This window comes from Lissotriton vulgaris, unplaced genomic scaffold (genome assembly GCF_964263255.1).
Source record: "Lissotriton vulgaris unplaced genomic scaffold, aLisVul1.2 SCAFFOLD_484, whole genome shotgun sequence".
NCBI lineage: Eukaryota > Metazoa > Chordata > Amphibia > Caudata > Salamandridae > Lissotriton > Lissotriton vulgaris.
Window position 1 is genome coordinate 717612 of NW_028243020.1, and position 144179 is coordinate 861790.

The 144179-nt window shown below is 47.6% G+C and overlaps 1 protein-coding gene and 2 non-coding genes across 3 annotated transcripts; all 3 read left to right on the forward strand.

Moving 5' to 3' along the window:
• The first annotated feature begins 13681 nt into the window (after positions 1-13681).
• Positions 13682-69695, forward strand: LOC147668748 (uncharacterized). Its single transcript, XM_086948457.1, is given in 4 exon segments — positions 13682-13722; positions 23388-25111; positions 68230-69148; positions 69224-69695. Coding segments are annotated over 4 exon segments (2892 nt in total). The 3' UTR covers positions 69432-69695.
• Positions 69696-118330: 48635 nt separating this feature from the next.
• On the forward strand, positions 118331-118449 carry LOC147668749 (5S ribosomal RNA). Its single transcript, XR_015303834.1, has one exon. It is a non-coding gene; the product is annotated as a 5S ribosomal RNA (ribosomal RNA).
• Positions 118450-120017: 1568 nt separating this feature from the next.
• On the forward strand, positions 120018-120124 carry LOC147668750 (U6 spliceosomal RNA). The gene has a single exon (XR_015303833.1). It is a non-coding gene; the product is annotated as a U6 spliceosomal RNA (small nuclear RNA).
• Positions 120125-144179: the final 24055 nt, after the last annotated feature.

Here is a 144179-nt window from a genome sequence, read left to right on the forward strand (position 1 = left end):
GTTTGACATCCGCACACGGTGACCTTCACTGAGCATGGGGCGTTGCGCAAGTGGTACCCAGACTACAGGCACTCATACGCATCTTTAAATCAAGGGAGGCGAGTGGAAGCCATGCTCTGTAAGTGACGTCCTGGCTCTTGGCATAGTGATAGTCAAATTATCGCCGCCCTAAGCAGCAGTGCCTCCTACTAAGACATCTATACCTTGATCTTCATCCAGGAGTGCGTACCATAAATATCACAACTGGTCAATTGCCACCAAGGTGCCCAGAAACGGGGCCTGGTATGGTGTATAATCAGGGTGAGCAGGCGTCCCGTGTTTGCCGGGGCCGTCCCGTTCAGAGTGCAGATTGAGAGTGCAGATTGAGAGTGCAGAGTGCAGAGTGCTGATTGAGAGTGCAGATTGAGAGTGCAGAGTGCAGATTCAGAGTGCAGATTCAGAGTGCAGATTCAGAGTGCAGAGTGCAGATTCAGAGTGCAGAGTGCAGATTCAGAGTGCAGATTCAGAGTGCAGAGTGCAGATTCAGAGTGCAGATTCAGAGTGCAGATTCAGAGTGCAGATTCAGAGTGCAGAGTGCAGATTCAGAGTGCAGAGTGCAGATTCAGAGTGCAGATTCAGAGTGCAGAGTGCAGATTTAGAGTGCAGAGTGCAGAGTGCAGATTCAGAGTGCAGATTCAGAGTGCAGATTCAGAGTGCAGAGTGCAGAGTGCAGATTCAGAGTGCAGAGTGCAGATTCAGAGTGCAGAGTACAGATTCAGAGTGCAGATTCAGAGTGCAGAGTGCAGATTCAGAGTGCAGATTCAGAGTGCAGAGTGCAGATTCAGAGTGCAGATTCAGAGTGCAGAGTGCAGATTCAGAGTGCAGAGTGCAGATTCAGAGTGCAGATTCAGAGTGCAGAGTGCAGAGTGCAGATTCAGAGTGCAGCTTCAGAGTGCAGAGTGCAGATTCAGAGTGCAGATTCAGAGTGCAGATTCAGAGTGCAGATTCAGAGTGCAGAGTGCAGATTCAGAGTGCAGATTCAGAGTGCAGATTCAGAGTGCAGAGTGCAGATTTAGAGTGCAGATTCAGAGTGCAGATTCAGAGTGCAGAGTGCAGATTCAGAGTGAAGATTCAGAGTGCAGATTCAGAGTGCAGATTGTGTGGGTGACTCTATGTGTGTGTGGGTGGCTTTGCGTGTGTGGCTCTGTGTGGGTGTAAAATGCAAGAGGTCATGCATTTGCGAGCGATTAAGCTATTGGCATTGTAAATGACAATGCCATTTATTTATGTTTTTAAAAAAACACATAAATAAAAATAATGTCAAGAGCAATGCCAATAGCTCTAACTTTAACAAAGGCAAAACCATTGCATTGTAAATGCTTGTTAATTTATGTGACCAGAGCTGAAGCAGATTTATGTTTCGGCCGTGCTGGGAGAATTCCAGTAGGACGGAGAGAATGTATTTCAACATTGACCATTGAAGGTGCTAATAACAGTAGTTTTACGTCTTCACATAATACGTATTGTGTGTGCGGTAATAAAGGATACTATCAATTGCCTGTTGGGTGGTCCGGGGTATGTTAGATATCATTTTTGTTACCACCTGTGTTGTTGGCACCTGCGTCATATCACCTCGATTTAAAGTTGTACAATTACATTTCCAAGAATTGATACAAACGAACAATAAGGACAGATGAAGTTGATCAGACAGATACCACTATGCAACAATATGTCGATTTCAATTTGGGTTTGTTCTTTTTTGTGGGTGCTGCATTGAATAGCAGAAATATCAGGCGATTGACTTGGGTTGTGGAAGCTGTCACCAATCAGACAGCTATGGCACTTGGGAACATTACAAAGGAACTACAAATTGCAAGGATTGTAGCGCTCCAGAATAGGATGGTGCTTGACGTGATTCTAGCTGATCGAAGTGGTGCATGTCGCATCATCGGTAGCCGTTGTTGCGTATTTATACCAGATCACTCCCCTTCAGTAAATTATGCAATCTCTAAACTGCATAAGATTGCTGCAGAAATTCACCTAGAGACTGGTACATGGACATTTTCGAACTGGCTATGGACATTCTTTGTTACTTGGGGCTGGAAGCTACTGACTATTCTATGTATACTACTGGTGATACTATTTACATGCTGTACTTGTATACAATGTGGTCCTATGCTTTGCTCCATGTGCATCACTGCTTGTACACCTGCCAAAAGAAGTATTGCAGAAGTAAATGAACAAGAAATGTTGAATAAAGAAATAGCTAATATTATGAGCATCAATATACAGGATGCATAACTAGATTACCCCAGATAAACGAACTCTTGGAACTTCTGTTGCGATTTGGCAGCAATTAGGTTAGTATTAACTGAAGCCATCTTGCTTTTAGCGACTATCTTGTCCATTTTGCGGAATCCATTTTGTATTCTATCAGCCATTTTGTTTACCATGTGCTCTGTCCTCCCTTCCTGTTAACTGCTCCTGAAATCTGCCTAAAGACGAGATATATTTAGCCTCTCCTGTTTCGCACATGCTCAGTTGAGCTTACAGCTGTCCCCACTTTGTAACTGTCAGGATGTGTCCACCAGGATTAGCAACTGTTTAGCTCCTCCCACTTGTTGACTGTGCATTTTCTGTATGACCTTATATGTACCTAAAGCCAGCATTTGTACTTGTACCACCTTCATTTGAGCCCCTGTGTGGGTATAAAAGGACCAAGCTTCTTCCATTCAGTGTGCTACGTCATACATTGCCTAAGGGTGTTGTGTCAATGTAGTTCCACCTCATGAGGCTTAATAAACTCTGTATTTTCTATTCCAGTTTCTGTGCCAACTTCTTCCTATTGGTCTGAGGACTCTCTGCAGAGAAGGGCAAATCCCTTTCACTGGTAGGCCTTGCTGAGGCTCACCACCACACTTCGACATTCTATTCTGACTAGAAGACGGAAGATATCTCCCTTGTGGTCAAGGAGTGACCACCCTGTTCAAACAGGCACCATCAGCAACTTTGCTGGTCTGCAGTTTCTAGGCTCCCGCTGGAACCCAACGACTCTGCAACTCAAGAACTGGACTTCCAGACTTCTCTGACCCCGACCCACATCCACAGCAAAGCTGAGACCCGTGGCGGACAAGAGAGACGTGGGACCGGACAACTTGGGCATCCTGCATTTTGCTAACTGCACTCCTTCCCTGATGCCTCAGTAAGTTGTCCATTGGGGTACAAGAAGCCTTAGCCCCGAGCATCATTTGTACCAAAGCCCAGGCCCCCACACTCCGCAAGTGTCCCGTGGGCCCGCCTTCACATTTGTGCTCGACACGGCTTCCCTGGGTGAGGTAACTCGAGTACTCCGGTGCTCCTGCGGGTATTGACTCTTAAAGTGTCCTAGATTAAAAGGGTTCCATCCAAGTCCATCCGGAAGTGTCCTTAATCTTTAACTTTGTAACATTTACGAACACAATAGAAAGTCAATGGGAACCCGTGCCTGTGTTTAGACACTGCACGCGGCTCCCGTGGGTCTCCTACAACTGGCCGTTTAGTGTAGCCCCAGTGATTCTACAGGCCCTAGGCCTGCTTTCTAACTCTCTCATGGTTCTTATACCACTTTCTTGGTATATGGTTAGAGCGGCCCCTAGGTCATAACATATACTGTGCAACTTATTGTGTATTAACTGTGTGACTTGTATTGTATTTTTACCTCTGACCTCATAAAGAGTGCAGAGGGGTTGTGTTTAGATTAAATACATATATATTTGATATATACCTTGTGTGGTGTCCTTTCATTTGGTATTCAAGGGATTATATTTGGTAAAACAACTTGCTTTACTGAAGTCTTAGCCTGAAGACTGCTGGTTCATGCTACCACTAGAATAGCTTTCTATAAGGTTGACTTTACAACCATCACCAATAAGGGTCGATTAGACTGGTGCAAGGTGCCCACTAGAACTAGTGGATATCATATGCCAGGCTAACTTCTCACATTGGTGTGCAGCGGTTGGGATAAGAGCTTGCAATTTGTTTTACCAAATAATCTTGTAATAATCTATGTACATATAAATCAAGTCTTAGACATACATAAGTTCTACTAAACGTAGTTGTTGTAGGTGGTAAGGGCCTAGCACACCCTGACTACAACTCCTGGAGAGGTTCTAGTAGGAAAGAATCATGTTTAACATCTTTAGAGATAATGATAATTTTTTTTAATGCTTTCAGGACGATATTTTAATTTTTTCAGAGAATAATCAGGATCATTTGAAACATTTGTCTGAAGTTTGAAAAGGAGTGTGTTGACACTGAAGGCACACAAATGCAAAATGTTTAGAAACAGTGTAGAATATTTAGGACATACTTTGACAGGAGATGGTGTGATACCAAAAAAATCAAACGTGGACGGTATAATGAATGCTCCATCACCTAAAAGCAAAGATCAATTGCTGTCCTTCGCTGGGATGTGTGAATATTATTTAAAATTTGTGACAAATTTTGCAACAAAAATGGAGCCGTTGAAAAGGTTGTTGAGACACAATTCGTCATTTGATTGGTCAGAATTACAAGAAAATGCTTTCAATTAAATCAAAAAAGACATTGTCAACGCACCCACTCTCAGGCCATTTTGCATGAAAAAACAATGTATTATAATGGTGGATGCTAGTTTATATGGCATTGGTGGGGTGTTGTCATAAAAGAGTGGAAATGAGGAATGGAATGTTTGTTTTGCCTCGAGAACGTTGAATGAAACAGAAAGAAGGTATGCGGTTATAGAGAAAGAATTACTTGCATGTGTATGGGCTATAGAACAGGGGGTGGTTGGAATTCCATGGCAAGGATTGCCAGATTAACCTCTAGGTTACAAGAATATTGTTTTAGCACAGAATTTGTTCCTGGAAAAAAAAGTCACGGCTGACTTTATGTCACGTCATCCATGTGAGTCAGACTGTAAAGAAAAGGAGGATGATGTAACCACTATCCAGGATGTTGTGATTGGTGAACTTCTAATATATCAGAGGAAATGTGGAAACTGAGTGAAGAAAGGGATTTGTTGTCTCAACTGGTCAAGAGTTATTTGGTAGATGGTTGGCCAAAAAAGCATAACATACCTGAAGAAATGATGCCTTTATTTAAGGTGTCTGATGAATTAAAGTTAGATAGAGATTTTATTTACAAGGATAGAAAATGTGTGCCACCACTGGGGGTGAGGGAGATTATTCTAAAGTTATCCCATGATTCTCATCCCGGCATGTCAGCAAAGAAACGTTTAATTAGGAACTACTTTTGGTGGCCGGGTATGGACCGCATGGTAGATCGTGTGGTTAGAGACTGTTTGATTTGCAATTCAAGTGATAAAATGTTGAAAGTTAATGTTCCACCCCTCAAGACTGTAGATTGGACACAAGAACCGTGGAAGAAGTTGGCGTTTGATATTTCTGGTCCTCTCTTGAATTTACCTGTAGATTCACGCTATGCTCTGGTGTTAGTGGATTATCACTCAAAGTGTCCAGAAGTTAAAATGGTTCCCATGGCTACCACCAATAAGGTTTTAGAGTGTTTCAAGGAGGTCTTTTCTAGGGAGGGTTCCCCTTCAATAATTGTCACGGATAATGGTGTTCAACTGACGTCCAATGACATGGAGCAGTATCTCAAGGCCCACAGTATAAAACATATTACAACATCATTGTATGCGCCCTATGCGAATGGCCAAGTGCAACGCTTCAATAGGGTTTTGAAAGGTTACATTACTGAAGTCATGAAGGAAGGAGGAGATTGGAAAAATGTATTGAGGGGAAGATTGTGGATGTATAGAATTACACCACATTCTTTAACGGAGGTCAGTCCCTTTCGCTTATTAAGAGGCAGAGATCCTGTTTCTAACATTTGTCCCTGGTGGCTCAAAGGAAAGATTTGTAACAACATTGAGAATGTATGTAGAAACAATGATATTTGTTTAAGAGTGAGAGAAAATCAGAAAAGGTATAAGAACTGGTATGACAAAAAATGGGATACCAAGCAACATACGTTTAGAGTACGAGAATGGGTAAGAATAAAAACCCTGGATTGGTGGGTAAATGTATAAGCAAATTTTACAAACCTATTAAGATCACCAGAGTGTTTAAGAATTCTATTATAACACAAGATGGCAAAGTCTGGAATGTTAGGCATGTGTCTAGGTGTCCTGAGACGTATAAAAATAGTATTGTTGACAACAATGAGAAAGGTATTGATTGTGGTGATGTAATAAATACGCCTAATGTTTCGTATGATCTTCAATCAATAGATTTAAACACTACTGATGTACACTATGATTCTGCAGCCAACAGAGTTAAAGACTCTGCGTGTTCTAGATCGTTACCTGCCAAGATGGTGGGTTACGTTAGATAGTCTACTTATGTACTTCTGCTTTGTGGTTAATGTTTTGTTGTACTTCTGCTTTGTAGTAATTGTTTTGTTGCCTTTATTTTATATAAGGGAGATATGTTACATTTTGCATAATACTTTCATGCAATAGTGTTATCATTTAGTTAATGTTCTGATTCCATCAGAACATCTTGGTGGAATGTTTAACTCCTGAGTATTCAGGGACCAAAGGAAGGCCCTGCGTAACATGTAGAGAAACTGGAGGAGGAATAAGGATACAGCCACTTGCGAACAATACAAGATGGCGTTCCGTAGCTACAAAAAATCTATCCGGACAACTAAAGCCGCATTCTATGAGGTCCGTATAAATAGGGCGAATAATGTTCAAAAGGAAACGTTTAAAATCCTGAAGGAACTAACAAAAAGAGCCCAGGATGCAGAAAGTAGCATAGACTGTGACACCTTCCAGAAATATTTCCTGGATAAGGTTGATATCATCATGCGCGGGATAAAAAGCACGGGGTGCAGCCTAACTGAGCAGCATATCGATCTAAATCCAACTGTCAGCTGCTTATCATCATTTCCCCTCATGGACTCACTAACCCTTGAGTCATTGATGAGAAAGACAAAATCTGGCTCCCCAGCGGATCCATGCCCCCCAAGCATTTTCTGCTTGGCAGGTCCAATTCTAGAGGACCATATCCTAGCTACACTGAATAAATCCCTGAGTACTGGCAGGCTCCCCACTAGCTTCAAAGAAGCTCGTGTAAGACCGCTGCTAAAAAAAGTGGGGGCAGATCCCAATGCCTTAAAAAATTATCGACCCATATCCCAGCTGCCCTTCCTGTCCAAAGTACTCGAGCAACATGTACTAAAATCTATGTCAAGCTATCTGGAGTCTAACCATCTACTCCATGAGAGGCAGGCAGGCTTCCGTGCGCACCACAGCACCGAGTTGGTCATGCTCTCGGTGCTGGATAAGCTCAGAAGGATGGCTGACAGTAAAAGACCGAGCGCCCTGATTTTGTTAGACCTATCAGCGGCGTTCGATACTGTCAGCCATTCCATTCTGCTGAATAGGCTGGCTGGGTTTGGGATTCAGGGTTTAGCCCTTCGGTGGCTGGAATCATTTCTATCTGGGAGAACCCAGAGAATCCAGATGGGAGATAGTGTATCAGGTGTGGGAAGTCTGATTTGTGGCGTCCCCCAGGGCTCAGCACTATCCCCACTCCTGTTTAACATATATCTACAGCCCCTGATTAACACACTAGCGGGGATGGGCTGTCGGGTGTTTAACTATGCTGATGACACACAGCTGCTGCTGGGCATAGACGACACAGCACAAGCCCAGTCACACGCGCAGGATATACTTAGATATACGGTCCACTGGATGTCCACCAACCAGCTTAAAATTAACCCGGAAAAGACAGAGGTGCTGATAGTACCATCTAAGTGCTCCTCCTGGAGCGACATGTACTGGCCCCAGGAGCTGGGCCCAACACCACAGCCAGCAGCCACGGTTAAAAGCCTGGGTATTAAATTGGACAGTGCCCTCTCAATGACCAACCAGGTTTCCACTGTGGTTGGCACCTGTACAGGTCTTCTAAGACAGTTGCGCAAACTAGTCCCTCTTCTCTCCCAGTCGATGCTACGCACAGTGGTCTCGGCCACCATAGTGTCAAGACTCGACTATGGCAATGCACTCTACTTAGGCCTGCCAAAAATGCTAACAAACAGACTTCAGGTAGTCCTAAACGACGCCGCTAGACTTATTTTCAATCTTCCGCGGAGAACGCATGCCTCTCCACTACTAAAAAGTCTACACTGGCTACCAATTGGACAGAGGTCCGTTTTTAAAAGCCTCTGCATAGCCCATAAAGCCATCTATGGGAAGGCCCCGACCTACATCAAGGAACGGATTGAGATATATAGACCGGAAAGAAATCTCAGGTCCTCTGATGCCAAACTCCTTGTATGTCCTCGTTTTAAGCTGGCCACAATGGGAGGGAGATCCTTCTCGGTTTTATTACCGAACCTTTGGAACGTCCTGCCTGAAACACTCCGAAAGGAGGGGAATCTACTCCGCTTTAGGAAAGCCTTAAAGACCAACCTGTTCAGAGCAGCACTTAGCTTAGCTTAAGCACTCCACCCTTCTATATCCCGGATGTTATGTTCTGTGGTCAAAGCGCCCTGAGACCTGTAGGTGACCCGGCGCTATATAAATCCACAATAACAATAACAATAACAATAACAATTCAGTTACACTGGACTCTGGAGCTGTTCAGTGCTTGTTACTGTGCTGCTTTTAATTATATACAATAAACTTATTTAATTTAAATCTGTAGATTTAATAATGTTGTTCCAAAATTTTTGCTAGAAAGGGGAGCTGTGAGATGGGCCTGTAGATTTTTAAGGCTGTCGTATCTGCCCCTGGTTTTTTCAATAGGGGGGTGACCCTGGTCTAAGGACTCATTGAGTAATCCCAGAGCCTGCCTTTCGCAGAACCATTTGGAAAAGCCTCGGAGGACAAGGGTCCATTCGAGAGCCTGATTTAATTGGTTTTGCTAGTGCAGCCAGAGTGGCAGAATCAAAACTTGAAAAGCTGGCTGCTAGGGCACGGGGGCTACTCTGATCCAGAGAGCTAAAGTCAGTGGGGGTTGTGGTGATTTCTGAAACAATGTCCAAAACTTTTTGGAGAAAGAAATCCTGGAATCTATCGCAGTTCGGAAGAGCGATTGTTGGCATTTTTTTCCCTTTTTGACTCAGTTCCTTCAGAATGGCAAAGATCTTTTTTTGTTTATTTCCTGCCAGGGCAATCCTTTCTTCGTAAAATGCTGCTTTCCTAAGTATAGCTGATTTATACATAGCAAAGAGGGCTTTATAGGTTTTTAATTCTGTTGGCTCATAGTTAAGTCTCCACGACTCTCAGCTTGGCGGAGGAGTTGCTTCTTTCCCTTAGTGTGTCGTCAAACCATGGGGCTTCTTTCCCTTTGTCTCTGACCCTTTCTTTCCGTTCAGGTGCCAGTGAATCAATGGCCTGTTGAAGCCGGGAGAATAGGGCCGGACTTTTGTGGTCCAGGTTGTCCTCACTCCCCACAGGGAAAGGAATTGAGTGAAGCATAGTTACTAAAGAGTATGCCTCAACATTTTTCCACAATCTGACCTTCTTCCACAAAGGTGGAGGCCGCAAGAGTGGGCTGTCACTAGGGACCCAACATCTTAACAGTGAGTGATCCGACGAGGCACAGGGGTGATATCAGTTATCTGTGCCCGTGGTTGTGAAGACCAGATTAGGTCTAAAGTGTAACCTTTAATGTGGGTAGGGCTATTCATCACTTGCTGCAGATCCATAGAGATCATATACATCTCAAAAAGAGCTTCTACGGGCTCTCTTTGCGTCTTGTCCCAATGATAGTTAAAATCCCCCACTACAATGAGGTGTTTATATTTGGAACATAGGTCAGTTATGAGCTCCAGAAAACCATCATTGAAATCAGGGGTAGATCTAGGGGGGCGATACGCTACCATCAGTATGAGGCAGGAGGATTTCAAACAAATTTTTATCCCCAACACGTCACCACTGTCACAATTTTCCGCCAATATTTTAGTGACTGCTACCTTCAACCCATTAACCGTAGGAGCTCGGGTCTGACCCCGAGTCCTCGGGCCCCCTCCTCCTCAGTATTATTGGCCTTCAGTAGGGATTCGGCTCGCAACCTTGCTTGCACACTTTCCTCTAACACATAGTTACCTGCCTTGAGTGGCCATAGTGTCTCTGTCGCGTAGGTCAGCACCCGAGCAGGGGTTCTGGCCCCTGGTCCCGGCCGGGCGCGGCCGGGCGCAGACGGGCTTGCCTTTGGTGCGCCACCGCGCCTGCTGCACACATCCGCTGCGTGTCGGCTCCATCAGCTGTTTTTATGGCAGCCGCAGCAGAAACTAGACCGCTACCCAAGATGGTGGCATGGCCTGTGCCACTGGAAGTAGCAGCGCTACCACAACCGTCACCCTACACTCCCTCCATACAAACAGCACTTAGAGCTGCGGTGAACTGGGGAGAAGTGACCGGAATGCGGCGGAGAACTGAGGTAGGCAAACAAGATGTGGGCAAGAAAAGTTTAAACACCCTGTAGCTGTAGCTGTATTTTAGGCAGATTCTCAGGATCCCCACAGTATGTGCATCAAACTTAGACCGTAGCTAAAAGTATTTAAAAGTATTTAAAAGTACCCCCTGTAAAGAGCTCCGCGTTAGCTGCTCTTCTCTATGCAGTGCGTCGGCTCCATCATCTGTTTTTATGGCAGCCACGGCAGAAACTAGACTTCTACCCAAGATGGCTGTTCCTAGCTTTTTAAATGTAGGTTACAGTTAGGCTTAGACCTAGATGCGATTAAATTTCATGTATGAAGTAGTCCTGAAAGTGTGATCATTCTTGATTTGTATATATTATGTAAATCATTTTTTATGTCCTTTTTAGGTCTCGGCTAGGCAGCGCATGCGCTGACTCGTTGAGATGCTGTATACAGTAGAGTGGGGGAAGCTCTGCCCACTTTCCACCTATCTTCTTGGTTGGCTGAAATCCCAAATGCTACAATCTGATTGGTTTTCTGCAACTTAGTCCCACCTCCTGGCGGCCATATCATAATTTTTCTCCTTCTATAGCTATCAGCCCCTTTACTTTAAAAACTCTTTTGTTCCCCTGCCTCTCCCTGGTCCCTCCCACAGTCTGCAAGTTCTCTGCCCACCCCCACCCCCCCACCCACTCCAGTTTGTGCCTTCTTGAACGTCCACATTTTTGTTTACAATCATTATCACCTTATGGAGAGATTGAGGGAAGAGGCCATTATCAAAAGAATCGTTATACATGGTGGCCAGATGTGGTTCTAAGAGCAATGCGAAAGTCTTATGGAAAAAGGCTGGAAGACCATCCAGACTGGGGGCCTTATCACTAGGTAAGCTGTTTATGGCAGCAAGTATCTCCTCCTTATTGAAGGGCTCGTCTAAGAATTTCCAATGATAATCCTCCAACCAGACCAACGCGAAGGTTTCGAAATATTGTTCAAAGGCCTCACTCGAGGTGGGGAGCTAGCGGTGTAAAGTTGCGAGTAATAGTCCTTGAAACGAGCCTTGATTTCCTCCGGTGGTTCTGGTGGGGCCACCATCTCGGAGAGCCATAACGTACAACGCAGCATGGGGGTGTAGAAGATTGGCTAAGGTCTTTCCAGGCCGATTGCCTTCCCCGAAGCGACGTGCTCTGGCTTCTCTGCCCACCAAGGCGAGTTCTCTGTCAGCCTCATCAGTAAATTCAGTATGCTTTTTCCTTAAGAGCGCGAGGGTCTCGGGCCTGGGGTGGCCGCTTGAGCGGTATCCAGAGCCCTGATTTCAGTTTCCAGCCTATCCAATGTAGTACGGATGGAACGGAGGACCCTGGCCTGTTTGGAGATTCACTCGCCCCGTATTACTGTTTTGAAGCCTTCCCACAGGGTGGAAGCAGAATCCACAGAACCTACATTTAATTCAAAATAGTTGGTGATCGCTGTTTGGATCTCGTCGCAAAAGATGGTATCGCGCAGTGCATTCGGGGGAAGCCGTCATGTGACTGCACGTTGTGGAGAGTGAGGGAGTCTGAGACAAATTTGAACTGGAGCATGATCCGAGAAAGTGCGTGCCATATGAGAAGCAGAGGTGAGCCAAGGAAGGACATCCGGTGAGGTGATCCATAAATCAATGCATGACCAGCAGCCCCGAACACCAGTGACGCAGGTGCCCTTACGCGCATTGGGCCACACATTACGCCAGGCATCATATAAAAAGTTGCCCGTAAGTATGGACTGAAGTATCCAAAATCGGCCAAAGTAAGAGCTGACAGAGTGCAGGCAATTGTGGTGCACGAACCCCCCTGCCCAGCAGAACCACCCGCCTTTGCAAACCAAAAAAACCATTCCCAGGAAACCCGCCACCCACACCCCCACTCCAATCCCCCAATCAGGCTGAAATACCTCCCCGGCCCACCCAAGGGACCCACAACTGGGTATAAGGAGAACAACAATAAGAAAGGAACTTATCCCGTGAGGACATGGCAGGGCTCAGCATACACTCCCGCAATAAAGCAGGGTGGCCAAGCTGTTGGGAAGGCAGACAGAATACAGCAAAGAGTTCACCAATAAGTCAGAACCAATCAGTCATTGTCACTGAGATTTTTGGAAGCAGCGAGCTGGGAGCCGGAGGGTGACTGGGGTAAGGATTTATCAAGTTTTTTGGCAAATGCAAGTGCATCTCTCGGGTCAGTGAACACGAATGTCTTGGTACCCTGCTGGACTCTCAGCTTTGCCGGGTAGGTCAAAGAGTAAGCAACATCCTGTTTTTGGAGGATCCGTTTTCCTGGGAGGAATTCACGTAGAGCGGCCTGAACTGCTAGAGTATAGTCCGGGAAAAATGAGAGTGAATTTCCGTGGTGGTTGATTTTCCCCCTGTCGCATGCTGCACGAAGGATCGCGTCTCGATCTCTAAAATTCAATATTTTTGCAATGATGGGGCGAGGAGGGAGCCCTGGACCAGGGCAGGGACCAAGAGAGTGATGGGCGCATTCCACAATAAAGACTGAAGAAAGAATGACCCCAAATAATTCCCGAACCAGTTGTTCCGCAAAATCCTCCATGCGGGAGATTTTGGTAGATTCTGGCACACCCGTGATACGGAGGTTGCTCCGGCGGGAGCGTGCTTCCAAATCCTCATTCTTACTTCGATTAACGTCCAGTATTTTATCCATCTGGAGCATCTTCTGATGATCCTGCGTGGCAGCATCCTCAATGTCTGAGATCCGGGACTCCGCATGGAGTAGGCGATTGTCATGAGAGTTCACCCGGGCTTTAACCGAGTCCAGACGTGCAGAGAGTTGGTCGAGTTGAGCCACGAAACCAGTGACCGCTGATTTAATGTCCTGCATAATCGCCTTTAGGTCGTCGTCACGTGACGGAGGAGCTTCCATGTTGGCCGCAGAGTCGCCCCCGTCCGGACCTGTGCAGTGCTGGCGAGTCGATTCACGCTGGTCAAAGGCGAGTTTGGGCTGTTTCGAGACAGTCCTTCCCATGCCGAATGGTCGCCGGAAGAAGAGAAGCTCGACTGCGCTCAGGAGGGGCAGCAGCGCAGGGGACAGCGGGTCGAGCACCACCCCTCAGATGGGGCAGTCAGGGTAGCAGAACTGGTAGAGAACACAGCGCCAATCAGCAACAGCAGTCAGTTGCAACCCACAGTGGGCACAGAAGGGCGCCAAAGGGCAGGAGGCACCGACACCTAGGGATCATAGAACAGCTGCAGTGTGGCTCCCCAGGGACGAATTCCCAGCGTGTGGTGAGGATGTCCAGAGAGTACACTGTGGTACAGACCGCTGGCGTCAAGTAGGCTTCAGGACCAGAGTGGCACTGTGTGATGTGGAGGGAAAGGCGTGTAGTGCAACTTATAAGAGCCACAGCAGCCCTGAGCAGGGCGAGTCCAGGATGCACTGGTGGCCCCAAGCTCCTGAAGCGGGGGCGATGCGGTGAATGCAGGGCCCCACCATATGCAGCTGGCGGAAAGTGCAGGTCCAGGGCATCACTCCCGATCACCTCACCCTCAGTAAAGCAGCCAGCGCGGAGACATGCCGGTCAGAGGGATAGGCGCCGTCAGCACAGTCCGCCCAGAACTTGCCGCCGAGTCTCAGGGCTAATACTGCAGAGGAGGTGGGTAGGCGGCTGATCCCAGGCGCAGAGGAGTGGCCTGAGCAGGGCACCACGGGCCGCGAAGGCAGGCGGCCGGAGTGCAGTCCCCCGCTGACCGCACCACAAAGGATCACCTGTAGTCAACCGGCAGCAGGTGCCAAGCAGAAGAAGCCACGGCGAGGAGGCGCAGGTGCTCTGCCGCACAAGGCACCAGGCCCGGGCTCCAGCAGCCGCAGGATAGTGCCCGGCTGGGAATCAAGGCAGAGTTAGTGTTGCTGCAGGCCCGGGCCGGACCGTACAGCACATGGACCCCCAACCCCGCCACGAGCAGCCCCAGCAGCAGCCACACTCACCAGAGCAGGATATGGAGAGGCCCTCGGCGCCCCTCGTGTAGTGCGCAGCTCCCAGGTAGCAATCAGGAAAGCAGGCAGCGTAAGGTAGACCAGGCCCACCGCGAGAAGCGGACCCCGCGAGGCAGGAGGGCAGCTGATCTAGGTCCACATGCTGAGGCGATGAACTAGGGTACGGTGGCAGACAGTGTTGAACGCTGCGGAGAGGTCCAGGAGGATGAGTGCCGCTGTTTCCCCGTTGTCGAGCAGGGCTCGGATGTCGTCGGTGGCTGCGATGAGGGCGGTCTCGGTGCTGTGGTTGGCTCTGAAACCGGACTGCGAGGTGTCGAGGGATCCGTTCGTCTCGAGGAAGGCGGCAAGCTGTCTTTTGGCGATCTTCTCGATGACTTTGGCTGGAAAAGGGAGGAGCAAGATGGGGCGGACGTTTTTGAGGTCGGTGGGGTCCGCTGTTGGTTTTTTCAGTAGGGCGCTGAGCTCGGTATGCTTCCAGCTCTCCGTGAAGGTGGCCGTGTTGAAGGAGGCGTTGATGATGTCCCGGAGTTGGGGTGCGATGGTGGAGTCGGCCTTGTTGAAGACGTGGTGGGGGCAGGGGTCGGTAGATCTGGAGTGGATGGTGTTCATCGTGCGGGCTGTGTCTTCGGTGGTCACTGTGGTCCAGGTGCGGAGGGTGGCGGTGGGGTGTGTTGGTTCGACGATTGGGTACGTGGATGGTGCACCAAAACTTTTGTGGATGTCGGCAATCTTGCGGTGGAAGAACGAGGCGAGGGAGTCGCAGAGATCTTGTGAGGGGGTGATGTTGTTGTTGCCGGTGCTGGGTTTGGAGAACTCTTTGACGATGCTGAAGAGTTCCTTGCTGTCGTGGGCGTTGTTATCCAGTCGCTCCTTCAGTGATTTCTTCTTGGTGGTGCGGATGAGCTGGTGGTGCTTGCGGGTGGCGTGTTTGAGGGCGGTCATGTTGTCAGTGGTCCGGTCAAGGAGCCAGGCTTTCTCGAGGGTGCGGCAGGTCTTCTTGGAGTCCTTGAGTTCGTCAGGGAACCAGGGGGCCTTCTTGCTTCTGGGTCTGCTGGGCGGGTTCTTCAGTGGTGCGAGGTCGTCGGCGCAGGCAGTCAGCCACTGCGTGAAGTTGCGGGCTGCTTCGTTGGGGTCCGATGTGCTGGCAGGTGGGTTCTGGCTGAGGGAGGTGGTGAGCTGGTCGGCGGTGATCTTGCTCCAGCTCCTGTGAGGAACCTGTTGCGGGTGGTGGTGGGTTGTGGTTTTTCTGAAGCTGAAGTGGACGCAGCTGTGGTCGGTCCAGTGGAGTCCGGTGGAGTGGCTGAAGGTGATGTGCTTGCTGGATGAGAAGACGGGATCAAGCGTGTGGCCGGCGTAGTGGGTGGGGGTGGTCACCAGTTGCTTGAGTCCGAGGTTGGCGAGGTTGTCCAGCAGGGTGACGGTGTTGCGGTCCTTGTTGTTCTCCAGGTGGAAGTTGAGGTCCCCTAGGAGGATGTAGTCGGCGGAGGGGAGGGCGTGTGGGCTGATGAAGTCCGTGACGTCTTTGCTGAATTGTGTGCGTGGTCCCGGGGGTCTGTAGATGAGGGTGCCTCTGAGGGTCGTCTTTGGGTCGGTGTGAATCTGGAAGTGGAGGTGTTCGGCGGTGGCGAAGGTGTCGTCGGCGTCGGTCGTGATGCGGATGGTGTTTTTGTGGACGATGGCAATGCCTCCTCCGGTCTGGTTAACGCAGTCCCTCCTGATGATCTTGTAGCCATCCGGGATGGCGATGTCGGGGGCTGAGGAGGCGTTCATCCATGTTTCAGTGAGGAAGGCGATGTCTGGTGAGGTTGTGTCGAGGAGGTTCCAGATTTCCACGGCGTGTCTGTGGACGGAGCGGGTGTTGAGCAGGACACACTTGAGGTCGCTGCTGGAGTTTGGCTTGGCGGGCGCGGTGCAGGTACGGAGGCAGGTGAACTTGCAGGCTTGGCAGGTGAAGGGTCCGTGGGTGCGTTTCGGGGTGGCTCGGCAGCAGGCGGTGGTTCGGCCGGCGTTGAGTGCGTTGAGGGTGGCGGCGTCGTAGGTCCATCGTGTGGGCAGGGCTCTACGGGGGCCAGGGGTTCTGGCGCTGGGCGCGGTTCAGTCACAGATGGGCGCAGACGGGCTTGCCTTTGGCGCGCCTTCGCGCACAATCGGCGCGCCTGCTGCGCGTGACCGCTGCGTGTTCGCGCGGTCGCCATTTATGGTTAAGTGGGAGGGAGGAGCAGCTGGGAGGCGGGAGCGGGGAGGACACAAAACAAAAGGGGGCGTGGCCACGAGAACGGCGGCGGGAAGCGGGGAGCGGGGTGGGCAAGGCACAGGGGGACAACAATCAAATAATTACATCAGGCTATTAAAAAAGCACACAGGCACAGGGGGACAACAGCAGAGATAGAACAAAAGCAATGAGATAAACAACAGAATCACAATATGCTACGATAACACGGCGGAGGGGCAGGGAACAGCGAGGCAGGCGGCTAAGGCGGCAAGGCAAGCACAAGGAGGCTGTGAGCAGCAGCGAGGGGCACACACACAGCTGGTGGCCGTGCGGCACGGGGGTGTCCTGAGAACAGGTCACACTCACCTGCGCCGCGCGGTCGCCATTTATGGACAAGTGGGAGGGAGGAGCAGCTGGGAGGCGGGAGCGGGGAGGACACAAAACAAAAGGGGGCATGGCCGCGAGAACGGCAGCGGGGAGCGGGGTGGGCAAGGCACAGGGGGACAACAATCAAATAAATACAAAAGGCTATTAAAAAAGCACACAGGCACAGGGGGACAACAGCAGAGATAGAACAAAAGCAATGAGATAAACAACAGAATCACAATATGCTACGATAACACGGCGGAGGGGCAGGGAACAGTGAGGTAGGCGGCTAGGGTGGCAAGGCAAGCACAACGAGGCTGCGAGAAGCAGCGAGGGGCGACGGGCACACACACAGCTGGTGGCCGTGCGGCGCGGGGGTGTCCTGAGAACAGGTCACCTCCCTTACCTCTGTTTGAAATGGGGAAAAAAAACTGGGATTATCAACCCCTATGATCAGGTCCTCAGGTAGGGACTCTATCACTCCTACCTTCACCGTACAAGGGGGCCTTCTCATGGGATGGAGGGTTACTTGTGCTAGGGGATAAGGATTCACATCACCAAGAACACATCTGATATGTACTAGCTTGTCTGGGAGAACCTGTTCTGGAAGTACTAGTGCTTTTTGTACTACTGAATGCCGGCACCCTGAGTCGAGCAGAGCCCTTATACTTATGCAACTGATAGTGACTCGTACATAAAATGATGGCCCCATCTCTGCGGTGTACGGGTCTCGGGACGTATCCCACCTCCATGGGGACTTCGGGTGCTTTTCTCCTGGGGCAGAGGCGTGCAATATGGCCCCATTCCCCACAATCAAAACATTGTGGTCCTTTCATTAGAGGAATTTCCATCTTGATGGGTCTGGGTCTAAGGGCTCCAGACCCGTTTTTTTTTTTTTTTCTATCTTTGGTGCCTGTGAAGTTTTTGATGTCTTTTCAGCGTCTCAGGGAAGAGTTCGGGGTTGGGCCCTGGAATAATTGGCGGCGATTTCGATGGTTTGGTCTGGTGTTAATCCGGAATGTTCAACGCAATTTCCTATGCACACAACAATCAATTTAGGTACAAAATGTATTTTGAACAGACATCAATAAGTTTCGTCCTAGAAAATAATATTTTCCGCTTCTTTTGTTTGAGCAATATTCCGCTGTTTTATTGCCCAAAAACCTTTTCGCCAGCCGACACGTGTTTCGTCAGAGTACAGATTGCTCTGACTCTTCAGGGCTTTCTTGCAATGATGGCGTATATTGTAATCCCACTTGACCGGTGATAATTCCAACCCGGTAAGGGTATCATGTACGTTCAATGGTTGTAGCTGATCCTCCCACGTGTCTTCGGTAACTTTAATTGGGACGCAGTCACAATGTCGTCTAAAATCCGTGTTAATGCACTGGAAGCCGTATCTAGAAGCGCGTAGGCAAACACAACATGATCGATATAATCCACTCGTCACTATTCATGAGTGCGTGCTCCAATGCAGGCGAGGGGATCACCTAATAACATGTAAGCGTTACTCAATCGAGTCCGTATGTCCCTGGACCTTAGACCATAACAAGCCGTGAATCCGGCGATCTTCCTTTCCTGTCTCCTCGTTGGGTACGTTATTAGGTGATCCCCTCGCCTGCATTGGAGCACACACTCATGAATAGTGATGAAAATCTAGCTGGGTCCGTTGTTGCAGCTGTACCCGGGGGTCTTATCTAGAAGATATTTTCCTCGTGGGGCCCACTCCCGTCTGCTTTGTCTGGGTTTCTCCACCGTAGGACATGCAGGAGAGAAAGGATAAGGGGCAGTCAGGCAACAGTCCTCTATGTACAATGCCCAAGGGGGGGAACCAAGGAGTGAGGGATCCCCGCTGTTCAAGTGTATATACAATGGGTCTTTACACAATGGACGTCGGTGAATGACAGTGAGGGAAGTGTGATATAGGTAGGAGGGGGAGAATTCAAAGGGAGTGAAGCGCAGTATTTACAATTAGTGGCCCACAGGCGCTGGTTCTTCAAAAAAAACGAACTAGCTGTTAGCGGAGTCTCCCCGCCTCCCCACCCAGCTCGACACACCTGCCATACCTGACTGAGCCACACTCCGGGAGTGTGGCTGGGCGACTCGTGGGGACGGTGGCCTCCTGGCGCCTCAACTCCTCCCGCTCTTCTCACTCTGGTCTCCGTTTCTCGGTCAGCTCCCTCTCCGCTCCTCTCTCGTTCCCCAAACACCACACGAACTTCCTCCTCTGTGTCGTCACACCCCGACTCTCGTCCTTCCTCCTTCTTATCCAACCCGGTTGGGCCTGCGTCATCCAGGGGCGGGGCTTCGAACTCTTAGTATGCCCAGTTAAAGGAGCCGTCTCCTTCCGTGTAGCTTTGGGTGTTTAAAAGATAAAAAAGAAAGCACACATTAGCATGACACAACTGGACAACCTTAGACCAATCTCCCTCCTCCCCTATTGTGCGAAGGTAATAGAGAAATTGGTTAACCGACAGCTGGTGAGCTTTGTGGAGGAAAATAAGCTCCTCCACTCGTCTCAATCGGGATTCAGGGCCAAACATTCGACTGAGACCGCCCTTCTTCTATCCACGGAACTGTTGCGGAGTAGGGCTGATGAGGGTCACACGGCCGCACTGGTCCTATTGGACTTAAGTGCGGCGTTCGACACCGTATCACACTCCGTATTACTGGACCGTCTGAGGGAGAAGGGAATAACCGGTCCTGCTCATGAGTGGTTGATCTCCTTCCTCAAGAACAGGAGATTTCAAGTGCACTGCCCACCATGCAAATCCAGTATAAGATGTCTTAGACAAGGGGTTCCACAGGGCTCGATTCTGAGCCCCACGTTATTCAATCTGTACATGGAACCCCTTGCCAAACTGGTGGAGTCATATGGTGTTGCCATAGTCTCTTATGCAGACGATACACAACTGGTGATCAATCTGTCCCATGATCCAGTTGTGGATGCTGAGAAATTCTCGACCTGCTTGGTGGCACTTGATGGGTGGATGAAGCAGAACTATCTCCGCCTCAATGGTAATAAGACGGAAGTTCTTATCGTTGGTCCCTGTCCTTCCATCTGGACATCCGCTTGGTGGCCCGTAGAACTGGGCACTGTCCCTGCCCCGGTGGACACAGTCAAAAATCTTGGCATACTTCTTGATTCTAACCTAGCCTACACTAATCATGTTGGTAATGTTGCTGGCAGATGCTATGGCATTTTGAAGGTCCTGAGGAAAATCCTTGCCCTACTGTCTCCCAGCATCAGAAAAACAATGGTACATGCCTTGGTCACCTCCCATTTGGATTATGGGAACTCCCTGCTATGTGGACTCAGTAAAAAAGGCCTAATGCAGTTGCAACGCGTCCAGAACGCAGCTGCCAGGCTTGTCCTGAACCTCCCTAGGAGGGCCTCTGGGAGACATGCTTTGCGTTCCCTGCATTGGCTTCCAATTAAGGAACGCATCAAATTTAAAACCATGTGCATTACCCATCGCATAGCTCACAAAAAAGCACCTTCATATCGCCAGGATTTGCTTCCAATCTATCGTCCTTCGCGCCTTCTTAGGTAGATGGGCAGCATGCTATTAGTGGTTCCCCGGATACACAGAGCAAAGATGGGAGGACGGTCCTTTAGTTGCCTGGCCAGTAAAGATTGGAAATGCCTGCCCATCGAATTGAGGATGGAACCGTCTGAAGCAAGGTTCAGACAGAGGTTGAAAACCCATCTCTTCCCCAAGGCATAATTAGTTTAGTTTTCCCCACGGTCCTAGTGATCCTCCTCCCTGAGCTAAGCTGATGCGATGATTAGTGGGATTTTCAGCGCGGGGACGCACTGTTCCTTGTGCAACCATGCGCTTAACAAATGTCATTAATAATAATAATAATAATACAGAGCGGCTCTGTGTCCGTGTTCCACTCGCTCTGGGGTAAGTGAAGAGAGGGGAGATTTGTAGAGTCAGTGACCCACCATTCAGTTGTTGGGGGGGTGGGGGAGGGTTCTATGAGTCTGGTCCCCCTGCTACACATACGCAGCAGCAGTAATTCTAAAGTTAAGTCTGAAAGAACTCAACCACCTTATCCTCGTTTGAAGAAATAAACTATCTCCATGAATTTATGATCAAGGTCAAATGCGGGTCACCAACTGACCCTTGCCCTCAAGCAGTCATAGGATCTCTGATCTCAAGAATCAATCAATCAGCATTTATAAGGTGCACCCCAAAGATATCTGGGCGCTGAGGGTGCTGTTTATCCATCGAAAAGCCAGGTCTTGAGCAGTCCCCTGCAGAGCGTTTTCATCAATTCAGCAGCTCAAGCTATCGCTCCAAGCGCTTTTCAAAATGCTGTAGAGCTCATGTTACTGAAAAACCAGGGAGAAGTCCCGGATATAACCAAGAATTATAGGGCAATAGCTCTGCTCCCTTAACCTGCAAAAACTATTGGTCAGAGAACTGTCTTCAAGAGGTTCCAGGCTTTATAAATACATCAGCTCTCAGATAATTCTTATCAATGGAATGTCAGCCTCACCACTCCAGGTTCAGAATATGATGCAATTTGATGATCACTTGATGAGGTTGAATCCACTAAAACTGAATATTGACAAAACTGAGATTGTAATTCGAAAGAATAAGACCAACGTTTGGAGCCAACGTTACACACCAATAAAAATGAGATTGTTACCGGATCCTTAATCCACAGCTAAAAGTCTCTGAGTGATAATCGATATCAATCTTAGCAAGAACCAGCTGCTGGAGCAGTAGGATGTAAATGCAGATTTATACGAAACTACTTGAGAAACTAACCCCCCTTCTCCCACTTTAGGCAAGAAAAGCAATAGCGGTGGCCGCAGTCCTATCTAGATCGCATTATGCCAACCGAGTATATGTAAGAATACCCAGTATCACTATTCATAGACTAAAAGTAATTCACAGCGACGCAGCTTCTTTTCTACATCATCTTCAGAGGTGGGCACGCGCCACACCTGTATTGAAATAACAAATGCACTCTGAGACCCTCTGCCTCAGCCCTAAAGAGTTGAGAGGTCTAGCCCCTCACTTCATTGCAGACCAGGTGGAAATGCATACACCCGTACAAAATCAGAGATTGCCTCACTTGAATTTACTGTCTATTCCGAAATTACAGAAGATCAGATCAGGTGGAAGCAGCTTTGGTACAAGCTCCTTCCATTCGGATCTCTCTCCCGGTGAAAACCATTTTGTTTTTCCAGAAATCTCATAAAAAAAAAAACCTACTCATCCTACATTCTTCCCTGGTCTGATTCATTGTCTCCACTTTTATTTATTTCTGCTTCAGATCCAAGAAACCTCAGATTGAGCATACGCTCTACATATGCAATAACATAACAAGCATTTTGTAGATCCTGTAGAGAGGTTTGGTGTGTTGGCGCGTGCTTCAGTCACTGAACTGAATATTGCAAAAGAGAGTGTACAGTGCAAGTGAGGATGATAGCGCAGTCTTGTCTGCCAGGGTATTATAAACCTTTCATTGCTGCAAGGCTGTTACAGTATTCTATTTTTTTTCATAAGTGTGCAATTTGAGCAGACTAAGGAACAGACATACGTTGAAAACAAATGTCAAATTAGTGCCTTTCATAATATATGAACTATGTAATGGATATTGTTAAATTTTAATGATTGAATTTTTTTCTGGTTTTAGAAATTCACAATTTCCTCTGATCACACTGGGGTTGGTGAGACAGGAAGGAGTATTTTATAGATGGCCCTGTGTGAACAGCAAACTGTGACTGGAGTCCTCCTCTATCTCAAGCGTCTGGTCACGAGCAAAGTCAGCGAACCACTGAGGACAAATGATGGACGGCTGAATTTATACGTTTAAAATAAAGTATGTTTTGGAATGTGTTTTTTAATGTGGTTTAGAATCTGACCAAATTTATATTTTTTTCGTTTGGTGATTTGTTTTTTTAACCCTTCTCATATATAACAACAGATTTTGATTGTAGACTAGCTTTACATATAGGGATAAAATAAATGAAGGACTACAGTACAAATGAAAACAATGTAAACACACTGATTTAGGCGATAGTTGTATTGTGACATTATTTTATCAATGTTTTAATGCAGAATATTGTTTGTAAAATATTACTGGGCTGCCTCGTTTTACATACCTTACTTAAATAAAATGCCTTTTATTTTTTTTATAATAAAACTGTATATTTTCAGATATTTTGAAAATGAGATGCAAAGGTATGCATGGCAATGGTATGCGTGGTAAAGGAGCTTATAATGTACCCCTATGTAGGAGGGCGCGGCCTGGCCGGCTGCAAGATGGCTGCACTCTAAGTGGGCTCTGCCGGCTAACAATCCGGCATCATCCGCAAGCAGACAGCATTATCTCTGTCACTCACCTGTCTATACCGAAGCTGTGATAACGTGTTGTCTTTTCTCTTTTCCTCTCCTCTGCAGACACTTGAGACTCGAACATCAATTTTCCAGAATAGGGAGAAGACGGGCTCCAGAAAAGAAAGTGACAGCGCAGTGTTCACGTGAATCCGTAAGAGCCACAGTCCCATCTTTACCTCTTCATGACGTCTCAGCTTCAAGATCGCAAAATGATACTCAGAGGGACCAGAAGCTGAAATCGCTTTCAGAGGGCCTGCCGCACATTATCCTTTTATCCATGCTGGAGGAGTTGGAAGCCAAACTGGATAACTTGATGAATACTGTGGAGGGCGTACCTTCTAGAGTCGCTGGGCTGATTAAGAAAATCTGGATAGAAAAGGATCAAGGTTACCTAGATAATGGCGCAGTGTCTTTGGAGGTGGTCTGTCCGGCGAGCATTAGAGAATGTGCTGTTAGCGGGTCTCCTGCGACACCTCAACTGGACAGGCCAGGTGGACCGAGCTTGTGCCTTCAGCAGGTGTTCTCTGATGGGCATACACCAAAGCAGGACTGTACGTTCTCTTCTCCGACCAATGTTCAAGGGCGTCCAGAGGAGCCAAACCTTTGTCTACAGTCAATGTTTCTACATCGATGTGACCCACAGCAGGACCAGTGCGTGCAACCTGAGTTTCCAGATGTAAACGAGTTGCAGCCGGACGAGTGCATGCAGCTTGGTTTTCCAGACGTACACAAGTTGAAGCAAGACCGGTGCATGCAAACTGGTTTTCCTGATGGAAATGGAGTACAGCAGGATTGTACTTTATCCAGGTGCCCTCAGACAGATCCTCCAGGCAGATCACTGGAGGTAAGGTGGTGTCTTGACTCAGAATTTGTTGATGGGCAGACACCACAGCAAGACCACCGCATACAATTGGCGTTCCCAGAAAAGAAAGAACACAATGAGCCCCTGAAGCAAGAACAATCCCCATTGTCTGATAATAGCTGGGATCAGCAACAGAACCTCTGCCCACACCCACTATTTCCTGATGGACACGAACCACAGCAAAACCACTGTATACAACCCGCGCTGCCAGATGGGAACAGACCTGATGATCCCTTGAAGGAAGAATTGATGTGTTTTGATTTCCAAGATCCACAGGAGAACCGCAGCTTACAACCCGTGTCACCTGATGGGAAGGCACCAGACGATCACTTAGAGTCTGGGCTGTTGTCCTTTGATGAGTTGGGGTCACAACAAACCCAGTGCCTACAGCAACACTTATGCTTGAAGCAGGAGCTTCCTTATGTGCAGGATCCAAACGTGAACTACGAGCTGGAATCAATGCGCCCTGAAGCACAGGAACCAGAGCAGAAAGACAAGCTAGAACAGACCTATGCAGATGCACCGGGTTCAGATCAAAAGTACAAGCTAGAACCACTGCACATTGCGGCACTGGATCAAGAGCTGGAATCAAAGCGTCCTGAAGCACAGAAACCAGATCAAAACTACGCGGTGGAACCACTGCACCCTGAGGAGCAGGATTCAAGTCTGAAGTACACGCTAGAACCAGCCTGTACTGATGCACAGGGTTCAGATCAGAGCTACATACTCAAACCACTGCACCCTGAATCACAGCAACAACATCAGAACTGCAAGGCAGAACTGCTCTGTCCTGAAGAGCGGGGTCAGCCTGTGCCCCCATCATGCGTAGAACTGGACACAATTACTGCAGATGAAGACGCCCCCTCAGATTCAATGGAGACAGGACCAACACAGTCACATTTATTGCCGTCCAAAGCCACCCCAGGTATGTGTTTCGCTATACATAGAAACTCAGAGTGCATACTAACACAGGTAACCTCTTCAAAATGCATATGTGCAGATTTTAGAAAGTCTCCGAGGGGATTAATATGGTTTGGGTGGAACCCACTGAGCGATACTGACCTCCAGAGTATGAGTACACAGGGTGCAGATGTGTCCCTGCGTTCTCTGCCTCTGTTTCCACACAGGACTGCATAATTCCTGTGCAGAAACAGGCCTGTTTATGGGACTCTTCATGAGAGAAAAAAGTCAGTAGCTCTCGTCCTTCCTTGTTCGTCCCCATTCAAGGCTGAGGAAGCTCTCGGGTGCTTTATGTCAGCCAAAAGCCCCATGTCCTGACACAATGCAATGCAATACCCTGGCAGAATTCTTCATTTCAAAAATTGATAACATCTATGCTGATTTTGGAGACCCAACCCTTATATATTCACCCTCGGAACAGCCTGCAATGGCCACGGCCAGTGCATCTGAGGAACTGAAGCTATCATTCAGTAGTTCCTCCCAGCAGCTCACAACTTGGGACTCTTTAAATATTAACACACTTTATGACATCATTGGCAACATTAAATCAGGTTCCCCTAAGGATCCCATTCCCCCTCAAATTTTACGAGCCCTGGACACTTCTACCCATACCCTTATACTAGAATTACTTAACACATCCTTAAGGAAAGCCAAGGTCCCTAATGCATGGAATCATGCCATGATTCTACCTTTACTAAAAAAGGCCAATGCTGACTCTGAAAATCCTTCAAATTTCCGTCCCATCTCACTCCTTCCGTTTTTTTCTAAAATTCTTGAAAAACATATTAACACTCAACTCACCAAATACACCGAATCTAGGAATCTTCTTCATCCTTCTCAATCTGAGTTTAGGTCAGGCTTTTCGACCGAATCAACACTTCTAGGTGTCTCTGAGACCATCCGATGCCAGGTTGACAAAGGGGAAACCGTGGAACTCATTTTGCTCGACCTTAGTGCCGCATTCAATACGGTTTCCCACCCCATCCTTCTCAACACCCTACAGTCCTATGGCATCACTGGCTCAGCTCTGAAATGGCTTGCTAGCTTTCTTTTTGATCGAACCTTTCAAGTTTTCTCCACTACATCAACCTCCAGAACACACAACTCGAAATGCGGCATTCCCCAAGGCTCCATTTTGAGTCTCTTATTAATTAATATGTATATCATCCCTTTGGCCACGATTGCAGAACAATCTGGGCTCACCATTTATTCTTACGCTGATGACACCCAGATTATCTACTCACTTTCTGATAATTCTCATTCCACGTCTTCCTCCTTATGTTCAGGACTTAACAACATTGCCAAATGGATGTATGACAACAAGTTAAAACTCAATGGGGGAAAAACAGAACTTCTTCTGTTTGGTAACAATACAGTTCTGTGGGGATCTCATCACTGGCCTTCTCAAATGGGTCCTCTTCCTGCCCCCTCCAAAACGGCCCGTTACCTCGGCATTATCTTCGATGACCAGATGTCTATGAAGCAACAAGCGGTTAAAGTCGCCTCCACTTGTGTTACGATTCTCAAGTGGCTTAAGAAGATCACCTGGATGCTTTCTCAGGACACACAGAAAACCGTAGTTCAGGCCCTAATTACATCTAGACTGGACTACGGTAATGTCCTCTACTTAGGCGCATGTAAAGAAGTAACTCGTAAATTGCAGAGGGTGCAGAACATGGCCGTCGGGCTTCTCTGCAAACTTCCTAATAAATCTTCCACATCTCTGTCCTTAAAGAACCTTCACTGGCTTCACATTGAGTGCCGCTCAAAGTTTAAGGCCTTATGCTTCATGTACAAAATCCATACCGGCAGCGCTCCACTTTATCTTAGGAATCTAGTTCACCAATACTGTCCCTCGCGCATTCTTCGCTCCTTCAACCAGCACAGAATGGGTGGTCGGTCTTTTGCTTACTTGGCACCCTCCCTCTGGAATTCCCTTCCCTTTCTCCTGCGCGCTGAACCAAGTTACCTTAAATTCCGCAAGGATTTAAAGACCTGGTTGTTTAACCAATAGGCTGTTCTTTTATCTTACGAGTCTCAATCCTTGCCGGCTTTTACCCTCATCCGGTTCTTAGCGCCGGGAAACCTACGGGTAGCTGTGCGCTCTATAAGCTCAATTATAATAATAATAATAATAATAATAATAATAACTGGAAATGGAGCTATTCATGGGAAGAGTTACTGGCCGGAATCGCACGTAATAGTCGGATGCAAGTGATGTGGTGTTTATTGAGAATAGCAGACATGCGCAGTCTAGAGAGGGAAGTGTTTCCTGTTGCACAGTTACATTGGGTAAGACGCAGTCATCTCCAGTTCCTGTTATAAAAATTCTAGTCTGTATTCAGCCTCAACAGCCGGGACAACCAGGGATGTTGTTGTCACTTCAGGGTTCTCCACAAGTGCACACCACCTCATGATAGACAGATACACAAAATGATTTGTTATGTGACTTGTGAGTTCACCCACCCGCCTTCTAGCTCAGTCCCAAGTGTGCTATGAATGGTTTTAAGGGAAGATAAAAGTAGCGATGATCCCCTACAGCAGCATCCTGCCTTTAGTAAACTCTTTAAGTATGTAAAATGTCATCGCATCCTCTCATGTAAAATGCTGAGTTAGGGTTTGTACACCCATAGTGCGAGTTATGGATTGTGGTTCTAACTATAGCTTGCATATTGCAGTGGTTTGATCGGTTTTAAGTTTTTACTCTAAATGCACTTCACCCTTGTTTTTTAAGCACCTTTTCTAGTTGTTTTTTTTAACCCCTTCACTGCGGCGGCTATTCTGCCTCAGTGCAAAGGGGGCGAAGGGAGAAGTGTGGCTCAATGGTTAGAGCGGCAGACCCTGATGCAGAGGTCTAGCCCGGGATCAGGGTTCAATTCCCCGCCTCGGCGGGTCTTGAGCTCAAAAATTCCACGGACCTGATAATAGTTATGGAACTCCTCGCTGACATGCAATATCCTTATAATATGTGACGAGGTACTTTATCCCTAATATATTTCACTGAATAAGGTTAAAGTGACATTTTAGTTGGTTTTGTTATACCACCTTAATGGATCTTTAACCCCTCCCCTGCTGGTGACGGAACCACTCCGTCATCAGCCGCGGTCGCGCTGTGCTCATGACGGAGCGGTTCCATCACGGCCCTGCCCGCTCAATGGAACGCTCAGCGCAGGCGCGGAATCCGCGCCGCGCAGGCGTTCCGAGCTTAATAAGTTGAATAAATAAGCATGTTCTCTCTGCTTGTCACAGTAAGCTAGCAAAATAGAGCAGAAGAAAGAAAATCAAAGTTCCATTTGTTGGTTTAAACAGCTGCTTCAATTCTAGACCTGGTGTGAGAAGTTAGCCTGGCATATGATGTCCACTAGTTCTAGTGGGCACCTTGCACCAGTCGAATCGACCCTTATTGATGGTGGGTGTTAAGTCAACCTTATAGAAAGCTATCCTAGTGGTAGCATGGACCAGCAGTTATAGGCTAAGACTTCAGAGAGCATGTGAAGCAAGCTGTTTTACCAATTATAATCCCTTGAGTATCAAATGAAAGGACACCACACAAGGTATATATCAAATATATATGTATGTATTCTAAACACAACCCCTCTGCACTCTTTATGAGGTCAGAGGTAAAAGTACATCACAAGTTACTTAATTAGCATACGATAAATTGCACAAATACAGTTTTGCCCTAGGGGCCTCACAAACCATATACTAAAATAGTGGTATAAGAACCACAACAGAAATAGTAAGTAGACCTAGGGCCTAGGGAATCGCTGGGGCTACACGAAACAACCAAAGGTTAGGAAGTAGGAGACCCACAGGAGATGCGTGCAGTGCCTAAACACAGTCACGAGTTACCATTGACTTATAATGGGAAACGTAAAAGTTACAAAGATACTATTTAAGGGCACTTCCGGATGGACTACGACAAAACCCGTTTAGACTAGGACACTGTTAGAAATGGGATCCCTAGCTGGCCAGGGCTTGCGCCAAAGTCAGTCAGAGACCACCACTCCTAAGTCAGGGCAAGGGAGTTACACGCCAAGATAACCCCTGCTCACCCTCTAGGTAACGTGGCGCGAGCAGCAAGGCTAAACTTGGAGGCTATGTGAGTTAAGTATTTGCGCACGCACCCCAGCAACAACACCCAAGGCCCACCACAAAGGAAACTCCACACAAGGTTATATATAAAAATGATATAGAGACTTATATAGCTCTATTAGCGCCTAACTCACTTATGTAGGAGTTTTGCAGCAGCTCGGAGTACTTGAAGCTCCGTTATAGACCCCCGGTTCTTTTGTTGTTTGGATTACAGTTAGGGGGATACGAACTGGGCAGGTCTATAAATTTCCCTCAGACCCTTCTTCAACTGTTTGTGTTTTACTGTTTAGAGCAGCTGCCAGCTGCGGGTCTTTCTCTTAGACTACACTTTATGGAGGTAGTTCTTTCGCTAGGGACACTGTGTGCTCTAGTCTGCACCACTGAATCTTCTGGGGAGGTATTAGGTTCAGTTTCCTTTGAGTCTAGGGTCACCCACCTTCACTTTGGTCCTTTAGGGCTCTCTACAGATATACCCTTGGCACACTGTTTGCCTATATGTGAGTTTGAACTAACAAGCAACATCATTATTCTGATATGGCAGGCACAGCACAATATTGTTCTGTTTTGACAGCCCTCTACAACTTCAGTTTTTGAAGTGAGGGGCGGATGATTCAGCCCCCCTCCTCCTCCTCCCCCCTTCCCACCATTGGCTACCTTTCTTTAGGATTCATTTGGGGATCATTATCAGAGACCACTTTGATGGATCTTTATAAATAGACATCAGCTCGGTCGACTATTTCGCGCTTGCAAACACTTGTGCTATGGTTAAATAAAGCACCTTTATTTTTGAACTAGTTCAAACTACAAAGATGGCCGTAATGATGTCATCTTGTAGTTCGTGGGTGAACTACAACACAGTGGATTGTGACATCACTCTGTAGTTCAATCGAATCCCGCGAGAGTACGTGATACTCCGCCCCTATCTCCTTTATAAGCTTCCTGTGGGCAGCCATTTTTGCCTCCCGCGAAGCTCAGGTCCTGCAATGAGACAACGCCGGACAGGTTAGTGGCTCATTAGGATTTATTTTTGGCCTTTTTTCTTTTGGGGTGGCATAGACTGGTTCACATATGTTTCTGGGATATGAGACCAGGCTTGGTCTGTCAAACTTTTGCTAGCCCATATCTAAACCTGCTACAGTTTAGCTCCCTCCTATTGAGGACACTCCTATTTAGAGGAAAGCTTTTTACATTAAGTGATGGATCTTGGGAACCTTGGACTTTTATGGGCTCTGTGACTTATTCCACCCTTAGGATTTTTTGTGGCTCTGTGAAGCTTGACTGTTATAGGGGCCATATTATGTATTGGAGGGAGAGATAGAGTAGTACTGTCCACCCTTCCGTTCATTACCCCTTCCTTGCCTTCACAGAGCGGGGCCTCCTTTTTCCTGAGCTGGGTTCCAGGAGAGGTGAGGTACACTCCCTGTACTATTCAGGTGAGTAACATTAATAAAATAAACTGGCTTAATTAGTAGACGCCAGTGCCAGGTCTTTCCTGTTTTGATAGGACTTACTACATTTTATTTCTTGTTTCTTGTTAACAGATGTAAGAGACACCGTTTGGTACAGAGGAACACGATTTTGGACTATTTATGTATATCCTTTACAGATTGTGCAGTAGCTAATGCTTAGAACTCTGGCCCTGAAGAAAGCCATGGGATCTTGTCCCTACCGGCTGAAACATGTTGGCCTTGTAAATGCAGTTATATGTTTAGACTGCTTCCTCTGCATTGTTCTTGTTTGTTTGAGGGAAAGGACAAATTACATTAGAGTTTTTCGCCTATTGATCCTTTTACCCCTTGTTTTTAACTCACACATCTTTTGATTTTTGCACTGCACTCAATCCCATCTTTATCATTTGTTCATGGGTACCTTAGCGATTGATGGTGCGACCCAATTGAGTAAGGGCGATGGATGGGTCTCATTTATCAAGAGACATACCACCCCATTTTTGGATGACCAAATGAGAACACTTGATCTACATACCTATTTGATGGGAATCCAACACATCTCTGTACGGGTCTTACCAACAATCTCAGTAGGTCCTTCGACAGGTTTGTCCTGGCACACATTCTGATATAGAGACTTATATAGCTCTATTAGCGCCTAACTCACTTATGTGGGAGTTTTGCAGCAGCTTGGAGTACTTGAAGCTCCGTTATAGACCCCCGGTTCTTTTGTTGTTAGGATATATATAAAAATAGCCTTTGTATTATACCAAAACACATTAGATAAAAACACACACTTTACAATGTGCCAACAGGCACGGGCAGAATTTACAGGGCATATGTACAAGACAGGGCCACCTGGACCACTGTCAGGAATCAGCACTTTTAGAACTTAGAATACAAATCACTGTAGCATAAAATAGAACATAACGCACACAACCAGTAATCACTGGTAACCAGTAAGTACCACCTATGCAATCCTAACCACCTTAGTAACAGGTCACGCAGGGAACCGGGACCTCACTAGCACCACCTGTACTAGCAAGAAAACAACCACCTAAGTATCACAATACCTGTAGGGGTATAAGCACATAACACATGATGCATAACATACATTCAGCGGTATAAGGAAGGAAAACACATGATGCATCAACAACACATTCAGAGGTGTAAGAACAAGGCACATGACGTATAAAAACACATTCAGAGGTGCAGCAAAAGAACAATTGCGCCAAACTCACATAAGTCCCCACCTGTGACTGTCCCAAATGTCAGGGTCCTAAACGGAGCAGCTGCCCACTAAGTGCTGGGCAGCTGAAGGAACACTGGTGGGGATAACGTTGGAGCCTTCCAGGGCTCAAGAACAACAATGGGGCCAATGTGGGAGCCTCGCTGGGCTCAACAACAATAATGGCACTCGAGAGCCTCTCTGGGCTCTAAAATAAATGGGGGCTGGGAGTCTCTTTGGGCTCTGAATAAAGAGATGCCCCCTGGGCCTCTCTGGGCTCGCACACGAAAGGCCTGCTGCGCCTCGTGGGCTCGGATTAGCAAATGCCCATGGGGGAGCCGCTCCTGGGCTCTGAAGCAATGTGGGGGGTAGGCGGAGTCCCTCCCGGGGGACTCAGTATTACGTGAGGCCTCACGGGCCTCTCAGCATAACGGTACTCGCTCTGGAGGGGAGGGGCGGGCACCGGCAATGTGCCCCGACGCCCCTCCTCTCCTGCAAGGCACTCACCGGGTCGCGTCTCTGGCGTCTCTCACGAGAGCTCCCGCTCCTCGGGGGCTCTTGGACGATGCGGCCTCCTCTCACTCTCTGGGGCTCTCCCTCGCTCCTGGGAGCCCCGGGAGGGGGGGTGGGGACGCTTTACTTTCGGCCATGCAGGCGCGCGGAGTAGGCTCCCGCCGCTACCTGCTTCTTTTTCACTCTCCTGGCGGCACCTCGGAATCTCCTCGGGCCGGCAGCCAATCCCAGCGCGGCCCGGGGAGTGACGTCACAAGGATATCCCGGGCCGGCAGCCAATCGGAGCGCGGCCCGGGAAATGATGTCACGTGGTGTCCAGCAGTCCCGCCCGCGGCCTGCCTGACTTCCTGGTCGCGGCCGGGCGGCAACAGGGACAATTTTGCGCACTTTGCGGGGCAAATGCCGGGTGGGCACCGGCTTCAATTAAACTCTAAAGCGAGGTGGGCACTCGCTCAGGGCGCCATAATCGGGCTGGCACCCGTCAATAAGATAAGAGTGCACACGAAGCACTCAGGCAGACAAAGGGCAGTAGCGCTTCCCTCCGAAGGAAAATGACAGCGCTCTGCCCAGGGCTAGAAATAAAGCGCTCACGGTGCTAGTAGCTAATTACAGCGCTCTCAAGCGCTAGGGGTAGCCACAGCCCTGGGGCAAGGACAAAGGCACAGCAGAAGGTCCTGGGCATCAGAAGGGGCATGCAGGGCCCAGGGGCCAGCGCACAGGGCAGGAGACAGCCCCCATGGCGGTCCCTCCTGGGCCCCACCAGCAGCAGCTCCCTCCTATCAGGATCCTGGAACAGAACATTTTTCAAGAGGTCACAGCCTCTTTTTATACAGACAAATCCTTTGTCTAAAGGTGCAGGGTGGGGGGCAAAACCAGGCGCAGCTGGTTTGTGAGCACTGTGATGGGCTCAGCCCCTCACTCTATTCACTGGCAGGGCTAGGGTCGTTAGACGCACCACAGGGGGCGGAGCTAGCATTGTGTGGGGAAAACCCAGCCTCATTCAGGACACATGTGCAGCCCCTCCCTCACATCAGCATGCTAATCTCTCCATTCACCACCGGGGCAGACCCACACACACTCATGGAGCCTGGCATCCCAGCCAGCCCCAGCCAATCACACGCCAGGCATATTTTACACTAATATGCCAACTCCTAGAAGTGGCACTTCCGTACACGACACAATCATGCCACATACATCATTGCGAAGCATTCAATCACACGAGTTTGCACATACCAAACTCGAGCATGCACACCTCACGCATCAGGAACTACCAGGGACACAGACATTCCCCATGCATTCCTATGGGAAGGCAGGCCTATCTCACACACGCACTCAGGGAGCGCACGCACTTTACACTGAGCCACAGTGTCAAAGTGCGCAAAGACCAGAAATCACTATAATTCAAGGCAAAAAGTTCAGGGGTGAACCTGCCAGAAGGGCCAAGTCCAACAGACACTTCGAGAGTCAAGACCCACTGGAGCACCGAAGTACTCGTGTTACCTCACCCAGGGAAGCCGGGTGCATAGGTGCCTTTTGGTGTCGGGTTTCGTCGATGTTTTCCATGGAGATCTGCAAAGAAGTGCTGCTGGCGACCAGAGGAAAAGTGTCCGGGTGGATCCAAGGGTGGATCGCAGATCTGAAGAACCTGAAAGCAGAGGGGACAGAGTCTGGGTCACTAGCCAGTGACCAGGAAGGTACCAGGAAGGAACCAGGCAATGTCGCAATGATCTCAGGTGAAGAGGTGAAGCTTGTCTCTGCAGCCACTAGGACCAGGAGGTGTCAACGACGACCAGGAGCTGGATTCGAGCTGTCCCATGAAGGATCTAGTTGACTGCGGCGTCAGTATCCGGATTGGACCCAACAAGCCACGGCAAACGCAACCCACGCAGGAAGTGAAGATTGATTTCGGTGCAGACCAGCAAGGTCTGGGGAGCTTCTCCTTTGCAGGGAAGCTGGAGCAAGCCTGGAGCAACCAGGAAAGCAGTTTGGTTTCAAAAGAAAGTCTTCAGGGGGCTCACTAGCCAACGGACTAGGAACCGGGAAGACCTGTCGAGCTGAAATGCAAGAGCAGGCCCCACGCTGCACTCGTGCAGTGTGGAGGGCTGAGCTTCGGTGCAAATGATGCTCAGGTCTGGGGCTTCTCGTACCCCAATGCACAACTTCGAGTTACCTCAGAAGTCGATGCAGTTAGCAAAATCCAGGGTGTCCTGTCCCACGTCTCTCGTGTCCTCCACGGGTCTCAGCTTTTCTGTGGATGTGGGTCGGAGTCAGAGAAGTATGGAAGTCCAGTTTCTGTGTAGCTAAGTCTTTGGGTTCCGGCGGGAGCGTCGACAAAGCAGACCGGCAAGTTACTGGTGGTGCCTGTTTGCACAGGGTGGTCACTCCTTGACCACAAGGGAGATGTCTTCCGTCTTCTAGTCAGAATAGAATGTCGAAGGTCCAAGAGTTCTGTATCAAAGTTTCGTTCCAGGATAATCTAAAGTCCTGGGGACACAGCTTCTATACTTATACTGAGTTAAGGGGCTGGATTACCTGCTAGGTCTCTCCTGTGGGTGGACCTGGGAATGGGATGGGTACACCCCTTTTCCTTTGTCCAGTTTTGTGCCAGAGCGGGGATGGAGTGCCCCAGCAACTAGCTTGAACCGGGCTATGCATGGAGCACCTTGTGTGCCCCAGGCAGTGTCTGGAAAAGCATCTGCTGATGCAGCCCTCCCTGCCCCAATACACAAAACCCTGTCTGGGGAGGTGCTGGCACCTCCCTTGACAGGAAACCTATTGTCCAGGCCTCCCCTGCCGGAGTTTTGTCCAGCAGCAGGAGGTCAGACTCGTGTCTGTGGCAGCAGCATCCATTTTGTGATGCTGAGGCTCTGTTTTACTGTAACCAGGGTTAGCAGTAACTACATGTCTTCTCCCTCTAGAAGAGTGGAATGCTACCCCCACCACCCGAACTGGTAGTATTCCAAAGTGTTTGACACGTTACACAACATGTTTTGATAAAGCCAAACCAAAGTTAGCATTAACCGCGAGGATTATAATGCACTTAAGAGTATATGGTATGGCTATATCATAGAACAGCTATAAGGAGATGGTTCTGAAAGCTGCAGAGGGGCTCAGCTCATGCCAGGGTACCCTCTCACGTAAAACCAAGCACTCTGCCTCAAAAATCGATAAGGCCTGCCATTGGAGTGAGTTATAGGTGCACATGTGTCTATATAGAAGGTAGATATAGATATACTATATCTAAGTAAGGGGTGATTACACCACCTTACCCAAGCCGAGTGATAAGCCTGTGGTGTCAGTTTGTAGGGCCAGCCAGGGGTGGCATGGTGCATGCTGCAGCCCCTGGTAGGCCTTGGATGCACCTATGCCCTGGGTACCTATGGTACACTATACAAGGGCTCACAAGGTTGACCCAGTAACCAATCTGGTATGTACCTAAAGTACATGGAGTCCATTTTTTATGGAGAGCAGATAGCCTGGGGCCCTGAATAGCAGGTTCCCAGACCAACTAAGTCGAAAACCAGCAAAACACTCGGCAAAAAGTTAGGGTAACCATATAGTCAGATATCCACCTTCCTACACAACTCCCCCAAACGAAAGAAGATAAGGCTATCCTTGTCCAGGTAAGTCTATATTACCTAAGTGGCCATATAAGGAAGTACCTGCACTAGCATGGTTACCCCCTGTTTCATGGTCCACTAAGCAATCCCTCACCCTAAGGGTATCAGAGGGTCTCCACCATAGGGAATCTCTACCTGTGGTGTGTTTTGGCAAAGTAAAAGGCTGGTGCTGGGATGGAGTACTGAAGTGAGGCTCCACTAATGTTGGGCTCAGCTTCCTCCAATCACTCTCCACCATGTATGCCTTTCTTTCCTGAGTTGCACTGTGCTCTCAGGGTCAACCTCTGGCTGCCTACAGCTGGAGGCTGGGTCCCTTTGTTGGACCACTGGAGTGACAGGTCAGGTTTGGGGCCACTGGTTCCCAGGTATCTTTTATGTTGGCTGGATTTAGATGCACTGGGCGCCGTGCCACTGCTAATCAGTGCCACAGCACGAATGCTCCCCGTGTAAAGATGACTGTACGAATTAGGATAACCAGAATGCCTAGGTCTGTATAGCATGTTCTAATAGCGAGTTACCTTCCATTTCACTGTTACTATTGTGAAGCTATCTGTTCTCATAGGCCATAATGGGCAGGTTGACGATTACCTTCTATAATCATATCCAACCCCCAGAACCTGATAGTAACTTCAAATTTGATATGTTTATGCTCAGGACAGTGAGATACACTTTTTAGTAAGAACCATTTATATATCCCATGTTCGAAAATGGCTCTTCTGGAAACGCTGTATTTCCTTGCCTGATCTTTCCTGTAGGCTTTGCTAGTATGTCTATTGGCCGTCTGGTTTTGTAGCAGCTGGGCCAGCTGGGTCAGACCTGGCTGGAGAGAGAGATCGGTATTCCAAGCGTGGGGAGGGGTGACTCTTTAATCTGAGCAAGGCCGTGCCTGGCAAGGTGAATGATGGCTCCACCCCCCCACTGGGCTTCTGATAGCAGACCCCTGCATCCTGTCATTCTGAAAGGGCAGGGCGTTACCTCGTAAACCAAGTGCTCCCCAACCCCACCATACTGGTTCTGACTGGATTGAGTGATTTGTGGCTTTAGAGAACAAAGACTTTTTAGGTATAAAACGCTGTGCTGGAACCTTGTCCAGGTATTATCCTTCTGGATGTCAAGACTAAACTCTTTCCGAGTGAACAGAGGAAAGGAGATCCAGATCCACACCAACCCGAACACCACCCTCAGAGGCACCCTGATCTACCGACCCCCTGGACCACGCACGCAATTCAGCGAGGACATCACCGACTTCGTCAGCCCGCATGCCCTCCCCTCCGCTGACTACATCCTCCTGGGAGACCTCAACTTCCATCTGGAGAACAACAACGACCGCAACACCAGCACCCTGCTCGACAACCTCGCCAACCTGGGACTCAAGCAACTGGTGTCCACCCCCACCCACCTCGCCGGACACACACTCGACGCAGTCTTCTCTTCCAGCACAGACATCGACTTCAGCCACGCCACAGAGCTTCAATGGACGGACCACAGCTGCGTCCACTTCACCTTCAAGAGAACGACGACCCACCAACACCAGCAACAGGCCGCCCGCAGAAGCTGGAACAAGATCACAGCAGACCAGCTCGCCACCTCCCTGAGCCAGCACCCTCCTGCCAGCTCAGCGAACCCCAGCCAGGCCGCCGACAACCTCACGAAGTGGATCAGCAACTGCGCGGACGAACTCGCCCCACTGAGGACCCCCCTAGCAGACCCGGCAGCAAGAAAGCCCCATGGTTCACCGACGAACTCAAGAGCTCCAAGAAGAACTGCCGAGCCCTCGAGAAAGTCTGGAGAAGGGAACCGACACCGGACAACAGGACCTCCTTCAAACTTGCCACCCGGAAACACCACCAGCTGATCCGCGCCGCCAAGAAAACAGCATTCAAGGACCGGTTGGACAACAACGCACACAACTGCAAGGAACTCCTCAACATCGTGAAAGAGCTTTCCAACCCCAGCGCAGGAAACAATGACATCACCCCATCGCAAGACCTCTGCAACTCCCTCGCTTCATACTTCCACAACAAGATCGCGGACATACACAACAGCTTCAACAACCAACCAACGCACACCATGACCGAGCAACCACCCCCCACCACCACCCTCCACGCCTGGACCCCGATCAGCACCGAAGACACCATCCGCACGATGAACTCCATCCACTCCGGATCACCGACCGACCCCTGCCCTCACCACGTCTTCAACAAGGCCGACGCTGTCATCGCACCCCACCTGCGAGACATCATCAACACATCCTTCGACACCACCATCTTCCCTGAGAGCTGGAAACACGCCGAACTTAGCGCTCTACTCAAGAAACCAACAGCGGACCCCACCGACCTCAAGAATTACCGCCCCATCTCGCTCCTCCCGTTTCCAGCCAAAGTCATCGAGAAGACCGTCAACAAGCAGATGGCCGCTTTCCTCGAGACGAACGGATCCCTCGACCCCTCACAGTCCGGCTTCCGAGCCAACCACAGCACCGAGACCGCCCTCATCGCCGCCACCGATGACATCCGAGCCCTGATGGACAATGGAGAAACAGCGGCCCTCATCCTCCTAGACCTCTCCGCGGCATTCGACACGGTCTGCCACCGCACCCTAGTACGGCGCCTCAGCAACATCGGAATCCAGGACAAGGCGCTGGAATGGATCATCTCCTTCCTCGACGGAAGAACACAGAGAGTCCGCCTACCACCGTACAAGTCAGAGGCCTCCGAAGTCATCTGCGGCGTCCCCCAAGGATCATCTCTGAGCCCCACCCTCTTCAACGTCTACATGAGCCCCCTCGCGGCCATCGTACGCAAACACAACCTCAGCATAATCTCCTACGCCGACGACACCCAGCTGATCCTCTCCCTGACCAACGACCCCGCCGCCGCCAGAGCCAACCTGCACGAAGGGATGAAAGAGGTAGCCGAGTGGATGAAGACCAGCCGCCTGAAACTGAACTCGGACAAGACGGAGGTCCTCATCCTGGGCTCCTCTCCCTCCGCCTGGGACGACTCCTGGTGGCCTCCCGCCCTGGGCACCGCACCCAAACCGACAGACCATGCACGCAACCTGGGCTTCATCCTTGACCCCTCCCTCTCAATGACCAGGCAAGTCAACAACGTCTCCTCGGCGTGCTTCAACATCCTACGCATGCTACGGAAGATCTTCTGGTGGATCCCCACCGAGACCAGGAAGACCGTCACCCAGGCCCTCGTCACCAGCCGACTGGACTATGGCAACGCCCTCTACGCCGGTACCACCGCCAAGCTCCAGAAGAGACTCCAGCGGATCCAGAACGCCTCAGCCAGACTCATCCTCGACATCCCACGAACCAGCCACATCTCCGGACATCTGAGAGACCTTCACTGGCTCCCCGTCAACAAAAGAATCACCTTCCGCCTCCTCACCCACGCACACAAAGCCCTACACGACCAAGGCCCGAGCTACCTCAACAGCCGAGTCAACTTCTACGCTCCCAAACGCCACCTCCGATCAGCCAACCACGCCCTCGCCGCCGTCCCCCGCATCCGAAGAGCGACTACAGGAGGAAGGTCCTTCTCCTACCTGGCCGCCAAGACCTGGAACTCCCTCCCGACCGACCTGCGCCTGACCCAAGACCACCTCTCCTTCAGGAAGAAGCTGAAGACCTGGCTGTTCGAGCAGTAGCGGCACCCCCCCCCCTCTCCCCCTCCCCCCCCCAGCGCCTTGAGACCCTACGGGTATGTAGCGCGCTTTATAAGTGTCACTGATTGATTGATTGATTGACTTTTGAAACTTTCACCAAGCTTGCTGAAGAAACTACCTGAGGGCCTGAAACAAGAGCGCCTCCTGCTGAAGTCACAGGGACATTAGACTTCACCCCGTCAGCTGTCGAAATTCCTGTTCGAGGAATTCTGCTTGCAGGTGAGGCCTCTGTCGAGCAATGCGGAGCCTCTATTTCTACTGTGAGGAACGCGGACTGGGAACCTTCAATGAATCTGTGTGGGCCACTGCAGCTAAGAGAGAGCTGCTGCCGCTGAGAGCCCGCCTGAATTTGAACCTTCGCTGAATTCGTGTGTGCCGCCGCAGCTAAGAGAGAGCTGCCGTCGCTCAGAGTCCGTCTGAATTTGAACCTTCAGAACAAGTTCAAGTTCCAAAATTTGTATAGCGCACTACTCACCCAGAGGGTCTCAAGGCGCTTGAGGGAGGGATGTGCTTTATTTATCGAATATCCAAGTTTTTAGTTGCTTTCTGAAAGAGAGGTGGTTCTGTGTAAGGCGGAGGTGGGTGGGGAGAGAGTTCCAGGTTTTGGCCGCCAAGTAGGAGAAGGATCTTTCCCCCATGGTGGATCTGTGGGTGCGCGGAATAGCGGCGAGGGCTTGATTGGACGATCATAGTTGGCAGGAGGGGGTGTAGAAGGATAGTCGCGTGTTGAGGCATTCGGGTCCTAGGTCGTAGAGGGCTTTGTGTGCGTGGGTGAGGAGACGGAACGTTATTCTCTTGTTGACAGGGAGCCAATGGAGGTCTTTGAGGTGGCCGGAAATGTGGGCTTGCCGAGGGATGTCCAATATGAGTCTGGCTGAGGCGTTTTGGATGCGTTGGAGTTTTTTCTGTAGTTTGGCTGTGGTTCCGGCGTAAAGGGTGTTTCCGTAATCCAGTCTGCTTGTGACCAGTGCGTGGGTGACCGTCTTTCTTGTTTCGGTGGGGATCCAACAGAAGATTTTTTTGAGCATGTGTAGGATGTTGAAGCATGATGATGAGACGGCGTTGACTTGTCTGGTCATCGAGAGGGAGGAGTCCAGGATGAAGCCCAGGTTACGTGCGTGGTCCGTAGGTATGGGTGCGGTTCCCAGGGCCGGTGGCCACCATGAGTCGTCCCAGGCAGAGGGGGATGACCCTAAGATGAGGACTTCCGTTTTGTCCGAGTTTAATTTTAAATGGCTGTTCTTCGTCCACTCGGCTACTTCTTTCATTCCATCGTGTAAGTTGGTTTTGGCGGAGTTTGGGTCTTTGGTGAGGGAGAGGATTAGCTGGGTGTCGTCTGCGTAGGAGATGATGTTGAGGTTGTGTTAGGGTGCGATGGATGCGAGGGGGCTCATGTATACGTTGAAGAGGGTGGGACTGAGTGATGATCCTTGTGGTACGCCGCAGATGACTTCGGTGGCCTCTGATTTGAAAGGGGGGAGGCGGACTCTCTGGGTTCCTCCGGCGAGGAACGAGGTGATCCATTCCAGTGCTTTTCCTTGTATTCCGACATTGCTGAGACGTTGTATGAGGGTGCTATGACAGACTGTGTTGAAGGCTGCTGAGAGGTCGAGTAGGATGAGGGCAACTGTTTCTCCGTTGTCCAGTAGTGTTCGAATGTCATCTGTTGCTGCGATGAGGGCGGTCTCGGTGCTGTGTTAGGCTCGGAAGCCGGATTGTGAAGGGTTGAGGGATTTGTTGGATTCGAGGAAGGCGGCCAGCTGACTGTTGACGGCTTTCTCAATGACTGGCAGGGAATGGGAGGAGCGAGATGGGGCGGTAGTTCTTAAGTTCGGTGGGGTCTGCTGTGGGTTTCTTCAGAAGGGCGCTGAGTTCGGCATGTTTCCAGTTTTCCGGGAAGGTAGCGGTGTTGAAGGAGCAGTTGATGACATCGCGGAGATGGGGTGCGATGATGGAGTCTGCTTTGTTGAAGATGTGGTGGGGACATGGGTCGCTTGGTGATCCTGAGTGGATGGAGTTCATCAGGCAGATGGTGTCGTCGGTGGTGATTGGGTTCCAGGCGCAGAGGTTGTTAGAGTGCGGTTTAGTTTGGGAGGTGGGTGGAGTGTACTGGTCTTCGGACTGGTTTTCAAAGCTGTTATGTATTTCGGCTATTTTGTTGTGGAAGAATGAGGATAGGGAGTCTCAGAGGTCTTGGGAGGGAGTGATGTCGTTGGTGCCGGCGGTGGGGTTAGTAAATTCTTTGACGATGTTGAAAAGTTCCTTGCTGTTTTGGGCATTGTTGTCAAGTCGATCCTTGAATGCTGATTTCTTGGTAGAACGGATCAATTGGTGGTGTTTGCGGGTGGCATTCTTGAAGGTGGCTAGGTTGTCAGTGGTTGGGTTTTTTCTCCAGGTTTTCTCGAGAGTACGACAGAACTTCTTGGATTTCTTAAGATCGTCGTTGAACCAGGGGGCTTTTTTGCTGCCTTGTTTGATTAGATGGTTTTTCAAGGGTGCTAGTTCATCGGCGCTGTGGGTGATCCATTGTGTGAGGTTAGTGGCTGCTTGGTTTGGGTCCGATGATTTGGCAGGGGGGTTTTGGTGAAGTGATGTGAAGAGCTGGTCGGTGGTGATTCTGTTCCAATTTCTTCGAGGAATAGGTTGTGGGGGGTTGTGGGTCGTAGTCTTTTTGTAGTTGAAGTGAATGCAGCTGTGGTCCGTCCAATGGAGAGCTGTGGTGTGATCGAAGGAGATGTGCTTGCTGGAGGTGAAAATAGGATCGAGCGTGTGTCCGGCAAAGTGGGTGGGGGTGTCAACAAGTTGTTTGAGTCCAAGATTGGCTAGGTTGTCCAGAAGAGTGGTGGTGTTGTTATCGTTTTTCTTTTCCAGGTGGAAGTTGAGGTCTCCCAGTAGAATGTAGTCCTCTGAGGGGAGGGCGTGAGGGGTGATGAAGTCAGTGATGTCTTCGCTGAATTGTGTGCGGGGTCCGGGTGGTCTATAGATGAGGGTGCCTCTGAGTGTGGTTTTGGGGTCGGTGTGAATCTGGAAGTGCAGGTGTTCGGCGGTAGCTAGGTTATCGTCGGAACTGGTCGGGATGCGGATGGTGTTCTTATGGACGATGGCGATGCCTCCTCCTGTTTGGTTAGTGCGATCTTTTCGCATGCTCTTGTAGGCGTCCCGGATGGCTATGGCGATGTCGGGCGCTGATGAGGCGTTCATCCATGTTTCTGTAAGGAAGGCGACGTCCGGTGATGTGGTGTCGAGTAGGTTCCAGAGTTCAATGGAGTGTCTGTGGACTGAGCGGGTGTTGAGTAGGATGCATTTTAGGTGGTTGGTGTCTGAACTTTCCTTGGAGTTTGTGGGTTTGGTGTGGGTCTTGATGCTGTCGAACTTGCAGGAGTGGCAGGTGAAGGGTCCATGGGTGTGTCCTGGGGCGGCTTGGTAGCAGTTTGGGAGTCGTCCGGGGTTAAGGGCAAAGAGGGTTGCAGCGTCGTATGTTATGAGGGTGGGGTAGGAATTGCGGGGGCCAGGGGGTCGGGCGCGGTACAGGCGCAGATGGGCGTAGACGGGCTTACCTTTGGCGCACCTTCGGCGCGCAAAGGGGCGCGACCGTTGCTCGTGGACGCTGCGCGCATAGGCATCTGTCATATGTGGATAGTGGAAGGGGAGAGGCGAGGGAGGAGCAGCTGGGAGGCGGGAGCGGGGTGGAGATCCAGGCAGGGAGGCACAATAACAACAACAAAATGGCAGCAAGCCAAAATCGAAACAGGGTTGCGGCACAATCGGAATTAGCGCGATGCAAATGTCAGTGGCACCGGCACAATCAGGCACAAATGAGTCTACAGGCAGCACAGCACAATTGAAATTATCGTAAAAGCGCACCTTGGCAATCTAGCGCTACGATCTAATTGAGATATGCAATTAATAAACAGTCAGGCAAGCTAGCGCTACGATCTAATAGTAATAATTAATCAGGCAAAAGCAGTTGTGGGAGCAAGGCGAGATAAGCAATCAGCAGTCTGGAGGTATAGCGCTACGATTCCAGGCCGCAGGCAGAGCAGGGAGCAGCGTGGGGAGCGACCGCTTCTGATAGGATCAGGACGGTCACAGCGTTACCACGGGAGAGCGGAGCTAACAGTATCAGTGGGAGGGAGGAGCAGCTGGGAGGCAGGAGCGGGGTGGAGATCCGGGCAGGGAGGCACAACAACAACAATAAAAAATGGCAGCAAGCCAAAATCGAAACAGGATTGGGGCACAATCGGAATTAGCACGATGCAAATGTCAGTGGCACCGGCGCAATCAGGCACAAATGAGTCTACAGGCAGCACAGCACAATTGAAATTATCGTAAAAGCGCACCTTGGCAATCTAGCGCTACGATCTAATTGAGATATGCAATTAATAAACAGTCAGGCAATCTAGCGCTACGATCTAATAGTAATAATGAATCAGGCAAAAGCAGTTGTGGGAGCAAGGCGAGATAAGCAATCAGCAGTCTGGAGGTATAGCGCTACGATACCAGGCGGCAGGGAGAGCAGGGAGCAGCGTGGGGAGCGACCGCTTCTGATAGTGCCCGTCTGAATTTGAACCTTCAGAACATTCTCTGAATCTGTGTGGCCCTCTGCTGCTAAGAGAGAACTGTAGCCACTGAGTGCCCACCATTGTGCCAGCCTGGTCGAGACCATCCTTCATCCTGTGGGCCGCCGTAGCTAAGAGAGAGCTGCTGCCCCTGAGTGCCTGCACCTTCTCCAACTTTACATCATTGTGGTCTGTCCTGTGGGCCGCCGCAGCTAAGAAAGAGCTGCTGCCGTTGAGTGCCCACACCTTTGCCAACTTTGTATCAGCGTGATTCGTCTTGTGGGCTGCTGCAGCTAAGCGAGAGCTGCTGCCGCTGAGTGCCCGCACCTTTGCATCATTGTGATCTGTCCTGTGGGTCGCCGCAGCTAAGAGAGGGCTGCTGCTGCTGAGTGCCCGCACCTTTGCCAACATTGCATTACCGTGATCTGTCCTTTGGGCCACCACAGCTAAGAGAGAGCTGCTGCCGCGGAGCGCCCGCACCTTTGCCAATGCTGCCTCATCGTGATTTGTCCTGTGGGCTGTCGCAGCTAAGAAAGAACTGCTGCCGCTGAGCGCCCACACCTTTGCCAATGTTGCCTCATCGTGATTTGTCCTGTGGGCTGTCGCAGCTAAGGGAGAGCTGCCACCGTTGTGTGCCCGCATCTTGTTCACCATTGTCAAGGATTGTCGCTATTGTCTTGTGGGCCGCCGCAGCTAAGAGAGAGCTGCTGCCGCTGTTTGCCCACCACGGAGCTGCAAGACGAGAGTCATTGCTATCACCAGTCCGGGCCGCCGCTGCCGCGTGCTGCTGCCATTGAGAGCCCGCCTGTGCCCGAATCACTGTGGGTGCACGCTGCGGACCCCTGCAGCCATGACTTGTGGTCGCTGGGAGTCCACCTGTCACCGTCTCCGCTTCTTTGAGAAGCTGCGTGCTGTGTCCCCTTTCAACTGCAGGTATCTGGTGTGCAACGCGTCGCGCAGGCCCCGGCCTTGAACTCAGTCAGTGTCCCGTCTGGTGAATACGTTATTGCCTTTTCGAGTCCTTACTGGTTTACGTGCATTGTAGCTTGTTAAAACGCTTTGAGAATCTTGAGTTAAACCGTGGATACAGATATTATTTTTCTATACCTACTTGAGTTGTGTCCTTTTGTGGTGTCGTTACTGCCTTATTGTGCATGGTCCTAAATGCTTCACATACTGCCTCTGCGATAGGCCTAACTGCTTGTGCTACGTTACCACAGGGTTGAGCAGGGGTTGTCAAAGGGGGTAGGCCCTGACTTAGGAAGAAGAGTCCCTATTTGGACATTGGCGCCAGCCATTGCCAACTAGAGACCCCCATTTCTTACGTGTTTCATGGCCTGACCTGCCATTCACCCTGGCTGCTGGCTCTTGCAGCAGGCATTGACCTCAGAACTCGATGGTAATCTACACTAATATAATAAAGAGAGAGCCCAAACCTTTGAGGCGGGTAATCTCAGGAACCACAGCACCAATCACAACACCCAATACAGCCTTGGAAAGGGAAGTTGCAGCAGAAGGACATAGGCTATGCAGACGCCCACCATATACATCTAAAAGGTAAAAGAACCGTGCCAGCAAAGTAGTCCCTTGTGGGCGTGTTTGCGTTGTGCTGTGGGCGTGTGCTGGGGGCGTGTGGTACGTTCCGCCCTTCATGCCATGTCTCATATCGTGTGCTAATCCCACCCTGCTCCCTTTAAATACCCCTGCACCCCATAATCATACCCCACCCGTCCTCCTTAAAATACCCCAACACCCTTAAACACTAACCCATCTTAATCCTATAAATATACCCAATCAATCAATCAATCAGAAAATTTATATAGCGCACTACTCACCCGGAGGGTCTCAAGGCGCTTGGGGAGGGGGGGTCTGCTACAGCTCGAACAGCCAGGTCTTGAGTTGCTTCCTGAAGTAGAGGTGGTCCTGGGTCTGATGGAGGTGGATGGGGAGGGAGTTCCATGTTTTGGCCGCCAGGTAGGAGAAGGATCTTCCTCCCATGGTGGCTCTTCGGATGCGTGGAACGGCGGCGAGGGCGTGGCTGGTCGAACAAAGCTGGCAGGTGGGAGTGTAGAAGGTCAGGCGGTTGTTGAGGTACCTGGGGCCCAGGTCGTGGAGAGCCTTGTGTGCGTGGGTGAGGAGTCGGAACGTGATTCTCTTGTTGACGGGGAGCCAGTGCAGGTCTCTCAGGTGTCCGGAGATGTGGCTGTGATGGGGGATGTCCAGGATGAGTCGTGCGGAGGCGTTCTGGATGCGTTGGAGTCTCTTCTGAAGTTTGGCTGTGGCTCCCGTGTAGAGGGTGATTCCGTAGTCCAGTCGGCTGGTGACGAGTGCCTGTGTGACCGTCTTCCTGGTTTCGGTGGGGATCCATCGGAAGATCTTTCGGAGCAGGCGTAGGATGTTGAAAGAAGATGATGAGACGGCGTTGACTTGTCTGGTCATCGAGATGGAGGAGTCCAGGATGAAGCCCAGGTTTCGTGCGCGGTCCGATGGCTTGGGTGCGCTCCCAGGGCAGGGGGCCACCAGGAGTCGTCCCAGGCGGAGGAAGATGGTCCCAGGATGAGGACTTCCATCTTGTCTGAGTTGAGTTTCAAGCGGCTGTTCTTCATCCACTCGGCTACATCTTTCATCCCTGTACCCCAAAACACAAACCTATCCCTAAACCCTAAAAATACCGCTGTACCCCTAAACCCAAACCTAGCCCTGAACCCTATAAATACCCCCGTACCTCAAAACCCAAACCTACCCCTGAACCCTAAAAATACCCCTGTACCCCAAAACCCAAACCTAGCCCTGAACCTGGAGAAGTGTGGCTCAATGGTTAGAGTGGCAGACCCTGATGCAGAGGTCTAGCCCGGGACCAGGGTTCAATTCTCCGGCTCGGCGGGTCTTGGGCTCATAAATTCCACGGACCTGATAATTCTCGCCTCGTGCCTATTCTAATCATAGAGTCCCACTCTGCAACTCTGGGCAATAGCTTGCTTAATCTCCACAACGGCCATACAACGCTAAGGATGCCTGGCCTTCACCCTGGGGGTGCCCAGGAGTGGACGCCTCACAGGGAAAGCCAGGACGGGTTCCACAGCGGTATTCATACAAGCGCCTTGAGACCCTTGCGGGTGAGTAGTGCGCTATACAAGGATCAATTTACATTTACAACCATAAAAATACCACTGCACCCCAAAACCCAAACCTAGCCCTGAACCCTTAAAATACCCCTGTACCCCAAAACCCAAACCAAGCCCTGAACCCTAAAAATAAACCTGTACCCCAAAACCCAAACCTACCCCTGAACCCAAAAATACCCCTGTAACCCAAACCTAGCCCTGAACCCTAAAAATACCCCTGTACCCCAAAACCCAAGCCTAGCCCTGAACCCTTAAAATACCCCTGTACCCCAAAACCCAAACCTACCCCTCAACACTAAAAATACCCCAAAACCCAAACCTACCCCTGAACCCTAAAAAAAATCCTGTACCCCAAAACCCATACCTATCCCTAAACCCTAAAACTACCCCTGTACCCCATAGCCCAAAACTATATCTGAACCCTTAAAATACCCAAACACCCCAAAACATATACCTCAGTACCCCAAAACATATACCCCTATACCCATACTTACCTTATCCGAACATTAAAAAACAAACATGCTTTTACCATTTGTGCATTTACAACAAATTTCATTGTAAATGTATGCGTGGTAAAAGCATATCAAATGTAATGCCATGCGTTATAATGGCATTGCGGAGTCTTGGTACTTTTGTAATGAAAGTATGCGGAGTGATGGTATGCGGAAAGAAAGTTGCGGAATAATGGGTGTTTACCCTCCCCCGGTAAGTACATTGGTGGCACGGCGGCCCACATCTCCAGCAACATACTCATATTTTTTCACCACCCATTTGAAAAATCCACAGGTCTCTCTCATTGATGGCCAGCACCGAGATACACTTTTAGACACACCTCCCGCCACAAGTTCTAGAATTGCAAACTTTAGAGCTGGGGAGCTACGTTCGAATCTCAGCATCAGCTCAACATCCTGTGATTCCAGGCAAATCGCTTTGTCTCCCCGTGCCTACCACAAATGAATGTGTTTTTCTGTAATGTAAATTGTGCTCATGCCATGTTGTCGAGTTCAAGCTATATAATATTGCAAGGAAAAATAAAGTAGGGAAACTCGAGTTCACACACTACTGAACGCTTAAGTGCATCAGCAGTGCACTGTGAATCGGAGCGTTTCGCAGGCCTGTCACAGACAAGAAATGCTATAAAAACGAAATCCTACAAAACAATATACTACTGGCCAGCAGCAATTCATACCCGAACAACGTCGGGACGGGCTGCTAGTAACTTATAATAGTCGAGTTCTGATGTCTTTTCTTTTTAATCAGCGACTCGCTGCGTTAAAGTTGCTGATCATAAAGAAATTAGGGCCAGATGTAACTACCATTGGTTTGGCCCTGAACTCCGTAAACTTAAGCAGGGCTGCAAAAGAGAGGAAAGACAATGGAGGAAAGACTATAGTTCGGAAAAAAAAACAAATACAGGGCCTCTATCAACGTCTATAAATCTGCTCTTAAGGCAGCTAAGACTGCTTTCTATGCAGAGAAAATCATCTCCTCCCCTAACGCACCAAAATAGATCTTTAGGATTGTAAAATCCCTTCTGAAGGCCCCAGATCTCCCCTCTGTCCCAGACGCAAAGGGATCCCGTTGTGAAGAATTAGCAACTTTTTTTCCACCAAAATTAAAAAAATACTCATGCTCCTTCCTCCTAGCCCTACTTTTGACTCATCCCCTCAGTCCGAAACATTCCCTCAAAATAACGCTCCCAAACTGACATCTTTCACTCCCCTTACTGAGGAACTTTTCCCGCCTCTCCTTAACTTAATAAAAAGTGGTTCTCCGCTGGACCCTGCCCCTGTCCACATCTTAAAAGCAGCCTTGCCCGCCATCATCTTACCCATAATCAATCTGGTCCATTCTTCGATGGAATCGGGCATAGTTCAACTGGACTGGAAATTGGCCATGGTGAAACCATTAATAAAAAAAAAACATCTTGACCCCGAAGAACTATCTAATTATGGTCCAATATCTCTCCTCCCTGGTATCAGCAAGCTGGCGGAAAGATTCATAAACCGCCAACTGTCCTCTTTCCTGGAAACCTTCAATCTCCTCCACCCCTCCCAGACTGGCTTCCGTCCGGGACAAGGCACGGAGACAGCACTCCTAAAAGTGGTCGAGGAGTCCAGAAGGATCCTGGACGCGGGAGGTACTGTGGCTATCATCCTCCTGGACCTCAGTGCGGCCTTCGATACAGTGAATCAACGTATCCGCCTACCTCGCCTAAACAGTCTAGGAGTCTCAGGAAAGGCCCTTTCCTGGTTGGAATCGTTCTTGCAGGAAAGGTACTTTCAGGTATTTGAAGGGAATTCTCACTCCTCACCCAAACCATTGCAGTGTGGGGTTCCTCAGGGCTCCTCCCTTAGCCCTACGCTTTTTAACGTATACATGTCTCCGCTGGCCGAGATAGTGGCTCCCTTCGGAATTCAATTGGTCAGCTACGCCGACGACACACAGCTCGTGGTCTCCCTAAGTCAAGTAGAACTGTGCCCCACTAACCTAAGTTCCTGTCTGGAAGAAGTCGCCAATTGGATGAGTCAGTCTCAACTCAAACACAATGGTGACAAAACCGAGCTCATGCTATTAGGCAATCAGGCAATTTTCGATGCTTCCACTCTATGGCTACCTTGCATGGGACCAGGACCTACTCCAAAAATGAAACCAAGAGTCTGGGACTCCGGTTGGACCATGAGCTTACGTTCAAAGTTCAAGCCAGAAAAACAGCGGCCACTTGCTTTGGCCTGCTAAGATCTATCCGGAAAATTCTTCCCCAGCTGCCTGAGAATGCTAAAAAGATTCTAGTCCAAGCCCTGATTTTATCCAGGCTCGACTATATCAACGCCATCTACTTGGGAGCCCCCATCTCGGTGATCCAGAAGCTCCAGGTGGTCCAGAACTCTGCGGCCAGACTTCTGACGGGCACGAACAACCGCACCTCAGCCAAACCAGCATTAAGCTTACTTCACTGGTTACCCATAAAAGAACGTATACATTTTAAGTCCCTCTGCATTACCCATAACAACCTGACTGGCCTTATTTGTGCATCCATTCACAAAGGGGAAGGGGTCCCTTGGGGACCCTTTCCTGTTTGCGAGTGGTAAACTTTTTCAATTGCGGTCGCACAACATTCATACATAGGGTTTAGACTCGCTATTAGGAAGGAACGCTCTTGGCACGGCCCTTCCTAATAGGGAGACGCTAACCCCATTTTGCGAGTCGCTAATCGATTAGCGGCTCGCAAAATAGGGTTAGTACATTGAGCAGACCTATTTTGCGGTCGCAAAGGGGCCAAAATCCCCTTTGGGACCGTAAATAACAGTCGTACATCTGGCCCTATGAGACTGCCTTTTATACAGGGATTACAGAATCCCATGTAATATAAATATATGAACATATAATAACTTTGGGACAGTGCAGAGAATCTGCACAAAACTATTTGGGTATAGCATGGCTAGTTTTATGTATGTCTGTCAAGCGGGTGGCCAAATGCCATTTTCCATTTAATTCCCATTGAAAAAGCTACTAATAGATTTACAGAAAAAAGGCTGAACAAAATTACAACAAACATTACTCATGGAAGGGCCTTTGATTCATTTGCTACAAATCCACCAGTTATGTTTGTGAAGTTGAGCATTTGAAAAGTGTGTTTTTTGTGGGCTTCAAATCAAGACACTAGTCAATTAAATTAAAGCTAGCTGGATCTTTAGCCTAGAAATGGTCAGTGAATCTGGACTTGATGACCAAATGTAAAAATATATTGAATCCGATTGGATTAAGGAGCTTTTTCTCCTGTCGTCCATTTCGGATACATAAACCCAAAGTTGGGTCCTCCGACCTGAAGCTCCCTGATTGGCTGGCTGCAAATCGAACCAATACAGGATAAAGGTACTTGTTCACCGCATCGTGAAACAATACTAAAGCCTTAAGGAGCTGGGCTACCATCCTGTCTCTCTCTGGCACAGGAGCTGCCTAATGTTAACATTGGAAAACAATTAGCTGATTTTTAGACCAAAGCTGGGTTCCACATTGTGGCCCATGAGGTCTGCAAACCTTGGACAAATGACTGCGAAACCATTCAATTGGCCTTAGACCCTGGTGGACATTTGTGATTTTCGGAGACCTGGTGCTTGGTCTGAAACCCTATCAGTGTCCAATAAGGATTCACAAGTTTGCAAGTGTGGGAAAGTGCCTCTTTTGACATGGTTGGCCCCCACTTTTTGGCTGATCTCTGATGTAGTTTTGTACTGTAAGTGCACTAGGTTCCTGCTAACCAGGTGCCAGATCTTGTTCCCCAAAACTGTACCACGATTAGCACCACTTCAGTTGCCCCTATAAGTTCCTAATATTATATGGTACCCCTGGTGCCTAGGGCATGGGTACTGAAGAGGGTCTTCTGGGGCTGCAGCACTGACTGTGCCACCCCAGGGACCCCTCACCAAGGCTAAGCACTCTGCCATTGCGATGCGACATGGCACACAGCCCTGCGTGCCATGCCCACATACACAGCATACGGTATAGGTAAGTCGTGTCTACTGCAGGCCTTGAGCCCTGAGGCAGGGTGCACTATATCCTATATGTGGGCATATCAGCTTGAGCAGATATTCCCCTACAATGGTGGAGGCACTCATAAGGCGGTTGTTCTTGGTTTCTATCTCCATGGCACAACTAACAGTCACGGACCGTCTCTTCTGCATAATACTATATACTATACTCTATACATGTACCACTGTTTACTATTTTTTTTTTTTTTTTTTTACAATTGCTGTGTACATTTCATGTTTGTCCTCTCTTCCAACCTATTGTAAAGTGCTGTGATATCCTTCGGGATCTTGTTCGCGCTATATAAAACTTTATAAATAAATAAATAAATGTCCAGCCTACTTGGGGATGTTGTAATTGAACAGGGAAGCCATAAAGAGTAGATGTGGTGGGTGCCTGTCAAAACGAGTATCCTAGCTCCATGATGTCTCCATTGATTTCTAAGAAGGGGAGTTGGCCTAACGGCTAGGGCGGTCCACTTCGAATCTGGGGAACTGGGTTTGAGTCTCGGCAATGACGCTGAACATCCTGTGATTCTGGGCAAATCACTCAATCTCCCCATGCCTAACAAAAATGAATGTGTGACCTCATGTAACGTAACTGGTGCTAGATAAAGCGCTCTGATACCCGATTCGGGTCAAGTTCGCGGTATATAAAATTCTGTAAAAAAAAGATGTTTGGGACCAAACATCTCGTCTTTATAAATCCCCACTGATTCCCGTGGTGGATTTAATAATGGATTTAGACAAGAGACCCTTTTAGAGAATCCCCTGAAAACCTTCCAAGCACTGGTGTGGTTCCTGACTTGTTTTCGCCAGTCTGCCACCCCGTTTCTGATTTCATTGGGTGAAAGCCAGCGCTCCTGATACCAGAAACAAAGCCTGCTTTGGGGGGAGGTGCTTCACACCTCCTCCAGGACAGGATGGCCTTCCTGGGTGGGAAGCTTCAAAGGAAATGCCGCCTTTTAAATCCAACCCAGGAACCTGCAGATAGTGGCTGAGGTAAATCCATCTTTCCTCCACTTTTGGCGGGAGGAATGGTGGGAAAATTAGTTAGGTGAGGAGGAGGGTCCCCACTTAGCCTACACCACCTTTAGGGCAGGGCAGGCGAGGTGAACCCCTCTCCTGAAATTCCACCATCCCCATTGTCTCTTGTAGTCCGTAATTGTGCATCGTAGTGATATATTTATCGAACTTTGAAAATTCATAACTCTGAAAGTATTTTCCCAGAGCTGTCTTTAACCCCTTCCATGCTGATGACGGCCCCCGGCCATCATGCATCACGGTGGGCGTGTGCTGATGACGGATGGGGGCCGTCATGACCACGCCCGCGATCGGAATGTGCCGCACAGGCGCAGAATTCCGGCCGCGGCGAAGGGGTTAAAGAACTTTCTTTATTGTCTTAAAAATTATATGAAAATCAATGTTATTTTTACAAATTGGTCTTGACTTTATTCTTGTGTGTGTCTCATTCATTGCCTCTGTGAGTACAACAAATACTTAGCACTACCCTCTAAAAAGCCTACCTGCGCACCCACACTACAACAAAAAGAGATTTAGTATTTTCTTCGAACTCTACCTACCTTTTGGGGATCTCTCACACTCTACATAGTGTGCTTCATTTTAGTACATTTTACAGAGAGGCGGTTTCCTACAGCGGGGCTGTTTGGAGTGGGGTAGATTGGAGTGGAGTTGGATGGAGTGGTCTCATGTGGAGTAGATTGGAAGGAGGTGGGGTAGATTGAAGTGGGATAGATTGGTTTTGGGTGCAATAAATTGGGGTGGTGTAGATTTGAGAGGGGTATGTTGGCGTGGGGCATATTGGATGGAGTAGATTTGAATAGGGTAGTTTGGGGTGGAGGGGGTAGGGTAGATTATAGTGGGGTGGAATGGGTTTGATTAGACTGGAGTGGAATAGACTTGGGTAGAGGGAAGTGGGGTAGATTGGAGTGGGCTAAATTTGATGGAGTAGATTGGAATAGGATAGTTTGGGTAGAGTGAGGTAGGGTAGATTGGAGTGGAGTGGGGTGGAGTGGGTTAGATTGGACTGGAGTGGGGTAGATTTGGGTAGAGTAAAGTGGGGTAGATTGGAGTGAGGTGGAGTGGATTTGGATACAGTGGAGTGGTGTGGGGAAGATTAGTGCGGAGTGGGGTAGGTAAGGTGGACTGTAGTTGGATGGAGTGGGATATATTGGGTGAAGTGGAGTGGGGTGGATTGGGTGAAGTGGAGTGGGGTAGATTACAGTGGAGTGGGGTAAATTACAGTGGAGTGGGGTAGATCGGAGTGGGATAGGGTCTGATAGATAAGATTGTGGTAGAGTGTGGTTGAAGTGGGGAAGAATTGGATATATTGAGATCTCCCATTTTTTGGGGGGGAAACCATGCCTGGCTCACTCCCTGCTGGAAGAGCACCCTCTGAGATCTCTGGAATTGAAGATGTAGATTGGGAACACAGAGGACTGGAGGGCTACACAGTAGAGCAATTAAGAGGCTACTGCCATAAGTTCAGAGTTGCAAAAGTGGGGAAGAATTGGATATAATGCAGTGGGGTAAATTGGAATGGATTGGACTGAAGTAGAGTGGAACAGATTGGAGAAGATTGGTGTGGAGTGAGGTACATTATTTCAAGTTTAAGTTTATTGCATAGTTAATAAAAACCAGTGCATTACAATCAAGCAACTTTAAAACCATAGATGGGGGGTTAAGATGACAACTGAGTAGAACATGCCAGCTCGTTGTTCCATCTTGGCGACAAGGCCCATCCACCCATGCCTTGATTTGCTGGAGCAGAGAGTCTTCATAACGCAGCACCTGACTTGATTAGCCGACCAAGGCACCCAGACGTTGCTCAAGACAGCAGATCGACTGAGGAGACAGCAGATTGACTGGGGCGTATGAACCCCAGGCTGGGCGTGGCTTCAGTGCTGAAGCGGGTGAGGCTGTGTCGGTCCGTGCTTGCCTGCCGGCCCTTCCAAGAGGGCCCTGCCTACCTACGAGGCGGTATGAGGGTGCTGGCTGACTGGCGTTGCTCTCACTGCCCCTGCGACAGGGACTCTGCTGCTGGGGCCGACCTGAGGTGAGCTGAAATGGGGCTGGCTGAGCCTGTGGTTCCAGACTTCCTCGAAGAGGGGCTGGACACGCTTGAGGGGGCTCTGGCTGCTGCTGAGTCCCTGGGTCGGTCGGCTGGGCTGTGGTGCCCCCTCGCTGACGAAGGATCCTGATTTTGCTATAGTGGATGGAGCGCCCATCCACAACGGACTTCATTCCCGGCCCTATTTGTTGATGCAGCGACAGCTTGTCCTGAAGGCTGCAACCCCTACAGGAACCTGGGTATCTGCTGGCCGTCTGAGGGGCCGTGCTGCTGAGAAGGTTAGCGCAATTGACAACCGGACCTGGGGTCCCATCTCTTCACCTCTAGCCTGACACTCACGCAAATGGCTCTGCTCTCCGTGCTGGGGCTGCAACGCCTTGCACCCGGAGCCTGCAACTGCTGCTGGGCTCTGAGGACCTGCCGGGCTGCCGGGGCCCATGCTGCTAAGGAGCGGAGCACAGTCGAACACCGGGCCCCGGGGCTTGCACCACATGCTAACGGCCCAACATGCTTGTGCCCACATTCACTTCCATCAGAGGGAGCGACCTGCCTCTTGGGAGGCCACACTGCTGTGCTCCATGCTGCCCCCCCTCTCCCCCCTTGTCACCTGGAAGAGGCACCAGACTTGCATCCCTTGCCCTTGTGCACCTTTGGGGTGGACCCTTCCTGACCTGGGGACGCTGGGACCCGTCTATGAGCATGGCATTGCTCGCTTGAGCTGCTGGGGTCTGGAGGCCCCCCCACCACCGATCATCTACGCCGTGCTGTTCCTTTGGACTACTGTATACCTGGGGGCCCTCCCTGTATCTGGACGACAAGAGGACGCCACTTATTGATGGACGTGAGCCCCTCAAGGTGCATAACCAGGGCCTATCAGCTGCCACTGCCTCCAGCGAGGCGCTGTTGGTCGCACAACACTTGCTTACCTGACTGCCGGGGGTGTTGACTTTTCGACGGAGCCGCAGTGCACCCTTTGCACTGCCTCACTCTACACTCCTCTCACATGCTGGCTAGCAAGGGAAAGAAGAACTGCTCAGCGAAGGGCTTGCTCCTCAAGGCCTCCAGCTCTCATGTCGAGGGCTCCATGCCAGCCCCTGATCCGTCTGTGTCTACGGATGCCAGTGACGCTGAGGCCCGCTTACTCGTTCCTTTATAGAAATGCTTTTCGTCCTCCTCCGTGAGGACCTAAAAGCCATGAGGAAGGAGCTCTCTCAGGATCCCAGAGAAGTGAGGCGAGATATAGATGTGCTGGGGACAGGATAGACACACTGGAAGCATGTGACACAAGTAGGGACGAGGAGATCGAACAATTCCAGCAGGAGATAATCTGCTTTTGAGACCTCCACCTGGACCTTCAGGTGCATGCCAAAGCTTTGGAGAATCGCTCCCGAAGTAATAACATTCGCATCAGGGGATCACGAACGGAGCAGAGGGCATGAAGAACACCTTTTGTGAGTGACCCCTTCCGGGCGATTTATAGAGGCCCCTTGCAACTTTGAGATTGAGCTTGACTGCACTCACTGCGTTAGTCGAAAAAGGTCCACCCAGCACCCACTGCTGACATCCTCACCTGTGTCCATGATTTCCAGCTGAAAGAGCGCGTTCTTAAAAAGGTCATGGACAGTAGCCGGGTACAGTTTGAGGGACCCAAACCTACTTTGTACCAAGACCTCACATAGTCCACTCTTGAAACAAGCATTGACATAGCCAATAGGTCTCGCCTTTGGGACCTTATAAGTGTTTACCCATGCAACACTTGATGTTGTTGCAGCAAGGATATTGTGCTGGATAACTAAACACTTATTGATTCCCAAAGGCAAGGCCTATTGGCTATGCCAATGCTTGTTTAATAGTATATCTCACCATGTAGTTTCCAGGAATCTGATTCATGCACCTAAACTCACTGAGCAAGGTAACCACCGTTCCTGTCCTTAGCCCATAGGTTTGCTGCACCACGAAGAACTCATGAGGATGGAAACATTTTATAGACATCATGCATGATGGCCATGCCAGAAATAGGTTACACGGATAATTTGGGGTTGTTGATTCCACCACAGCAAAAAGAAGTGGAAGGCTCCAGCGAGCCCTCCTGTCCATAACCTTACTAGGTCTCTGTGATAAGACATACACATACAGTAAGGAATGACAGTGTGAGTCTATAAGGGAGGGTGCTCATAGTCTTGATGTGAGTTGTCACTCCTACCATTAATGAAGAAAGGGATTCACAAGAACAAACACGTTTTCTTTAAGGGAACCTTTAGCGTACATTTAGAAGCTTGCCATGAGCAACAAGGAAACCTTTCTGGGAAATATGTGTGACATGAACCAACCGAACAACAATGCAGGTCCAGAAATAAAGAACACAACGTCCAAATGAATAAAAATAAAAGATGAGGCTTGAATAAGCAAAATAGCCTAATAATGAACACATTTGTCAAGGCTTTCGTAAAATATGAATTCTTGAAAAATGTTAATGTGACTCATGAAAGTTTCAATGGTAACTAGAGATCGAGATCAGGGTATGCCAACCTTTGAGGGCACACTGTGAGCTTGTATTCAAGGCTTATGGTCGTCAAGTGTTTCCCCTTCGGGCTTGAAAGGTTCATCTGGAAAAAATTCTCTTCAGTAGTTGCAAACAAGAGAATGCATCAGCTGAGGCTGCTTTGTGATATTTGTGAGGGTATTTCTAAAGCGCAACGTTCGCTCCGGAGGGAGCATCTTGGCGCTGAAATCCTGGAGGACCAGTCCTGGTAACGGTAGGGGATTAGATGGCTGCTTTGGAGTAGTCATCGGAGAGGTTGAAGATCCAAGTCTTTAAAAGTTTTCTGAAGGGTTTTTCGAGGGTTTGTTGTCTCAGATTTTTGGGCATGTTGTTCCAAGCTTTAGTAGCCAGGAAGCTTAGGGGTTTTCCGCCCTTCGTCTTCAGGTTGTACTTAGCGGGGAGGATGAGGTTGTCCTGGGATGAGCGGAGGGATCGACTGGGGGTGTAGTGGGTGAAGCGTCTGGAGAGGTATTTTGGACCGGATTTGTTAAAAGCTCGAAAACAAGTGATCAAAATTTTAAAGAGAATTCTTTTATGAAGGGGGAGCCAATGGAGGGATCGTAGGGCTGCGGAGATAGATGCTTTTCGGGGCAGCTTAAGGACCAGTCGTGCGGCCGTGTGAAGAACACTTTGGAGTTTAGATAGAGTATTCTTTTTTGCCCCTGCAAGAAGACCGTTGCAGTAGTCTAAGCGTGAATTTATGAGGGCTACTGTTACCGTTTTTCTGGCGTCAAGTGGGAGGAAGTCGAAGAACTTTCTTAGCGATTTTATTATTCCGAAACATCTACCAGCAACAGTCCTGGCATGTTGATCGAAGGACAGGTCGGAGCCGAATGGGACGCCGAGGTTCCTAGCTGTTGTTACTGTCTGGGGGGGGGGTGCAACTGAGTCATCCGGCCACCAAAGGGCAGGGCAGAAGGAGGTGTTTTTTCCGATCGGGAGGATCTCCGTTTTACTAGAGTTGCATTTGAGATGGTTGTTGTCCATCCAACGGAAGACCTCAGTCAGGCAATTCTTGAGGTTGAGCTCAGCTTCGGTTGAGTTGTCCTCTAGGGGCACGATGAGTTGCGTATCATCGGCATACGATGTAACCGGTATGCCGAATGATTCAATCAGGGATAGGAGTGGGATGAGATAGATATTGAAGAGGAGGGGACTCAAGATTGACCCCCTTTGAAGACTTTTGCACATGATTCATAGACTCATGATAAACTATTTTAACAAGGACTATGGTATCTTTCAATTGGCATGACTCAGTGCGACATCACTGGATGTCATTCAGGCCTTTTAACGTTCTATTCGCCTTTTAAGAGGTCTGTTCAAAAAATTAATTGTGCTGTTTTGGTCATGACGTTTAGACCGAGATTCAGTAGGGACTATGACGGATTTACCTTTATTTTCATCAACTAGCGAAGTAGTGAATCTTTTGACTTTTACCACGTTAAGGCTTCACTTGAGTGCCATTGTTTCCAACAAAGATTTTTAAAGCAGATAGGTTTTGACGTTAATTGCTTACCTGACTGCTGGCTGCCATCAGCTCCATATACAGGGCGAAGAGGAGGGGAAGCAGCAGACAGCCCTGTCTCGTATCTCTATGGATTGGGAAGGGGCAGAGGTATAACCATTCACTCGAACTGTTGCAGAGGGCTGCGTGCACCTGCTCAAGACCCACGGAGTAAACCGATTAGGAAATCCAAAGTGCCGAAGGGTTTCTCTCAGGTAGGGCAAATGAACCCCATTGAAAGCCTTTTCTGCGTCAATAGATAAAAGCATGCGTTCTATATCAAAGCGTTGTGCCTTATCGATAATATGGAGTAGCCTCTTCATATTGTCGCCACATTTGTCATTAAGGACAAACCCCACTTGGTCTGGATCTATCAAGCCAGGCAGAAGAGGGGTCCATCTTGAGACCAAGATCCCCATGAACAGTTTAAGGTCAACTTTCAATAAGGAAATCGGCCTATAAGAGGCCAAGTGAAGTTTGTCCTTGCCATTCTTAGGTATGATGACGATAGAAGCCCCCCGCATGGTCGGAGGGAGCAGGGAGAAAACCCCAGCAGCATTGTAGACTCTGGTGAGTATGGGAGACAGGATGGCACAAAAGGTCTTATAAAAAAGCGTGGAGAACCTGTCTGGCCCTGAGGATTTAAGCAGCTTTTGCTGGAAGATAGCAGACACCACTTCCTCAACTAATATATGAGAGTCGAGAGTCACAGCCTGATCGAGTGCTAGTCTGGTGGTAGCGGCTTCACGGAGGTAACAGGTAAGGGCTCCCGGGGTGAGTGCCTGCGCCTCATAGAGGTCTGCGTAATATTGGTGGAATGTTTCGGCTATATTCAGGTCCTCATTCTGCTCCGTCTCAGTCGAACCGACCACTGAGACTCTGGATGACTGCCCTTGGGCAATACCCTATTGGCTTGCAGCCTCCCATATCTATTACCCAGGACATGAAATGTGTGTCGCATTCAGAGCACCGCGTGTTCTGCTCTGTCTAAGTCAATACTGGACAGCTGAGTGTGCGCAGCCTCGAGCTTTTGCCAGATCCGGGGAGCACCATCCAATGAGGGACATGCTTCAGTTCTTGGACCTTTTGAGAGAGTTGGCCCCGCTTGTCCCTGCTTATCTTATTATCAGCTAAGGTAAGCGCGATAATCCCCCCTCCCCCATCACTATCTTCAGGGTTTCCCAGAGAGTGGTGATCGAGGTCCGGGATTGTCATTAGTGTCAAGGAAGTCCCTGAGCGCGTGGTAATCTGCTGGACTACAGCAGGGCGATGCAAGAGCGTGTCCCGGAGATGCCAAGTCTTGGGTGGAAGGCGGGAGGATGGAAGAGAAAGCATGAGAACAACCGCTGCATGGTCAGACAGTGAACGAGGCAAATGTTTGTCAATTTAGGTATGGGATATGATACCAGAGGGGTCCAGGAAGTAATCTATTCTCGCATACATCTTATGGGAGTGGGAGTAAATGTGTGGTGGGGTGAATGGCCTTCCAGATGTCTATCAGGTCCATCTCTTCCAGCTTTTGTGTCCGTTCCCGTGAGAGAGCCCCAGACTGTCCCTGACGTTGACCAGAGCAGTCCATTGCGTTGTCGATGGCTATGTTAAGGTCGCCTTCCATCAGCAACAGTCGATGTGTCAACCTAGTTAACTCGGCCACCGCCCAGCACAAAAAGCTCTCCTGACGACCATTTGGGGCAAACAGTGAGCCCACTGTAGTGGTGTGTTATCCCAGCAAAAATGAGTAGGCTAATAACCTGCCCCAGATTTCTGCCTGTTTCGGACCAATCTTCCAGGGAACGCAGAGGACATAAGGATGGTCACCCCGCTGACTTGATGGAATAGGAAGAGCAGAGCTGGTGGTGGAACGCCCTGGAGTGGAGCCTATAGGTGTCGCTATCTTGGAAGAAGCATATGTGGGCCTCGGAATGCTCCAGGTATGGGAGGATGGCGTGCCTATTGAGATGGTTGTTGAGACCCTCACACTTAGTGTGATGATCTGAAGATCCGGGGCCATTGAAGGGACTATAATGTGATTCTAGAGGCAATTGTAATCTGGGGTGAGGGGGAGTGTGGTAGCCCGTGAGTCAAGTGGCACCGGGGTGTAGCTGTTTGGGACCTGCCCGGGGGAACCCAGGAGTGGAGGGAGACCAAACATCCCAATACAAACCTAACAAATGTTCAACACAACAAAGTAAACCTTATCAATGTCCTGGTCAAGAAGCACCATGAGCGAGAGGTGAACGATGCACTGACACCCCACCTCGCACCCCCAACCCGCCAGGGCCCACCACCCATTCAGAAAGATAAAGAGAGAAGGCTGGAAGGAGAGCAGACTCATATCAAAAACAGTGATCAGGAAATGTGACAAGAATCAGAGCTATGCTGGGTCAGAGGAATCCTCACCGAGGGATGCCAACACCGCCCGGCGCCCTCAGCCATTGACGGACCCGAGCAGGGGAGCGACCTATGGTCTTCTAGTCTCCCCACCCCCCAGCCAGAGGGGACAGCTCCTCTTTGTATGTTTACAATGAAAGGGACAATGGCAATTGTGCAACATTGATGTTTACTTCAAAAAGGCATGCACATATGGGGCTAGTCGAATGTGAGAAAAAAATCCAAAGTGTAGGCAATTCGACATGAAGACAGCTGTGCGTCAATAAATATTATGCCGCTGGAGATGTATAGCGAATTATCTCTGGTACCACAACTTACGAATTCAAAGACTAAAGTATACTCATGGGCTGCCTCAACACCCTTCAAAAGTCAAACAAAAAAATTGTAGCCACAATGAAACTTAAGAAAACTGTAGTGAATGTGCCTATTCATGTACTTCAAGGAACAGCTTCAAGTGCTTGCTGAGTTTTCATAGTGCTGCTGATATGGGACTGATATCAGTGAACTACACTATAAATGCTCCTCAAGAAATTGTAAGTCAATTTCCTTCATTATTTCATGGTTCGGGAAAAGTCAAACAATGAAAGTAAGGTTACACATAAATGAGAATTTTCATCAAAAACATAGACGAGTTGCGTTTCACTTACAAGAAGCTGTTGAAAAGGAACTTCATTTTTTACTTATACATGGCATCATTGAAGGCTCCATTGGTCCGACACCATGGCTTTCTCCCATTGTAACAGTGCCTAAAAGAGACAGGGAAGGAGCTGTATGCATTAGTGTTTGTTGACATGCGTCAGGCCAACAAGACAACTGAGCGAGAGCAACCTCACATTCTGCACATTGCTGATATAATAACTCAATTGAATGGCACAGAGTTCTTCTCTCGACTCAACCCAAATAAAGGATCTTACCATTTGGAACTTGAAGAAAAATCCAGATACGTTGCAACCTTTTCTACGCATATTGGTTTGTTCTGCTACAAGCGATTGAGTTTTGGTAGATCCTCTGCTGCAGAACTTTTCCAAGTCGTCATTTGACTTATCATATAGCATGTAGTAAATGCATTTAACTATAGTGATATGTTGGTATTGTGGGGCTGCACAGAAAGAGCATTTCAAAACTCTCATGCAAGTATGTCGTTTGCTGAATGATGCAGCCTCAACTCTGAATGCTGACAAATGCGAATTCCACAAGAAAAGCTTGAAATTCTTCAGCCATGTCTTTTGTGATGGGGGTATGAAACCTGATCCATCTAGAGTACAAGCATTGTCTACTGCAAATCCCCCACAAGGCATTTCTATGATACAGTAATATCTTGAAATGGTCAATTACTGTTCTAGATACATACAAGACTTTGCTATGGTCATTGCAACAGAACTAACCAAAATGTATTTGTCTTTTCATTGGTCACGTGAGTGTGAGAAGAGCATCCAAAAAATAAAAAAAGCCATTGAGAGCACCATTGAAATGCCCCTGTCGGGTTAGGCACAATCCTTGCACAGCACAACGGACCGCCAAATGCCTGGAGACATATTATGGTACATGCCAATAAGAGCTAGTCACAAACTGAACATGCATACTCGCACCCTGAGAAAGAAGGCTTGGCACTGGTTTGGGCTTGTGAATAATTTCCATGTGTTTGTGTATGGAAAGCACTTCACATTAGTGGCTGATCACCAAGCATTGTTGATGGTATTTGGCAATCCCACAGCAAAAATGCCTCCTAGAATTGAGCGTTGGGGGTTTGAGGTCACAAGAATTACAACTGAACGATTCTTCATCGTCCAGGGAAAGATCAGAAACTGGCTGATTATGCCCTGGTACCCCATGTAAGACAGTGGAGGATTACATCAAATTTATTGTGAAATCGAGCACACCAACTGCCATGTCTTTAGAGCAAATTGTCACTGCCACGAGCCAAGGTAGTTGCATGTCAAAATTAAAAATTGTGGAACCAGTATTCTAGACCTCTCACTAATGACAGCGAGTATATGAAGTTCTGAAATGTAAGAGATGAACTTTCAGTAACGCAGGAAGGCCTCATTCTGCAAGGTACACAGATTGTTATTCACCAAAGTCTCTGACAACAAGTAGTCGAATTTGCCCAAGAAGGAGATCGAGGAATAGTTGCCTCTAAGAGAGCTGTCCGTGATCGAGTCTGGTTTCCGTAACTTGTCGAAAGGGTCGAGAAAGAATTGAAGACTTGTCACATATGCAACTGTCTTTCATCTCAAGTTAGTCAGCAACCTTTGATTATGTCAGAATTGCCACATCATGCTTGGGAGAGAATTGCTATTTTTTTTGGCCCTCTGGATAATGGACATAATCTTCTAGTTATTGTTGATCAATACTCCCATTTCCCATTGGTAGAAGACCTTCTATCCACTACACATGAGCAGGGTTATTCAAAAACTAGATGGCATCTTTGCGTCATGACTTGTACCTGCAATCCTAAAATCTGACAACGACCCACCTTTTAATGGTCAAGAATTCAAAAACGTTCTAAATCACCTCAAGATAAAGAATGTAAAAAAACACTCCCCTTTGACCCCAGGCCAATGGTCTGGTAGAACGCCTCAGGAGTACTCTAAAGAAAGCTGTTCAGCATTCTGCATTGGGGAAGCTCGACCTCAAAGGTGTTTTGAACACTATTCTATGAGATTACCGTTTGACCCCTGCACTCAACCACGGAGGAAACCCCTGCAACTATCATGTTTGGAAGAGTCATGACAACCAAGCTTTCCCAATGGAAGGGGCTGGGTGTGACGGGGGATACATCTGCATACATCTGCATGCTGATAGTCGTCTTCGGCTGGGAGAGAGGTGATTCACACTTACATTTGAATAGGTTGTGTCCTGCCCTCCCTCAAAGGGCTGATTTACCCCCTACTGATCGTCTGGAGCCAGGAATGGGCTGCAAGGGACTGTTGCACACTTCTGAGGGTTCATTTGAAGTCACCCGTTCATCAAAGACATTTTTGGGTATATGTACTGGAGCTCTGATCCCATGTTTTTAGACGCTGCTTGGGACTTGTAGAGAGACACTGTTGGCTTTACAAACTTCTCATTGCCATGACGACTGCTGTGCTGCCAGGAGCAACCACCATTTCGACTAACTGCCTTGTTGTGTTGACCTGCTGCTGCTGTGCTGCAGGACGGACTACCGATTTGCAACCTAACTGTATGTGCTGTCTGCTGCCTGCCACCTCCTTTTGTTCCCTGAAGTGCTCTCCAAGGGTTTGTTTGCTTGCCCCCTGTTCTCTCGAGATCTCAGGGCCACCAAAGACCTTGTTGCCTCTTTTCTCCAAGACTTCTGCTGGGTGAGCCCATCTTACAAGGGCTAGCATGTCGCCAGTGCTCCCTTCTGCACCAAGTTAAAACTTTGTGCATTACAGGACAGTGCACCATGGGCCTACAGTGCAGCGCTCTGACCAGGGAGTGCCTTTGTGCATTCTAGGGAAGTGCTCCATGTTTTACAAACCAGCATGTGGTGAGTGTTTTTCTCTAGCGAGAACAGCGTTATTTCGTCTGGAGGCATTAGCAGAGAAACAAACACGTCCTTGAGCCAGCATGCTCACTGGAGCTGCATTGGATTGTGAACCTCACCCCCGGAGTCTGGCAAGATATCGCCACCGTCAGATGCCACCAAGAACAAACTAGTGTGGCCCCTCTGGTTGTGAGCCTCGAGGAACAGCCCCCTGAAGACCTGTATTGCAAGACCTGTATTGCTCTGAGGTGGTACAGTGCAGCGTCTAAGGCTGCAGAGCTACTGGAGCTCTACATACCCTTCAAGGCAGGCGTTTCGACGACACGTTGTTCTGTAACATGTTGTGGGCCAGCACTCTGAGGCTCATTCCAGCCAGCCTCACCCTCTGGTTTTAACGCGTATACTGCACAAAGCTCTCAACGTCGGGTCCCACTCCCAAGACATGACAACATTGTTAGCAAGTTACAGATGCCCTGGGGACAGTGACCCTGCACCCACAAAGGTACTGTGAGGTGGGTTGGGTCCAGAAGAGTGGTAAAGCCGCCCTGCTCTCCTTCACGGGTGGCTTGGTTTCCCTTGGGCAAAGAGACGCGATTCAAGCGGCCCCGGCAGGCTCCAAATTCGCAAGAGCGTGAGGGGTATTTCTTGTTCAGCATTGTCTCTGCTCTGGAGATGACCTCAAGAATGGTGCAGGGCTATCCATAAAGGTGAACTGCTGGAAGACTCAAGCTCAATTACTGTTTAGCGTTTAGTAGGTGCTCCTGCGCCCTACGTTTGGTTTCGAAATGCAATCACTTCAACCACGTTCACTACAGTTACCGTATGAAGTGTAATAGGAGCGCAGGTGCGCTGTGACCCATGTTTTCATAGTAATTTGTGTTTTTCTCTGTCAAACCTGCATTATTTGCACTAACGGTGTGATTTTAGTAATTGTGGTCTAGTTTGATTACAATATAGAATTCATTTTTACATAATCCTGCGTGGATTCCCTTTAGTGGTTTACTCACTGTGTTGCTGCGCTAGTGTGTTGCACAAATGCTCTGCACATTGCATCTTTAAACTAGCCTTACTGCTCTGCGCCAAGCTACCAGAGGGTGAGCGCAGATTATCTCAGGTGTGTATCTGGCTTACACTGACAAGAGTGGTGGATTCTGCCTGGCTTAGTTGCCTACCCTAGCCAACCAGAAACCCCAAGTCCAACAGTGGTTCTTGTGAATCACTTGATTTCCCAGCATGCCCCTGCTGCAGGACTAGGTCAACGCACTTTGTGTAGGAGGACTAGCCACCATTTATGTAGCTTTTTCTATTTTTACACAATTTGAAGCTTTGGGGGGGTATCGCATTAATAAATGGAAAACTGAGATCATAATTTGCGGTAATACAAATCCGGATTTGCATCCAGATATTCAGAGATGTATTAACAATAAACCCAAAAGATATCTAGGGGTATATTTTACATCCTCAGTATGTGATCTATATATATGCTGAATTTTTAACCCTTAATTTGGAAAGTGCGTGATATCCCTCTAAGATGGGAAGCACTGCCTTTATCCATTCTAGGCCGCGTGGCATTAATTAAAATGTCAATACTCCCTCTATTCAATTTTTTGTTTTCTACCATCTCCTGTTCCCTTCCAGGCTATTCTTTTTCAAAGGTTGAATCCCTTTTTTCAGCCTTCATTTGGGCCAAAAAGACCCCACAAATAGCTATAGAAACCCTATATGCAGATAAGGAACACGGCGGATTGGGTCTACCAAATTTGAAAGATTATTACTATGCATATTTTGCACAGTATCTCTCGAGATTTAAATATCCAGCATTTAGAGATGCATTATTTATTAATTTCTTTTTTGATTTAATCTGTAAAGAAACAAAGATACCTTCTCCACTCGCAATTTTTAAATCACCCAAATTAGTCGGATATAAGACTTTGCGTTGGTTTCTCAAAAAGCGAGATGTTATGCTGAAAAGCTACTCACTTTCTCTCCTGACCTTAGTAACTCCATTAATAGAGGCTGTCTTTGGAATGGGGACCAGATTAGAACCCGATATTATACGCACTTAGGCGAGATATGGGTTCATTAATTTATCTAAGTTTATTAAAAATGGAATTTGGTTGACTCATGACGAGATGTCTTTGTTAATATGTGGAAATTTTCTCCTTATGGGCTCATACGCAGTACTTTATAGGTTAATGGGTTATATAGACATAACACAGATAAGCCAAATCTCTAATCTAACGAATGATCTTTTTTGGTCCCCAGTATTCAAGAGTGCGGGAGTATGGAAGAAGAATTTGGTGCAAAGTAGGGAGGAGGATTTAAGTGCCAAAGCGATAAAAAAATGGCAAAAACATGAAAGCTTCACTTAAAGGAAATAAACTGGAAAACCCTAAATAAATTAAACTTTACGGTTCTTAGAGGTGCCAATTGGAGACGTATGATTTTTCTTTAGCAAATGGCTGTTGTATTATACGCCTGCAGTCATGTCAAAAATGTATAGTAATACGTCGTCTACATGCTTTAGATGCACCCAACCGGATTTGCCTAATTGGTCACATATCTTTGCCTTTTGCCCTAAAATTAAGGTTTTTGGGGAAAATATGTTTTTTATATTGCCTCAATATTTACATTTTACGATTGTTAGTTATAATAATTTAATTATACTTGGGGTTGATCCAGAGCTTAATTTGGAAGATTCCTTAGTTAAGCTTTTGTATATCATTGTTGCAATTGCCAGATCCTTGATTCTTAAATATTGGAAAACAGAAATAATTCCAACAGTAGATGAGTGTTTTCAAAAAATCAAGAGAGTCAGGAGCAGTGAATATTTGTATGCAAAAAGGATGGGAGCATTGCGTAACTTTACCAAAATCTGGAAAGATTATTTTGATTTAGAAAAATGTTCAGTGCTGTATATATGGAATATCATGTTTATGCTTAAGTATACATTCTTTATGCATTCTGTACTTATTTTGGGCGATTTCAATGTATCCTTGTTCATTATGTTCAGATTTAGCTGTGGGATTGTGAAATCTTCTTTTTTTTTCTCTTCGATATTTTGCAATCATTATGCTATTGAATCTTTGCCAAGAACTCAATAAAAATATATATTTTTAAAAAACATTTGTGTCTCAAAGGGAAGTATGACTCTTTTTCCTAGAACATAATTTTTTTCCCTGAATTGTAACTGTTCACTTTTCCTTATTATATCAATGCAGATTTTTCAAGAAATATTTTCTTCATGTAATTTTCAATGTTTTTTCTATTTTGCAGAACAACAATCACATCTACAAAATATGAATGGGAAAGAAAGCCACAAAGGTTCCGGAGGCAAGATAAATTTTACTCGAAATACCTACTTAAGGAAACGGCGCAGAATGCACATGAAGGAGAGACGCTTTGCTTGTAATGTGTGTGAGGAAGGATTTATCAATGAGACACTTCTTGTGAGGCACAAAAAAAGACATACCAGCCTCAGGCCATATCACTGCGAAACGTGTAAAAAGTGTTTCACTCAAAAGGGAACTTTTTTACAGCATCAAAGAACACACACTGGAGAGAGGCCGTATCACTGCACCATGTGTGAGAAGAGCTTCAGTCAAAAGGCAAATCTTCTTCAGCACCAAAGAAAACACACAGGGGAGAAACCTTATCATTGCACTATGTGTTCCAAAACCTTTTCACAGAAGGCAAACCTTGTACTGCATCAAAGAACTCACACAGGAGAGCGGCCTTATCACTGCACTCTGTGTTCCAAGCGCTTTGCTGATAAGGGATCCCTTGTACGGCATCAAAGAACACACACAGGAGAGAGGCCTTATCACTGCACTTTGTGTTCCAAGCACTTTGCTGATAAGAGATCCCTTCTCCAGCATCAAATTGTACACACAGGAGAGCAGCCTTATCACTGCACTGTGTGTTCCAAAACCTTTTCTCAGAAGACACACCTTGTACTGCATCAAAGAACTCACACAGGAGAGCGGCCTTATCACTGCACTCTGTGTTCCAAGCGCTTTGCTGATAAGGGATCCCTTGTACGGCATCAAAGAACACACACAGGAGAGAGGCCTTATCACTGCACAAAGTGTGCCAAGCGCTTTGCATATCAGGGATCCCTAATACGGCATCAAAGCATACACACATGAGAGAAGCCTTTTCACTGCACTGTGTGCGAGAAGAGCTTAAATCAAAAGTCAAGTCTCGTAACACCAAACACACTGGAGAGAAACCTTATCACTGCAAAGTGTCTTACAAGCTCTTTTCTCAGAAAGAAAGGCCATGTATGGCATCAAAGTGCACACACAGGAGAGCTGCCCTATCACTGCACAGTGTGTGAGAAGAGCTTAACTGGTAAGGCACATCTTCTACGGCTCCGAAGTTTACACTCCAGTGAGAGGCCTCATCGCTGCACTGGGTGTGAGAAGAGCTTTACTCAAAAAGGTACATATGCAACGGCACCAAATAATACACACTAAATAGAACCCTATCACAGTTTATGCCAGGAACTTCACTCAAAACGAACGCTTCTACAACACCAATTAATACAAACAAGATACATCCATTTTCACTGTAACAATCTTATGTCCTGCTTACCCAAAAGTAGGTTTTACTGGAATGTTGTAACTTAGTGAGGGCTTATAGTCTTACATTCCTAATGGCCAGTGTTCTCAGTAGGGAGCGTGCATTTAGTGTAATAACCCTGAGTGCGCAAACTCCGTTGCGAAGCGCATACACTTCACATATCACTGAGGCACCATTTGCAGCTCTTGCTTTTAATTGGTTGTTTATAAATAATTCCTCCTCACGGGGACCCCCCTATACATTTACCATTTAAAAAGCGAGCAGCATAGAAAAAAAGATCTCTTGCGTGAAGGAGCACAGAGAGCAGATCTTGGGCCTAGCAACATACCACCGTGGAAGTGGGGAGAACGAGCAGCATGGCTCTTAAACTGCAGTGTATCGGGTCACCAGTTGTGCAGCATGTTTCTTCTTCGCATGCTGTTTGCTGCACTAGTTTCTGAGAGAGGCTGCAGGGCTTTACAGGCAGCAGTGGCTGTCCGGGCATGATCCGCACCTTGCAGATTAATTTATTTTAAAAGTCCATCCACTAATTAGTATTGTTCGGTATTTAGGGGAACGATGTACGGCATACTGATGTTTAAGTCCCAGCTCAAAGTGTTCAAAAGGCAAGCACTTCGTGCATAATGGAAGTCATTTTTGACCCTGCCACAAGCATGCTAAGGCATATGTGCCCCCAGTGACACAGCATCATTAAGATGAGTCATTTCCCGGCCTAGACCTGGGCTCTGTAATTGCAGCTCTGGTCACCTGTGAAGCGTGATTGCGAGCAGCCGTACAACAATGTAAGGAGACTATGATCGGTAACCAATCACATCCTTGTGTTATTTCTTTATAAATGTTCTTAGTGTTTCTCACTGCTAGTTGATTCTATTGTACCAATAGATTATAGGATTAATTTAAAGGATTCATTTACCACCTCTCTCACGCCTTTACATGAGGGCACAGCCGCAACGCTATCACGCCGTCTTACAAAACACACACTAAACTAATACTTATACGTCACAACAACTTTTAGCTCACAGCTAGGGCTCTCAGCACAGCCCCCTATTCACAGATGCCAAAGTCCCAACAAATCGAAGCCCGATGCTCCTCTGTAGCGCACAGAGGTACTCGCCTCTCGGAACGGACTGGCTTCCATCTTCAGGCCAGGTGCTGGTTGCTCTTTGTGGTGCCTGATTACCGTTGGAGCTGCAGAAAGAAAAGTGGGCTCTTTTCCCTTCCCATCATACCATTTACCACATATGTTTAAGAGTTAGTAGTTCAACTATGGTTATTGCAGATGTATCTAGACATATTTTCCTTAATAAATCCTGCTGTATCTTGCATTACAATGGGTTTGAGTCAGCATTCTGTGCATTTAAGATCCCCTCCTATAGGGCTCACATTTATGTTTTTTGTTGCTCTGTAAGCTCTACAGCGCTCAGGCTTCGGTAGTGAAGAGTGCTGCCGCAACCAACTGAAAAGCAGCTAACCCAATGAGCAGCCCCTTCTCTATGAGTGCCGCTAGGTATAACTTGATTTACCTCTTGTAAGGAGTAAATACTGTGTCCAGACTGATTTTTAAAATTTCTTTTTTCATCCTAGTCCTTTTTTGCTTTCCTCATTCGAAGAATGATAAATACAACAAGACTTAGGGCAGGATGTACTAGCATCAGGAATACCGATTTCCTATTTGCGATTCTCTATGAGTCGCAATATGGAAATAAAAATTCCTAATGTATGAAAGCAACTCTTTTGAGTTTCATTAGCGATTGCTAGCGAGTGACAAATAGACCTACATCATGCATATTAGTGTGGTAGGTTGCAATTTGAGACCCATTAGAAATAACAACCATCACAGAGATGGCAGCCTGCTGAGGTCAGCAGAACACAATGTCTAAGATTGGTTTATAATAAAGCAGTCTGTTTATTTATTTTTAATGCAGCCCGTTTTCCTTAAAGGATAATGGGATGCATTTAAAAAAAAAAAAATAAGCTTTTCCGTTTTAATTTTCTAAGAGTAGACAGTGGGGGCCGTGGGACAGCCGCCTGCTCTTAAAAATATTTGTTTTCCATTCTTCAAAGGACCCCTACCTACTTGCAAATGGGTTACCACCTCCTTCAGGGAGTCAGTAAAATGTGACCTTAATTTGGTCGCAAAACATTCATACAACCCATTCAGATTCAGTAATTGGAAGAGATGCAGTAAACACGCCCCCTTTAAATACCAAATCGCAAACACAAATTGCGAGTAGGTAGCGTGTTACTGAATCACAATTTGTATTTGGTACATTTGTAAAAGCATTTTTGTGGTTGGGCGTTTCCGACTGCAAAAATGCTTCGTACAAGTGTCGCTAATGATTTACTCCCCCAGCAGGAGAACTAGCCAATAGGGCACTAAACTAATGGTGCAGCGCCAGCTTTGCACGTGTGCAACAACAACGGTGGCATGAGAACTGGCACAGGTTTGTTTTTTTAAAACAAATGAATCCCTGCAAGCATTCATTTATTTGTGCTCCTCATGATTGAAGATGTCTCTTTCAGTCTTAGGCTTGGAGATAATATTTTGATTGAAGTCCATGTTGGTGTTTTCCCAGCAGACGGCAGATGCTCCTGCTGTTCTTGGTCCATTCATCACACACTCCTGCTGGTGCTTGCTGACTCTTCATGCTTCTGTGCGCTTTACCATTGGTGCAGCAGGTGCAGTGGCACGGGGCACGGGGCTGTGAGGGGCCAGTTGAACCTTGTAAATTACTGTATATTAGCAGCCCAACAACAATCAAATAGGTGATTTTCTTTGCTTGCACCTGAGCTCATGGCATCCTCGTCTTTCCACAAATATGCATAAACCCGAGCTGGGCATCACTGCTAGCGCTGATGGAGGGCTGTATGCTTTAGAAGGAGAGTCGATCTCTCAGGACCATGCTCAGATAAAATGATCATTATTACGAGTCACTGCAGTGCCGACACCTGAGCAGCAGGAACCCTTCGTCTACCTCTTCTTGGTTCATGCAGGACTTCATTCTGCCTAAAATCATTTAACAACACAGTTTGCTTCCTAAATGCAAAGGCAAAGTTAGATTTTAGAGGGATGAACAGCACATAGGATTATACCTGCAAGCGTTTTGGAAATACAAACAGACACACACACGCATCAACCCTTTTAAGAATATCCACACCTTATGTCCATTATACTCCACTCCACGTGTTGTATAGCATTCCCCATCACAGGGAGGGGACGCCTTCACAAAAGAAGGGTCGAGGACGTGTTGCATCTTAAAAGGCTTCAAGCCTGTGCTCTGCATGCTGCAGATGTCCGCAGTGGATGCGTTAACCATCTGCGCTACCTTACATGCTTACTAAGACACAGGAACAATGCTGTATGTGTGTCAATTGTAACTGAGGATCAACAAACGTTTTGGTTTAGAGGGCCGCCTTAACCTTTTTGTTTAGTAGCTACAAGCACTTTCTTTCTGTAGCACTTGACACTTTGCATTTCATGTTCACTGTGCTGCGGATCATCATTACCAGTCCACCGAAAAGAAAATACACTGGATGCGTGACACGTTATTTCATCCTGCTTTACCTTAGAGGATTTGTGTTTCCAAATGTTGTGTAGTAGTATAGTATGCAACACATGACACGTGTGCAGTGTATACTGTAAACTGTGCTGCATCCAGGTGTTCTATTGAGTAGAAATTGTGGGTGTGTGATTATGATGGGATGTGATTGACCGCTCTGGATTTGCTCAGGAATATTCCTCCGATTCCCAACCTTTACTTTGTAAAAAAGATCTCCCATTTTTGTTACCCCTTGCGTTTGCAGGGCAGTTTTCGTATTTGTTTCCAGTACTAACGAGAGCCATGTGCACTATTCCAGTTTAACATGCGGGAATACAAGAGTGTGCCCCTTGTTTATCTCACAAGCTCCACTGTGCATGTGATGTGGTGTTCAGTAGATCAAAGACTCCAATTTGGCAGGTTGGAGCCTTGAAAGTTTCTGTGGGAGTGTGTGGGGGTGTGCGTCGTCTCTCTCCAAGCACTGATTAGGCAGATCGTGTGGGCCATGAATCCAGAAGTAGGTGAAGGAGCTTTGCACCACTTTATAGTACAATTCTAGGTCTGGCGCATTAAGACCCCCCATGTCATAAGGTAGAATGAGGACCTCCCACCGAACCTTTGGCTGCTTTCTGACCCATGCTAATTTTGTAGGAAAACTGCATAATGTCGCAAAAATCGCTTTAGGCAGAACAGGTATGTTCAGAAACAGAAACCTAGGGAGGACTACCATTTCCATAAGAGCTATGCGCCCAATGAGAGAGAGTGGTAGTCTGACCCAGCGGTTCACATCTTCTAACATTTGTATTGCCTTACCGTAGTTCTCAAGTATGACTATTGCTGGGTCTGTATGAATCTGCATTCCCAAATACCGTACTGCTTCTGTCGTCTATCGTAAGGGGAATTCCAATACTGGTGGTGTCGTGGATGGGGGTAAGTGGAAAAATGATGGACTTATCCCAGTTAACCTTTAGCTATGAAAGACCCCCAAATCGTACCACTTTTCTTAACATAAGCGTAAGATTCTTCCCTGGTTCCCGAACATACAGCAACATGTTGTCAGCGTATGCTGATATGACTAGTCTGTAGCTCGGGGATCGCAGCCCTCTGTGACCATGATATTCTCGGAGCGCGCACGCCAGCAGCTCCACTATCAGAGAGTATAGCAGGGGCAATAGTGGGCAGCCCTAACGGGTGCCTCTTGTAATCGGACTTTGGGACGTGGTTATTGCACCAATATGAATACGTGACACCTGTTTGTTGTGAAGTGTCATAACCAATTGTTGAAATACTTCTCCCACTCCAATCCGTCTCAAGTTTGCACTCATGAATACCCACTCGACTGAGTCAAACGCCTCTTTGGCATCCAAAAAGACTGCTGCCTCTTCTGTTTCGGGATCCAGTATCTGTACTGCTCCCAGCAGCGTCCTAAGATTAGTATGCAGACTCCGAACCAGGACAAATCCCGACTGCTCTGGCCCCACCACCTTTGGTAATATCAACGCCAGTCTTTTGGCAAGTACTTTACCGTATATTTTTGCGTCAACATTTAATAACGATAAAGGCCCACAGGAGGAGCAGGCAATGGGAGGTTTACCAGGTTTAGGTATTGCAACTATAAGGGCCTCGCGCATCAAAGGGGTATTATTCCGGTCTGTACCATTTCTTCATAGAGCCTGACTAAGTGTGGTATCAGGACATCTTGATATGCTTTATAAAAAGCCACAGTTAGGCCACCCATCCCCAGCGCTTTCCCATGTTTCATACCCGCTGGTGCGGCACGGATCTCCTCCGGGTCCAGCGGAGCCTTCAGATGCTCCCTCGTCATTTTGATGTGCTCTATATAGTCATTCATGGCTGCCTCATCTGGGGTTATTTATGACACATTGAACTCAGCATAGTATTTGCCAAATCTCTCGGCTATATGGTTCGGTTCATGTAGGGGTTTGTCATCTTCATCTAACACTTCCAAAAGAGTCTCTACCTCTCTCCTAGGGCGCATCTTTGCCCCTAGCATTGCCCCTGGGTGTTTCCCTTCTCCTTATGCTCTGGCTACCACATACTGTCCCATATGCTGAAACTCCTAGGCTGCTATTTCATTGTACTCTTCTAGTATAACCTGGATGTACCTTAACGTTTGTTTATCTCCCAACCACTGATGTTCAGTTTCTAGCTTCGATATTTTTTTTTCTAGGAGTGTTCACCTCCTTCGGAGGGATTTTAGTACCCCTAAGTGCTTTGATATAACCATACCCCCGATATAAACTTTGAATGTTTCCCAGACTTCAGCAAATGTATCCACAGAGCCTACATTGTCTGAGAAAAACTCACTTATTAGCTGGCTCAATTCCACTTTAAAGGCGGAGTCTAGGAGAGAGTACAGTGGGAATTGCCAAGTAAAGGCAGAGGTCTGGCATTGTCAGAGCTCCATGGTCAATATCACTGGCGAGTGATCCGAATATGTATGGGGGAGAGGTTCATGTTGGGTAACCTTAGGGACTAGGCTCTTAACCCCTTCGCTGCGGCGGCTATTCCGCCGCAGCGCTAAGGGGGAGGCGGGGCCGCGCGGCGGTCCCGAGCTCGTGACGGAACCGCTCCGTCCCGGCCCTAAGGTGAGCTGTGCTTGTGACGGAACGGTTCCGTCACGGACCCGCCCGCCCGCCCATTAGAACGTCAGCGCAGGCGCGGAATTCGCACCGCACAGGCGCAGCGAGCGGGCCGTGACGGAACTGTTCCGTCGCCAGCACAGCCCACCCGAGGCTCGTGACGGAATGGTTCCGTCACGAGCATGGGAGGGGTTAAAGATTGACCAATAATCTATCCTAGTGGGTATGTCATGTACGGTGGAATAGTGCATATGCCCGCCCCCCGTATTTGAGCAATGTCTCCATATATCCACCATTCCCAAACAGTCCATTATATCTGTGATAGTTTTTGCAGTCTCTGCGGGTCGGGGCAATAGATCTATCCTTAGCAGGTTCCAGGAGACAATTAAAGTAGCCCCCCCCCCCCAAATCTGAGGCAGGCCATCGTTCTGGTGCAGGTAGGCGCCGAGGGTGTGGTAAAACTGCGGGTCATCATAGTTAGGACCGTAGAGTCCAATCAACAGGACTGCCACGCCTTCCTTATAACAACGGGCCACCACAAATCTACCACTTGGATTAATGCGTACATTTTCTATCGTCACACCTGCCTTATTTTCAGCCCAGATAAGGACCCCCCTAGGATGTGAGGTAAATCCAGATACAATAAATTGACATGTACTCGTTTCGCCCTCTTTCTCATTGGCTCAAAGTCTGGTTGAACAAGGGTACCACCCTAAATAGAGAGAGCCTAAGGCATTTTATGGCTCTGGACCATGCCCACTACATTCCTTGGTTAAAATACATCCAGGATGGATAAAGGACTCCTGGTAGGGCCGATCTCTATAGTAATCCGAATTCAAAGAAAGAAAAGATCTTCTTGGGCCAAGGAGACTTTTTTTAGACAGCGGCTGGTGAACAGGGAAGAGTGTGAGTTAATGAAGCCCATTGTACGTCAATATATTATTCTTAAGACGTCCCCACAATAGAACCGTATCTCGTAGGCTTCCCAAAACGCATAACCATTTTTTATTAACTGCTTAACCACGGTGGCAATTCCGCCGCGGTGCAGCGGTTTTACGTAGTGGGCGCGGCCGCGGCGGCCAACGGACGTGCGCAGCACTATGAAGGTAGTGCTCTCGACGGCCATTGGCCAACGCCAGCAGCGAAGAGGTTATCAAGATTATGTTTTGATTTATTTCACCTTCTCCTCGCCCACCTGCGGGGGAGTAAAAAAGGCGAGACTCTGTTGCCATGTGGTTGCGATGGCAAATCCCCTCAGGATATTACTCATTTTTAGGTCGAGCAGACCTACATTCAATGCGTAAGCATTGATTGCGTCTGCTTCAGACCTATTGTCACCTGTATTTAGGAATGAAGACACGACTCAGACGCGCGCTTTTGCAGTCTCAGTTTTGAACACGGGAGCGCGCTTCTGAGCCGCGCTTGCGCAGACTAACTCGCTTCCCTCGCATGCATTAACGGCGCACACACACAGACACAGCCATCCCCCACCCCTCTGCACGCACACACACACACACACACAGGCACGCCCACACATACGCACGCTGCCGCCCCCCACCCCCTGCACACACACAGACATGCACGCATACACACGCCGCCGCCGCCCTCTACCCTCCTCCCCCACACACACACACACACACACACCACCCCCCTTACAACTAAGCCTTACTCACCGTATCGCTGCAACTCCGTCCTGACTTCTGCAGCCACCGCGGGGCATCAACTCCGTGGGCGCGGGCTTCGCGGAAAACGGAAGTCCCGCCCCACGACAGGCGTGACGCTCCCGAACTTCCGTTATCAGGATGCGTACGCTCGCAGCTTGTTTTTGTTGCAGTCATGTCTCGTGGTCCTAGGGCTATGTGGGAGTGCTGAGGGGATCGGGACACGCGCATTCACCACGTCCAGTTACGCGCTGTGCCCATCTCCTATCTCCCTTCTCGCTACTGCCAGCATGCACACGGTACGTGACAATGGCGAGGCGGACAGCACCTCACTCTTTCACTATAACACACGCCGCTGTACAAGTGCACGCTGACAATTCCCGGACCCAACAACATACGGTCCTTAACAACAGTGAGGCGGGCAGCGCTTAACGCTTTCACTATCACATTGCCAGCAGCCCCACTCACCGGGCTGCTGTGCATAGACTCCGTTCCTCTACTCCCTTGCGCCCACGCTCTCTATTTACCATGCACTCAAGTATTGCCAGAATCACTGTGTTTGCTTGAAAACTCTCTGCTTCTCACCGTCGTACACAATCGCAAGGTACTGCACACTCACTACCTTACCCTCTAACGCGGACTTGCCCACTCACTTTCTCTGCTCTACTTCTCACAAATTGCTTTCCAAACCAGCATGCCGCTCTCCACACGCTCGTAGTATGCCAAGCTCTGCAGTGAACTCTCACACTGTGCCTTGCACTGTCTTAGCCTCTCACATTCGCCGCCGTGCATATTTATAATACAGTACTTGTTTGTTTTATTTTCATTTCGCGGCCGATTTATTTTTTTGGGCGGCCGCCAATGCTTGTTTGACTCATTTTCCCGAGGGAAGGAGCAATAAATCAGCGACTACGGTGGTTTGGGGCATTTCCGCTCCAATCTTTGCGTTGATTTTTAATTTTGTCACACCGTGTGTGCAGTACATTCAACTAACCTGTGTGGAAACTAAATACCTAGTTGTACATGTTCTTCCTTAAAACGAATTCCTTTTTTACAGACTAAACGAAGGTACATAAAATGCTGTTTAAAGTGTCTAAATATTGAAGTATATCCTGTGCGCAGCACACTGTTCCAGTATGTAAAGATATTTCTGTGTTTAGACTGTTTTAACGGATTTGATTTTCTTTTCTTAACGGTTCTGCCTATTTTAGCGAAGTCGACCTATGCTTCTTTTTAAGAAATTGTTAAGAAGTAGCCACAGCAGAAAGGCAGTTTGTCTTGCAACAAAACAATATAAAACAAAGTCTAGACACATGTCGGCTGGTTGCATTAAAAAATTATGTGGTTATTAAGTCCAAAGCATTGCGAGCAGTTCAATAAATCTATTCAATTTTGCGCATTTCAAAATGTAAATTGCATCTTTCCTTGCTCTCGGTTTTAGTTACTTTTATTTTTCGATTGTTCCCCTTCCAAAGAGTTTGCTTTACATGCTCATGTATAATCCGCACATACCAGGGTAATCAATCGTACGCTAGTGTTTTCCACCTCCCTTATGCCTGTGATGATGATAGTTATATCAAGAATGGCCATAATATTTCATTAATTGGGTACCATTGTGCCACTGCCACCATGCCAGGCATGCTCATTTTATTATAGGAATGCTATGCAATAAGCTTGCTGTGCCCTGTAGCACATTATGCCAGCAGTGGGCCCCATAATTCCACAGATGCAGGACATACATAAGTCAAGAAACACTACCTGTATTCCATGGACTAGATATTGCCAGTGATGGGTTCCATTATTCCAAGTAGGAGCATAGTTCCAGCATGACCACCTTTATCCCTGGGGTGCCCTCATCCAGCAGGACGTGTACAGACTTTTTACAAATTAATACTGTTCTACCAGGGTTTGGCTCATTCTTTCCATAAGCATTCATAGTCTGCCTAGAGGTCTCACATTTAAACCATGGGTGCTCCAAAACAAGTTATAAAAACCTGCAGTCTGCCAAGAATTGTGACCATTATGCCAGGAGCACCCCCATCATAATAGAAGTGCCTGCTCTTAGTAAATACTAACTTTGCCTCAGGGGTGGCACCACGGATGCCATAGTTGGCTTCCGCATGCTTTGTCTGGAGGTAAAAGTAAATTTTATCTGACATCACACGAGGCGCAGATGCACTTACACATAGATGCGCATGCGCGCTTCCACACGTAGATACACTCATTCATGAGCACACACAAAACACACACTCCCTCCCAGTGCAGCAGCCTCTTGGGATCCTGCCATTATAGACCCTAAACTGATACAACCAAGCATGACAATGTACATCCAGCAGTATATGGCCAATTGGTTAAAGAAACCCGATTATGATTGGTCATTTGTTTCGGACACTGCATTGTCAATCAGGCTGCAACTGTGACAATGGTCACGTAAATACAACACATATTGCAATACAAATGCTTTAGGTGTCAAATTTGCGAAAGTTATAACTATTGGCATTGTAAATGACAAAGCTATTAATTTCACTATTTTCAAAACAAACACATAAATAAAAAATGTGTCATTTACAATACCAATCGCTCAAACTTTCCTAATGCGAGACCTATTGCATTGCAAATGCTTGTTTAATGTTTTGTAGTTATTATGAGGTGCCGAGGGAGATGTTTGTAATCCCCGTTTTAAAACAAGCTAACTTTACGCAAGTGTGCCCTGCTTTTACCTTTTTAGCCATGTTTTCGGGGTCCACTTTATGGCACGTTCTTAGCTTTTTAAAGGTAACAGTTAGGCTTAGATCTAGCTGCGACTACATTTCATATATGATGTAGTCCTGAAAGTGTTATCATTCTTGATTTTTATATATGATGTAGATACGTTTTTATGTACTTTTTTTTAATCTACTTTATAATGAATTGTGACCATTGACCAAAGATAATTATGGACGGGATCCGTACGCTACAATGTAACTTGGACTTTTATGTTTTTTATACAAAAGCTGAAAGAAGTATTCTGATTGATTGATTGATTGACCTTGCAATCCACGTTGCGTCAGTTCATCTCTATTGGGGGCCAGGTGCGTCTCCTGGTGCGTCTCCATCTACACTGTAGCGTTTGAGATATTCTATCACCTTCCGTATTATCCTGTGGTCATTCAACCCTCTAACATTCCATGTATGGAGTCTAATCTGTGGCTTTATGTGTGCATCAATCATTCCTTTTCTTGTATCTTCCATGATCTCAGTGCTTTGTGTGCTGGGCAGTTACGAGTAGCCAAATTGTCAACATATACACTTCTACCTAACAAAACTAAATAGACAATAACAACCCCTTATGGATCCCACCCACGCTATACATTCCCAACCTTTTCATAGCATCTCTACGACCCCCCATCCCCCCACCAAATGTCCTTCCCGGTAACTTAAAAGTACTGTAAACCAGGGGTCTCCAAACCGGTCCTGGAGGGCCGGGTCCATACCAGATTTTTTGGATATCCCCATTGAGATACATGTAGTAATTTTAAAAATCTGGCACGGATCCGGCCCTCCAGGACCGGTTTGGAGACCCCTGCTGTAAACTATACAAGGTGGTGCACACATGAGGGCGGGTATGGCTCCGTCTCTACTCTTCCCTAATCCCAGCCTTCATGTAGACGCTATCTATCAAGGTTTTTAACTTTGTGTGCACAAACAACATTGCTTGGTTCCACTTGTTAGCTAAGCGTTAAGAACATCAAGGGCCAGTTTAGATAATCGAGTCCTTTCCCTTCAGAGGAGTTCTATCCCCGCTTCCCTGTCTCCACTGCACGCAAGTATGTCCATGCTCAGCATCTACATGGTTCCGTACCATCTTACCAATAATCTGTACATGTAGATGCATTAGAAGGTCCAATCTTCTCCTCCCCACCAGGTGAACACTTTCACAGCCGTCTCTCAGCAAAGGATAAAACCATGGAGTGCTTACATTGTTTGCAGTGCGCTTAGCTCAGTGCCACATGGTGATCTCATATCCCCAATTTAGCAGGGGAGTTGGGGGCAGCTCTGATGTTACCATCAACTCATTGCTCCTCTAGGTCCGGAGCGTCCTTATCTTCATTCAAATTACCTTTGGTGAGAGCACTTTTGTCTTTAACTTTTCCTTTTTGCTTAAGGAACTGGAGCACTGTCTTGGGATCCGTAAAGAAGAGAGTCTTCCCCTCATTTACATTTCTGAGCTTAGCGGGATACATCATGCTATAGATACATATGTATATATATAACTCTCGCAGCTTTCTCTTCACTGGCGCAAACTGGCAGCAAGGTTCCTGCACTTGCTGCGTCAAGTCGGGATGAATAGATTACTTCACGCCCTCATGGCGCAGAGTCCGAATCTCTCTGGCCTTCTGCAGTGCTGCATCCCGGTCCCTATAGTTTTTTTTATTTAAATCTTTTTATTGAAACATAACAGCTCCATCAAAATACACATCAGATAGCAGTGGAAGTTCATTGGTAAAGTTACAATACACAGATACAAAAACCGTTTGGCGAAATCCATTGTGGCCTACCCCCACAGCGTACCCCTTGCGTAATTAAATATTCTATGCGTAGGCACCCTTACCCTCCCTGTCTAGACCCCCCTCCCCGATCTGTGCCCCTACCCATCCCTTCACCCCCTCCCTGCTTCGTGACCATTCCCTCTCGCAACCGTGAGTGGGTGGTCCCCCAGAGAGTGGGGTTCAATAAATTCACGCAGAGCGTGTCGACCAGAGGGGGAATTCCAATAAGGGCCTCCCTCAAACCCAGTGGTGATCCATCTGGGGTATTCAGCCAGTCCCCCCTGTATCGTCTCCATGCCAGCCATATCTTCTCCCATTTCTTGGGGCAGCCCCGGCTATTATAAATAACTTTCTCTTCCCTTTGGCACCAGTCCAGGTCCCGCTCCCATTCCTCCACTGTTGATGACAGGTCACTTCCCCCAGAGCCGGGCTATGTTCCTCTTGGCCACCATACTTGCAAGAGCTAGCCATATCTTGCCCCACTTGGGCCAGGTAACGTCACTCGTCACCCCCAGAACGTGCCATCGGGCCTCCAGCGGCACCTCTGCCCCAATCACTTCTTCCATGATTTCTTTCAGTCTAACCCAATACGTGCGGATTTTGGGGCAGTCCCATAGAATATGAAAGAAGGTGCCCTCCTCACCGCAACCCCATAAGCAGAATTGTGAAGCCGCAAACCCCATCTTATATTGCACCATCCGTGGGGTGTAAGACCTCATCGTCTTCCAATAGGCCAAGATCCGACTCCCATTTTTCCCTCAATGGTCCCAGTGTGTCCGGAAGGTTATTAATGAGCTTTTTATAGGTAAGGGAGATAGCTTTATCAATCATAGGGTCTAACAGTAGCCTATCCTCCAGTGGGGCATACTCAGGTAGTTGTTTCCCCTGCGTCAGATGTGCGTGTAAAGCGTGTTTTATTTGTTGGTAGTGCAAGAATTCACCATCACCCATATGGAACTCCGTCTGTAGGGTCGCGAAATCCACCAATTTTCCCCTCTTCCATACGTCCCCCAGCGGGTCTATGCCTATCAGACTCCACTGGCGCAGATCTCGTAGCTTCACAACCTCCCGAAGGAAGTCGCCTTTCCACAAAGGCATATGGTCTGTAAGTTTCGCCTCCCACCTCAGCAACTTCGTTGCCCATTTGCACACACCTACCACCACCGCTGTCTGGGGAGGCAAGGTCTGGCTGCTTCTGGTATAGAGCCGCCAAGTAGGATTCTTCCCCCAGGGCCATACGGTCCACCTGATATGCGGGTTTGACCAGCTGTGTCGCCCAGTAGTATAGACGAATGTCGGGCACCGCCAGCCCTCCCTCATATGGTCCCCGCTGCAGTTTTTAAGAGCTATTCTCGGGCACCTTCCACTCCACAATAAGGAGCGTTGCTCTGACTCCACTGTTTTAAAGATGTGCTCCGGGATCGGGAATGGCGAGCTCTGCAGTACATAGAGCAACCGAGGCAGGGCCATCATTTTGAATAATACGGCACGTCCCATTAGGGAGACCAGGAGGGTCCTCCTGTGCATCACGTCACTGTGAAGGCACTCCAGTTGCGTCTGCACATTTAAACAGAGGAATTCAGTGTCAGATGGTGTGACCCATATTCCCAGGTACCGAAACTCCGTACGCCAGACGAGGCCCTCGCATTCGTCCATGATTTGAGGCTGGGATCCCGCCAGAATATAGCCCAGGGATTTGCTCCAGTTGATGTGATATCCGGATTATTCCCCAAATGTGCGTAGTATGACCATCAGCCTTCGTATGGACTCGTATGGACTCAGGCGGTCGCTGGGCATACAGCAAAATATCGGAATATAACGGTATTCGTTCCTCCCATCCTCCCCCCAGGTCTATGCCCCATACCCCAGGGTCCGTTCAAACCCAATGCGCCAGTGGCTCCATCGCTAAGGCAAAGAGAGTTGGGGAAAGGGGACAGCCCTGCCTCGTGCCGCGCCCCAGTTGGAATTCCCGCGACATAGCCCCATTAACCCGGACTCTCGCCAGTGGCTCTGTGTATAGTAGCTTCATCCATGCGCAGAAGTTGTCTCCAAAGCCTAGCTTCTCCAAAACTGCATATATGTAACACCATTCAATGCTATCTAGGCCATACGGGCATCAAGAGATAGCAATGCCGCCGGCACTCCAGGGCGCTTAGATACTGCTTGCAGGACCCCAAACAGGCATCGCAGATTGAGTCACGTGCTTCTATGGGGCATAAAGCCCAAATGGTCCGGATGGACCAGTGATTGTACCACCACACCCAGGCGTGTGGCCAGGATCTTCCCGAGGACCTGCATCTCATAGTTAAGGAGGGACATAGGTTTGTATGAGCTGCATTCCACCTGTGGCTTACTGGCCTTATGGATCACTACGATCGTTGCCAGCCGTAAATCCCTCGGAAGCTGTCCAGTCTCCCGCGCCTTGAGGAACATATTGCACATGTGTGGTGCAGTGCGACTTGCGACACACCCAAACGCTTCTGCTGGGAACCCATTGGGTCCCGGGGCCTTTCCCTCCTGCAGGTCCCCCATGGCCTCCTCCACTTCTTTGACCGTGATATCTGCTTCCAGAATATCCCTGTCAGCAGACTCCAATAGGGGCAGCCGCAAGGGGGCTAGGAAATCTCGACACTCCCACTCCTCCCTAGCCGTTTGAGATTGGTAGACCTCCTCATTATAGCGCGCAAATTCCTCTGCAATCGCCACACTCGTGGTGCTCACCGACCCGTCCGGTCGCTCTATTCCCGGTACCCAACTGCGCTCCCGATCTCTCTTCTCCAGCCAGGCGATCATTTTGTTTGCCTTGTCTCCCAAGTCGTACACCCTCCGCTGGGTAGCAAGTGCATGTGATTGTGCCTATTCCATCAGAACGTCCCTTAACTCTTTGCTTAGGAGGCGTGCCTTATGCTGCCTGTCCTGCTCCTGTTCCTGGGTAAGCCCTGTCTTATCCTCCAGAGCACGAAGCTCCAATTCCAGTTTTTCCACCTGTGCATGTTTTTCTTTGCGCCGTCTCCCAACCTCGGCCTGCACGAAATCCCTAGCCACTGTCTTGTAAGCCTCCCAGACTATCCCGGGGAGCTCACCGAGCCTACATTGTCCTCGAAATAATGATCTACCCTCTCCCGTAAACTCTCCTGGAACTCCCTGTCCTTAAATAAAAAATTATTGAGCCAAGGGGGGACACTCCAATCTCGCCTGGGACCCACCATCTGAACCCCCACCGGTGAATGGTCAGATATCCCTCTAGCTTTATGATGTCCGTCCCTAAAGAGGCTCATGCAGTCTGTCCGTGTGAATATGTAATCGATCCTGGAGGACGATCCATGGGCCGCGGAGACATGTGTGTATTGTTTAGCCTGCAAGTTATGTGTCCTCCAGAGATCCACCAAACCCAGCGCTTGTGCAAAGTCCCTAAGGTGGTTTGACCCTCCCTTACTCAGTTGAGGCGGCAACAGGTCCAGTTCCCTAGCCATCACGTTGTTCATATCCCCTCCCAGGATCAGTGTCTCCGTGGGCATTTCCAACACCAACTTTCCATGATCGGGGAGAGTAGTCGTGTGGAGCTTTGGAGGAATGTAAAGTGAGCATAGGTTCAGAGTTCGGCCCTCCCATTGTGCAGACAACGCCGCAAAGTGACCCAGGGGATCCAACCAACACTGCCCCAGGACCAGTGGCAGGGAGTTTTTGACAAGGAACCCAGCCCCCCTGGAGCCTGTAGTAAAGCCAGAGTGGGCACGTCGGGTGTAACCAAATCTGCCTAGGGCAGGGGTCTTCAAACTGTGGGGCGCGACCCCCAGGGGGGCCGTGGAGCGATGCAAAGGGGGTCGCGCTCCCAGTCACACTTCTGCTCGGGCCCAAGGGCTTCAGCCCCCCTCTTCCCCTGTGTCTCAGCCCGGGCTCCTGCAGTGTAACTCGAGCTGCTGGGGCCTCAGCTGGGCAGTGTCTGGAGTCTTATCTCCAGCACACCCATTAGAGTTTTTCACAGGTCTTTAAAGACCATTTACATATTTACATGCCTTTGTAAACTGGTTACAGAGGCTTAGTGTTTTTTTCCTGATTCCAGTACCCCCTGGGTCCCACTCTGCCTAGTCCTTACATTTGAATTTTACATTTACTGATGTAGTGTGAGAATGCATTTCATGAAAAGGAATATAAAGTAGGGTTGCCAAAAGTACAATGCCTGTGTGGGTTGTTTAAAGAGCCTGCAGAGACCTCCTCTTGACACTAAATAGATTTAATTATAAATAAAAAAGTATGTATTCATTCATTATGTGATTTTTCTGTATTTGTTCTATTTAATTATTAGTCATGGATCATTGAGGCAGTTCTAGAACTCAATTAAAAGTGCTTTCTATTTATATTTGCTGTACGAAGTATGCACAGATAAGTGCTTAAAATACAGCTTTAGGTGACTGCTTATTTTTGTACCAACTGGGCCATCAAAATAATCTACTGGCAACCGTATCCATAAGACTGGAAGTTTGTTGCAGGATCAGCACATTATTTATTTCCTCCACCCTGCCATAATAGCAATAGTTTAACTTAGATCTTAAACCCTACGCCTCCGTCAATGACATGCTGGGTTACTTCAAGTATCTGGGAATGGACCCTGCATTCAGACCACTCACTCCTCCTTCACGCCCTTCACTTTCATGCTCACCCTGTCCTTATAGCGATCACAATGCACTCACACTGATCACCATGCACTCACACCATTCACCTGCTCACCCTGCACTCACAATGATTACTCTGCACTCACAATGCACTTGCGCTGTTCACCCTATACCTCACCCTGCGGTCTCAGGAGCACACTACTCATCCTGCACTCATGTGACACTTCACTCACCTGTCCCCCTCACTGCTGAATATACAACTCACTCAAACAATCCCAGCAGTAATCATTCATACATTCATCCATCCCATTCTGAACTTGCATCCGCACCCAAATTCGTACGGCCACCTCACACAGAAGGAGATGGATATCCAGCCAAATGGGAAAGGGTTTTTTACTTCCTAAAGGATAATCGATTCTTGGTGGAGTGAAACAAAGGAGGGTGCAAGTCCCATAACTGGGAAACACACAGAAGGAGATGGATATCCAGCCAAATGGGAAAGGGTTTTTTACTTCCTAAAGGATAATCGATTCTTGGTGGAGTGAAACAAAGGAGGGTGCAAGTCCCATAACTGCGCGGCCTGCACCAAAACAGCGAGATAGACAACTCATGCCTACTTGAATTGGGGAACAATAAGCAGAGGGGCACAGGCTGAGAGGAGCATACAGGTCCGACCCGTATGCTTGGTGAGGAGAGATGAGAGGATGAGAGAGGACAGCAAGGGATTGAGAGAATTTGATTTAAGAGGTCAGGGATGAGGAGAAATGTGAATTGCCGAAGAGAAGTGTGGACACGCAAGAAGTGAGTGTGATCCAAAGGTGAGGGCTTCTGTTAGGAGAGATGTGAAAGATGAATGGGGGGACCGGAGAGGTGTAAGATACAAATAGACAATTAGTTGAATGGAGAGACAAGGTGAATGAGAAGTGCTGAGGGGAACGGGTGGTGACGGGGCCAGAGAGGCCATGAGATAAATGCGAGAGACTGTTAGAGATGAGGGCAGTAAAAGGACAGAATGGCAAGGGGTGATTAAAGGTGAAGTGAGAGGTTGAATGGGGAGGGTTCAGAAGTTGTAAAAAGGGGTGAAAGAAAATGGCCTGCAAAGTGAGAGAAGGATCCAGGGTTGGGAGAGGAGAGAGGGATGGAAGGGAGGGAGTGAGAGGAAAACTGCATGGGTAAACTGCTTAACTCTGCAGAAAACCGCCAGGGTTTTAAGGGACCCCTGATTCTCCCAGCCTGGGTCAGATGAGCTTGTAATGTGGCAGCATGTATTCCTGCGGAATGGAGGGCCCTTCACAAAGGTTGACTAGAAATCTTTCTAATGTTAATTTCTGTATTTGGTTATAAACGGGTACTGATGGGGTGAAATCTTTCCTCAGTGTTACTGTGTGTAAAAAATTCATTTCAAAATAATGAAGCAATGCTATCCCAAAATACGCTGCGTCACGGAACATCCTTTACATTTTCTTCCCACAAAATGTAGTCAAGCCTGTTGCCTAATTTGGTCCTCAACTTCCTCATAATTCCAGTAGCCCTGCCTACAGGTTTAGAAATTTTTGTCAGGAGGGGGTCCTTACACCTCAAATTGTTGACAGGGGGGTCTCGGCATCCAAAAGTTTGAAGACCTCTGGCCTAGGGCCTTGCAGCGATTCCCTAACAGATGCGTCTCCTGTAGGAGTACGACATCAGGGGTGTGCCTGCGAAGGTATTGAAGCACCACAGTGCGTTTGATCTTGTTTTGCAGGCCGTTCACATTCCAGGATACTATATCAATGTGTTGCGTCCATGTCGTGTGTAACCCAGCCATCGTTCCCGCCAAGCATAAGGGTGAGCAACCAAATCTCCCCTCCACCCCACTCCCACCCGCCAGCTGATTGTGTCAATGGAGTCAGAACAGACATATAGCATAAAAACAAGCAGTAAGAACTAGAACAAAACCCCCATTCCCCACATCATCAGCCCCACACCTTGCTACCCTGCTACGCCGGCCAACCGCGCTAGACATCCCCTACAAGCAGAGCGCCTGTAGCCCTTAAAACGAAAAAGTCAGGGGCGAGTGCTGCAACCAGGTCCAGCATCCGGGGCTCCCATCCGACCCCCTCTTACAGTTCATTATGTACTCCACCATTTGCCTTGATCTGGAGCAGCGTCCCATTATGAAAGAGTACTTCCAAGAGACTCAACCGGGGTCTCACTGCCCGTACGGTATAGGAGTAACAGCAAATAATGTTCGGGCCTTCAAATCTGTCCCTCGCAGGACCCCCATACATTCTGAGACCCCCATCCCTCAGTGACCCTGTAGGACCAGTATCAATAGCCCCCGTATACATTACATGTCCACGATTTCCGGCCAGTCCAAACCAATGTATTCCTTCTTGTCACCCCAGGTCCGGAGACGCCGAAAGGCTGCGGGTCCTCCGCCTGTTCGCTTGGTGCTGGCTCTCCTGTCATCGTTGTGCTCACCCCGCTGATCCCACAAATGAGGCCGGAGACTGGGGCGCCGCGCTTCTCCAACTTACCCCACGCTCCGGGCCTCTCTGCTGCTGGCCACGCTCTTCAAGCCAGGTATGTACCTTCAGGTGGTGAAGAAAAAGGATTTCCCTTCCGCCAAGACCTTGAGCCACGCCGGGAAGAACATCATGTCTTGACTCCGCGTTCCCAGAGTTCCCTCTTGGCGGCGTCAAACGAACGGCGCTCCTGCTGGACCTTAAGTGTGAAGTCTGGGAAGAAACGTATCCTGGCGTTGTCCATACGAACGTCCCCATGTTGCCAGGCCGCCTTTAGGATTGCATCCCTGTCTCTGTAGTTGAGAATCCGCGCGATGATGGTGTGCGGTGGGGCCCCCGGGTGTGGCGGTGGGATCGGTGCCCTATGTGCCCACTCTATGACGAAGAATTTAGACAGTCTTTTGGGTTGCAGGCGGTTTAAAATGAGATTTTCCAAAAACAGTTCCATGCTAGCCCCTTCCATTTTCTCCGGCACTCCCACCACCCACAGGTTGTTTCTTCGAGCCCTCCCTTCCTGGTCCTCCAGCCGGGCCACCATCTGTCTCTGTTGGTGTGTGAGCTGTTGGACCTGTTGTTGTAACTTCTTGGTAGCACCATGTAGTTCCGTAATGGCGGTGGCGTTCTGTGTGGCTTTCTTGGACGTCTTGTTCAAGTCCGCCCATTGAAGCGTCAGTTCGATGGACATGATTTTATCTATTTTGGTCTCCAGAGTGGTGCCTAAAGATTGTATGACCTACATTATGGAGGACAGGGATGGCTCACGGGGCTCCTCCGAAGTCCCGGGGTGGGGTTCGGCTCCCCCTCCTTGTTCCGCCGCGTAGTTGTCCATAGTGTTGGATACGGTCACCGTAGACTTCTTGTTTCTCATGGCAGTGCATGATATAGGGCGCATGCCACTGGGCCCTCCGTCCTCCGTCCGCACCCCACCTCGCTCGGGAAAGGCAGGGGTGGCCCCCGTCAGTTCAGCACAAGCCCACTGATGCCGGCCGGCCGTCTGCCAATCGTTCGTGCCGCCCGGCGGGGACCCCACACCTCTCCCACCGGTCCGCCGTCTGTTGTCGCCCCCGGCCCCGTGGTCACCAAGGGCCTCTGCCGCTGCTACCTCCACTAATTAGTGCGCCCGCTACCTCCATATCCTGGGCCCACAGACAAGGATTCTTAGTCCTCTCCGCCGCCTTGTTCTGCCACGTGGTAGGGGCGCCACCATACTGGCCTGCCCTCTCTGCATCCACTCCCCGGGGGACCAGCCCACTCACGCAGCACCGGAGAGAGCAGCACACCACACCGGCACACACCAGGGGGGCAGGGGTTCCAAACGCCTTGTCCTACTCTGGGGATCACCGCTACGTCGCGTCCCCTCCCTGTGTCGTGTGCCACTCGGCCGCCCTCCTGCGCTCCCGCGGAGGCCAGCTCTCCACTCGAGGCCAGTGCTTCACTGGCAGGCCTCCACCGCTTAGGCCGCAGAATGCCCACACTCACCGATCCCCGGTACTCGGCTTCCCGGGGTCGGATCCGGATAGAAAACACACGTTGTGTGTCGGAATATGTCAACTCTCCGATCCCGGTGTGCAGCGTGATGGATCCACAGGATCGATGTCGGATTTCAGGGGTCTTCAGGTATGCCGCCGGTGCGCCGCAGGATTATGCGGCCATCTTGGTCGCTGCCAAGCCATGCCCCCCTCCCTGGTCCCTATAGTTTAAAAGTTTGGCAATTATTGGGTATGGGGCGGCCCCCTGGACCGGCTTCGGGGCCAAGGCACAGTGAGCCCACTCCATACTAAAGATCTCTGAAAAAGTGTCCCTGCCCATTATGCTCACCAGTGTGCTTTCCACAAATTCCTCTATATTCATTATATTGTCTGTTTCCGCAACACCCACTATACGTATATTGCACCACCTAGAGTGTGCTTCTATATCCTCTGTCTTTGCTTGCAGGGTGTGGAGTATTCCATCCATTACCTTGTTCCTAGTCACTTCTTCACTGATCGTATCTTCCATGTCAGAGACTCTTCTTTCTACAGTGTCAAGTCTCTCTGCATGTTTTGTCTAGTCTTTCCACCATTCTGTCCATACGGTTAGTAAGCGTGCCTATTTTCCCATCTATTTTTGTTGAACTGTGTTGCATGGCTCCCAATATTTGTTTGAGATCTGCATCCGCAGGAGGTCACTAACTTCAGGCCTGGAGCCAGCAGCATCAGGTTCGGTGTATCTGCTTTTTAGACTTTTGTGGTTCAAATTGCAACTTGGCCTGTGCCTTATCTGCTTTCCCCAGGCTGTTCCTCTGTCATTTATCATAAAGTAAAGATTGAGACCCCTGTCCGGCTGGACATGTCTAAACTAATATAGAATCCACTGTGTCTATATTTATTTGTTTTTGAACATCCCCTGTGTACGGGACCACTGTTGTTTGAAAAATTATGTTCCTCTGCCACTTGGCGTATGTTTGCTCAATCCACAGATCAGAAATTCCGGGCTGCAATTCTGGTTTCTCCACGCATCTATGCAGTGCCCTTTGCAGACGCAATGTACTCTCCAGTTATTTTCCCACCTTGTACCTATCAGCCGCAGCGTGTAGCGTCGTGCGTGGAGGGACCAACTGCTCAATTCACTAAGCATATGTCTGGCGTGTAGGGCTATGCCTGCGATCCGTGCCCTGCTTATACTCCAATGTTGGTTCCACCGCTGCTTCACCTCATACTCACAGACCGCACTGTATGGGATTTCTCCTTTGCATCCATATCTCCTGGGTCGCGTGTCTCTTGAGTTACTTTGGAGCCTACAGGATCACTCCAGGTGGCTCCTCACTTCGTGGCGATGCCTTACATGATCTATTTCTCAGACCACACTTCACCGCCTGCAATGACTTCCTGGCCGCTGTTTCACGTGGCAGAGTTGCTCTAACTAATCTTTCAGCTGCACACAGTCTTCCTGTCAGTGTGCATCTCCAGCTGCCCGCTCTGACTGAGCCCTCAGGTCGACTCCCACAGAAACACAGTCGCGAGTTACCATTGACTTATAATGGGAACGTAAAAGTTACAAAGTTAAAGATTTAGGACACTTCCGGATGGACTACAACAAAACCACTTTAAAGTAGGACACTTCGAGAGTCAAGATCCACGGGAGCACCGGAGTACTCGTGTTACCTCAACCAGGGAAGCCGGGTGCATAGGTGCCTTTTGATGTTGGGTTTTGTCGATTGTTTCAATGGAGATCTGCAAAGAAGTGCTGCAGGCAACCAGATGAAAAGTGTCCGGGTGGATGGAGGAACTGAAGAACCTGAAAGCAGAGGGGACAGAGTCTGGGTCACTCGCCAGTGACCAGGAAGAAACCAGGAAGGAACCAGGCAATGTCGAGTCGATTTCAGGTGAAAAGGTGAATCTTGTCTCTGCAGCCACGAGGACCAGGAGGCGTCAACGATGACCAGGAGCTGGGTTCCAGCTGCCCATGAAGGATCTAGTTGACTGCTGCATCAGTATCCGGATTGGACCCAACACGCCTTGGCAAACGCAACCCACGCAGGAAGTGAAGATTGGCTTCGAGTCAGACCAGCAAGGTCTGGGGAGCTTCTCCTTTGGAGGGAAGCTGGAGCAACTAGGCCTGTGGTGTAAACTCAAAAAGAAGTCTTCAGAGGGCTAACTAGCCAGCGGGCTAGCAACCGGGAAGACGCATTGAGCTGAAATGCAGGAGCAGGCCCCACGCGGCACTCATGGAGTGTGGAGGGCTGAGCTTTGGTGCAAATGGCGCTCGGGTCTGGGGCTTCTTGTACCCCACTGCACAACTGCGAGTTACCTCGGGAGTCGATGAAGTTAGCAAAATGCAGGAAATCCAGGGTGTCTGGTCCCACGTCTCTCGTGTTTGTCACGGGTCTCAGCTTTGCTGTAGAGGTGGATCGGAGTCAGAGAAGTCTGGAAGTCCAGTTCCTGTGTCACTGAGTCTTCGTGTTCCAGTAGTAACATCGACAAAGCAAACTGGCAAATTACTGGTGGTGCCGGTTTGCACAGGATGGTCACTCCTTGACCACAAGGGAGATGTCTTCAGTCTTCTAGTCGAAATAGAACGTCGAAGGTCCAAGAGTTTCATATATGAGTTTCGTTCCAGAATAATCTAAAGTCCTGGGAACACAACTCCTATCTTTATACTAATTTTAGGGGCTGAATTACCAGCTAGGTCCCTCCTATGAGTGGACCTGGGAAGGGGGTGGGGAAGAAACTCAAGTCTTCATTCTCAGGGGTCTCACTAATGCAAAAGAAGAATCTGACACAGAAGCTGGAATATAAAGAGAACATTTTTATTAAACTCAAATGAGTGAAACTACGTCACACAGAAGCCGTAGGAACTGAACGAGGCAGTCCAAAGAGTACAGAACACAGAGGCCTTTTATATGCTTAGGGTTACAAACTCAGCATAAAAATAAGGGGCAGTCCTAGCTTATACAAACATGCAAAAATGCCTAACATGGACATGCAAGATCTGCAAAATATTAGCCAATAGGAAAACATTCAAAATAAGGCATCATGTAACCAGGACATCCCCCTTGAGTCGTGCTTTTGCCCAACCCATAAGTCAATCAATTATACCACCTACAGGTCAATCAGTAATGGCAGAACATGTTTGCGTGCTTCAAAGGAAAAGATTATGGAATAGGAAAACACAGGGAGAGAATAGCGAAGGCCAAAAGATAAGATACAGCCCGAGAAGAATTCTAAAAGCTAACAGATAGTTGATACAGGGATTAGGTGGTCCAGACAAGAATTAGTTAGGCCAGCTGGTGTCTGAGATGGGTTTCAAGACAAGGACAGAGGGGGTTTTCAACACGTTGCAGTCCAAAGGGCAGAAACACTTTGTGAATCATGCAGCCTGTGTAAAGGCAACACAAAATGGAGTTGAATGTAAAATGGAGTCAAAATTAGGGAACATCAGACCCTCCTTTTGCCATTACACAGGCAAATCCTAATTCATTGCTAGGCAAGCAGTTTACTCATTTTATAAAAACAGGAATAAGTAAGCTATCAGCAGGAATACAAAGAGAACAAAGCATTTAACATTTAGATAGCAAAAGAAAGTAATGACCACTATTACAAACAGGTTTATCATTTTTTTTCACAACCCTGGGCAAAAGCAAATCCTAAAATTATCTAGTAACATTTTTTAGGGCTCCTATGCATTGCAGAAACTTATTATATATTCAGGTGGAACAGTGGCGAACCTTATCAATGCTCTCAGATGAAAAGGGATACTCTTCCACAGGGAATGGACTTTATTCTGCTTTTACTAAACAGAATACTACTTTAAAACAATGCCAGCAAAACAACAAGAATCAGTCTCCTAACACCCATTTTATGCAATCGCACGGAAACCACTTGTGCAACCAACTATGCCCAGAGTCCGTTCAAGCCTCTCTGGCAGGCTTCTATCGTCCATCAAATCTGCTCCCATTGTTGCATGGGCCTCTTGATTCAGGCCTCCCATAAAAAAAAATAGTGTTTCTCAGTATCCGTTGGAGTGCCCTCCTGGCAAACACTCACAGCTCATTTGAAAGTCTCAATGTCTCAAGGCAGTGCACCAATATCTCTCCTACAGATAGTGTGCTCTTCATTGATCAAGGGCACAGATCATCTTATGCAGATCCGGGTCTACATTCTCAGGCTCCAACACTCATTACTCAGTGTCAGTGTCAGAGAACGCTCAGGCTGCTCTTTCATGGGCACCATAATGTAGTGCCTTTCTCCAATCAAAACTCAGGCCAAGGGGCTCAAGGGACTGCACACTGTCAGAGGTTACCAGCACATGACAGGTGGAAAAACTGAAGCCTCCAAACAACAAGAATCCTTCTCTTTCGCTCTTTTGCACTCAAATTCTGGTTCTGTGATGTCCAATGCCGTCTGATGGAGCAAGTGCGATGCTTTAGAGATACCATTGATGGCGCGCTGGCGATCGCTATCCAGCCTTGCTTCTTTTCTGGGTGCTGGGACTAGTGACATAGGAAATGTGACACAGTTGTTAGTTTCCTTCAATTCAGTACAGAAACAGTTCATTGTATAACAAGGGGGCTGCAAGCAGGTGGCCTGCAATCTTCAAAGGAGTGGTCATACGCCATGGGAATACAAAGACAAAGGCAGTAGGCAAAACAGTGCCTCTAGCCTCTTCAATTGTGGTAGCATATCCTCTACCATCTAAGGGTAGATAGCGACATGGGAATTCTATCTGAATGGATGTCCTCACGCATGGTGACATCGTCTAATGGGGTAAACATATTTTTTATCTCAATGATTACATATAGGTGTTCCCTATCTAGAACACCTAAAAAGAGAAATTGCATAATACAGATTATCAGGGACATGTAGATACCTCCCTTTTAATAACTGTGCATCAAGTGCACTAAGCAATACAAAGGCTAATGATCACAAATGTGGAAACAAAAGACAAGAACTAGAGAGTCCTGGAATTTCCATGATTTGGAACCCATCTCATCCACCAAAAATTAAAGAAGCAGGAACAAAAGTGTAAAAATCCAAATTAAAATAGTCATTGAAAATGTGTCATGTTGAAAAAAAATATATGTAAGGTATCTCCTATTGAGGTGGGAAACTTTTCTTACTATAGTATTGAGTCAGTTAACCAGTCCATCACTACCCTGACAGTCAGACTGGAAAATATCAAAGTAGGCCTATGAAAATTCTTAAAAACCAGCCTGGTCATACAAAAGGGAATTATGCATAATATGGGGGTTCCTAGTACATTACTGCAATCTGGATGTGTAAACCTGAACAATACACCAACAATAATAAAAGCTTACTGGTGAAAGGAATATGGAACAGAGAAATGGGACTAGGTCACAGCTAAAATCCCCAATAGCTAGGCACGATGCGACATCGGTCAGGGGAGAAGTAACAAAAGAAAAATCTATAGGAAGATCAAGGAATTACTTGGGTGAACAAAAATCAAAAATAGTTCAGAAAAGTTAGCTCTACCGCTGGCCGCTAAACCATATACCGTAACCTCAGCTAATGTTCCAGTTCCTTCTTCAGGGAAAAAAATGAAACCTTGTTTTTATGGTACAAATCCATACACTACTTAGGAAGCAGAACAAAACTGACTAATGTAATATAGAAATTAGGTCACCATGTACAAGAGTCACAGATCTATAATTTACCCTTACGTCCAATCAGGATACATAAATCTAGGGCTGCCTGTTCCTTAAGGGAAGGGGGCAGTAACTTGACTAACAGCAGGTGACACACTTTGATCCTGTATATCTCTTTTTTTTATTTTTCTTCAAATACCATTATAGCCAAATTTGACACTGATGAACACATATTTGAGGACTGATTTCTTGCTTTAATCCCCCAAGGAGGTCCCCTGGGTCCTCTCCCTTGAGTACTAACCCTGCAAATTCTCCGACCACTCATCTGTTGTGCTTGCCATTATGTTACCCGACTTACTATAAAGACATGAACCTTGGGTGTTTGCATCATCAGCCTTAAGGGACGCAGTATTCAGAGCAAAGAGGACAGCCATGGATGATTATTTTAAACAGAATGTAGGGTCAGTTGGCTCTTATCAGACAATCTCGGAAGCATTTTAAGTTTACATAAGATGGACAGCAATCTCAGAGCATACGAAGTCCTTAAATCCATGTGGACCTGGCTTCGGAGTCCTAAGAGGGAGTTAAATAGGGTTCAATGACAGAATATCAACTCCCAAAATATCCCCATACACAAATATCGAGTTTTTAATATCGATGTAAAAAATATTGACATCCTATATTTACTGTTGTAAGTACACATTTAAAAAAATATATAGATGAGAAAATATAGTTGTACGAAATATCGATTTTAATATATATAAAAATAATATTAAATATATAAAAAATAAAATTAACTTAAAACATTAATTGGATTTAATATACATGTGAATAAATATAACAAATACATTTCATTTAAACATACGTACATAAAATGTAATTATATATATATGTATTTTAAAACAATTTGTAAACTATTTATTGTATTATTCTAAAAGTGTATAAATAAATAGACTCGTGAGCAAGGGAGGTGAGCTCCTGAAACGCGTTGAGTTTACTGCCAGAAACCTGCAATAAAGCGTTTCTTGAAGATAAAAGGTGTTCGGGTGTTTTTTGACGGAGAAAGTGTCAAAAAGTTTGACTTTATATATATATATATATATATATATATATACAAAAACACCAATAACATAAAGTATAATAAATTACTTTATATTATAAATTAAAACATTAAACTATTTTAAAGTCTTTAAAATAAAATTTTCAACTTCAGTGAATGCAACAGTAGAAAAGGTGCTGGATAGCGTAGGGGTAAAAATTACTATTGCCACTCCAGTGAGTGCAACAGTAGGGAAAGTGCTGGATAGCAGAGGGGTAACAATTACTATTTCCACTCCAGTGAGTGCAACAGTAGGGAAAGTGCTGGATAGCGGAGGGGTACAAATTACTATTCTCACTCCAGTGAGTGCAACAGTAGGGAAAGTACTGGATAGTGTAGGAGTAAAAATTACTATTCCCACTCTAGTGAGTGCAACAGTAGGGTAAGGATTTGATAGTGGAGGGGTAAAAATTACTATTACCACTCTAATGAGTGCAAGAGTAGGGAAAGTGCTGGATACCGTAGTAAAAAAAAATACTATTCACACTGAAACACTTAAAAAAAATATATATATATATTAAAAAATCAAAAATATAATAAAAATGAATAATCAATATTTTAAATTAATGTTTAAAACATATAAAAAAACACATATAACTATAGTAATTATAGTAGAAAGAGGTTTGGCGGCGCGGCCAGGGCGACTGACTACAGAAACTGAGGATCATGGTTCGATCCCCGGCACCTGCGGTAGATTAGCCCAGCACCATGTGACTCTGGGCAATAGCTTGCTTAATCTTCCCGACGGCCCCCAGTGCCTAGAGACCCTTACGGGTGATTGTGCGCTTTACAAATGTGAATATATATATATAACAAAAGCTTACAAATACTATATACAAAAAAAAGAACAAATACTTTTACCAACATATATTTATTTTAAAATACTTACAAAAAAAACAACTAATGACAAAATAAATATATATATAATTTCCTAACCCCTAACACCATACTAATAATAAAACACTTCACATTTCTCAATTAAGTGTATTTTCATATTTTACATAATTAGTAAACAATTAAAAAATTCTTACTAATAAAAGATGTATAAATATTAATTTACTACACACACTTCAACACTATAATTTTCACCACACAAACTAAACTAATCTATCACGTAATAACACATTTAGAAAAGATTTTAAAATTATAATCCATTACTATGAACAACTAATAATTAAATTATTAAAATGTATTTAATACCCACACTTTACCCCTTTTACAAAATAAATATAACAAAAAAAAATCAAAAATTACCCCAAATATGAATCTATTAACATTAATTAACAACTATATATTAATTAAACACAAATTACTTCCCAACATTTATGCCTACAAACACCACAACACACACTTAAAATTAATTAGACAATTACCATAATTGATTTACAAATTAATTACATTTAATTAATAACCAATTATTAATTCATAAATTTAAATTAAATTACTTCCCACCATTTATATCCACAAACACCACAACACACACCTAAAATAAATTACATAATTACAATAATTATTTAATAATTAATTAATTGAAATGTAATATTTATTTTAATTATTTATTTAAAAGGTTTTATATAGCGCTGGCTCCACCCTGGGGTATCAGAGCGCTTTACATTGGAATGACAATAGTTCATGGAATACAAAACAATGATGTCCAAAAGAAGCATTCAGACATGACGGACTTGACTTAAAACAAATGCAAACAAGTAGCAATTTACAAAACAACAGGTGAAGAGAGTAATTACAAATTATTACACAGAATAAAGAAGGTGGACTAATTTTTTGTGAATAAGGAAGGGTTGTGCAAATGGGAAAAAAGGGGGGAGGGGAAGTTTTCGGAAAGGGGTGGTAGGGTGGAAGAAAAAGTGAAGATGGGTAGGGAAGGGGGTGAATAGGTAGGGTCGACACAGGAGGAGTGAAGAGAGGGGGAAGACGGGATTTCAAGAAGGGGGGAGAGTATAACAGGTATGGTAATGTAAGGAATAAGGACCCCAATATTTGTTGAGCTGTGCACTTTAAGGTCTTTTTTGAAACTGGCGTATGAAGGGTTGAGTCGTAGCTCTTTAGGGAGGGCAGTCCAGATGCTGGGAGCCTTACCAGAGAAGGAGCGAGATTGCACAGCTTTCTTTTATAACAGAGGGGGGACGAGGAGGAGACAGTTGGTACTTCTTGGCGGTCAGGCACTGCCCGCTTTATTGAGTTTGTTTGAAAGAAAAAGCGGGGTCTTTTGATGAAGGGCTTTGTACGTAATTCAGGCTATTTTATTGGAGGATCGGCCTTCGATAGGAAGCCATTTAAGGGTGTTAAGAGCAGGCGAGATGTGGTCAGAGAGTTTGCAGTCAGTTGTAAGCTTTGCCGCTAGGTTGAGAACAGATTTGAGGGGGTCAAGGTGGACTTTGGGAGATCCAAAGAGAGTAGGGCGTTGCCATAGTCAATTTCCGAGAGGACTAGAGATTGGACAACAGATTTCAAATCTTCCAGTGGAATGAAAGGTTTGATGCGAGATGTGGAGCGTGAAAAGTGCTCCGTTTCCAGAATTGTTTATATGGGAATTGAGCATTAACTTACTGTCAATGGTGATGCTAAGGGATTTTACTGATTCGGATAAGGAGAGCGAACAGTTTAGGGCATTAAGGTCAGAGATCCATGTTTGGATGGGTAGTGGGTTGTTTTTAGGAGAGAAAAGAATGTTTTCAGTTTGTTTGGTTTGGTTTGAATTTGAGATGATTTGATGAATATTAGCCTGGGCAGTGTTAAGGTGTAGGACATCTAAGTGGGATTTTATTTTATAGTACAGTTGGGTATCGTCGGCACACAGGTGATAGTTAATACCGGATTTTTTAAGTATGAGGGTAAGGGGAGCCATAAATAAGTTGAACAGACCAGGAGAGAGGATAGATCCTTGGGGGACACCAAGGGAGACAGGAGTGGGGTTGGAGAGACAGTTTGGGATTTTGATTTGCTGGGATCTGTGTTGGGAATAGGAGGTGAGCCAGTTCAGGACAGTGCCATTAAGACTGACACGAAGTTTAAGTGTTTTAAGTAAAGTTAAATGGTTAACTGAATCGAATGCCGCGGAGAGGTCTTGGAGAATGAGTAGGCAGGTCTCACCATTATCCCGGGCATGGTGGATGTCATCAACTATATTTAGCAATGCAGTTTCAGTGCTGCAGCCTTTACGGCAGCCGGATTATAGGGGGTCGAGTAGGTTGTACGTGTCAATGTGTTTATCCAATTGAAGAAGGGCACATTTTTCAAGGGCTTTTGAAAGAATGGGGAGGTTTGGGATGGGGTGAAGATTATTAGGGTTGTTAGGGTTTTTAGGAATGGGGTTTACCTGTCCGAGTTGAAGGCAGATCGGGACGCACCCCAAGGAAAGGGAGGAGTTGATGATTTTGGTCCAATAAGGTACAATGATGTGTTTATGGTCTTTGACGAGGGTAGACGGGAGGGGGCTTTTGTGTGAGAGGATGGTTTTAATTTGGACAGGATGTTAAAGACTTCTAGTACGGAAACGGAGTGGAAATTCTGCTGGAGGCATTATTTTTTAGCTGTATTTTGTTAGGGTAGGTTTCAGGAGGGGTTATTGAAAGTTGGTGCGGGGGGAGGCAGGGGACAAGATCAGAGGGGAGGGTGTTGGAGTAGTAACATGGGTATATTGGGGGTTGGGAGGGATCCGAGTTAAAATGAAAGATTGGTCAATTTTAGTGATTTTTTGGGAGAAAAAGTTAGAAATTTCTTGACATTTGTTGGCAGAGGCAGTCAAGTGGAGGGGGAGGGGAAGGTTTGGTTTCTAACAATATTGAACAGTTCTCTGGGTCTATTTTTGGCATGGGCGAGTTGTGAACAAAAGAATGATGCCTTTTCAAAGAAAAAGTGTTTCTTGAAAGTAGATCTAGTGGTTCTAAGGAGGACGAGATTGGAGGGGGAAGGGTGTTGTCTCCAAGTTCTTTCATCCAGTCTGAGAGCACTTCTTTCATTGGTGAGGGCTGAGTTTAACCATGATTTGGAAGGGATATTTTTGTGAGTTTTTCATTTGGATGGTGCCAGTTGATCTAAAACCTCGGAGACAGTTTAATTATAGTGCTCAGTGAGCTCATTTGCATTAAGAGAGAGAGGGGTGCAACTAAGTTGAGCTTGGAGTTTGGCCTCCAGTACACCAGGGGTGATAAGATTAAGGTTTTTGGTAGAAATGTTGTTTTTGTTGTTTTTAGGTTGGGGGCGGGGCTAAGGATGAGATCATGAACAGTATGAAGTGGTGGTCAGACCAATCGACAGGGATAATGTTAGATAGGGATGCCAAATCATTGTTTGCAATGATGGCGTCAAGAGTCGCCCCTTTAGAGTGGGTTGGGTAATTGCAGAGTTGTTTGAGGTCATTAATCTCAAGAAGGTTATTGAGAAGTTTAATGGTAGGGTCCTCGTGCACGTTCCAGTGAAGGTTTGGATCTCCTAGTAAGAGATTTTTAAGAGCTAGAAAGTGACAATTGTGTAAGAAATGTCAGAAAATTTCTCAGCGAAGGGAAGAGGTTCACCCGGAGGGTGATCGATGTTGTGTAGATGTATTGGGGGAGCGTCTTGGATCTTAAGTTCCGCTCCTAGGTATTATTCAAAGGTTGCAAAGTCTGTGGGCCCGATTCACAGAACTAACTTAAGACAAAATCCTAAACTTACTACTTTTGGTATTCACAGAAGTTAGGATTTTGTCTTAAGTCTGTCTTAAGACAGACTTTTTTTTTTTTTTTTTTTTAAACGTTTTTATTGTTTGCAAGAAGTGACAAAATTCATAGCAGATCAGTTCCATAATTAACATACAGTTATAAATTCATTACATTGAGGAATGAAAACATTATACAGTATTTCATAAATCAAGCTTCACATTGATTCTACAATTAAAGTACTTAACTACAATAACAGAAAAAAAAAAAACAGATTAGGCCTAATCACAACTCTTGACCATCAAAAAAGCTCTTCCAAATCTTTTCTTTTTTCAGAAGGGCTTTAGGACCTCTAAGCTTAGCTAGAGAGAACTCCATAGTTCTAATTTCATATACCAAAGCTAGCCAATCAGCAACCTTGGGGGGTTCTTTAGAAATCCAGACCCTGGCTATAATTAATCTAGCACAAGCTAGCAAAATCGTTAAAAGATCTTTATTGGGACAGTTCCTATCTTGAATATCTAACAAAACCCATTGTGCCGTAAACTCCATTGAGCTTATTTGGTAAAATTGAAGATAGTAAGATATACGATTCCAAAAATTGGAAAGTGCAGGACAGTAAAATAACATATGTTCGATTCCAGCCGCGGCAGTATCACATTTAGCACACTTGGATTTATCGGTCAATGAGTTACCTTGTGACCAGCTGGATATCCTTTGTGGCGTATAATATAGCTCCGTAACTGTCCTATATAGTTGCATTTTCAAGTTGGAAGAGTGAACTATATCATTTAAATGGGTTAGGGCATTACCAATGTGAACTGAATTAATGTTTTGATCTAATCTACGAGACCATTTAGCTGCAATTTGAGTTGTGTTTTCAACCTTCTCCTTAATAAGCCAATGATATCCCCATTTAATCAGTGATTTAGTTTTTTCTGAATAGATACCCTCAAGAATTTCAGATTGTCCGACTTCCATTATCTTCAATTTGTTGCAAAAAAAATCTCTAAGTTGTCTATATTTAAAGTGCATATCATCAGTAAGCCCATTAGTAATTTTTAAATTCTCAAAATCCATTAACCCATTGATACCATACAGGTCTCCTAGTGTGTTTATACCTAGTCTCATCCACCGATTACCCAAACCATCCGAAAAGATGCCAGGAAGGCCAGGATTATTCCATAGTCTAAGCTCAGCGTTATAAAATGAGGAATTGCTAATGTGCAGGATTTTGTCCCAAATTCTGATAGCATGCTTAGCCGTCTTAAATTTTACTCTTTTGAAGTAACTAGGGTCGTGAACCCGTAATAGAAATTGGTTGGCATCTGCCCCCAGCATATAGTGATGGAAAAATAAAGGAGGAGTACTCTTTAATAGGCTCCTAATGCGCAAAAAAAAAGTAGCTAAAAAATAGAGGTTAAAATCCGGAAAGGTAAGTCCCCCCTTAGAGATAGGTAGTGTCAGAAGTTTAACCGCCCTCCGTGCCTTTTTATACCCCCAGATAAAGCTGCTACAGATACCATCCAATTTCTTAAAAAACAGCTTATTTGGCAGTAGCGGTATAGCTCTACACAAATAAAGTAACTTAGGTAAGATTTTCATTTTAATCAGATTTAATCTCCCTAGTAAACTCAGAGGTATCTTATGCCATTTTTTAAAGCTCGCAGTTGTTTCTTTGAGAAATGCCCCATAGTTTATTTCAACAATTTTCTCCACTTTAGCCATAAGCTTTATACCTAGATATACAGCTTCTTTGCAGGTCTTATAATTGCATGCAGCCGGGGTGTAATTAAGTATGATTTGGGTTTTGTTAACATTTAATTTATACCCAGAGATTTCCCCATACTTGTATGCTTCCTCTATAATTGCTGGCATAGCTTTACACACATCCGATGTATATATTGCGATATCATCCGCAAAAGCTGTTAATTTAAGGGTTATGTCCCCATGTTGAGCAGGTATTATATTTGTTTGGGCATTTAAAGCATTTAAAAAAGGTTCTAAGGATAAAGCAAATAATAATGGTGAGAGGGGGCATCCCTGCCTAGTACCTCTAGAAATCTTAAAATTGTTAGAATCTGTGCCTCCGTAACTAATCACTGCCCGTGGTTCATCATAAATTGACATAACCCAGTCTAAGTAAGGGCCATTTATACCCATTTTTCTTAATACTGTCCATAAATAATCCCACCCCACTCGGTCAAATGCCTTTTCCGCATCTAACATTATCATACCAAGTGGGGTGTTAGTGGTTTCTGCTACATCCAAGGCAGTTATGGAAGTATTAACATGCATAGTGGTATCTCTACCTATCACAAAGCCATGCTGTTGGGGATTAACAATATCTGGCATATGGGGCGCTAGCCGATTAGCGAGAATTTTAGCAAAAATTTTCACATCGGAATTTAGTAGAGATATGGGCCGGTACGATCCACACTCTTTTTCTGGCTTCCCCTTTTTCAAAAAAAATATGATTTTAGCGAGTTTCCATGAAGAAGGAGCTTGTTTAGAAACAATAATAGAGTTAATAACTGTTTGTAGTAATGGAGCCAACTCTTGATAGCAGAGTTTATACAATTCTCCTGGTATACAATCTTCCCCAACTGCCTTACCTAAGGGTAAATGATCGATAGCTATTTTAATCTCCTCAATAGTGATGTTTGAATTTAGATGTTGAATTATTTCATGTTTAAGTTCTTGCGTTGTGCTTAGATGTTGATCAAGATATTTTTCAATGTCTAATTTGCTCGGTAGCTCCTCTGGGGTATATAGATGCTGGTAAAATTTAACGAATTGAGTTAAGATTTGATCTTCTTGCCCATATAACACTAAATCTGACCCCATTATTTCCTTTATTCTAGTTTTCGCTTTCCTATCTGCGGTTTTAAAGGCTAATATTTTTCCGATGCAGTCGCCGCCTTCATATTGATCTAATTTGTATTTATGTAATCTAACCGCATACCTTTCCCTTAGCGTTTTCTTAAGTCCAGCTTGTAGCCCTGCTAGTTGTGTTCTAATCAGATCAATATTATTTTTTGATTGCAATGTTGCTTCAGCCAGTTGTGATTCCAGATCTGATAGTTTAGATGTCATATCCTTATTCTTATTGCGATTTTCTGCATTAAGCCTATAGATATACTGTTGGACACAACCTCTGATACTACACTTGCAGGTGTCCCATACAGTATTGATGCTCGCTGTGTTAGTATTTAGCATAATAAATTCCTGTATATGATTTTTGATTAATGTAATGAAAGTTGGGTCAACCAATAAGTGTCTAGGAAAAGTGAATTTTCTTAGTTTTACATTCTGATTTTCAATGTTGATTTCCACAAGAAGAGGATTGTGATCCGATGTTATTTTGGGACAGATTTCAATCGTGCAATTTTCTAAAATATGTTCAGAGGCCCATATCATGTCAATCCTAGAACATGATCTATGCGGGGCAGAGTAATAGGTAAAACCTGGCACCTTTGGATGTTTAGACCGCCATATGTCTCTAATATTGTTTAGTCTTGCCAATTCTAAAATCGCAGTTCTAACTTTGTGCATTCTCTTATAATTCATTGGCCCCGTAGAATCCATTTTATAATTCATCACACAATTAAAGTCTCCAGCAATTATAATTTCCCCTTCCCATTCTAGTAATTCTAAACTTAAATCTTCATAGATTTTAGGCTTATCAATATTTGGGCCATATACCACACAGAATACTAGTTTAGCTTTAGCACCTTGAATCTGTGCTATTGCCCATCTGCCTCTATTATCTGTGGCAGTTTTCATTATGTCTAATTGAAGTGTTCTTTGTTTTAAAATAGCGACCCCCCTTATGGTCTCATTCAGCGAAGTACAGATAACCAATTCATAACCTAGTTGTGTTAGCAATTTTTTATCTTGATATTTTATATGAGTTTCTGACAACAGCACTATGTTAGGGTTATACATTTTAATCTCTTCTTTTACTAAATTTCTTTTACTTTTATTATTTAGGCCATCTACATTCCAACATAAAATTCTTAACTTAAGCATTTATTTAATATTGATTTTATACATAATGTACTCCTATTCCTCCATGTTTTAACCTTCATTAACATTACATTCCTACTTTCCTTAAACAAAAATAAAACGTCAAAACTTGCAAACACATTTTTCCTTTTTATCACCACCCCCCACCCCCGACTCCCGTTGCCACCCTTGCCCTTGTGGCAACCCCATCCCCTCCCTTGCAACACCCCGTTTCTAGGGGGGGAGCTCCCCTCTAGCATTGCTGCCGTTGGAGTGGCAGCTCTGTGAAGAAGCATGCATGAGTGGTTGCTCAAACCTAAGTTGATTCATACTTTTAGTACCTTTAGTATCTATATTCAGCTCACATTTCAAAGTATCGCAAAATATCGCACTAAAATAGAGGAAGAAGAAAAAGAAACAGAGCGAATAGAGGCTATATACATATGCCTGTATCTAACCTGCCTTCTTATATATTAGAAAAAAAAGAGAAGGTAAAAGAAAAAAAAAAAAGTATAGCCCTAGTTCTCTTTTTCTTTTTGCTTTCTTCTTTCATTATCACATGAAAATTTTTCCAAGCATTGTTCCGCAGATAAAGGATCTGTGAAAAAGGCCACTTGTCCATCCCGAATGACTTTAAGGCGAGCAGGTTCTTGCAGATAGGCCAAGCATCCTATATTTTTAAAGGCATCAATTAATTTCCGGAGTTCCCACCGTTTATCCATAGTTACCTTAGTTAAATCAGACTTCACAAAAAAAGTGAAGTTATCAACGGTTACAGGATTATTTGGCTTTGCTTTTAGTGCAACTGCTTGTCGCAAAAGAAAATTGCCAAAGTAAATCAAAAAAGGTCTTGGGAACTTGCTGTTAGTGTTCCTTTGAACTAACGGAAGTCTGTGTACTCTTTGGAGTTGAGAGTCCCAATCCCAATCCGCGAGATCCACAAAGGCCCTTTGAAAAAGTTTGACCACAAAAGCTCTCGGGTCTGACCCCTCAATACCTTCCGGTATTCCAAATAATCTAAGATTTTGTCTTCGGGCCCTATTTTCCAAATCTTCAACTTTGGCTTCCAGAAGGGTCACTCTAGAAGTATTTTGTTTAATAGTTGAAGAAGCATGATTAACATCTTCTTCCACCTCCACTATTCGTGTTTTAATATCTTCTATTTCTTTGCTTATTCCTCCTAGATTTTGACAAATATCCTTCATGGTTCCTTGTATTTTAGTGTTATCCTCTCTTAGTTGGAGGTATTGTTGTTGACTCTCAACCCTTTGATCTAGCAACGTCTGCATAATTGCCTCCATTGATATGCCTTTTGGTGGTATGAAATTGGAAGTGTCAGAAGAGCATGGCGGAGAAGAGTTTCCAGCTTGTACTATAGACCCTCCAGATATTGTTTCTTGCAGATTTAAATATGTGCCTGTTGACACTTCAACCGAAGAATCTAATTCCCCTACTTTTCCTGGATTATCTTCAGAATTATGATCAATTTGATCTAGTTGTGTCTGTGTTTTCCTCAAACTGGATACTATAGTTTCCTCGGCTACGTTTATCTCCTCATTATTTGGATTTGACAGCTCGATATTTTGTTCCATACTTGATTTCTCGAACTCATTTGATATAGTTTGCAACATAGAGGTATCTAGAGTACCAATAGAAATAGAAGAGACACCAGGAGTCTCTGAATGTATCACAACATTTAAGTCATTATTCTCCTCTTCAGAGACTATGATCGTATTACTAGAGACCTCTTGATTCGAAGGTAGTACATTTACATTAGAGTCGATTAGGGGATCCATAGGTCTGTCCACGTTTAGGCTTGTATTATTACTTAAATTATCCTCTTGAATTTTACTCAGCTGCCCGTTGAACTCGTCCGGACTGGCCCCCGAGAGTCTTAAGGCCATATTCTTTACTCCGCCTTTAGCTTCTATCCACCTTCTCAAAGGGCTGTCATCAATTAAGCGACTTCTTTTATTTTCGACCATTTCTTTACCTGTTGCTTTTAATAGGAGGATTTTTTGTTTCGTCTTAACCTTTCTCTTAGCTTTCCTTGGTACCAACTTTTTATTAGTTATTGCTTTGGGAGTCTCATTAAGCCCTTCTTCTTCTTCCGAAATTTCCTCGTAGTCTACATTTGATTCTTCATCTGATTTAGTTCCAGATTCCTGACCTAAATCAATCACACCCTCTCCCTCCTTCTCCTTCTCTCTTGGTTTGTGTTTATCAATCTTTACACATATATTATTGCTAGCGTTAGAAATCTCGGAGCCTCCCAGTTGATCTTGTACCATCTGTAGTGGTTTATTGGTTAAATCAGTCTCTGTATTGCTCGCAGTTTCACTAATCTGGACCAGCTTCGTTTCACTAGTTCCCTTAGTTTCCTTAGTTACAGAGTTTGTAGGCCCCTTGTCTATAGATACTTTATCCGATCCTTTCTTGCCACCACGTCTCTCAGTAGTAAGCCCAATATCCTGAGTGGCTTCCTGCGTACCCCTCTCTGCCTGTACCTCTCCGGATATTTTACCTAGTTCATTATTTCTGGCATATGTTTCTTCGTTTTTATTTTTATTTTTATCCCCTTTAACATTCTCATTCCTCTTATCTTTGCCGGCAGTCAGCATCTCTGTTAAACTAGAGTCCACATTTAGCACGCCCCTGGTATTTCCCTTTGCAGCAGCGGTGGAATCAATTATCTTCCCTGGGCACAGGCTCTTACCGACATCACTTTCTATTTTTTTATCTCCATTACTAGTTCCATGGGTGTTCAGACCGGGGTTAATAGTCCCACTTAAAGATGCTTGACTGGTCTCATTCTTATCCCCCAGGGTGCTTACCACCGTGACCCCTACAGCCACCGCAGTCATAGTACCTGTAGGTATTTTTTTAGGCGCCAAAGCGGTCTTCCTGGATCTGGTCTGACGTGAGGACATCGACTCGCGCACCTCTGCTGTTTCTGTCAATTCCGCCGATTCAGCCGCTCCAGCCCGTCTCTGCAGCCGTGTTCTTGGGAAAACTCTCAGGTGTGCGCCCTGAGTCAACGCTCGGAACGCCCAGCTGATCGAAAAGGTGGAGGGCGGAGTAGTACGAGTGAAGCTCACTGCTCGGCTCCGAGAGCGAAGCAAGCTCCTGCCGTGCTGCAGCAGCTTCCACAACATTGATCCCGCCAAACACCAAACGCCAGACGCCAAACGCCAGTCACCGGCTGATCCTCTTGCACTTCTCAATACGTAAGTGCAAAATTGCCAGTAAATCAGTAAATCGCCAGTAAGCTAGTTAAATCTTCCTCTCCTTCCTCTCCTTCTCCGTTCTCCGTTCTCCGTTAGGACTCCCTTAATTGAAATTCGTGTCTTCGTACATTAGCCTCAGTTGCCAGGAGCAGACCACACATGCAGCGTCTCCACTCGGCGGCGTTCAGCCCGCCATCTTGACTCCTCCCCTGCAGATCTTGTCTCACACACACATGCCCCATCCCTTAAGACAGACTTAAGACAGACTTAAGTTAGGATTTTGTCTTAAGTCTGTCTTAAGTCTGTCTTAAGACAAACTTAAGACAAAATCCTAACTTCTGTGAATACCAAAAGTAGTAAGTTTAGGATTATGTCTTAAGTTAGTTCTGTGAATCGGGCCCTGTGTTTTTGACTAGGGAGAGCTGGAGTTCGCTTTTAAAGATTATTGCTAATCCACCTCCTATTCTCTTGGTCTTTCTTTTCTAATGATAGAGTAACTGGGGGCGGGGGGGAGTAAGTCAAGAATGGGTGTTGAATTATCATTGAGCCAGGTTTCCGTGAGGAAGGCGACGTCTATATCTTCACTAAGGATAATTACGGAAATTTTGGTCGCATGTTGAACCGCCAAACTGCAGTTCACGAGCATGCAGGCCAGGGCTTAGGGTTGTTTTTGTGTGGGGTGGGGGGCACGAGTGGATGGCGGAAAGTTGACGAATGAGTCTGGGGAGCCGGGAGAGGAGGGGATTCTGTTGGTCCCTATAATAACAGGGATGTTGGAGTGAGGAACGGCCGTTTTCTTAAGTGAGGTTGTTGGCGGGTAGGAGTTGCAGATGTCGGATAGGTCAGTGGTAGAGTGGTCACTTAAGGTGCGAAGAGGTCTATGTGTACTGTTGTGTAGTGTTGTGGTTTTCCAAGGTTTGGGATTAGTAGGTTTTTGAGGACCAGTGTATGGTGAAGTGGACCAGAAGAGGCGGGCTTTGGGGGTTAAGGGATTTAAAGTCTTTGAAATCCTCTGTAAGTCGGCGACTTCAGATACCAAGTAAGCAATATTGCAGTCAATGTTGCAAAGTGTCTGCGTTAAAAGAGTGAGATGGGACATAGTTGAGGGAGGAGGTGTTTTCTGAGTTTGTCAGGGGAGGTGTTCTGGCGTTCAGAGAGGGTGGGAGGTCTGGGGGCTATAACGGTGCGGATGTTGTGGGAGTGGGGAGGTCTGTGGGAGGAGTTCTGGCAGTCAGAGGGGGAGGTACGTGGGGAAGTACGGGATAGTTATAAGAGGTATTTGGGGCAGGAGAAGTGAAGGAGGAGTGGAGGAGGTGTGTTTGTAGCTGGTCGGGGTGGAGGCCTAGTGTTGGGAGAGGGTGAGAGGCCTGGGGGGTGGTAAGCGGGGTGCTGAAGCTGTGGGAATAGGGGAGGTCTGGGGGAGAGAAGGGTGATCTGGCAGTGTGCAGGAGGGACAGGCATGGAGAGGGGTGGGATAGTTGTAGGGGTTTGGGGACGGGACAGTAGGAGAAGAGAGGGTGTAAGGACTCAGTGGAGAGGCAATATCAGAGTTGGGGGAAGAGGAAATTCAGAGAGGTGGTGTAAGGGCAGGAGGGGGTATGGTGGTGCAAGCTAAGAGGGGAGCTTGGGGGAAGGAGAGAGGTTAGCAGTGGCGCTTGGGGTCAGAAGGTAACAGTTGTTGGAGAGCATGGGAGTTTGGGGGATGGTGAGTGAGTTTGAGATGTTTTGGGGGGTTCGGGTTGGGTGGTGGATAGGAAGTCATAGAATAGGATATATCCTTGAGGTTAGAGATGTCTAGGGGAAGAAGGGTATTTGTCGTGGAGGCAGGGGAGCACAGGTTTGTGTCTGGGGAATAGGGAGTAGAGATGGAAGGAGTAGGTAAGGGCAATTGGTGGGACAGAGTGCTGAAATGATGCTCAAAGATGTTGAGGTGGTGTTCAGTGGCTTGTATGAGGATATTTCCAGTTTTGAAGATGGGGATGTCCCTTTCACCGGGGAAAATAGGGGAAGGAGTAGTAGATAGTTTGAAACCGTAAGGAATATTGATAGATTTAGGAACTGGGAGGTAGCGTAGGAGGGTGCTCTTTCATTTGGAGAGGCGCTTAGAATAGAAAATGTAGTTGGTTATTATAGGGGACGTGAGACTGTGGTCGTTTTTTACAATTAGGGTTTCGGGATGCCGGATTAGTTATTTATGTTTAAAAATGTTCTTACAATTTTTAGAAAGATTGGGAGGATAGAGAATGGACCAAGAGTTGGGGCCATGTTTGGTGAGGGAGGGGTGTAGGGAGGAGAGAGCGGGGTTGGAGTGAGACGTGGGATTGGGACTAAGGTGAAGCATGATGGTCTAAAGGTTGGAGGAGATGGGGAAAAGAGGGAGGGTGGAGTGATATAAAGCTAATAAGAGGATAACGAGGAGTTAGGGGTGGGAGGTTGAAGTAGGATGAGGGAACAGGCTAAAACACTGTAAAAAATTGTATTGACAATAAAATATTAATTAATTAATAATAAATGGATATATACATTTAACACTAAAAACTATCAATAAAAACAAGTATTAATTAATACAAATGAATCAATACATTTTAAATAATGAAATTACTTCCCACCCTATTCCCCCATAAACCCACAACCCAGCTACAGAGCTAAAAGCGCAAAATTCATTTTAAACAAATTAATACATTTAATATAATTACATTTCTTCCCACCCTATTCCGCTATAAACCCACAACCTGCTATGGAATTATAAGCACAACATTCATATTAAAATTCATATTAAAAATACTATTAATAATACATTTATTATAATTAAAGTACCTCCCACCCTATGCCCCTATAAACCCACAACTCGCTACAGAACTAAAAGTGCAAAATGTAGATCATTTTTTTATAACTACTAAAAATCTAAAAAATACAAATGGCCCTATAAACCCACAACTCGCTACGGAACTAAAAGTGCAAAATGTAGATAATTTTTTTATAACTACAAAAATATAAAAAATACAAACAATTCTTGTACACAACATACATCACATGCAAATAAAATATACACTGAAATACATAACCATAGTAAAAACGATACTTTTAACAACTATATTTTTGCAAACGATATTGAAGACTTTGGTATTTGTAAAATCGATATTATTTACCTGAATTCGATATTCTTTTTTAAATTTCTGTAATTTTTTATTGAGTAAAAAATATTTATTTACATGGAGCATGGAATATACATGAGCGGAAAAAAAATAGAGAAAGGAGAAGGGAGAAAAGAGGGAAAGAAAGGAGCGCCGGGAAGGGGGGGGGAGGTTAAAAGTTCGATTGTCCATGTTCTGTCGGTCGTTGTTTATGCCTCTTCCTTTGCGACGCTTCGTTGTTCGTTGATATTTCTTTCCACAACCCCGGACAATAGTGAGGAGGGGGGGGGGGGACGTAGAGGTCGAGGTCCGTAGAAAGAGCGCATGGTACGCAGGAACGTGTTCCCCTTCTGCAGTGTATGAATTCTGCGATTCTGCTCCTATGGGGGTTTATGTGATGTTAGGTACCGGTCCAGGGGTCCCCACATGTTCGCTTGCCTGTGTGTTTTCGGTGAGTGTTTCGCTGTGATGTTGTCTGCCCCCCTTAAGAACGTGACCCAGTTGAGCCATGCTTGGGCGCGGCTTTTGAGGTGTCTTTCCAGTTATTTAGGACCGTTTTGACTGCCGCCGTTAGCAATAGGTCAATGAGGTCACGATCTTCTGTCGTTGTGATTGACGGGGACGCAAAGCCTAGGACTAGGCTCGGAAAATCTATGTGTATGTCTATTCCTGTGATCTCATTGATGAGTGTTCCGATTCTGTTCCAGAATCCCCTGACCTTAGGGCAGCTGAGCATAAGGTGCTCTAGGTCTCCCTTTGCTTTGTGGCAATTCCAGCATGTTTCGCTGTCTCGGATCCCCAGAGCCGCCAGGCGGTCTGGTGTCCAGTATGCCTTATGCCTAGCCAGTATTTGGTCTGGTTGAGCGCTGCCGTTATTTTCTTCCTAGTGGAGGATCTCCACATCTCTGCTTTCTCTTCCCCGCTCAGCTCCCTCCCTGTTATCTCCCCCCAGAAATTTGTAATCTTGTCGTTTAGTTTGGAGTTCTTGGGGCAGAGGGCTTTGTATAGGTGTGCTACCTGGTGTCCCAGTGTGTTGAGACTGGCTGCGAGTTGTATGAGTGGGGGTGTGCGGTTATTGAGGTTTGCCTTCCTGATGGCTACTTTGATTTTCAGGAAGTTGTAGAGCTCTATGCTTGGTAAGTTGTGTGTCCCTTTGATGGTGTCGAAAGTAGTGTATACGCCCTGTTTCTGAAGGTCCTGGGCCGTGGAGATGCCATGTCTATACCATTCGTGCATGTCTAGGACCTTATCCCTATATTTCAAGGTTGGATTATGCCGTATCGATTCTAGATGGCTGCCTTTTATGCTTGATGGCAATAGTTTGTCGACGCTCAGGAGAGCTGTTTTCGTGTTCTTTAGGACGGGGTTCTCCTTGATTGCTGGGTGCCTGGTGGCTGTAAGGAGGGTGATGGGGTTCATGCGTTTTAGTAGTCCCCACTCTAGTATCAGCCATGCTGGGGTATATTCCTTTCTTGGGTCTAACCAGTGTAGTCCCTGTCTGGCTATGCATGCTACCTGGAATCTTTTGAAGTTTGTTATATTCAGACCGCCCTGGCCTTTCGTGAGTCTAAGCATGTGTAGGCTTATTCTTGGTTTTTTCTCTTTCCACAGAAAGTTGTTAAGTATCTTGTCTAGTATCTTGTGAAAATCTTCTGTGTTCATCAATGGGAGCATGGTTAGCATGTAGTTCACCACAGGTGTTAGCATCATTTTAATTGCTTCTATTCTTCCCCACCATGTGGTGAATTTGGGCGACCACCCTTCCACTTTCTCTCTGATTTTCTTGATTATTGCCTGTTCGTTGTGCTCCAGTGTTGATTTTAGGTCTCTCTCAAAAAGGATGCCTAAGTATTTTATGGGCTTCTGTTGCCACGTTAATCCGGAGTTCCCTAGTACCTCTATTGTTGTGTGTACGTTTAGGGGTTTGCATTCCGATTTATCTCTGTTGAGCTTGTACCCCGAGATTTAAGAGTATTTGTCAATAGTGTCAGTCAGTGCTCTAATGGATCTTTCGGGGTCTTCTGTGACTATTAGGACATCGTCCGCATACGCCGCCAGCTTGAAAGTTTCTCCCCTATTGGTATTCCTACTATGTCTTCATTCGTCCTAATCATTGTGAGGAGTGGTTCAATGGCTAACAGGAATAGGGCTGGTGATAGTGGGCAGCCTTGTCTCGTACCTCTGCCTAGGTTGAGTATGTTAGATGCGCCTCCATTGACCACCACCCTGGCTTTGGGGTTGCTGTATAGGGCCATCACCATCTTCCTATAGTTTGGTCCTAAACCAAATTTCGCCATACATTGCTCTAGGAAGGGCCATGAGACCCTGTTGAAAGCTTTCTCCGCGTCTAGGGCTATCATGATTGCGGCATTGTTGCTCCTGGAGGCGTGGTTGATTATGTGGCATAGTAGTCTCGTGTTGTCGTGGGACATGCGATTTTTGAGGTAGCCCACTTGAGAGTTGTGTATGAGTTTTGGTAGGTATGCATTGAGTCTGTTGGCAAGTACTTTAGCGTATATCTTGCAATCTACATTGATGAGGGAGATCGGTCTGAAGTTCTTTGCCTCAGTTGTGTCCTTCCCCTCTTTTGGTATGACGATTATGTTTGCCTCAGCCATCGAGGGTGTCATTTGACCTGTCTGTACGCATTTTGCAAATACCTGTTTCAATGTGCGTTTGAGGATGTGCATGTAGTTTTTGTAGAAGCTAGCTGTGAAGCCATCTGGCCCTGGTGCTTTATTATCCTTGAGGCTTGCCGTGGTCTTGGCTATCTCGTCCTCCGTTATAACTAGCTCAAGGATGTCTCTTTCGCAGGCTGATATTGTGGGGGTGGTTATACTTGCTAGCAGCTCTTTGCCCCCATCCTCCTTTAGTGTTTCATCTCTGGTGTACAGTCCCTCATAGAAGTCTCTAAAGACCTCTAGTATGTCTTTGCTTGCGGTCATGGACTTGCCCTGTCTGTCTTTGATGGCTCCTATCGTGTGTTGTCGCTGTTTCCCTCTTAGGTAGGATGCTAAGTTCTTGCCTGCTTTGTTTGCAGTGCAGAGGTTAATTGATTTATATTTGTTAATCCAGGTCCCTGCTCGATCACTTAATATTCTATTGAGTTCGTACTTATGTTTGGTCAGGTTCGTAAGTGTGTTCTTGTCTTCCAAGCTGGCTATGTGGCTATTCTCCAGTTTTTTTATTTCATTTTCTAGCTCTTCAATTTTTTTGTTCCTTCCTTTGTTTAATCTGCCCTTGATTGTCATAGCTACTCCCCGTACTGTGGCTTTTAGTGCGTCCCATAGTACCTCCCTGTTTGTCTCTGGTGCATCATTAATTAGCAGGTATTCGTTTATCGCCTTCTCCATTTCGGCTTTTGCTGAGGCGTGGTGGAGTAAGCTGTCGTCGAATCGCCATCTGCGGGTTGGCTTTTCGTTGTGCCTGCCCGCCAAGGTTAGGCTTACATGTGAGTGGTCTGATACTGATCTGGGTCCTATCTCCGTGTAGTCTATGAGGTGGGTGTGTGTATCTGACATTACCTCCTCGTTAGTCTTCCTCGCCACATGATTTACATAGTGAGCTTTAGCTCCACAACAGAACCCTCCAAAGCAAAAAGAAACCACCTCCCACCCCCTCCCAACATGGCCGACCAGTCCCACCTGACCTCTATAAGAGGCGGACCGGCCCAACCAACAGCCTGTTTTTTTTGTTCTGCGCGATTCTCTCCAGAGGCGCTGTTCAGGTAAGATGGGCCGGCGTGAGCTGGCCCTGGGGTTTTAAGGTGGTGGACCTGCTCTAGCGGTCTCTGGTGCCTTATGCCTAGAAATCCCCCCCCCCTCTTCCTTCCCCCGGTCCTGTGGGGCCGGTTAGGTGCTGCTATAGCGTGCCAGTGGTTTACAGGGGGGGGAGGGGGGCGGCAGGGGATATGGGGTGTTTGGGCATCCCCGTGTATCCCCAGGTCGTTACCGAAGGGCCCGGGCCACTGTGTGGGCTTTTGGGGTCCAGCGCTCCGTTTGGCATTTATGCACCTATGTGTGCTTGCATGACTCTGTGATGATGCATTTTACGCCCGTCGGGTGGCTGGGCTGCCCGATGGGTGTCGTGTTTTCCTGGGAATGCCAGGGCTGTGTGTGTTAGCACTGCGTGGGGCTCACATTTCACATGCAGTGTAACAGCTTTCAGGTTGTAATTCTGCCTGCCATGATTTCATGCACCTCAGTTTGTGAACGGGTGCTCGTGCTTCACATTGTGCCAATGCCTGGAACAGCGTTTTACTTGTTTTCAGGGCTGCAAGCGCTTCTGCACGACGTTGATCTGGTTTGCAGGTAACGTCTTTTTCACTGCATGTTTATGTGTTGTGTCTGTCTCATACGGTGTAATATGGCACAGCAGATCTGTGGTGACCTCTGCGTGGACATTATTGGCGCGGTGCCTGGCCGTGTGTTTGTGGTCGGCACTTACTCGGCGGGGGCAGGCGCGGTCCTCCCTCGATTGTCCACGGGTCCTCGGGGGCTCAGCTGGCCGGGTCCGGGTGCTCCCATCAGACCGGCCTGGGTCTCGGTAAACGCGGCGCTGGCGTCCGCGAGTTTTTTTTTTCTCTCCCCCCCAACGGCCCGCGGCTGCTTGCCGCGCTGGGGTTGGCTCCGGCGGGCTCCCGTCTCTTGTGGGCGGGGTTGGGGTTTCCGAAGGTGCCGGTGATTGCCTTGGTCAGCCGTGCACGCCGGGGTTCCCCTGCGGGCGCAGCGAATTGTACTGCCTTCTTAGGGCAGCGGACAACGCGTCAGGCTCGGGGTCTGTGGGTCCTGTGTTCGATCCTCGGTATGGATCCGGCTTGAAGGGACCAAGGAGCCGTGGCTCGAAGGTAAGGCTTGTGCCTTTGGTGGGGACAGCCCTCACAGGCCTGGGTTCGAATCCTGCCAGTGCTGTAGAAGTATCCCAAGGTGGGAAATTTTCAATGGGGCTTGTCCATATTACACACTTCGCGTGAGGTCTGAGGTCATGTATATTTATTTTGACCTACTTAATGAAGACATGTGAGGGGAAATGCATTCTTGTCCTCGCCACGTGCAGACACTGACAGCAAACATACTGTCTGTAGGTCTGAGGTTTGTTAAAGGCGGCGATCTAACCCGAGTCCTGGGGGCACTTCCCCGCCTCGGCGGGTATTGGATCTATGCAGTGTGGACTCGCCCTGACCCGTCGGGTGGGCGAGTTTCTAGAGCGCCGGACTAGTGTGCGGGGTGCTCTTCTGTGCTGCGATGCCTCTCCTCAGGTGGCGGGGGTTCAGCCTCCTCTTCTGTCGCCGTCTGCGGGGTCTCCTGGTGTTACCGCGCTGTCCCATCGGGGGGTCCTTGCGCGGCGGGTTGCCCTGCCCCCTCCTCGCCTCGTCGCCCTCTCGGTGGCCCCGGGGGGGGGGTGTATGGCCCAGGTGGGGAATTGTGGCCCAATGGTTAGACCAGCAGTCTCTGATGCAGAGGTCTAGCCCGGGACCAGGGTTCGATTCCCCGCCGCGGCAGGTCTTGGACTCAAAAGGACCTGATAATGTTAGTTGGCCTGCTTTCTCTCCATAGGATGCTTGGCCTCCTCCTTAGGGGTGTCCAGGAGTGGTCGCCTCGGGGGGAATGCCGGGATGGGTTCCGCGGAGGCATTCGTACATACGCCTTGAGTCCCTTGCGGGGGTGTGGTGCGCTATTCTGGTCTAAATTCCCGTTGGGGAGTTGTTTGGCACTGGGAGGTCGCGCAAATGCAGGGTCCATTCCAGCGTCCTTGTCGGCCTGTCCTCTTTGAGGGGCGTCCCGCCCTGGCAGGGGTGGGGCCCTTCGGCCATTCCTCCCGGTTACAGGATGTCGGTCTCCACAAGGTGCGTTCTTGTTGCCTTCCGGACCCCTGTTTCGGCGTTTCCCGGCCGCTCCCGTGTTTGTCATCCCGAGATCCTGGCTTCGGCCGTCCCGCTCCAGGGGGTTCCCTGGGGGGGAGGGGGGGGGCTGTCGCCTCCATTTCGTCCCGTCTTGGGCCGTGGCTGGCACGGTTCTTGGGCTCTTCGGGCTTGCTGGCCTTGCTGGTCTTGCGGATTCTCCGCGGAGTCCCTCCTTATCGACAGGTTGGGGTACCTGCTCCTTCCAGGGTCGACCCTGAAGGGCTTTCCGGGAGCCTATGGCCATACCACCCTAAATGCACCTGATCTCGTCCGATCTCAGAAGTTAAGCAGGGTCGGGCCTGGTTAGTACCTGGATGGGAGACCGCCTGGGATTACCAGGTGCTGTAGGCTACGGCCTGCGAGTGGATCCCACCCTCGGTTGCGGATACTTCCGTTGGGTTTGCCTTCTGGCCCGTGGGGACTAGGGCAATTCCACCCTGCCTGCGCCTGATCTCGTCTGATTTCAGTATTTCTGCAGGGTTGGGCCTGGTTAGTTCCGGGAGGGGAGACTGCCTGGGGTTCCCAGGGGCTGCAGGCTAGGGGTACTGTGCACCTGGCCCGCCTGGTGGTTCTTCTTCGCCGGGCGGGGGTCTGGGTGTTCCCCGTCTGGACGTGTGTTAGATTTGGCCTCGTCTTGTTCTGCGGTGTCTCCCCTCCGTCGGCTCCCTGCTCTATGGGAGGTGGTCCCTTCGGTGCCCGCCTCGGGCTTGTCCTCCTTCGGGGGTCGTGTGCCTGGGCCCCGTCCTCCCCTCTGGTTCGTTCAGGGGGGGGCGCCCTTTGGCGCCGGGTCGTTTGGGGGTCAATGGGTTCTCCGGCAGTCGCGCAACACGGAAGTTGCTGGCGGTCCTCCTGGCTAAGGGGTGACCTGCCGTCGTTTGCACCTGTGCTTCGATGCCCCCAGGTCTTGGTCGGGACGGTCGACCTGGTGGCGGTGGGGGTGCTGGGTTCGCTCCCTTTGGTTTCCTTGCTCGGGGATGGTTTTCTTGGGCGGAGTAGCCGGTCCTGGCCCTTCGGGCTGTCTTTTCCACGGGGTCCGACTAGGTGGAGGCGGATCGACTGAGTCGGATCTTCCTTCGTTGCCTGGTCCCACCCGGACCCCGGTGGTGTTACAGCGCCTGGGGCCTCGTCTCGGTCTGCCTCCGGTGACTCTGTTCACGGAGGGGGTCTCGGCCCTCCTGCCCGGATTCTGGTTTCTCCGCCCGGGTCCTTGTGATGCCCGGTCTTTTGCGAGGCCATTCGGTCTGATGTGCGCGTTTCCCCCGTGCCCTCTGTTATCGCGGGTCCTCGGCTGGATTCGCTTGGGCAGGGCCGGGGTGCTCCGGGGTGCTCGCCTCGGCGGCACGTGGACTCATTTTGGATCATTGCAGGGGTGAATAACTAAGGAGCTTTGGCTCATAGGTGAGTCTTGTGCCTTTGGTGCAGACGGCCCTCACAGGCCTGGGTTCGATTCCTGCCTAGGCTGGGGAGGTATCCCTAGGTGGAAGTTTTTGCCTGGCACCCGCGTGTGGTTGACACGCTTGTCGTGGTGCGTTCCGGTATTTGGATCCCGGCGGGGTCCACCGCCCCGGGTACCCTCTCCTTGGGCGAGCTGGCGGTTCGAGCCTCCTGGCCGAGCCCGGATCTTCCCGTACCGTGGTTGGGTCCCCCGCTCTCGGCGTCGGTGTTGAGCCGGCTCCTGTCGGCTGGCCCGCCTCCTTCTGCAGGCCTGATCCTGTGCCCGGCACTGGGCGCCCTTCTCGCGTTGGCGCGGTCGGCTTGGTGCTGTCCCAGCCTCCGTGGTCCCCTGGCGGGTCTTGGTTTTCCGGTCTGCGGTTCCCTGTGGGCCCGGCGGGCGGCCTTGCGGGCCGTCCACAGTCCGGTGTTTAGCTCCGGGGTTGTTTCGCCATCGCCCACGGACGCTCTGCCGGCCTCCCCCCTGGGTGCTCGCTTCGGCAGCGCTTATACTATTATTGGTACAATACAGTGGAGATTTACTGGGCCCCTGCGCAAGGGTGACGCGCAAATTCGTGAAGCGTTCCATAAGGGTTCTCTCGCTCGTTCTATGAGCTCTTCGGGGTCCGCCCTTTGTGCCCCTGGCCTCGGTGGCTTTGCGGTCCCTCACCTTTTAGGTGGTTTTTTGCCTGGTGGCAGTGGTGTCTGCTGGGCGGAGGGGCATGCGGGGGTCGTGCCTCCGCTCCCCTCCCTTCTTGCGGGTGTTGCCGGACCGTTGTTCCTCCGGCATGTCCCCCGTGTCCTTCCCGGGGTTCCTTCCCTGGGGTCCCGGACTCGGGTGGTATCTTTACCGCTTTTCCCTGCCGACGAGGTTCCTCCCTTGTCCGTGCTGGTTGTTCGGCGTGCTGTTTTGGCTTCTCTTGGCCGCACGTCTTTCCTTTCCCGGTGGGATGGCCTGTGGTGTGTCTTTGGCCCGGTTCGTTCGGGCCACTAGCCCTCTTTCCACCTTGGTTCGCTGGCTTCCACAGGCTGTCATCCTTTCCTACGCTTCGCTGGGTTCGGTGGATCGGGCGGGGGTCCAGGGTCGGTCCACGGGGTGTGGCTCGGTGTCCTGGGCCCCCTTCAGGGTGTCTCCTCTGTGGAGATTTGTCGGGCGTCGGCGGTGTCGTCCCCCGCCTTGTTCGTGGGACTCTTCGGGCCCGGGGGACTTCGCTGGGGCCGTTCGGAGTGCAGGTGCTGCGGCTCCTGGCTGGCCTACTTTGTCTTTATATCTTGATTTCAGGTTTCCTGTGATCCCTGTTTTCTTGTCGTTTATTCTACTTCAACCTTGGGTTGGTTTCTCTGCATCACCGTGTGGTGTTGTTTTTCTGGTGGTCAATGAAGCCTTGTTGGCTTGGGTATTTGCTCACTATGTAAATCATGTGGCGAGGAAGACTAACGAGGAGGTAATGCCCCGGTTACTTACCGGTAATCTTCATTACTCCGAGTATAGTCTTCCTCGCCACATGAGTTCCCTCCCCCCCTCCCTGTCTGGCTATCGGCTTCATTGTTTGCTTGGTAGGTCAGGCTGTTGGTTGGGCCGGTCCGCCTCTTATAGAGGTCAGGTGGGACTGGTCGGCCATGTTGGGAGGGGGTGGGAGGTGGTTTCTTTTTGCTTTGGAGGGTTCTGTTGTGGAGCTAAAGCTCACTATGTAAATCATGTGGCGAGGAAGACTATACTCGGAGTAATGAAGATTACCGGTAAGTAACCGGGGCATGAGGATATAATCTATTCTGCTGTATGACTTGTGTGGGTTGGAGTAGAATGTGTATTCTCTGGCATCTGGATTGCTTAGGCACCATGGGTCTCTCAGTCTGAGTTTGGCGCATAGATTCTTCAGGATGTTGGGGTTGTTCGCTGTTTGGCTTGGCCTGCTTGGGTGTTTGTAGATGGCTGGGTCTAGAACTTGGTTCATGTCCCCGGCGACTCTCAGCAAGTCTTCTAGTGGTAGTGTGTGTAGTTGTGATGCCACCCCCTCCCAGAATGCTTTGTCTTCGGTGTTGGGTCCATATATGTTCGCTACATGAAATGTTTCTCCCGCCCTTCTAAGAGTGGTCACCAGTGTCCTTCCTTGTGTGTCGGCTTGTGTGCCTATCACTGCTAGCTGGCATTTTTTGGTGATAATTGTTACTACCCCATTCTTCTTGTTCTGTGCCGGAGAACCCACCACCTCACTTATCCAGTTTGCACCTAGCCCCCCGATGTCAGCTGCTTCTAATCTAGTGTCTTGGAGCACATAGATGTCTCCTTTGAGTTTCCTAAGGTGCTTGAGTACCTTCCTTCTTTTGACCGGGCTGTTGAGACCCTTGACATTTAAGTACACTATCTTAATGTCTGTTGCGATGCTGCTTTGGTTGGTGTTTGTCATTTTGTGTTGCTTGTGTTTCGCGGTCTATTTGGCCTTCCCTTGCATGCTAGCGATGTCTGTGTTGTATGCATTCCTCGGTAGTTATTCCTGCGTTCGCTGGACCACGACGTGAAAATATAGAGGGGAAGATTGCTGTCGATATTTCTGACCCACAGTATTTCGAACTGTGGCGGGTGAGGATCCCAGGATAAGGACTTCTATCTTATCTGAGTTCAGTTTCAAGCGGCTGTTCTTCATCCATTCGGCTACCTCTTTCATCCCTTCGTGAAGGTTGGCTCTGGCGGTGGCGGGGTCGTTGGTAAGGGAGAGGATCAGCTGGGTGTCGTCGGCGTAGGAGATGATGTTGTGCTGGCGTGCGATGTCTGCGAGGGGGCTCATGTAGATGTTGAAGAGGGTTGGAGCGAGGAGCCTTGAGGGACGCCGCAGATGACTTCGGTGGCTTCAGATCTGAACGGGGAGGCGGACTCTCTGTGTCCTTCCGGCGAGGAAGGAGATGATCCACTCCAGTGCCTTCTCCTGGACTCCGACGTTGCTGAGGCGTTGTACTAGGGTACGATGGCAGACAGTGTCGAAGGCCGCGGAGAGGTCGAGGAGGATGAGGGCCGCTGTTTCTCCGTTGTCGAGCAGCGCTCGGATGTCATCGGTGACTGCGATCAGGGCGGTCTCTGTGCTGTGGTTGGCCCGGAAGCCAGACTGCGAGGGGTCGAGGGATCCGTTCGTCTCGAGGAAGGTGGCCAGCTGATTGTTGACGGTCTTCTCGATGACTTTTGCAGGAAACGGGAGCAGCGAGATGGGGCGGTAGTTCTTGAGGTCGGTGGGGTCAGCCGATGGTTTCTTGAGTAGAGCGCTGAGTTCGGCGTGCTTCCAGCTCTCCAGGAAGGTAGCGTTGTCGAAGGAGGTGTTGATGATGTCCCGCAGGTGGGGTGCGATGACAGCGTCGGCCTTGTTGAAGACGTGGTGAGGGCAAGGGTCGGTCGGAGATCCGGAGTGGATGGAGTTCATCGTGCGGACGGTGTCTTCGGTGCTGATCGGAGTCCAGGCGCGGAGGGTGGTGGTGGGGGGAGGTGGTTCGGTCATGGTGTTCGTCGGTTGAGTGCTGAAGCTGTTGTGTATGTCCGCGATCTTGTTGTGGAAGTAGGAGGCGAGGGAGTTGCAGAGGTCTTGCGAAGGGGTGATGTCGTTGTTTCCGGCGTTGGGGTTGGAGAGCTCTTTGACGATGTTGAAGAGTTCTTTGCTGTTGTGTGCGTTGTTGTCCAGTCGTTCCTTGAATGCAGTTTTCTTGGTGGAGCGGATGAGTTGGTGGTGTTTTCGGGTGGCGAGCTTGAGGGCAGTCATGTTGTCCGGTGTTGGGTCTCTGCGCCAGGTTCTCTCGAGGGCTCGGCAGTTCTTCTTGGAGCTCTTGAGTTCGTCGGTGAACCATGGGGCTTTCTTGCTGCCGGGTCTGCTGGGCGGGGTCCTCAGGGGGGCGAGCTCGTCTGCGCAGTCGCTGATTCACTTCGTGAGGTTGGTGGCCACCTGGCTAGGGTTCGTTGTGCTGGTGGGAGGGTTCATGCTCAGGGAGGACGCGAGCTGGTCGGCTGTGATCTTGTTCCAGTTCCTGTACAGTAGTGTATCGTCGGCACACAGGTGATAGTTAATACGGGCTTTTTTAAGTATGAGGGTAAGGGGAGCCATACATAAGTTGAATAGAGCAGGAGAGAGGATAGATCCTTGGGGGACACCAAGAGAGACAGGAGTGGGGCTGGAGAGGCAGTTTGGGATTTTGATTTGCTGGGTTCTGTGTTGGAAATAGGAGGTGAGCCAGTTCAGGACAGTGCCATTAAGACCGAGACGAAGTTTAAGTGTTTTGAGTAAAGTTAAATGGTTAACTGTATCGAATGCCACAGAGAGGTCTTGGAGAATGAGTAGGCAGGTCACAACAATATCCAGGGCGTGGTGGATGTCATCAACTAAATTTAGCAATGCAGTTTCAGTGCTGCAGCCTTTACGGAGGCCAGAATGTTAGAGGGTTGAGTAGGTTGTAAGTGTCAATGTGTTTATCCAATTGAAGAAGGGCACATTTTTCAAGGGCTTTTGAAAGAATGGGGAGGTTTGGGATGGGGTGGAGGTTATTAGGGTCTTTAGGGTCAGCCTCAGGGTTTTTAGGAGTGGAAGGCAGACCGGAACGCACCCCGAGGATAGGGAGGAGTTGATGATTTTGGTCCAATAAGGTACAATGATGTGCTTAAGGTCTTGGACAAGGGTCCTTTTGTGTGAGAGGACGGTTTTAATTTGGACAGGATGTTAAAGACTTCTAGTTCGGAAACAGAGTGGAAATTCTGCTGGAGGCATTATTTTTTAGCTGTATTTTGTCAGGGTAGGTTTCAGGAGGGGTTATTGAAAGTTGGTGTGGGGGAGGCAGGGAGCAGGATCAGGGGGGAGGGTGTTGGAGTAGTAACATGGGTATATTGGGGGTTGGGAGGGGTCTGAGTTAAAATGAAAGATTGCTCAATTTTGGTGATTTTACCGGAGAAAAAGTTAGCAATTTCTTCACATTTGTTGGAGGAGGCCGTCACGTGGAGGGGGCGGGGAAGGTTTGGTTTCTAACAATATTGAACAGTTCTCTGGGTCTATTTTTGGCATGGGCGAGTTGTGAACGAAAGAAGGATGCCTTTTCAAAGAAAATGTGTTTCTTGTATGTAGATCTAGCGGTTCTAAGGAGGACGAGATTGGAGGGGAAGGGTGTTGTCTCCAAGTTCTTTCAGCCAGTCTGAGAGCACTTCTTTCATTGATGAGGGCTGAGTTAAACCATGATTTGTAAGGGATATTTGTTTGAGTTTTTAGTTTGGATGGTGCCAGTTGATCTAAAACCTCTGAGACAGTTTTATTATAGTGCCCAGTGCGGTCATTTGCATTAAGAGAGTGAGGGGTGCAACTATGTTGAGCTTGGAGTTTGGCCTCCAGTACACCAGGGGGGATAAGATTAAGGTTTCTGGTAGAAATGTTGGTTTTGTTGTTTTTAGGTGGGGGCGGGGCTAAGGGGGAGATCATGAACAGTATGAGGTGGTGGTCAGACCAATCGACAGGGATGATGTTGGATAGGGATGCCAAATCCTTGTTTGCAATGATGGCGTCAAGAGTCGCCCCTTTAGAGTGGGTTGGGGAATGGCAGAGTTGATTGAGGACATTAATCTCAAGAAGGTTATTGGGAAGTTTGATAGTAGGGTCCTCGTGCACATTCCAGTGAAGGTTTAAGTCTCCTAGGAAGAGATTTTTAGAGCTAGAAAGTGACGATTGAGTAAGAAAGGTCAGATAGTTCCTCAGTGAAGGAAAGAGGTTCACCCGGAGAGTGATAGATGTTGTGTAGATGTATAGGGGGAGGATCTTAGATCTTAAGTTCCGCTCCTAGGTATTCAAATGCTGCAAAGTCTGTGTTTTTGACTAGGGAGTGCTGGAGTTGGCTTTTAAAGATTATTGCTAATCCACCTCCCATTCTTTTTGGTCTGTCTTTTCTGATGATAGAGTAACTGGGGGGCGGGGGGGAGTAAGTCAAGAATGGGTGTTGAATGATCATTGAGCCAGGTTTCCGTGAGGAAGGCGACGTCTATATCTTCACTACGGATAGTTTAAGAAATTTTGGTCGCATGTTGAACCGCCGAACGGCAGTTCACGAGCATGCAGGCCAGGGGCTTAGGGTTGTTTTTGTGGGGGGGTGCACGAGTGGATGGCGGAAAGTTGAGGAATGGGTCTGGGGAGCCGGGAGAGGAGGGAATTCTGCTGGTCCCTATAATAACAGGGACGTTGGAGTGAGGAACTGCTGTATCCTTAAGTGAGGTTATTGTCGGGTAGGAGTTGCAGATGTCGGATAGGTCAGTGGTGGAGTGGTCACTTAAGGTGCGAAGAGGTCTATGTGTACTGTTGTGTTGTGGTGTGGTTTTCCAAGGTTTGGGATTAGTGGGTTTTTGAGGACCAGTGTATGGTGAAGTGGACCAGAAGGGGCGGGTTTTGAGGTTAAGGGATTTGAAGTCTTTGAAATCCTCTGTAAGCCGGGCAACTTCCGATACCAAGTAAGCAATATTGCAGTCAATGTTGCAAAGTGTCTGAGTTAAAAAAGTTAGGTGGGACGTAGTTGAGGCAGGAGATGTTTTCTGAGTTGGTCGGGGCATGTGTTCTGGCATTCATAGAGGGTGGGATGTTTGGGGGGCGAGAACAGTGCTGACGTTGTGGGAGTGGGGAGGTCTGTGGGGGGAGTTCTGACAGTCAGGGGGGGAGGTACGTGGGGAAGGACGGGATGGTTAAAGAGGTAGTTGGGGCAGGAGGAGTGGAGGAGGAGTGGAGGAGGTGTGTTTGTAGTTGGTCGGGGTGGATGTCTGGTGTTGGGAGAGGGTGAGAGGCCTGGGGGGGTGGGGGGGGGGGTAAGCGGGGTGCTGAAGCTGTGGGAATAGGGGAGGTCTGGGGGGAGACAAGGGTGATCTGGCAGTGTGCGGGATGGACAGGCATGGAGAGGGATGGGATAGTTCTAGGGGTTTGGTGGGGACATGATAGTAGAAGAAGAGAGGGTTTAAGGAGTGAGTGGAGAGGCAACATCAGAGTTGGGGGTGGGGGAAATTCAGAGAGGGGGGTGTAGGGGCAGGAGGGGGTATGGTGGTGCAGGCTAAGAGGGGAGCTTGGGGGAAGGAGAGAGGTTAGCAGTGGTGCTTGGGGTCAGAAGGTAACGGTTGTTGGAGAGCATGGGAGTTTGGGGGATGGTGAGTGAGTTTAAGATGTTTTGGGGGGTTCAGGGTTGGGTGGTGGATAGGAAGTCATAGAATAGGATATATCCTTGAAGTTAGAGATGTCTAGGGAAAGAAGGGTATTTGTCGTGGAGGGAGGGGAGCACAGGTTTGTGTCCGGGGAATGGGGAGTAGAGATGGGAGGAGTAGGTAAGGGCAAGTGGTGGGACAGAGTGCTGAAATGATGCTCAAAGATGTTGAGGTGGTGTTCAGTGGCTTGTATGAGGATATTTCCAGTTTTCAAGATGGAGATGTGTCCATTTCACCGGGGAAAATAGGGGAAGGAGTAATAGATAGTTTGAAACCGTAAGGAATATTGATAGATTTAGTAACTGGGAGGTAGCGTAGGAAGGTGCTCTTTCATTTGGAGAGGCGCTTAGAATAGAAAATGTAGTTGGTTATTATAGGGGACGTGAGGCTGTGGTAGTTATTTACAATTAGGGTTTTCAGGAGGCCGGATTATTTACATGAATTCGATATTCTTAACCTCTATATTTTTGCTGTCGATATTTCTGACCCAAGATATTTCGAACTTGGTATTTGTGCACCTCGACATTTTGTTCTCTATATTCTGTTTCGACACCGTTAAATATAGCTTAATGATGATACAATATCTCTCCCAGTGCCTCCGCACTTGCCCAATTGATTTCCTGTTTCCAGAATTTAGAGAAATGGCCTACCTTGGGAAACATACCTGGGCCGGGACTTATGTGGAGGGGGGAGTGTCCTCTTGCTGATACTGAAAGGGTTGCCACCAAGAATGGTGGTTCAATCCCTGTGTACAGCCAACGGAGAACCCATTATGGGGAATGCTTCGATAGTACATGCATTCCAGTGTTTTAACCAAACATTATATACCCACATGATAACACTACCCCAGGACCACAAAGTCAATTTTATGGATGACATGACTCCACCATGGGCGGAGGGAGGCAGGCAGAAAATTGTACTCACCCCATCATGCTGCAGAAGGTATTGACGGCTGTATAAAGTCTGGCGGGTGGCAGGTTCCTCAACTCTAAGGGGTTAAGACACGTATGAAAGGTTTGTCCTAAATTAATTTGAGTAGTGCGCTCACCTTCCTGCCGAGACGCCGTGAGGGGAACGGCTGACTCTGGGCCATTTTTTCAAGGTCCCTTGCTGCACCAGCAGCCACAGCGCCGTGAGGGGAACGGCTTGTTGGTTGACCACAGCCCCGTGAGGGGAACAGCATCGCGGCTTCACTACCGCCGCCTACAACTCCCAGGTAACCTTACGGGAGCAACGTCACCACCGCGCCGGCGCCAGCCCTCAAAGCGCGCCCGCACCCAGGCATTGCGGGACGCGCTCACCTTCCTGCCGAGACGCCATGAGGGGAACGGCTGACTCTAGGCCAATTTATCAAGGTCCCTTGCTGCACCAGCAGCCACAGCGCCGTGAGGGGAACGGCTTGTTGGTTGACCACAGCCCCGTGAGGGGAACAGCATCGCGGCTTCACTACCGCCGCCTACAACTCCCAGGTAACCTTACGGGAGCAACGTCACCACCGCGCCGGCGCCAGCCCTCAAAGCGCGCCCGCACCCAGGCATTGCGGGACGCGCTCACCTTCCTGCCGAGACGCCGTGAGGGGAACGGCTGACTCTGGGCCATTTTTTCAAGGTCCCTTGCTGCACCAGCAGCCACAGCGCCGTGAGGGGAACGGCTTGTTGGTTGACCACAGCCCCGTGAGGGGAACAGCATCGCGGCTTCACTACCGCGGCCTACAACTCCCAGGTAACCTTACGGGAGCAACGTCACCACCGCGCCGGCGCCAGCCCTCAAAGCGCGCCCGCACCCAGGCATTGCGGGACGCGCTCACCTTCCTGCCGAGACGCCGTGAGGGGAACGGCTGACTCTGGGCCATTTTTTCAAGGTCCCTTGCTGCACCAGCAGCCACAGCGCCGTGAGGGGAACGGCTTGTTGGTTGACCACAGCCCCGTGAGGGGAACAGCATCGCGGCTTCACTACCGCCGCCTACAACTCCCAGGTAACCTTACGGGAGCAACGTCACCACCGCGCCGGCGCCAGCCCTCAAAGCGCGCCCGCACCCAGGCATTGCGGGACGCGCTCACCTTCCTGCCGAGACGCCGTGAGGGGAACGGCTGACTCTGGGCCATTTTTTCAAGGTCCCTTGCTGCACCAGCAGCCACAGCGCCGTGAGGGGAACGGCTTGTTGGTTGACCACAGCCCCGTGAGGGGAACAGCATTGCGGCTTCACTACCGCCGCCTACAACTCCCAGGTAACCTTACGGGAGCAACGTCACCACCGCGCCGGCGCCAGCCCTCAAAGCGCGCCCGCACCCACGCATCGCGGGACGCGCGCGGGCGGCGCCGGGCTAAGCCCGGGCAAAGGGCGGGCCCTCTGTGGCCCTCCGGGGACCAAGGAGCCGGGCCGGGGCCATACCCTTTGCGCCCTTATATTCGAGCAGCGTTCCATTATGTGAGTGAGAATCAGTTATTATTTTATATTTACTTCTTGTATTAAGTTAGCATTCGACTTTTAGCCAATATGACTACTAAAGTGGTGACTATGGACAATTTTCTCATCAAGAAGGTAGCGCAAATTAATAGTAATAGGAGGGCTTCATTGGGCCTGGAATACTCATCTGCTATTACTATTGCACCAGACCCACCGGTTACTGTTTCTGATAATTCTGTGGCTAAGGAACTCTCGGTCCCTGCAGGCAAAGTAACTACCGTAACAGCCATGGTTCACGCAGGCCAGCATGATGAGATCCCTTGTGCTCCAGTTCCCACAGTGTTGGCCATTTCATCTACAGGTCTAAATGATCCTGCAAATAAAGAATCCCCTAGAAAATTCAAGAAAGCCCGAGTGAGACGGAGGGGGAAGCAAAGTAAGACAGGTTATAAAATTACACAAGGTGGGGGGAGTGTGCCCGAAACATCACCTTTATTGTATGAGCAGAGATCTTCAAACCTGGGAGAAGGGGGGGAGGCTATTTCACAGAGCCGACCCATAGATTCTGTGTTGCTTATAGATTTTTCACAATCAGGGATCGCAGATAATACTGATAATTTTCCCCTTGATCCCACTACAATGAGTAAGCATCTTCTGTCTAGTACCCCAACTAGTTTATCACTACTAGATTCATCTACAGGGAATGATAATGAAAGGTTATCAGGATCACCAAAAATGCCCATTGAGGCATCTTCCAGGTCTTCTATTTCACCCCTCACTACAAGAACAAGCAAAAAAAGGGGGGGGTGAGCCACTGTCTAATCGGCCTCAGAAGATAAGGAAAGGGGTGGTTCAGACCCCACAGCCACAAACTGGTCAAATTTTAGTAGGTGAAGAGGCCATGTTGGCTAAAATCTTTGAATTAATCAGGGGGGCGATGCAACCAATTCTAGAAAAGACTGACTTGATGTCCACACATTTGGACATCATAGAGAAAAAGGTTGAACAGAACTCCCTCCTTCTACATGACCTAATAAAAGGCCCGGGGAAAGCTAAGACAAATCCCGTAGTTAAGACTAACCTTCCCATAAAACCTAAAGCGGTAGCGCCCCTTATAACGCCAGCTCCTATAACCCCAGCAATCAAGACACCAGCACCTGTGTCAAAAAAGAAATTAGTGCAAGAAAAGGGAAGAGTGGATAGCCCAATGATTCTGCCATCAACTCCCACACTGCAACCGCCTGCAATCCAGCTGGCGGCCCCAGTAACTAAAGAACAAACTCAAAAACCTGGGGGATCTCAGAATCAGGGAGGTAGGAAAGACCCCTTAACAACTAACCTGAGAAATATGAATCCACCAGCTACTCCCGTAGAAAAAATAAGCCACACTATAGACTTACCCCCAGATTCTGCCCCTTTTGTCATCGTAATGGCAGGGGTCCCAGAACTACCTGCAGGTAAATGGGAAGATCACGTTGCCTTACGGAACAAGGTTACATTCTGGCTCCGAGACAACAGACCGCTTCCTGCATCTATCAATGGAGAAATTCTAAGTGTAAGGCGTGCCCATTGGGTGGGAGTCAGACCTAAGGATAGAGGGGGGGATGTCATCAATTTCAAGGACTATAGGGCCGTGAGGCACATTGGAGATTGGTTCGATGCCAGTAGCAGCGATGCCATCTCCACACATCTCTTATCCTATTTCTATCCCTATGCTCCATCTAAAGACTATAACAAACAGGGTCGGAATAGGCAGCTATTTAAAAAAACACCATACCGACCGCGGGGTTTTAGAAAAATGGGACCATGGGATATGCCTGGTTTAATGGGGCCACCACCTTCGATGGGTTATCCTGTTTATGCAAATGCTCAGGACCCCCATAATCATATACAAAGGGCGGGGGAGTTCTATCCCAGATACCAGGTAACAGATTATCAATACCCCCCTATAAATAGCCAATATCCATCATATCCCGAGCCCAATCATCTGCAAGGGAGACCATGGATTAACAGAGAGTTCCACCCACCCATGTACAATCTACCTATCCAAAATCGCTTTCAGATTTTTAGTGGTCTGGATGGGGTAGATTGACAACAAGCTCAGACATCTCAAGAAATTCTGGTTGGGATTAAGGTTCTTCCTCCAGTTAATCACTCCTCTATTAAGGAGTTGGTTCCCCCGGAAAGTACTGAGACTTTGTGCGGCCATCCCCAAGATCAGCCAACCTTACAAAAGGTCCCTAGCACTGACAGTTTGTCACTATGTAACAGTAACATCCCGGAACAGATGCAATCCCCCATAGTTGATATCAATAACAGGGGAGGGGAACAGGTAGGGGAAGGCCTGATCCAGAAAGATAATGATTCATGTGCACTGTTGTACTGGAATATAGCAGGGTTTAGGCAAAAAATTACAAATCCAGCATGGGAGTCAGTAATAGACGGTCAGGATATAGTGGCCTTGCAAGAAACTTGGATACAGGAATCAATCCATATAAATGGCTATAGAACCTTTTTTACACCAGCAGTTGGAGGTCATTTTGGAAGAGCTAAGGGTGGGTTGACAACGCTTGTTTCAAATCACCTTAAAATTAAACAAGCTCACTGTCATTTAAATTCCTGTTACTTCCAAATCATAACTTTACGGAATTATAAAGGAGCTGTGGTATTAATTATTAATTTTTATAATAATGTCCCGAGAGATGATATTCGGGTCGTAATGAAGCAGCTTAAAGATGAAATTCAGATAGAGGTAGATAGAAATGAAAGGGAGCTGATAATTATATGGGGGGGGGGATTTTAATTGTTCATTATGTACTAAAAGGAATCAGGGCCTATGTGGCCTAGTGACAGAGAGAGACATGCACTTAACACACTTTGAACATACCCTGATGGGGGATTTACTTAATGAATTATTATTCATGTTTGATTTGGGGTTCGCCAATGAATCTGTCCCAGAACCCACACCGTTTGCTCCGACTTTTGTTGGGAGAGGCTTATCGACAACTATTGATTTTATTATTACCTCCAGTAACCTCAATCATAGACTTCTGGGGGTTACGAATATCCAATTACCCATAAGTGACCACCTTCCACAATCTCTTAAGGTAGCATATTTGTTCCCAGACCCATCGACGGCCGCGTCTCTAGTAGAGACAGCGGTTGATGTTGTCCTTGGGAGACAAAATGGGTACACACTAAAATGGAGTAAAGTAATCCCCACAACCTTTTTTGAGAAACTCTGGGAGGCGTGCTCAAATAATTTTAGGATTTGCCTAAGTGACAGCTCCACTAACGATCAAATTATTGAGCACTTTGGAACAATAGCTGCAAACATAAAAAGTAGCCTAAGGGTGGAGGCAAAACGCAGAGCCAAGGGGCCCAAGAGCTGGTTTAATACTGCATGTACAAGGGCTCTGAAAGACCTAAAACATGCAGTACACAGATCCCCTAGGGATAAAAATGAAATAAGAGAATGTAGGAACACATATACTCAGGCCCTGAGAGCAAGGAAAACCGCTTTGAATAAGGAGGCATTAGATTCCCTTTGTGAGGCCTCGCAATCTAAAGATTCCGCTGCATTTTGGAAAGCAATAAACACCCCTTTCCCTTATGAAACTCACACGGCGCGAATCGAGATTGCAATAGACGAGGACAAATGGGTAGACCATTTTTCAAACCTTTATAAAGCACAGGAAGACAACCATGGTGGAGGTCTTAACTCCAGCCCGGATGTACAACAGAGTTACAACCTGGTTATAACAATTGATGAAGTGCTTTTAGCCTTGGGATCTACTAAATGCGGTAAGGCTGCCGGACCCGATGGGATTCCGGCAGACCTATTTAAAGCTAATACTGAAATCTGGGGGCCAATGTTAGTACAACTTTTTAATGCAGCTCTTTCACTGGGTCTGAAAGAATCTTGGTTCACCTCAGTCATTGTTCCCATCTACAAGAAGGGGGATAGGAATAGCTGTGCCTGTTACAGACCAATCTCCCTTCTTGACTCCTCAGTAAAAATCTTAGGACGTGTTGTGTTGGCAAGACTCCAAAGCTGGGCAGAGGAAAATGATATTATTAGTGATTTGCAATTTGGTTTTCAAAAAGGGATTGGTACAATTGAGCAAGGGTTAAACCTAATGCTTTTGCAGCATAAATATATAAGGATCAAATCTGAACGCTTGTATTTTACTTTTGTCGACCTTTCTTCAGCGTTCGACTGTGTTTCACATTCAAAATTATGGGATATAATGAAAGGTTTGGGAGTGGACAATAACATCATCTGTTTCTTGAGGGAACTCTACAGTGGAGCCACAGCCTCTGTTCGTTACGGCAGGGGAGGAGAATGCTCCAGACAATTTAGTGTAGGCCGTGGAGTGCGGCAAGGTTGCGTACTGGCACCTTTTCTGTTCCTCTTATATATTAATGGGCTCGAGCGTCATCTGATGCAGGAGTGTAGGGATATGCCCAGGGTGGGGAGGAGGGAAATCCCTGCGCTCATGTATGCGGATGACGCAGTACTCATGGCACGCACTCCACGTGCCCTGCAGAAACTAGTAGTTAGTTTTGAGAAATTTATGTTGAACCTGGACCTACTAGTAAACTGTAGCAAGACCTTCACAATGAATTGTGGCCTAAAACCAGGTAAACTAATGAAGCGTATATTCTTAAACAATGTGCCGCTGGATAACACCCCAACCTTCTCTTATTTGGGCATTTTATTCCATGAGTCAGGTTCCTGGACAAGCGCTATTAAGGCTAGAACTCTTTTATTTATGAAAACGATCATGGCTCTACAGAATTTTGTTAGAAAATTGGGCAGGAAACCGATAAAAGAAATGTTAACCATCTATAAAGCTACATGCTTGTCTGTGGCTATGTATGGCTCAGGTCTGTGGGGACACGCAAATGTTGACCAAATCCAGCTGGTAGAGAACACATTTTTGAGGGGAGTTCTAGCAGTTCCACAGTGTGCTGCCACATTTAATTGTCATGCTGAACTTGGCCAGCCCTACATAACGGATATTATCAGAATTCAACCTATCCTATTGTGGCACAGGGTATGGACTACTAACGAATGCGTTATGAATCGGGCCCTGCTACGTGACACCCTCAGTTTGGACCATGCGGACAGAATGGAATGGCTGGGATATGTTAAGCACTTTTTGACCGAGATTGGTTTATATTCATATTTCTCGGACCCATCCACAATGGACACTATTCCCAGGAAGACACTAAAAACCATCTGCCTGAACTACTTGCTGGATAAGAGGAAGAGAGTCGAAATCTCGAAACCTGCAGTACACTCTCACCTTCCTACCCTCTGTGAGACTAACACTGTACAGCCATATTTATCCCTGTCCTTGACTAATTATGATCGTTTTCTTTTAACCCGTTTTAGATTTTGTATATATTTTAGATTAGTGTCTTTTCCAACCATGAACTCATGGAATCACATTTTGCCCGCTTGTTTGTGTGACGGCACGTCACAACAATCTGATATACATATCCTTTTTTTCTGTAAATTTTATACTGCTATACGTAGGAAAATCATAGTCCCTTTTCTAAAAAACATGAATTTAACCAGATGCCGCCCAGCTTTTTTAGAAGTACAGAAAATGGACACAATTTTAACTGTTACTGTGATTTTAAATTATTTAAAAACTGTTTTTAAATTTAGGAAACAAATTCAAACTGAAACATCCTAGACTCCCTATCGACCTACCTCACTGTCCTATTAATTATGAGAAGTAATTATTGTAACTGCTGTAATCAATGTATTTTGTTTATATGTTTGTTACTTTTATGGTTACTTGCTTTTTAACCGAATAAAGTTTATTGAACTGAACTGAACTGAGTAGTGCACAGTAAATTTTAAATTGATACCAGATATGAAGAGAAAAACTGTCTAATAATTGATTAGAAATAGGTGCACTTTCTTGCACCCGTATTCCCTCATTTTCATGAGATTAGTGCACATGCACTGCTACTCCGAAGCTTGAGAGATGTTTGGTGATGTCATAGTGTGAATGATGTGTAGTAGTACTTGTGTAGCGCACGAATCGACGCATGAGGGTATCTCGGCGCTTGTACGCATACCGCTGTGGAACCCTTCCTGGCTTTTCCCTGTGAAGTGCCCACTCCTGAGAAACCCCCAAGATGAAGCCTGGCATCCCAGCGCCTTTGGGGCCGGAGATTAAGTAAGCTATTGCCTAGAGCTGCAGAGTGGGACCCATGATTAGAATAAGCACCGAGGCGAGAATGATCAAGTCCGAGGAAATTGAGCCCAAGACCCGCCGAGGCGGGAATTGAACCCTGGTCCCGGGCCAGACCTCTGCATCAGGGTCTGCCGCTCTAACCATTAAGCTACACTTCTCCACTTCAATGATGCATTTCTCACAGTGATAGTGACCTATTCAGCATAAGCAGTAACAACATTTGTGGACGTGATTCAAGATACCAGTATCTTGCTGCTTTCCATAACGCAAAACTGCAGGTTGCTGATTTCTTCTGATTCAATTTACTAATTTGATCGGTAGATGTTTTGTTGATTTTATTGATCAGGATTTTGTCCCAGCATATGATAAGATAGAAGTTTAATAGGCTGTTATGTTTACATACGTAACAATATGATGTTATAGCAGATTTTAATTAGCCCTAATATAAGATGAATTTTTAATGTTACACTACTTGCTAGAACTTTATCAAATAGTTATAAAGTTAACTTGTGAGTAAATGTGCAGCGATTTGTAATGCTATTCGATGTTGGAAAGTAAAGTCTCCCTTGTGAGAGTCCACTGTATTTGTTGAATGATGTGAGAGAGATGATGCAATCTGTTTGATGGCAGATTGCACTGTATGTGAGATATGGGATTTTATTTTAGTGGGAACTTTTCATGGAGTCGTTGCAGTTACCTGTGTCCATTACAGGTATGGAAATGGGATTTGTTTCATTTTTTAAGAGTAGGCAGTGGTGCGTGGCACCTCTGCCTGCTCTTAAAAAATGTTTTTGCAAATATTCTAACAGAGGAATGGGTCTCAGGGGGCCCCTTTCCATTTGCAAATGGGTTACCACCTACTTGGAGTAGGTGGAAAAAGTAATTCCATTGATTCTATCGATTTTTAAGAAACCATCGCGTAAATCACTCATCCTTACTGTACACAGTACACGGACTGACAGCCCGAAGGAATCTGCCTCAGATGCACCCGCTTCACCATCAACAATCTTAATCAACTCAAGGGAACCTTGCGACTGTTTAGTCGACGAGCATCTCCCCTGTTTAAACAGATTTGCAATACTAGAGCACATCACTGAGGAAACTCCATCACTCCGAGTAAACAAACAATCTACCACTGGTATTAGTGACTCCGCACCAAGATGTAATTGTGGATCTAGAAATGAGGGCTTGGCTCATAAAGTTTAATCACTCCAATTGGAGGTGGCATTTCTAAAGAAAATGGTGGAGTATTTAAACCCTAGGGTTGAGCTCCTCCCCCTAGCTACCAAGCCACCATCTCAGCCTCCCCCCCTGCACCTGTTACATCAACAAGTATGTCATTGTCTGATGCTCCCCCTGGGGTGGGTGATAGGATTCAAAGTGCGCTACACAATCAAGGCAATGGCCCCTCTTCCGTGGTCCCCCTCTTAGTACTGTAAGCTCTTATGCTGATTCCACAAAAGCCTTGGGGGTTCCACGCACATCTTCTAATACAGCTGTGCAGGATAGACTCGCCCTTCATGGGAAACGCAACCCCCCTGGGGATAGTTCGCCAACAGTCTATATGGTCAAAGTCCCCAAATGCTCTCCTAGGCAAGTTTTTGAAAGCAGTGAATCCCTGCACAACAAAGCAATACACTAGTGCGCCATGTGAGGGGATGCAGGTCTATAATTCGTGAAGACATGATTAGAGTAAGGAGGATTTCATCAAGCAATTCCCAGACAGACTGCATCGAGTTGTTGCTAACCCATGCCGTACTTGCCAAGAATGTATTGGCTCTGGAGTTTCGTACTTCATCTCCAGAGCACTAAGCCATCCAGATTAGACGCTCTCCAATTTGGTTACCATCTAGACCATGTGTACTCATAGTACGGCACATGGGCCAACAGCGGCCCGGCAAGCCTTCCCTCGCGGCCCGCGTACCATCCAAACATCGTACCTGTGTTTTCATTTTTTTTTTAAAGTGTGCCAGCAAACACCCCTGCGCGACTCAAGAGACTCTGGTGTTCTGTGGAGGCGGGCGATTCCCGCCATAGTCAGAGTGGAGCTGCAGGGGCCTAAGAGGTGAACAAAGCCTCATTAACATGTGAAGGGTTTTTAAAAGACCTGTGAAATGCTCGGGTGCGGTTGTGTTTGTGTGTGCCCGGCAGCTGTCTCAGCCAGGGCACACACAGGCAGGGTGAGATGAAGAGGGTGACAGAGGGAGAGGGAGGAGGTAGAGGGGGAGAGAGACAGAGGCAGACAGAGGGACAGTGAGGGAGGGAGCAAGAGGTAGACAGAGGAAGAGTGAGGGAGAGCGAGGGAGGGAGAAAGAGAGAGAGCGAAGGAGAACGAGGGAGAGGCAGACAGAGGGAGAGTGAGAGTGAGCGAGGGAGGGCGAGCGAGAGAGGAAGGGAGACAGAGGAAGAGGCAGACAGAGGGAGAGCTAGGGAGAGTGCGAGCGCGGGAGGGAGACAGAGGGAGAACAAGGGAGGGAGACAGAGGGAGAGCGAGGGAGGGAGACAGATGGAGAGCAAGGGAGAGGCAGACAGAGGGAGAGCAAGGGAGAGCGAGGGATAGCGCGGGAAAACAAAGGAGAGCGAGGGAGAGCAAGGGAGGGAGACAGAGGCCGAGGGAGGAAGAGCGAGGGAGAGTGAGGGAGGGAAACAGAGGGAGAGCGAGGGAGAGGGAGAGAGAGGGAGGGCGAGGGAGATCGCGGGAGAACGGCGAGAGTGAGTGAGGTCGACAGAGGCTGACAGAAGGAGGGCGAGGGAGAGCGAGGGAGAGCATGGGAGGGAGACAGAGGGAGAGCGAGGGAGGGAGATCCGCAGACAGAGGGAGAGCCAGGGAGAGAGACAGGCAGACACGGAGAGCGAGGGAGACAGAGGCAGACAGAGAAAGAGCACTGGAGTGCGAGGGAGGAAGACAGAGGCAGATAGAGGGCGAGCGAGGGAGAGCAAGGGAGAGCGAGGGAGAGCAAGGGAGAGCGAGGGAGGGAGAGCAAGGGAGAGCGATGGAGAACAAGGCAGAGCAAGGGAGAGCAGTAAATGTATAGAGGGGTCCCCGTGAGAAGGAATTATTTATACACAACCAATAAAAATTTCAAGGAGACTAAGATAGTATTCAAAAGGAAAAAGATGTTGTCATTTATTCAACAACACAAGATAACAATTTTAAAGCAATGTTTGCAATCATTTAGAAGTGAAACGAGAAATCGAAAAAATGAAAAGGCCCCAAGAAGGGGAAGAGGGAAGGGAGTGTGCTCAAAGGCTGTGTGAAAGATTATAAAGATAGTACACAGACTTAAACATAATGTACATATATCCCAAAATCAACAAGGAAATAAAAATTATTCCAAAAAACCAAAACGGCCTACATCAATTAAGGCAAGCATTGGGCAAGTATTTCAAAAGAAGGGGGGCATTCCACGGACACATGTATAAATCAATCAAATACAGGGAATGTGCCGGATGTCCCAAAGTGAAGAGGTGTCGACGTTTCGACCCCTGTTTGTAGGATAAATTCAGTCCTTTGCCGGGGTCTTCATCAGGACCGTTGTAGTGGGGGAAGGGACGAAGAGGGGCCGTCCTATCTGAAAAATGAAAACCCATGTCAGGGAATGGAGTATAGACTTTAAAACCTAAACAGTCTTTGTACTGTACACCAAGGAGGTGGCTTAATTGAAAACAAACTAATGCCATGGAGTCCGGGTCGTAGGACCTCTGGACAAAAGGAACCAGAAGCTGAATATGCAATTTATCCATAAACACGCTTGTTAGTTAATTATATTATACATCAGGGGAACATTAGCCAAGGATTAATAATGTCCGCTCAGAATGGGGGACCAATTGCAGTTCATGTAGTGATACGGGACTCAGATTAACTCTAAATCCAATAAAAAACTTAGTTCGAGAGGTGGGTCTCAATGTGTTATTTCAGTGCAAGGGCACGGTCGACAGGTAAAGAAAAATTTGGTTGATTACCTGAAGTGAAATGAAACACTCCCCGTAAAATTCAACTGACAGAGCTGCCGGTTTTGAATAATTATACAGCTGGGCAAGTCTAAATAAAACCATTAACTTCAAGTTAGTCAGTGTTACCTCAGCGGGTGCTGATTTTTAGCTAAGACAATTCAAAAGGTGGGATTACCTCAGTCTATTTTACCCGACTTGCTGTAATACTGCAGGCAGGAATAAGCGCTGAGCTGATTCAATTAGCTGTAGATTTAAAGTATAGACACATTGATTAAAACACAAGCGCAACGTGAAAGTCTGACAGGCAGAAACCACATTCGCGTATGTCCGTACCTTTTAGGGGGTCCGTACAATACTATACGAACTGGAGAGGGACCGGTCGACTCCGTGTCGTCACAATCAGGTCCTAAAACAATCATGAGGGATCGTAAGTGACTGGGTATTAACTCCTCAGAAAGCCGTAACAAGCGGGGCCTAAGAGTTATACACTTACTCGGAATTCAGGGCGCGAGGCAGCAGAGCTTCTTGCTGCAGTCGTGACTCCAACCTCTGATAACCGCTATGCGAAGCAGCAGGGCTTCTTGTTGTGGGTAAATCACCACACTCCGTAAACCGCTACGCGGAGTTTGGGGGCGGGGCTTACGACGTAGCGTAGTCAGTAAAAATAGAAGAAAAACTCGAATGTAGTAGTAGTAGTAGTTTAACACGTAATTTAGGGTTGAGCTAATTCTGGCCATTCTTAAGCTCCAAATCGCCTATTATTGTAAGCTATTGAGGAGAGGATCACGTCCCTACTACATTCGAGTTTTTCTTCTATTTTTACTGACTACGCTACGTCGTAAGCCCCGCCCCCAAACTCCGCGTAGCGGTTTACGGAGTGTGGTGATTTACCCACAACAAGAAGCCCTGCTGCTTCGCGTAGCGGTTATCAGAGGTTGGAGTCACGACTGCAGCAAGAAGCTCTGCTGCCTCGCGCCCTGAATTCCGAGTAAGTGTATAACTCTTAGGCCCCGCTTGTTACGGCTTTCTGAGGAGTTTATACCCAGTTACTTACGATCCCTCATGATTGTTTTAGGACCTGATTGTGACGACACGGAGTCGACCGGTCCCTCTCCAGTTCGTATAGTATTGTACGGACCCCCTAAAAGGTACGGACATACGCGAATGTGGTTTCTGCCTGTCAGACTTTCACGTTGCGCTCGTGTTTTAATCAATGTGTCTATACTTTAAATCTACAGCTAATTGAATCAGCCCAGCGCTTATTCCTGCCTGCAGTATTACAGCAAGTCGGGTAAAATAGACTGAGATAATCCCACCTTTTGAATTGTCTTAGCTAAAAATCAGCACCCGCTGAGGTAACACTGACTAACTTGAAGTTAATGGTTTTATTTAGACTTGCCCAGCTGTATAATTATTCAAAACCGGCAGCTCTGTCAGTTGAATTTTACGGAGAGTGTTTCATTTCACTTCAGGTAATCAACCAAATTTTTCTTTACCTGTCGACCGTGCCCTTGCACTGAAATAACACATTGAGACCCACCTCTCGAACTAAGTTTTTTATTGGATTTAGAGTTAATCTGAGTCCCGTATCACTACATGAACTGCAATTGGTCCCCCATTCTGAGCGGACATTATTAATCCTTGGCTAATGTTCCCCTGATGTATAATATAATTAACTAACAAGCGTGTTTATGGATAAATTGCATATTCAGCTTCTGGTTCCTTTTGTCCAGAGGTCCTACGACCCGGACTCCATGGCATTAGTTTGTTTTCAATTAAGCCACCTCCTTGGTGTACAGTACAAAGACTGTTTAGGTTTTAAAGTCTATACTCCATTCCCTGACATGGGTTTTCATTTTTCAGATAGGACGGCCCCTCTTCGTCCCTTCCCCCACTACAACGGTCCTGATGAAGACCCCGGCAAAGGACTGAATTTATCCTACAAACAGGGGTCGAAACGTCGACACCTCTTCACTTTGGGACATCCGGCACATTCCCTGTATTTGATTGATTTATACATGTGTCCGTGGAATGCCCCCCTTCTTTTGAAATACTTGCCCAATGCTTGCCTTAATTGATGTAGGCCGTTTTGGTTTTTTGGAATAATTTTTATTTCCTTGTTGATTTTGGGATATATGTACATTATGTTTAAGTCTGTGTACTATCTTTATAATCTTTCACACAGCCTTTGAGCACACTCCCTTCCCTCTTCCCCTTCTTGGGGCCTTTTCATTTTTTCGATTTCTCGTTTCACTTCTAAATGATTGCAAACATTGCTTTAAAATTGTTATCTTGTGTTGTTGAATAAATGACAACATCTTTTTCCTTTTGAATACTATCTTAGTCTCCTTGAAATTTTTATTGGTTGTGTATAAATAATTCCTTCTCACGGGGACCCCTCTATACATTTACTACTTAACGCCCAGGTCCCCGCGATTGCATGGGTTCTACCCCCCCTTTATAATGAGCAAGGGAGAGCAGGCAGAGCGAGGGAGAGCAAGGGAGAACGAGGGAGAGCAAGGGAGAGTAAGGAAGAGCGAGGGAGGCAGATAGAGGGAGAGCAAGGGAGAATGAGGGAGAGCGAGGGAGGGAGAGCAAGGGAGAGTGAGGCAGAGCAAGGGAGAGCGAGGCAGAGCGTGGGAGAGCCAGGGAGAGCAAGGGAGAGCGAGGGAGAGCAAGGGAGAGAGAGGGAGGCGGACAGAGGCAGAGCGAGGGAGAGCGAGGCAGAGTGAGGGAGAGAGACAGAGGCAGACCTAGGGAGAGCGAGGGAGAGCAAGGGAGAGCAATGGAGAGCGAGGGAGAGCAAGGGAGAGGGAAGGAGACAGAGGAGTGAGCAGTGGCGGCTGGTGACATTTGAAAGTGGTGAGGTGTAACTATATTGTCCTAATGCACCGCAGCGAGCGAGCGAAGCAAGCAAGCCGGAACAACTTACGGAGGGTTTGGGGGAGAAAATTTTGAAAAAAGAGTGGACAAATGGTGCATTTTCAAGCAAATTTGAGAAAGCAGGAAGGTTAATAAAGCAATTGTGAAAGTGCAGTTATTACATTAATAAAGAGATGTCATATAACATAGGTAGCTGCCTATTCAGTATGTGTGTCTTTGCTCTCCCTGTGCCCTTATATATCACTCCTCTGTGTCTTTGCTCTACCAATGCCCTTACATATCACTCATCTGTATCTTTGCTCCCCCTGTGCCCTTACATATCACTCCTGTGTGTCTTTCCTTTGTCCGTGTTCTAACATATCTCTCATCTGTGCCTTTGCCTCTCCATGTGCCCTTACATATCACTACTGTTTGTTTTTGCTCTCCCCGTGTCATTACATATCACTACTGTTTGTTTTTGCTTTCCCCGTGTCATTACATATCACTACTGTTTGTTTTTGCTCTCCCCGTGTCATTACATATCACTACTGTTTGTTTTTGCTCTCCCCGTGTCATTACATATCACTACTGTTTGTTTTTGCTCTCCCTGTGTCATTACATATCACTACTGTTTGTTTTTGCTCTCCCCGTGTCATTACATATCACTCCTGTTTGTTTTTGCTCTCCCCCTGTCATTACATATCACTCCTGTTTGTTTTAGCTCTCCCCCGTCATTACATATCACTCCTGTGTGTCTTTCCTTTGTCTGTGTTCTAACATATCTCTCATCTGTGCCTTTGCCTCTCCATGTGCCCTTACATATCACTCCTGTTTGTTTTTGCTCTCCCCGTGTCATTATATATCACTCCTGTTTGTTTTTGCTCTCCCCGTGTCATTACATATCACTCCTGTTTGTTTTCCTCTTCTTGTGCCCTTGCATATCACTCCTGTTTGTTTTTGCTCTCCCCGTGTCATTACATATCACTCCTGTTTGTTTTCCTCTTCTTGTGCCCTTGCATATCACTCCTGTTTGTTTTTGCTCTCCCCGTGTCATTACATATCACTACTGTTTGTTTTTGCTCTCCCCCTGTCATTACATATCACTCCTGTTTGTTTTTGCTCTCCCCGTGTCATTACATATCACTCCTGTGTGTCTTTCCTTTGTCTGTGTTCTAACATATCTCTCATCTGTGCCTTTGCCTCTCCATGTGCCCTTACATATCACTACTGTTTGTTTTTGCTCTCCCCGTGTCATTACATATCACTCCTGTTTGTTTTTGCTCTCCCCGTGTCATTACATATCACTCCTGTGTGTTTTAGCTCTCCCCCGTCATTACATATCACTCCTGTGTGTCTTTCCTTTGTCTGTGTTCTAACATATCTCTCATCTGTGCCTTTGCCTCGCCATGTGCCCTTACATATCACTCCTGTTTGTTTTTGCTCTCCCCGTGTCATTATATATCACTCCTGTTTGTTTTTGCTCTCCCCCTGTCATTACATATCACTCCTGTTTGTTTTTGCTCTCCCCGTGTCATTATATATCACTCCTGTTTGTTTTTACTCTCCCCGTGTCATTACATATCACTCCTGTTTGTTTTTGCTCTCCCCGTGTCATTACATATCACTCCTGTTTGTTTTAGCTCTCCCCGTGTCATTACATATCACTCCTGTTTGTTTTAGCTCTCCCCCGTCATTACATATCACTCCTGTGTGTCTTTCCTTTGTCTGTGTTCTAACATATCTCTCATCTGTGCCTTTGCCTCGCCATGTGCCCTTACATATCACTCCTGTTTGTTTTTGCTCTCCCCGTGTCATTACATATCACTACTGTTTGTTTTTGCTCTCCCCCTGTCATTACATATCACTCCTGTTTGTTTTTGCTCTCCCCGTGTCATTATATATCACTCCTGTTTGTTTTTGCTCTCCCCGTGTCATTATATATCACTCCTGTTTGTTTTTGCTCTCCCCGTGTCATTACATATCACTCCTGTTTGTTTTTGCTCTCCCCGTGTCATTACAT